The sequence below is a fragment of the Dendropsophus ebraccatus genome, chromosome 4 (genome assembly GCF_027789765.1).
Source record: "Dendropsophus ebraccatus isolate aDenEbr1 chromosome 4, aDenEbr1.pat, whole genome shotgun sequence".
Lineage (NCBI taxonomy): Eukaryota > Metazoa > Chordata > Amphibia > Anura > Hylidae > Dendropsophus > Dendropsophus ebraccatus.
In genome coordinates, this window is record NC_091457.1 from 30,340,261 (window position 1) to 30,484,439 (window position 144,179).

At 44.7% G+C, this 144,179-nt stretch overlaps 3 protein-coding genes across 5 annotated transcripts; 1 reads left to right on the forward strand and 2 right to left on the reverse strand.

The window, feature by feature from the left end:
* Window positions 1-781: 781 nt before the first annotated feature.
* PGGHG (protein-glucosylgalactosylhydroxylysine glucosidase) lies at window positions 782-40,514 on the forward strand. Of its 2 annotated transcripts, XM_069965415.1 has the most exons (14): window positions 782-1,000; window positions 18,594-18,865; window positions 19,848-20,046; window positions 20,205-20,634; window positions 23,422-23,541; window positions 25,636-25,767; window positions 26,537-26,648; window positions 27,129-27,201; window positions 28,488-28,624; window positions 30,011-30,144; window positions 36,176-36,271; window positions 37,970-38,067; window positions 38,678-38,886; window positions 40,422-40,514. In XM_069965415.1, the coding sequence occupies exons 2-14, from the start codon at window positions 18,613-18,615 to the stop codon at window positions 40,475-40,477; spliced, it is 2,049 nt and encodes a 682-aa protein (XP_069821516.1). In that variant the 5' UTR covers window positions 782-1,000; window positions 18,594-18,612; the 3' UTR covers window positions 40,478-40,514. The 2 variants fall into 2 exon arrangements, with proteins under 2 accessions (XP_069821516.1, XP_069821517.1); XM_069965416.1 differs by lacking the exon at window positions 40,422-40,514 and having other exon boundaries at window positions 38,731-38,855.
* A 13,495-nt stretch (window positions 40,515-54,009) lies between these two features.
* LOC138789545 (cathepsin W-like) lies at window positions 54,010-67,534 on the reverse strand. Its single transcript, XM_069968244.1, has 11 exons — window positions 67,411-67,534; window positions 67,230-67,284; window positions 62,808-62,921; window positions 62,360-62,502; window positions 61,259-61,352; window positions 60,390-60,470; window positions 59,807-59,920; window positions 58,747-58,811; window positions 57,827-57,911; window positions 56,273-56,331; window positions 54,010-54,687 (listed from the first exon to the last, which is right to left on the reverse strand). The coding sequence occupies exons 1-11, from the start codon at window positions 67,483-67,485 to the stop codon at window positions 54,580-54,582; spliced, it is 993 nt and encodes a 330-aa protein (XP_069824345.1). The 5' UTR covers window positions 67,486-67,534; the 3' UTR covers window positions 54,010-54,579.
* A 20,803-nt stretch (window positions 67,535-88,337) lies between these two features.
* On the reverse strand, window positions 88,338-128,311 carry LOC138789546 (cathepsin W-like). 2 transcript variants are annotated; one of them, XM_069968245.1, is made up of 11 exons: window positions 128,231-128,311; window positions 128,024-128,078; window positions 118,396-118,509; window positions 115,756-115,895; window positions 102,638-102,731; window positions 96,322-96,402; window positions 94,600-94,716; window positions 94,334-94,398; window positions 92,361-92,451; window positions 91,499-91,557; window positions 88,338-88,670 (listed from the first exon to the last, which is right to left on the reverse strand). In XM_069968245.1, the coding sequence occupies exons 1-11, from the start codon at window positions 128,300-128,302 to the stop codon at window positions 88,551-88,553; spliced, it is 1,008 nt and encodes a 335-aa protein (XP_069824346.1). In that variant the 5' UTR covers window positions 128,303-128,311; the 3' UTR covers window positions 88,338-88,550. The 2 variants fall into 2 exon arrangements, with proteins under 2 accessions (XP_069824346.1, XP_069824347.1); XM_069968246.1 differs by lacking the exons at window positions 128,024-128,078; window positions 128,231-128,311 and adding an exon at window positions 116,465-116,567 and having other exon boundaries at window positions 118,396-118,481.
* Between the last annotated feature and the right edge of the window lie 15,868 nt (window positions 128,312-144,179).

Sequence of the window (144,179 nt, forward strand, 5' to 3'; positions counted from 1 at the left end):
ACAATAAATCATGTATCACTGTAATAGGGAAGCTTGTCAGAGTTTCATGCTGATGCGGTTCAGGCAGCATTAAACTAGTGACAGGTTCCCATTAAAGGGGTACTCCAGCGAAATTTTTTCTCTTTCAAATAAACTGGTGTCAGAAAGTGCCAGAGATTTGTAATTCACTTCTATTAAAAATCTGAAGTCTTCCAGTACTTATCAGCTGCTGTATGTCAGACAAAGACATAGATATGCAGGACATGCAGCAGCTGATAAGTACTGAAAGACTTCAGATTTTTTAAATAGAAGTAAATGACAAATCTCTGGCACTTTTTGACACCAGTTGATTTGAAAGAAAGATATTGACGCTGGAGTTGCTCTTTAACCTCCTAATACCTCCTTGCACTGCTATCCTGACTTCCCATTCTTTGCGGCCGCCTAAGAAATATCATTCTACCCTTTTCCATATTCTTTCATATAAAAGCGGGCGTTACCCATGGCAACCTGACCGCTTACACCTCTCATTGTTGTAGAAGCCATTAGCAAAATAAAAGCAGCAGCTTAAACTTTTCTTCTCCATCAAGTAACTTTATTTTACCATCTAGTTCCATTAATATGAGGAGAAAAGTGGCAGTGGCAGTTCACGTGTTATACAGGACATGTAATAACTGCGCAGGCGCAAGAGCGAGTTATCACGTACCGACAAGCTGACCCTGGTAGCAGCCAATCGGATCACAGATTACATTTAAAAAATATACGTTAGGAAATTAAAGCTGCCACCTGATTGGCTGTCGCGGGTGTCCGCAAATCAGTAAGAGGGGTGACGTCACAGCCGGTGTACAGCCCTGTATACTGCCCCCGGATGTAACGCGTCACAACTATTTCCCTAAAACATCTGGAAAAGTTTCCTCCGAGTTCTCGTGAGATTCCCGTAGCCTCCTCCTCACTGCTGCTGAGGGGCCGTTACCTACAGGAAGCAGTTACCGCCGGAGGGAGGCGCTCGGGAGCGTACACTGAGGTAACGGGGACAGCTCTGAACACCTCACTGTACATACCGATGTGAACTTTCCTTGTGAACCTAGCCCAGTGTTATGGGGGAATCATACAGGCGGATCCCCAGCTTGAGGCAACTTTATGAGCCGAGAGCGCCCCCTTGTGGCGGACTGGAACCTTCCACGTATTACATGGCATTCATTCGTCTGAATGGCCGCCGTGTAGTACCACCTTCCGCCTGCAGGGGCTGCTCTTTCTCCATCCTGCTTATATAGCTTTTATACTTCAGCAAAAAAATAGTTTTGTGTGGCCATAAAGTGACTGCACCAATACTGGAGCTGTGTGAGGGTGATGTACAGTTTTCTTTAGTATCGTTTTGCAGTACTTCTCTGATCACCTTTTATTCAGTGGGTTAAAGTATTTCCAGACAGGGAGGACGCCATTGATAATTCAAAATATTGTGGACACCAAAACTATGAAAACTGTTAAGTGGTTCTGGAACCCTCAAAATGTCATCCTAAAATAAGAAAACAATGAAGATTAACGAGGACCTGTCACCCCCGGTGCCCGGGGCTTAGAAATGTATCAGCAAATTATCAATTTTTCATGAAATTTCCAAAGCTAATTTTTTTAGGGACCAGTTCTTTTTTTAAGTGTGTTTAGGAGGCTTGTATACTTGAAACCCCCATAAATGACCCCATTTTGGAAACTACACACCCTAAGGAATTAATCTAGGGGTATAATGAGCATTTTAACCCTACAGGGGCTGGAGGAAAGTATTCACAATTAGGTCGGAAAAAAATGGAAAATAGAAATTTTCAAATAATATGTTCGTTTACCTTAAAGTATCTAATTTTCACAAGCAACAGGAGAGAAAAAGCACCCCAAAATTTGTAACGCAGGCCCTCCTGAGTACAATGGTACCCCATATGGGGGCGTAAACCACTGTATGGGCACACAGCGGGGCTCAGAAGGGAAGGAACGCCAATTAGCATTTTCAGTGCAGATTTTGCTAAACAAGTTTTCAGGCGCCAGGTGCGTTTGCAGCGCCCCTGTAGTGTCAGCAGAGAACCCCCCCCCATAAGTCACCCCATTTTGGAAAGTGCACCCCTCAAAGAATACGTCTTGGGATGCAGTGAGCATTTTGACCCCACAGGTATTAGAGGAAAGTTTTCAAAATTAGACAGTAAAAATGAAAAACTAGAATTTTTCCAATAATATGTTTGTTTAGTTTGAAGTTTCTCAACTTCACAAGGAAAGGGAGAGAAAGCGCACCCCAAAATCTGTAACGCAGGTTCTCCTGAGTACAACGGTACCCCATATGTGCGCATAAACCACTGTATGGGCACACAGGAGGGCTCAGAAGGAAGGGAGCGCCAATTAGCATTTACAGTGCAGATTTTTCTGAAGAAGTTTCTGAGCGCCGGGTGCGTTTGCAGAGCCCCTGTAGTGTCCGCAGAAGAGAAACCCCCCAAAAGTCACACCATTTTGGAAAGGGCACCCCTCAAAGAAGTCATCTTGGCGTGCAGTGAGCATTTTGACCCCACAGGTATTAGAGGAAAGTATTCAAAATTAGAAAGTAAAAATGAAAAAAAAAATGAATTTTTTCAATAATATGTTTGTTTAGTTTGAAATTTCTCAATTTCACGAGAAACAGGGGAGAAAATGCACCTCAAAATTTGTAAAGCAGGTTCTCCTGAGTACAACGGTACCTCATATGTGGGCATAAACCACTGTATGGGCACACAGCAGGGCTCAGAAGGGAAGGAGCGTCATTTTGCTGGAGCAAAACCGCAGCTAGTATCGGTTATAAGAATAGCGCAGTTGCTAAAAATTTTTTTTTTAAATGAGATTACAGGTAATCTGGGGGTGGTGACGGGCAACCTGGGAGTGTTTACTTGCTGTCTGGGGTGGTGACAGGCAATTTGGGGTGGTACGAGCAGTCTGTGGCAATCTGGGGTGTTTATGGGCAATCTGGGGGTGTTTACTGGCTATCTGGGTTGGTTATGGGCAATCTGGGGGTGTTTACTAGCTATCTGGGGGTGTTTACTGGCTATCTGGGGTGTTTACTGGCTATATGGGGTGGTAACGGACAATCTGGGGGTGTTTACTGCCTATATGGGGTGTTAACAGACAATCTGGGGGTGTTTACTGTCTATATGGGGTGGTAACAGACAATCTGGGGGTGTTTACTGGATATCTGGGGGTGTTTACTGGCTATCTGGGGTGGAAACGGACAATCTGGGGGTGTTTACTGCCTATATGGGGTGGTAACAGACAATCTGGGGGTGTTTACTGCCTATATGGGGTGGTAACAGACAATCTGGGGGTGTTTACTGGCTATCTGAGTTGGTGACGGGCAATCTGGGGGGGGGGTCACAGGCAAACTGGGGTGGTGATGGTCAATCTGGGGGAGGAGTGACAGGCAATCTGGGGTGGGTATGGGCAATCTGGGGTGGTTACAGGCAATCTGGGGTGGTTATGGCAATCTGTAGTGGTTATGGGTAGCCTGTGGCAATCTGAGGGTGTTTACTGGCTATCTGGGGTGGTTACGGGTAATCTGAGCGGTTACAGGTAAACTGGAGTGGTTATTAATAATCTGGGGTGGTTACAGGTAATGTGGGGTGGTTACAGGTAATGTGGGGTGGTTACAGGTAATGTGGGGTGGTGACAGGTAATGCGGAGTGGTTACAGGTAATGTGGGGTGGTTACAGGTTAGGGCTGGGCGATTAATCGAATTAATTCGATTAATTCGCCCAGAATTTGAGAATCGATTTGACTTTTTTGGAAAATCGAAAATCGATTTTCCAAAAAAATCATTGGATTTGGGCGCGCGGGCGGGCTGCTCGCATCTTCCAGCTACTGAAACAGCGTGAGGAGCGAGAGCGGCCAGCAGCGTCCTATGTCCCCGCCTCTGACCCGCCCCCATAGCCGGACGTGTACGCGCGCTTCCTCCCGGCCGCACATGGAGGTCCCCGGAGGAGGCTGCAGATACGGAAGCATCGGGTGATCGCTGCGGGTGCTGGAGCTGTACAGCAGCGACACTATCACCCGATGCTTCAGTATCTGCAGCCTCCTCCGGGGACCTCCATGTGGGGCCGGGAGGAAGCGCGCGTATATGTCTGGCTATGGGGGCGGGTCCGCTGCGAGGAGTAGTGCGGGCGGGAGGAGAGCGCAAGTGCCGGTGGTGTGCGCCCGCGCAGAGCGGGTACACCAGGTATGTTCCCTCCTGCCCCGGTCTGCTCCATGCCCCTGCCGATCTGCCCTATTCTCCCCCCGATCTGCCCCATGCTCCCCCCAGTGTGCCCCATGCATGTCCCCCAGTGTACCCCATGCCTTTCCCCCCTAGTCTGCCCCTTGCTCCCCCCAGTGTGCCCCATACTTGCCCCCCCCCAGTGTACCCCATGCTCTCCAGCCCAGTGTACCCCATGCCCTTCCCCCCCAGTCTGCCCCATGCTCTTAGCTATGTCCCTGACCCTCATCTTTACCTGTACTACTACTACACTCCTCATCTTTACCTGCACTACTACTACTGCACCCCTCATCTATACCTGTACTACTACTACTACACCCCTCATCTGTACCTGTACTACTACTACACCCCTCATCTGTACCTGTACTACTACTACTACACCCCTCATCTATACCTGTACTACTACTACTACACCCCTCATCTGTACCTGTACTACTACTACACCCCTCATCTTTACCTGCACTACTACTACTGCACCCCTCATCTATACCTGTACTACTACTACACCCCTCATCTGTACCTGTACTACTACTACACCCCTCATCTGTACCTGTACTACTACTACTACACCCCTCATCTATACCTGTACTACTACTACTACACCCCTCATCTATACCTGTACTACTACTACTACACCCCTCATCTGTACCTGTACTACTACTACACCCCTCATCTGTACCTGTACTACTACTGCACCCCTCATCTATACCTGTACTACTACTACACCCCTCATCTATACCTGTACTACTACTACTACACTCCTCATCTGTACCTGTACTACTACTACACCAGGCTCATCTGTACCTGTACTACTACTGCACCCCTCATCTATACCTGTACTACTACTACTACACTCCTCATCTGTACCTGTACTACTACTACACCAGGCTCATCTATACCTGTACTACTACTACTACACCCCTCATCTATACCTGTACTACTACTACTACACTCCTCATCTGTACCTGTATTACCACTACACCCCTCATCTATACCTGTACTACTACTACACCCCTCATCTATACCTGTACTACTACTACACCCCTCATCTATACCTGTACTACTACTACACCCCTCATCTGTACCTGTACTACTACTACACCAGGCTCATCTATACCTGTACTACTACTACTACACTCCTCATCTGTACCTGTATTACCATTACACCCCTCATCTATACCTGTACTACTACTACACCCCTCATCTGTACCTGTACTACTACTACACCCCTCATCTTTACCTGTACTACTACTACACTCCTCATCTTTACCTGTACTACTACTACACTCCTCATCTGTACCTGTACTACTACTACTACTACACCCCTCATCTATACCTGTACTACTACTACTACTACTACACCCCTCATCTATACCTGTACTACTACTACACTCCTCATCTGTACCTGTACTACTACTACTACACCCCTCATCTTTACCTGTACTACTCCTACACTCCTCATCTGTACCTGTACTACTACTACACCCCTCATCTGTACCTGTACTACTACTACACCCCTCATCTTTACCTGTACTACTACTACTACTACTACACCCCTCATCTATACCTGTACTACTACTACACTCCTAATCTTTACCTGTACTACTACTACACCCCTCATCTTTACCTGTACTACTACTACACCCCTCATCTGTACCTGTACTACTACTACACCCCTCATCTTTACCTGCACTACTACTACTGCACCCCTCATCTGTTCCTGTACTACTACTACTACTACTACACCCCTCATCTGTACCACTACTACACCCCTCATCTTTACCTGTACTGCTAATCCCTTCATCTGTACTACTACTAATACACTAGTACATAGGGCACATATTTGGGAAAACTACTTATATGGGGCACACAATGGGCTTGTCTACTACATAGGGGCACGGGAGGAGCACTGTTACACTGGGAAGCAATATGGTTGTTGTCTCAAACGTCTTTAAAATAGTTTCTGATGCTGCAGGGAGAAAAATTTCCTGTTTGTTTAGCAAAAAAAGAAAAAAATCGAGATTTAAATCGAGAATCGTCCAAAATTTTAAAAAAATCGAGATTTTATTTTTTGGCCATATCGCCCAGCCCTATTACAGGTAATGCGGGGTGGTTACAGGTAATCTGGGGTGGTTACAGGTAATGCTGAGTGGTTACAGGTAATCTGGGGTGGTTACAGGTAATGCGGGGTGGTTACAGGTAATCTGGGGTGGTTACAGGTAATGCGAGGTGGTTACAGGTAATCTGGGGTGGTTACAGGTAATGCGGGGTGGTTACAGGTAATGCGGGGTGGTTACAGGTAATATGGGGTGGTTACAGGTAATATGGGGTGGTTACAGGTAATGCGGGGTGGTTACAGGTAATGCGGGGTGGTTACAGGTAATGCGGAGTGGTTACAGGTAATGCGGAGTGGTTACAGGTAATGCGAAGTGGTTACAGCAGTAGCGAAAATAGGTGGGGGGCAAGGGGGGCCGCCGCCCCCGGGCCCACCAAGGCTGGGGGCCCACTGACAGAAGTGAATTTGCCTCCAGGGCCTGCCCCTCAGTAGCTGCTTAGGGCCACAGCCGCCACCTTTTGTGACTGGGCCCTCAACTTAACGGGAACCTGCCAAGGGATCTGGGATAAGGGTTCCAGATCCCGGGGCCTGAGTGACCTTTAGTTGTGCGTACGCCTTTAAGACGCACGCACAGCTAAAGGGAATGTCATGCTGGAGCAGAGATCGCTTCCTGTGCAGGCAGCCTCTGCAAGTCAGGCTGGCTGCCTACACCGGAAGCTTGAAAAGGAGGCTCGGCTACAGAAGAGCTGGAGAACGGGTGAGTGTGTGCGTGTGTGTAAAGGGAAGGGGAATCTTGCACTGCACAGAGGGGGGCCTTATCCACAGTGCGGGGAGAGTTGCCATCAGTCAGTTTTTACCGGGAAATTAATCTCTCGCGTTGGTCCCGACAGGCTCCGCCCCTTTAAGATAAGCCCCGCCCCCAGCACGACTCGCGGGTCAGATAATGACCCTATTGTTGACAGAATAAACTGCCTGAGGAGGAGAGAGGAGCAGCAGGTGCGATCTGATGTCACTGCCACTTTGAGGTCACCCATCTTCCCAGCATCATGTGTGATGGAGGTTAGCCAGCTTCCCAGCATCATGTATGATGGAGGTTAGCCAGCTTCCCAGAATTATGTATAATGGAGGTTAGCCAGCTTCCCAGCATCATGTATAATGGAGGTTACACAGCTTCCCAGCATCATGTATAATGGAGGTTAGCCAGCTTCCCAGCATCATGTATGATGGAGGTTAGCCAGCTTCCCAGCATCATGTATAATGGAGGTTAGCCAGCTTCCCAGCATCATGTATAATGGAGGTTAGCCAGCTTCCCAGAATCATGTATAATGGAGGTTACACAGCTTCCCAGCATCATGTATAATGGAGGTTAGCCAGCTTCCCAGCATCATGTATAATGGAGGTTACACAGCTTCCCAGCATCATGTATAATGGAGGTTAGCCAGCTTCCCAGCATCATGTATGATGGAGGTTAGCCAGCTTCCCAGCATCATGTATAATGGAGGTTAGCCAGCTTCCCAGCATCATGTGTGATGGAGGTTAGCCAGCTTCCCAGCATCATGTATGATGGAGGTTACACAGCTTCCCAGCATCATGTATGATGGAGGTTAGCCAGCTTCCCAGCATCATGTGTGATGGAGGTTAGCCAGCTTCCCAGCATCATGTATGATGGAGGTTAGCCAGCTTCCCAGCATCATGTATAATGGAGGTTAGCCAGCTTCCCAGCATCATGTATGATGGAGGTTAGTCAGCTTCCCAGCATCATGTATAATGGAGGTTAGCCAGCTTCCCAGCATCATGTATGATGGAGGTTAGTCAGCTTCCCAGCATCATGTATAATGGAGGTTAGCCAGCTTCCCAGCATCATGTGTGATGGAGGTTACACAGCTTCCCAGCATCATGTATGATGGAGGTTAGCCAGCTTCCCAGCATCATGTATGATGGAGGTTAGCCAGCTTCCCAGCATCATGTGTGATGGAGGTTAGCCAGCTTCCCAGCATCATGTATGATGGAGGTTAGTCAGCTTCCCAGCATCATGTATAATGGAGGTTAGCCAGCTTCCCAGCATCATGTATGATGGAGGTTAGTCAGCTTCCCAGCATCATGTATAATGGAGGTTAGCCAGCTTCCCAGCATCATGTGTGATGGAGGTTAGCCAGCTTCCCAGCATCATGTATGATGGAGGTTAGCCAGCTTCCCAGCATCATGTATGATGGAGGTTAGCCAGCTTCCCAGCATCATGTATGATGGAGGTTAGCCAGCTTCCCAGCATCATGATGTCGTCATGGACTTCTTTATTAATTCACAGAAAGTGACATCAAACACATTGTGGACTCCAGTGGGCAGCTGTCAGGTAGTGGTAGGATACAGTCTGTTTTCCGCTGATTGTGCTTCAATGGACTCCCTGAGGTTTAATGAGGTGCAATCAGCACGAAACAGACTGTATCCTACCACTACCTGACAGCTGCCCACTGGAGTCCACAATGTGTTTGATGTCACTTTCTGTGAATTAATAAAGAAGTCCATGACGACATCATGTGGTGGGTGCAGTTCTTATGTTCTTATGATGTTGGTAATTTCCATCATCTTGTACTCAGTATCATGGGGTCACCCAGCTTTCCCAGCATCTAATACTTAGTATGATGGAGGTCACCCAGCTTTTCCAGCATCCTCTACATCCTGTGCATGCTTTCCCTTTACTGCCCAGAGAAGGCCTATTTGGGAAAGGGGTGGTGTACTGCACATAGGGGGGCAACACTACAGAGGGACCTATACTGCATAGAGGTTGCATAAAAGGGGCTACACTATGGGGAGTTTGTATAAACATGAGGATGATCCTGGATCAAGGAGTCTAAAATGTTTCTCTAGTAGATCCTATGGAGAAGAGTCATAGTCGGAGAAATCTTCATGATGGCCAGGTGGAGAACAAAGGAAAATGTGAACAACTTTGAATATCAAAAACATCACCTGCAATTCATGCAGAGAAGCCGCCTCCTGTGAGTCACTGGATGTAGATGCACTATGTATGATCACTTATAAGAACTGCAGAACCTGTATACACCTTGATCTACCTCAATATGGTCAGGGAGAATATTGGCCTTTATATTGTGGATGTTATTCAGTAAAAATATAGTGCTATTATCCAGTCAGTGTATGGTGAGGGTAGTGGTCATGGTGTAACAGTTTATTTGTCCTGTATATGCTGGTATTATTAGTAATATCTTGTTTATATAGTAGAGATTATTCATTGAACATAAAGGGGGAGATTTATGAAAGTGTGTAAATATACATCTGGTGTAAACTGCCCACAGCAACCAATCACAGCTCAGCTTTCGGCTCTGGTAGAATATAAGAGGAGCAGTGATTGGCTGCTGTGGGCAGTTTTCACCAGGTGTATATTTACACCCTTTCATAAATCTCTTATCTTGTATAACCCCTTTTAATTTTACATGGCCATATATGTGAAAAGTAGAAAGCCTTTTTCACTGCTCTTAATCCCTATTCTCTATGAGTAATGTAGTAGAATATTTCCTTTATTATTTGGAAAGCATTGTCATCTGCTGAAGTTCCCTATGGGTAACTAAATCGGTTGGGGGCCCACTCAGACTTTCTCGCCCCCCCTAGACTGAACCCCTAGCTACGCCCCTGGGTTACAGGTAATGCGGGGTGGTTACAGGTAATGCGGGGTGGTTACAGGTAATGCGGAGTGGTTACAGGTAATGCGGAGTGGTTACAGGTAATGCGGGGTGGTTACAGGTAATGCGGGGTGGTTACAGGTAATCTGGGGTGGTTACAGGTAATGCGAGGTGGTTACAGGTAATCCGCAAAACACAAGAAAAAAATGGTATTAAATACAGCGCTGTCCCAAAAGGAATCCAAATGTGCACCTTGAAAAACTTTAAATATATCTAATTTATTAACAAAGCACAAAGTTTACGCTTTTCAGGAGGTAAGTGGGTCTCCCTTCATCAGAACAGTGCAATATCAATATCAATACCAATAACTTGATATTGCACTGTTCTGATGAAGGGAAACCCACTTACCTCCTGAAACGCGTAAACTTTGTGCTTTGTTACGTTTTTCAAGGTGCACATTTGGATTCCTTTTGGGACAGCGCTGTATTTAGTACCATTTTTTTCTTGTGTTTTGCTGTTACTTTACGGACCCTGTTGTTGGGAGTATTCCGTCCTCTGTATTTTCGGCTTTGCAGTCCTGGATCCTAGCCACCTGCCTATTACTATATCCTTACGGATTTACAGTTACCCCAGAGGGGTGATATGCCTACAGCCCAAGGGGCACAAAGGTGAGTGGAATCACCCACTCCCCCTATTTTAGTGTCATCTCGGTAAGACACGAGGCGCCGGTGCCCTTGTTTTTTTCTCTTTCTATTTACAGGTAATCCGGGGCACTTGACTTTTTATCCTGTTACCAATGATTTTTGGTGACAGGGGACAAAAAGTGCCGGCAGCATTTGGAACAAGTGATCAGTGGTATATAGTATATACCACTGATCACTTGTACCAGGACCACATCGGCTAGTCCCTGATCATTGCCCCATGCTCTTCGCCACCTCTGGTAGTGGAGAGAATGAGAGTTTGATCTTTTTTTAAGGGTACAAACACACTTGCTGTATCCGCAGCGAGTTTCTGGCTGCGTATTCGCAGCGAGACTTGCTGAGGATCCCAGCCATGTGTACTCAATGGCAGACAAACTCGCAGCAGGGATGTACTTCCCTGCTGCGAGTTTGTCCGCAGCTCGCCCCATTAACTCCCCGGCCGCGGGAGACTATACACCAGCTAATCCCGCCTACGGGGCTCCCGACGTCTTCACGGCCCGTTCAGCCAATCAGTGCTGCGGTGGGGCAGCGCACTGATTGGCTGAGCGGGACGTGCCGGGAATCAGCGAAGGACCAGATGATGTATAGTCGGGACCAGGTGATGTATAGTCTCCGGCGGGGGGTTAACGGGTCGGCCTTTGGACAAACAAAATTGAGTACACAGGGCCGGGATCCTCAGTGAGTCTCGCTGGGAATACGCAGCGAGAAACTCGCTGCCGATGCGGCAAGTGTGTTTGTACCCTAAGAAATTAATCACTGTGAACACTAAGGTTATTTTGGGGGGGAAAGGGGGGGGGGACATTCATCTCCTCTCACTGTGGATTAACGGTGAGAGGACATGAAAGCATGCAGTGCCCGTTACCGGTGGCCTCCGTTATACTGGTAATAACGGCAATCGTCGGTGCGGGGACTGTCCGGGACTGAGCCCACACTCTGCCCCAACTTCTCAGCGACCTCAGGTAGCTGAGAGGAGGGTGCTGCGGGCATTACCGGCGCCGCTGCACTATTCGCTATAAAGAGCTGATGGCAGCAGAATAGAGCCCATTAGTGATCGCCGTAAAAATTAATATCGGCGGTCACTAATCACATAATACATGTATTCTCTGGGTCATTACGGTTACGGCTATACCACATTTGTATAGATTTGTATAGAAACTATCTTCCTAGCCAAAACCAATTGCAAGATCCATAGCGTTCTTATCTTTTGCGCGACAGAGCTGGTTTTGGGCTTATTTTATGCGGGAAGACCTGTAGTTTCTATTGATACCAAGTTTTATATGTATATGACTTTTTGATCTCTTTTATGACGTATTTTCTAAAGTGGATTGATAAAATACAGCTATTCTGGGCGGCAGTTCGTTCCGATGCGTACGCCGTTAAAAGGCGTACGCATCGGAATAAAGCCCATTAGTGGCCGCCATGAAAAGGCAGCACGGCGGTCACTAAGGGGTTAACAGTGTGTGAACATAGCCTTTCTGTGTTTTAAATCCACTCCTGGTTTTGGTTGCAAAATACTAATGAAATAATACAGTCCCTGACAGAAGTTCTGTTGCTTCTCCATGTTGTGGAAACCAAAGCTTATGCACTGACTTAAAATTCATCCATTGGTTTTGAAATGACTCATATGAAAGCTGAAACCCTCCCAAGTTTTTTTTAACAAAAATAAATTTGCATCACTGCTGAAATATTGATCACCTAATGAGCACAGAAAGGTCAGATTTTGGCAAGACAAAAGTTTTGTCGCTCACAGAGAGTAATGTGAAAATCAAACAAATAATTTACTTCAAATACAAAGCTATGTTTCCTAACATTGGTGAATAAAGTTGTGCTGCTATTAGAGCCATATTTAACCCCTTGCCTCTAAAGCCTGTTTTGGCCTTAATGACCAGGCTCATTTTACAAAATCTGACCTGTTTCGCTTTATGCGCTTATAGCTCAGTGATGCTTTAACGTATGATAGCGATTCTGAGATAGTTTTTTCGTCACATATGACACTTTATATTAGTAGCAAAATTTGTTCACTACTTTGTGTATTTTTTGTGAAAAACATCAAAATATCATGAAAAATTTGAAAATTTTGCATTTTATGAACTTCTGAAATTCTCTGCTTCTAAAAAAGGAAGTCACAGCACATAAATTAGTTACTAAATCACATTACCAATATGTCCTCTTTATTCTGGCATAATTTGGGAAACATATTTTACTTTTTTAGGGTGTTACGGGGCTTAGAAATTTATTAGCAAATTATCACATTTTGTGAAAATTTCCAAAACTGATTTGTTTTAGGGACCAGTTCTTTTTTTAAATGGATTTAGAAGGCTTGTATACTGGAAACCCCCATAAGTGACCCCATTTTGGAAACTAGACACCTTTAAGAATTAATCTAGGGGTATAATGAGCATTTTAACCCTACAGGGGCTGGAGGAAATTATTCACAATTAGGCCGTAAAAAAATCGAAAATTAAAATTTTCAAATAATATATACGTTTAGATTAAAGTTTCTCATTTTCAAAAGGAACATGAGATAAAAAGCATACCAAAATTTGTAACGCAGGTTCTCCTGAATACAACGGTACCCCAGATGTGGGCGTAAACCACTGTAGAATAGAATCCCCCCAAAAGTCACCCCATTTTCGAAAGTACACCCCTCAAAGGATTCATCTTTGGGTAGGATGAGCATTTTGACCCCACAGGCATTAGAGGAAAGTATTCAAAATTAGACAGTAAAAATGGAAACACAAATTTTTCCAATAATATGTTTGTTTAGTTTACTGAGCCCAAAAACACTAGTAAGTATGCAAATGAGGGCAATGGCACACCAATATAGAAAGGATAAATATCTTTATTTAACAAATCACAGAGTATAAAGAAAAAACACTTGGAAAAAGTTAAAAACACTTAAAAAGCATGACAGGAGACCATGATTGTAGTCATGTACTCAGAGCCAATAGTGGAGAGTAATCTACTCCAGAAACAAATCTCCAACCCCCTCCAACACCAATATGTAAATCCCTGTTAGCCACAGGGTAGTCGATCTCAAAAAAGCACATAAACAGAAAAAGCGCACACATGTGAAAGGAAAGAAAATGAATAACGATAATAAGAAATGTGTGACAAGCACAACAGAACAAAACGAGGACTACCATGCGACACCTAGATGTAATGAAGTGCAAGAGATCAAAACAAAATGTGTGGACAAAGCAGGGGGGGGGGGGGGAAGAGGCAAGTAACCAGTAGCTATGGCTCAATGATGTCCCACGCGTTCCGTCCTGCTCCCAGGACTTCCTCAGGGACCCTGAGGAAGTCCTGGGAGCAGGACGGAACGCGTGGGACATCATTGAGCCATAGCTACTGGTTACTTGCCTCTTCCCCCCCCCCCCTGCTTTGTCCACACATTTTGTTTTGATCTCTTGCACTTCATTACATCTAGGTGTCGCATGGTAGTCCTCGTTTTGTTCTGTTGTGCTTGTCACACATTTCTTATTATCGTTATTCATTTTCTTTCCTTTCACATGTGTGCGCTTTTTCTGTTTATGTGCTTTTTTGAGATCGACTACCCTGTGGCTAACAGGGATTTACATATTGGTGTTGGAGGGGGTTGGAGATTTGTTTCTGGAGTAGATTACTCTCCACTATTGGCTCTGAGTACATGACTACAATCATGGTCTCCTGTCATGCTTTTTAAGTGTTTTTAACTTTTTCCAAGTGTTTTTTCTTTATACTCTGTGATTTGTTAAATAAAGATATTTATCCTTTCTATATTGGTGTGCCATTGCCCTCATTTGCATACTTACTAGTGTTTTTGGGCTCAGTATTCTGTTTGGTATGCGGGCTCTGTGCACCCACTTCTCTTTTTGATATTTACATATATTCTGAATATTTAGAGCAGTGCATCTCCAGCCTTTGTTTCTCATGTTTGTTTAGTTTGAAATTTCTCAATTTCACGAGGAACAAGAGAAAAAAAGTACCCCAAAATTTGTAAAGAAGGTTCTCCTGAATACAACGGTACCCCATATGTGGGCATAAACCACTGTATGGGCACACAGCGGGGCTCAGAAGAAAAGGAGCGCCAATTAGCTTTTTCAATGCAGATTTTGCTGAAGAAGTTTCTGAGCGCCAGGTCCGTTTGCAGAGCCCCTGTAGTGTCCACAGAAGAGAAACCCCCCAAAAGTCACCCCATTTTGGAAAGTACACCCCTCAAAGAATTCATCTTGGGGTGTGGTGACCATTTTGACCCCACAGGTATTAGAGGAAAGTATTTTAAATTAGACAGTAAAAATGAAAAACTTGAATTTTTCCAATAATATGTTCGTTTAGTTTGAAATTTCTCAATTTTACTAGGAACATGAGAGAATCCGCACCCCAAAATTTGTAACGCAGGTTCTCCTGAGTACAACGGTACCCCATATGTGGGCATAAACTACTGTATGGCCACACAGGAGGGCTCAGAAGGAAGGGAGCGCCAATTAGCATTTTCAGTTCAGATTTTATACAGATTTTATATAGTATATACCGCTGATCGCCTGCTCCGGGACCACACGGGGGGGTCCCCGATCACTGCCCCATGCTCTCCGCTACCTCCGGTGGCGGAGAGCATGGGGCTTTGATCATTTATTCATTTCCATCCCTGCGAACAAACATCGTTTGTTCCACGGTGGGGGGAGATGAAAGCGATCGGCGGCGGATCGCCGCTATAACGGTAATAGCGGCGATCCGCCGGTTTCGGGGGACGAGGGGGGGGGGCGGGGGACACATCTGATGTGGCGGGGGGAGGAGGCAACGTTCTGCAGCCTCCTCCCGCCGCCCGATCGGCGGGGGAACTCAAATCTCCCCCATAGACGCTGCGGTCGCATTGACCGCAGCGTTTATGGGGTTACCTGCCCGCGGGGAGCGCGGCTCCCCTCCGGGCAGATGCAGCGGGAGGATGCTATGTGACATAGCCTCCTCCCGCTGCCCGATCACTGTCAGGGACAGCGGGGGGAGGCAGGGAAAGCATGACGTTTGGGGAACGTCATGTTGCGGGAACTACTTGTTTTACATGACGTTCCCCAAACGTCATTTTGCGGCAAGGGGTTAATATTTTGTATTTTCCATGAGCTTGAAGGACGTTTCCTCAATGATTCATACAATTTATTGATGAAGTCATCAGGAATAGCAGAGAATGCATCTTTCATGCCTCCCAGAGGTCATCAAGAATCTTTGGTTTTGTCTTCCAAGCTTCCTCTTACATCCTACCCCAAACCTGCTCAGTTATGTCCATGTTTGGTGACCGGGCTGCACAGTCCTGGAGCATCCTGATCTTCTTTGCCTTGAGGAACTATGATGTAGAGATGGATGAGATGGAGCACCATCCTGCTGCAAAATGTGACCCCTTTTATGATTGGAAATGTAAGAGGTAGCTAATACTTCTTTATATTTTAGGCTATTGATATTACCGTCCACCTTGCAAATGTTTTGCACACCCCATACTGACTGTAACCCCAGACCATCATCTTTCTACCACCAAACATAACTGTTTCCTGGGTGTAGCTTGGATCCATATGGGCTCCAGTAGGTCTCCTGCAGTATTTGCGGCGGCTGTGGTGTAATTCAACTGAAGATTCATCTGAGAAATCCACCTTCTGACACTTTTCCAGCATCCATCCATTTAGCAGGCTGTGGGCCTTGGCCAATGCTACATGGTTTTTTTACTGTCCTTTTGTTTAGTGCTGGCTTCTGGGCACTGATTCCACCATGGAGGCCATTTCCAGACAGAATCCTAGAAACTGTTCTAGCTGACACAGGAATTGAGGTGACCAGGCCTGTTGGAGCTGTGCTGCAGTGGAAGCGGGGCTGGCTTTTGGTTTTTGAACCAACAAATGTTCCTCCTGAGCAGTTGTCTTGCAGGGTCTGCCGGACCTCGGCTTGTCAAAAACATCCCCAGTCTCTTTTAAATTCTTTTCTTAATTCGGGAGCCGAAGGGTTTAAGGGGCGGCTGCATTACATACTTGCAGCGGTATTTCAGACCGCTGCAAGTATGTAGTCACAGAGGCCTGCCTCTTAGCAGATCTCACTGCAAAACTCGCTGCGAGATTTCCGCTGCGAGTCGGTACGTGTGAAGGCACCCTAAAGGAGTGTTAGTATTTCCATTAGTCTTTTGGTCATTATTTTTCAACCAAAACCAGGAATGGGTTGAAAACTCAGAAACCGTGCACACCTTTTCATTATAGTTTTTCTCTGTCTGTTCCACTCCTGATTTTGTGTGTGAGCATCGCCATTGTGTATGAAAGACAGAAAGAGGCACTGATGCTGTAAATCACGTTATACAGCTTTAAAATATAACTTTATTAAAGAAAATGTTTGTGTGTATATATATATATATATATATATATATATATATATATATATATATATATATATATATATATACACAGTGGTGCCTTGGATTACGAGCATAATTCGTTCCGGAACCGAGCTTGTAATCCAAATCCACTCTTAAACCAAAGCAAATTTTCCCATAAGAAATGATAGAAATGCAGACAATCGGTTCCACCCCCCCAAAATAATGATTTATTATTCTGAATACCATGTAAAACTAATGAAACAAACATTGAGAAACAGCAGAATATGTGATATTATAAGTTACTGTACAGTAATGGAGAGGATAAGAAACACAAGGGTTGACAGAGACTGCAGGGGGCATGAAGGAATGAGCAGGGCAGATGTGGGCACATACATGCAGCGCTCTCTGTCCGGGCAGAAGGGGGTTACATCTATGAAGAGATTACCCCCCACAGTCCTGTCCCCTGATGCAAGCCCCAGCCTGAAGTGGATCTGCCATGATTTGGAAGGTGAAGGAGACTTCCTGGGTCAGAGTACAGAGCTGTAGACCCCGCTATACAGACCATGTCCCTCCCCAGCTCGCGCTCCCACCCAGTACAGGGAGCTCTTAAACCAAAGCAATGCTCTTAAACCAATTCATAATTTTGAAGAACTGTGAGCTCTTAAACCAAAACGCTCTTAAACCAAGTTACTCTTAAACCAAGGTACCACTGTGTATATATATATATATATATATATATATATATATATATATATAGTTACATGGTTACATTTATACGTTGAGTGGCAGCAGTAAGGGGTGTTACAGACCGTCCGCTGCCATCATTGGCTGTGTTGGGAACTGCAGGGCTGCCCAAGCCCTGTCCTGACGCAGATACATAGCGATACTGAATCTCCCCTGCTTTCTATATAATGCACGTCAGCATTACAATAGACGTTAAACTTGGGGAAGCTGTCTGTGTCAGGAGCGCTGCAGCCATCGCAGTGGAGCAATGCTGGGCAGCTATTTCTGCTCACTCTGCTAAAGACACAAACAGCTTCCCTAAGTGTAATGCTGACATACATTAGGAGGAGGCTCAGTAGCTTTAGGCAGATGGGTAACTATGTCTGGACCAGGGCTTGTGTGGCCGGTCAGATATTGGCACAGCCCTTGGTGGCAGCAGAGAGGCTGTGTCACCCCTTACTGCTGCTACTTAATGTAAGAAAAGAAAACTTACATTCTCTTTAATAAAGTTATATTACAACGTTATATAGCTATATTCAATGTAAAAATAATATTTGTATTTGTTGCCCTCACCTGGTGTACATAACATGTGGTACCGCAGTCTAGTGTGCAGCCAACCAGTCAGAGCAGGAACTTGACTTACACAGGAGGTTTACCTGTGAAATCTGATCTGGTGTCTTCCAGCCACTGATGCATATAGCAGATCTGGACTGTATAAAGCATGGGTTTCCAATCTAAGGCCCTCCAGCTGTTGCAAAACTATAATTCCCATCATGCCTGGGCAGCCAGAAGTTTTGCTGTCCATGCACAATTGACCCTTGGTCTAAGTCACTAATGTTACAATAGTCCACTAAAGACCATTGTAGGTTGAAAATATTGTAACACGAGACATCGCTGTATAACTAATCTTCCTTAATATGCTCCTTTGCAGTTAAAAAAATAATAAAGAAATGGATGATGTAGAAGCTGACCCCTGGATATTCTTGACCAAATCCTTACCTTCAGATACTCGTTTCATGGCAACAATGGCTAATGGGTATCTGGGCACAAGAGCCTATGGAGAGGTCTTGCATGTAAATGGGGTCTACAATGGATCAGTTGGTGACTGTCACAGGGCAAATGTACCGAGCCCTCTCAATGTCCGCCTGTGTGTGAAGAAGGAAGAGGTTGTAGATGAAGAATTCTGTCTAGATGTAAAAACAGGTATGCTTTGTTGTATTTTCAAACTTTTCTCCTAAAGGGGTATTCCCATTTGTGGATTGGTGGGGGGCTGACTGCTGGGACCCCCGCCGATTCCTACCATGTCACCACATAAGTTCCTCAGAGACATGGTCCCTACTCTAGCATTTTCACACTAGCAATGGCCTCTCTTGGGCAGATAGGATCCAAAGGATCTCTTTTTATAGCACCCTTGGGGCATGGGTGGAGTGCAAGCCAAAGGAGGTAGCCACACCCCCACATTCAACAGAAAAAAAGGAAAAATTGGCAGCACCTCTATGTCTCTGTTCACACTGCAGGTTGCAGGTATTTTCTGAAGCAGTTACCAACCAATCTGAGGAACACAGCTCAGTTGGTAAGTAATTGTTTGAGAAAATACATGGACTGTTCTGACAAATTGTTTTGAGGGTATCTGTCTTTGAAAAAAAACTACTTCTGATAGGTCTGATAGATGATTTTCATGTGAAAATCAAAACTGGCATGTAAAAATCGCAGCGATAAAAACGCAGCGATACGGTACGTGTGAAGCTACCCTAAAGGGAACTTGTCACTGCGGACGCGGGCACAGAGCCCGCCTGACCCCCGGTGCAGCCCCTGGATACTTACTCTTCTCGGCGAGTCCCGCTCCTGGAGCCGGTCCCGGGACGAAGATATCAGCTCCCGAAGCTGCGCGCGCTGCAGAGCTGAGTCTGGTGCCCATAGAGAATGACGGCTCCATTCATTCTCTATGGGCATCTGACTCATCTCAGGTAATTTGCATACAGCGTGTGCACGGCTTCGGGCGCTGATATCTCCACCCTGGGATCGGCTCCAGGAGCGGAACTCGCCGGAAAGGGTAAGTATCCGGGGGCTGCACCGGGGGGTTGGGCGGGCTCTGTGTCCCAGGTGACAGGTTCCCTGTAATTATCTCCATAGTGCTGCATGGTTTTGATTGATTTAACTTTAAAAAGAAAATTTGTGATTTCAGGAACTTTTAGCCATACCCTTCAGTGCTCAACATTTACAGCTACCCAGCAGCTCTTTGCTCACCGATTGCATAGACATCTCTTGGCCAACATAATAACCATAAGAGGTTGCGGCCCTGTAAGCGTCAATCTTGAAGTGGATTTTAAGGCGGAAAGCCAAGACTTGGATCTCCAGAGAGGCCCTGACTACAATGATGCTAAGTGAGTGTCAGTTCATGACCTATTCATTTTATCATATGTTTATTAGACTTTCTAAAAGGCTCTATAGGCCAACAAAGGTAGTGTGGTCATATGAGATTGTGTTGTGTTGTCTGTTATTAGTTATGTTAATAATTTCTGAGAAATATTATTGCACTTAGGTACTTTTACGGAAGCACGTTGACCCCCGAGGTTCCTTCCTGTCCCCTAAAGACAGTTCATATGATCTACACTCCAGTACCCCAGTGTCTGTCCCTCTCCACTGAGCAGGAAAAAACTTGGGTGTTCCTTGCAGCAATTTCAGAAACTGAAAAAGAAGTCAAAGAAAGATACGATGAAGGCCTGTCTCTAGCAGATGAGAAAGAACTGTTCTCTTCACATGCAAAAGCATGGGCCCAGCTATGGGAAGAAAGCCGCATAGAAGTAGAAGGTTCCCTTGTTCTTAAGCAGGCTGTCATTGGATGTCTCTATTATCTACTAAGCTCCCTACCACCCCTGGGATGTAATGAAGACTTTAATGGCATCAGTCCTGGGGGTCTGTCAAATGGTCAGCAGAATGAAGATTACTGGGGACACGTGTTTTGGGACCAAGTACGTTTGATTGCTGGAGATCACTTCCAGCCATGATTTTATATTGTGTGTCACTCCGATACTGGATAGTTTATGTGTCTTGTTTTTAAATATAGACTTAAAATTATATTAATTGGGTTATCCAGGATTAGAAAAACATGGCTGCTTTCTTCCCAAAAACAGAATTTACATTTATTTTCATGTTGTGGGGTATTGCATCTCTGTTCCATTAACGTCAGGGGACTAAGCTGCGATTCCACACACAGGACAAAGGTGGCGTTGTTTATGTAAGAAAGCAGCTATGTTTTTCTTATCCTGAAAAAAAAAACCCTTTAATTTTAGTCAGGAAGGAAGCCATGTTGTTTTCTGGCCTGTGATTCCCAAGCGTTGAATGTATACAAATGTTTAAGGAGAACTCTTGCCAAGTGTAAAAATCGATGGCAGGTGGAGGGGTTTTGTAGAAATGTAAGAAAATGTTATACTCACCAGTCTCTGTGCCCCTGCAGCGGCTGCGCCACCAACTTACTGACTGTCTCTAGTTTTCTTCCAGTTCATGTGTTATCACAACCCAGCAAGAACTACCTGCTCAGCCAGTGAGTGACTACAGAAGTTTCTGAGTTGGGTTGTGATTTCACAGGACTAAAAATAAGAGACCTGCTGGTGGCGGTAAGCGGGACAGGTAAGTATAACTTTGAGGAACCAGAAGAGATCCAATGATTGGGCAACCTCATTTTTGTGTCCGTTAAAAAAAACGGATCCGTTTTGATCTTTTTTCTTTTTTTATATAATGGAAGTCAATGGTAAGATGGATCCAAACAAATGCACACAATTGCATCTGTTTTTTTCATCAGTTTTTAACGTAGTGTGAACCCAGCCCAGTAATGAAATGCTAAACTAGAGTAAAACTTATGTTGCTGTAAAACTAGCGATAGTTAGTGTGCATAATACAGTAATATAAAACAGGAAAGAAGAAAAATTTTCACGAACAAAGAAACTGGACTGCTTATTTAACTTTCTGACACCAGCTGATTTACAAAACACAGCAATCACTGGGCTCAGGGAGATCAGTGAAAAAAATCCAATGAAGTACTCAATAGTCTCTATTGATACTTCTCCTTTTATAAATTTAAATATGCAAAAATGGGTTCATGGAGCCTCAGCTGCGAGTCTCAAAACATGGGTACATGGTATCAACACCAGTTGATTAGAATTTTTCTTTTTGCTGGATCACCCCTTTAAAATTTGTCAGTGATAAGCATCTGGTCAGTGGGGATCCAACTAGGGCTGGGCGATATGGCCAAAAAATAAAATCTCAATTTAAAAAAAATTTTGGGGGGGGACCATTGTCGATTTAAATCTCGATTTTTTTTTTTTTTTTTTTTTTAATTTTTTTTTTTGCTAAATAGAACATTTTTCTCCTTGCGACGTCAGATACTATTATAATGACGTTTGAGACAACAACTGTATTGCTTCCCAGTGTAACAGAGCTCCACTGTGCCCCCATGTAGTAGACAAGTCCTCTCTGTGCCCCCATATAAGTAGTTTCCCCAGATATGTGCCACTCTGTTCACCCATATAGTATAGGAGATCTTCTTTGTGCCTTTATCTAGGTAGGGTGTAGTAGTAGAGGTATAGTGGATAAGGGGTGTAGTAGTACAGGTATAGATGAGGGGTGTAGTAGTAGTAGTACAGGTATAGATAATGGGTGTAGTAGTAGTACAGGAATAGATGAGGGGGGACTGAGGGGGACTGTGGCAGCTGGGGGCAGCTCAGGGGGACTGGGGGTGACTGATGGAGATAGGAGCAGCTGGGGGTGACTGAGGGGGACTGGGGCAACTGGGGGCAGCTGAGGGGGACTTGGGGGCCTGTAGGTGACTGAGGGGGCCTGTGGGTGACTAAGGGGGACTGGGCATGACTGAGGGGGACTGGGGCCGCTGAGGGAGACTTTGGGCGACTGAGGGAGACTATGGGGGACTAGGGATGATTGAGGGGGACTAAGGATGATTGAGGGGGACTGGGGCAGCTAAGGGTGATTGAGGGATACTTGGGGTAACTGGGGGGGACTGAGGAAGACTGGGGGTGACTGAGGGGGACTGGAGGTGACTGAGGGGTGACTGGGGCAGCTGAATGGGTCTGGGGTGACTGAGGGGCACAAGGGCTGCTGGGGGTGACTGAGGGGGACAGGGGCAGATGGAGGTGACTGAGGGGGACTGAAGCACTGGGGGGGGGGGGTGACTAAGGCAGAAGTGCACATAGCCCTCCTCCTCCTCTCACCCTGGCACACATGTTCCCCTCCTACACACATGCAGGTCCCCTGTCTGTGCAGGAGGCCGCAGGGACTGCAGGATAAGGAGATAGCGTCGCTGCAGGTCCTGGAGCTGTACAGCGGGATTGTGCAACCCCCGATCCTGCTGTACAGCTCCAGGACCCGCAGCAACGCGATCACCCTATTCTACAGTCCCTGCGGTTTCCTCCACAGACCGGGGACCTGCATGTGTGGCTGGGAGGGGAGCGGGACGCACGTGAGCCGCGGCTCTGCCGTGTAAGAGGGGGGGGACAGATCTCTACCAAACATGGAAACAGAATGTGAATGGAGCTGTGATCAAGCATGCATACTGTATCCACTCTCTATGGCACTAATTCTCGTTTCGAGAATAACAGGAGCAGCAACGCTTATGCTTAACTGCCAGTACTGGATTGCTCTCTCTAATAAAACTGCAGTTTTTACAGGCTTATTCATAGATTATGTGGTTGGCAAATGATTGTCAAATTAAAGTGTTGTAATAATTTGTTTCTGTTTCGTCCAAGGACATTTGGATATATCCAAATATTCTGCTGTTTTACCCAGAGATGGCTCGTCATATTCTTAAATATCGCATTCGAACACTAGAGGGAGCATTGCAGAATGCTAAGCAACAAGGATATGAGGTAGGTAAACAAGGGTTAGTTATAGTCATACACATGTACTCTGTTGGTCTAGACCTGATATGTTCATTAAAAGGAGGCTGGTGGATAGGGGGCCTGGACGCTCACTAGCATAAGGATTAAACTGCTAATGGCACAAAAATGGTGCCGAGGATGACTGTAAGAAACGTACCCTCATCCTCAGCTCCCTGTGTGCTACAGAGATATATCAGCAGGTTAGATACTTCTAACAGGCAGATAGTTTCCCTTTAAACGTGTAAGATTCTAACCAAAGGCCTGGATGCTAGAAGAAGGCATTTACCTACCAGGTATCAAAAGCGTGTGGCTATGTAGACTGTGCCTTTGGCATTTTTGCGACTACCATACAGCTGAATGAGCGCAATGTGGGTGCTGACATAAAGGCCCGCTTCATCCTTCATATATTATTGGTATTAAGAGTTGTGATATTGAAGATGTAAAGACTGTACCTCAACAACCAGTTAGGTTGGCACATTGTGGGGCAACTATGCCTGAACTGTGTGTAACTGATTTTTTAAGCATTTAGTTGCAATTTCATCAAAATTGCGGCAAAGATATTCCTATTATTCTGCAACTTTATGGCAAAATAGCGCTGACGTTGATTAAATGCACATTAAACGCTATGTGTGAACATAGCGTAATGCTACGTTTACACGGAACGATTATCGTGCGAATTTGCACGATAACAATCGAACGATGACTGTACATGTAAACGCAGCGAGCGATCAAGCGACAAGCAAGAAATCGTTCATTTTGATCTTTGAACATGTTCTCAAATCGTCGTTGGTCGTTCGCAAAAAATTCGCAGATCGTTTTGTGTAAACGGTTGTTCACCGATTTAACCTATGTGCGAGATAGGCTTAAGCGATCGCAAAAGATTTTTCCGTACAATATATCGTTCCGTCTAAATGCTGATCGTTATAAAAAAATAATTAATTGTTACCTCGAAATCGTTAATTGTACGATCGGGCGAATTATCGCTCTGTGTAAACGCAGCCTTACACAGTGTGATTGTCGGCAATAAGTGTTACTAGTAACACTTATTTGCTGATGATTGGCCTGTGTGATAGGGCTCTAAAACATGTAATAAATGGGTACTGATGTATATAGTGGCGTACAGCCAGTTTATTGGTCCCTAGACATTACATTTGCTACATTTTCTAAACATATGCAATGATTTTGCGGGAATTAAAGGAGAAGTCCTATCAAAATTTAAATAATGACAGGCAGGCCAGGATGCGGGAACAAAATAAAAAAAAAAGTATAATTAAAGGGGTACTCCAGCAGAAATCTTTTTTCTTTCAGATCAACACGTTTCTGAAAGTTAAATTGATTTGTAATTTACTTCTATTTAAAAATCTCAAGTCTTCCCATACTTATCAGCTGCTGCATGTCCTGCAGGAAGTGTTGTTTTCTTTCCAGTCTGACACAGTTCTCTCTGCTGCCATCTCTTCCTAAGACACGAACTGTGCAGAGGATTTCTATGGGGATTTGCTGCTGCTTTAGACATTTCCTGTTTTGGCCTCCAGCACCTATTGCAACATCATGTATTCCGTTGATGGATCGCCCGCTCTGCCAATCAGTGACTGGGATGAGACACTGCTGCAGTCACTAACTGGATGAGCGGGCAATCCATCAGCAGCAGAACCCGAGGATGTGACGTATGAAGAAGCCGTCCAAAAATTACTTCTGTCGACTGTCAGAGAGAGAGAAAGATAAGAGGGGCACTGTGGAGGTATGGGGACAGGTAAGTATACTTTCTTTATTATTTTAGCATCCCATTTTGACAGGTTGCTAATATATGCCCTAAACTTACAGGGAAAACATGATGTTAAAGAGGTTTTGCTGATATATAAATAATTTTTCATATTGCACTTTGGCTGTTATAGTAAAAACAAAAACATACTCACCTACCTGGGTCCCCTGCAGCTCTAATTGGGACTTGATCGGGCCCCCAATTGTCGCTCTGCTTAGACTTGTCTCAGCAATGACAGCCTGCTAAGCCAGTCAGCGTCTCAGAATGGAGCCCATTGAAGCCAGATATTGTTATATTGTACTATTTTTTTTTTTTTCATTTAGGGTGCAAAATTCCCATGGGAAAGCGCATTAACAGGATATGAAGTTTGTCCAGAGGAAATCTATGGAGATCAAGAAATTCACATTAATGGAGATGTTTTGATGATATTTAAACAATACTATTACATGACAAAGGTAATAAAAAAGGATGATTTTACTAAGTCATAATTTGTGTTTTTACATTTTGGCTAGGTACAGACTGCCAGCTACAGCAGATAAGACGTTCCCATGTTTAGAGGGCAAAGATAATTCTGCCAACCTATACATTTTTATACATTTTATACATTCTGCCCCCCAACACTAACTTCCACATCTTGGAACTAAACCTTCTGAAATTTTAGGGGGTGGGTGTATGTACCAGTTATCACAAGTGTAGAAAACCACACCCGCTTGCATTGATTGGGACTTAGGGTGCACAACACACACTGGATCGGCAGTGGATTTCATGCTGCGAATTCGCAGCAAAATCCGCTGCAGATCCAGTGCCTGTTTATCCCTATGAGAATACATACTCGCAGCGGGATTGACAATCCACCGCGAGAATGTAAGTTAACCCCCTGCCGGCCAGAGCATACTTCACCTGCTCCGGGCTCCGGCTTGCTTCAGGTGTTCCCGGCTGCACGTCCTGCTCAGCCAATCAGTGGCTGCAGTGGGGCAGCGCACTGATTGGCTGAGCAGCCTGTTATCCCTTGTCCTGTGGGTGGCGGATAACATTTTGTGGGTCACTGCACATGACTATAACCTTGTGTATCTGTCTAATCTATTTAGAATTTGCACTGGATACTATATCATTGCATTACTCTAGTTAAGTGCGTTTATTGCTTGACTAAAAATAATAATTTATTAAAGATGCTGGATATCTCTGTTCTACAGAGTGACTTATTTTTTAAATTCTTTCTCATAGGATGTAAATTTTTTTGCTTTGAGTGGCGGCTGGGAAGTGGTGAGGTCAATTGCTGATTATTGGTGTAGCAGAGTTTTGTGGTGTGCAGAAGAACAGTGTTACCATATTAAAGGTAATTCTATGAGGAGGAAAAAAACAGACATGGCCGCACATTCACTTGCTAAACACTGATCCTCTGCTTCTCATGTTAGTAGTGTGCACCTATTAAACACACACTAAACAACATAAGGGTGCGTTCACACCTACAACATCCGCAGCAGATCTACAGCAGATTTGATGGTGCAGATTTGATGCTGTGTTCAGTTATTTAAATGAAATCTGCTGCGGATCCGCAGCGGATCCGCAGCAGAAAATACGCTGCGGATCAGGTAAGTGTGAACGTACCCTTAGGAGGACTTTTGGAAGCACTCTGACTCCTCTGTCACTGGTTGTTGATAGGCTGCGGAGTGTCCATATATACAGCAGACAGCTATAGATCACTGTGTGGAGGGTATTGGCTAAATCATTCCTATTAGTCAAACTGCACAGTTGTGTACTAACTACATTATAAGAGGTGTTCCTATGATCTATAATTATTTTTACTGTGCCATAGGTGTTATGCCTCCAGATGAATATCACAGTGATGTCAATAACTCTGTATATACAAATGCACTGGCACAGATCAGGTGATGCTTCTTTTTACTATGTTATTCTGTAATATTTCTTTAAAGAGGGGATTTTGAAATAAAACATTTCTATACACATAGGTAGGGGGTTCACTAGCAGATCGGTGAGCGTTCAACCGTTGGACCCCACCAACCATGAGCATGGACATTAGTAGTCTTCTGAGTAAATAGAACATGATAGACTGCTGCACTGTTCATTTTCTATGGAACTTCTGAGCATTGCTGAACATGGAGCTCAGCTATGTTTGGAAGTCCCTCAGACACTCAATAGAGTGGTGGCTGAGCATTTATTCACTCAAAGGACATTTAAATTTACACTGTCACCCCTTTGTGCATTCTGACATCTCTACACAGATGTAAAGGGTAAATTTAGCGTTTTTCATACCTTATTTCATATCATACGTCATGGTGCTTGTTCAAGTAAAAAGTGTCCTTTTATCAACAACAGATTGTATTAAGTGGGCGTGGCCTCACAGCATTAGCACCACTTAGCCCCGCCCCTTTTACGCCCATTGGTTGGCCGACGTAAAGGCGGTGGGGTCTAGACCTTTCGGCCAGCCTGTTCCAATGGCCGGCGAGGGGGCAGGGCCAACTGTGGCGTTGTGGGCAGGTCTAAGTGGCGCCAATACCGCCAGGCCCCGCCCACTTAACACTATGTGCAGTTGATAAAAGATTACTTTTTATGATATAAAATAAGGTATGAAAACTGCTAAATTTACCCTTTACACCTGTGTAGAGATGTCAGAATGCCCAAAAGAGGGTGACAGTGTCACTTTAAACTCTTTTCTCATTATCTATGGGGTCCCAGTGGTCAGAATCCCACCAATCAGCAAGTTATTCCCCAATAATACTTATGGTGCAAAATCATTTCCTCCATAGGTCTTTATTAAACATTTTTCTTAGCTTTGCTGTTTTCTCTTTATTGTACTCTGTCTATATGCTTCTCCCCAGCAGACTGCCTTGATCTATTCTCCTCCATCCTTAGCCTGTGTGAACTTTCCTTCAGGCTTTCTCTTCGCACTGTCTACTATCTGAGCTGCTGTGCAATCTGACTGGAACAACTGTATCTTTCTCTGAATAGTAGATAAATGGTAGGAAATCTCTTATGAGGACTGTTTAGAAAGTTACTTTATTTTGCATGCAGGAAGCTTGCGTCTTTTCTCAGGTCTTCACTCATGGCTTGCTTAGCATTGGGCTGAGGGTTAGAGAATGAGGGTACACAATATTATTATTGTAAACATTATGGTCATTATGTCATGGTTTTCATGTAACCTTTCCTTTCCCAGTCTAAACTTTTCTATGGACCTGGCTAAAGATTTACAGCAACCTTTTCCAGATCAATGGCGCGATGTAGCAAGCAAAATTAAAGTCCCGTTTGATCTTAAGAATAATTACCATCCAGAATATGATGGCTACACACTAGGTATTTATGGTTTTTCTGGGGTAAATGAACAGAATGTCGCTGTTACTGTTACATGAAATGGATATGCTTTGTGGTAATGCTGCACCCATTGAAACAGGAAAACACAGTAGTTCTGCAGGTAGCTTGAAATAGCCTGGTATGCAGCCGTACAGATGGTAAAGATGGTCATCACTTTCCTCTGTAGATGGACTGCAAAGGGAAGCTATTTAATAATATTGAGTACTATGGAATATAGTTATTGCCATGTTGGATCTATTTTTGTTGTACTTTGATTTGGTTCAAATTAACATGCAGTAAGGGGTATTTTAAATTAAATGTATCCACAGGATAGGGGATAAGTGTGCAATCGCAGGGGTTACAGCTCTTCCTGCACTGTGCATACATATATTGTACAGAGGTGCAAGATTTAGAAGCAGGGCTCAGCTTCCAGCTGACTGTCAGTCAAGCAGGGACAGGAATGGGAAGGGGAGCGAGAAGAGGTCACAGCCCCCAGCACTTCAGGGGGCCACTTTGTTATGCATTATTTTTTTTTAAAGTTAATGTACCCAAGCAAGGATGGGAATAGACCGGCACCACGCACGAGAATCTGGCCGCAGTTCAAGAAAAGGACTGCAGCAGCGGCATCCCCGCACCTGCACCAGATTTTTAGATATGTATAAATCTCAAAGCGATTTATCTGATAGTACATTTGCTTTAAAATTTATTTTTGTATATTTTGGGGTGACATTTGAGGGGCTTCAGCACCAGTCACTATTTTTCCAGTTATGGTCTCAAGATACTATATTTTCAACATACAATGTTGTGCACTGTACAAGATATAAAATGTAACTTAATCTCTCTGAAAACATGGCTTTCCCACTTCTCCAAAGTCTGATGTGCCAGGAACAGATCTCTCTGGGAGAGCAAAAAAGCCAAAGCAGCCAGATAAAGCAACTACGCTCAAACTGCTGTAAATGGAGCTGCCGCCTTGTCATTGGCAATAGATGTCAGCTGAAACAACCAGAATCTGAGGTTAAACTTCTAAAATTGCATTCATTTAAAGGGGTATTCACATCTCCACAAGGCCCAGCATCATGGCAGACATCAGCAGTTCTGTTCTGATCCTATGTAGCACACAGGGGGAATATTAGGTTAGCAGAGGAAAGTAATTCTTGGTATCCATGAGCTGAGAGTTATAACCACCAAACACCATTAGACCTTGGAACTTTTGTCTCATGACAGAGCATGTATTATGCTTCTAACATGAAGCTGATCCAGGTCTGGTAAGGGTTACACTAGTTATATTATACAGTATATATTATATTATATTATTTTATATAGTTATACATGGTTGTTTTATATTTTTGTGGCACCCTATCCTTACTTCGGCCTTCTACTTTTTAATAGGTGAAAGTGTTAAACAGGCAGATGTGGTTTTGCTTGGTTACCCTCTGATGTTTCCAATGTCTCAAGAACATCGCAAAAATGATCTTCAAATCTATGAGACCATTACAGATCCTGACGGACCTGCCATGACCTGGGTAATACTTATGCACTGGTTAAATACTTGCATTGTGGAGTTGTGATAAAGTAAGTCAATTGATTCAGAAACAATTACTGTTATACTATGGTTACTACCCCATAAAACTGCTTGGGGAAAAAAAAGACATGGTCCATATTTAGGTAGAAAGACATGTTCATTGGAATATGTAAGAGATACTTCTAGCAGCCTATAGTACTGAATTTTACATGCATTGTATAGCTAGCAGTGTGCCATAAAGTGGTGTGTCCAGTCAAGGACAAAATTTACATCCCATGGCTCACACTACGTTCTTTTTAAGTAAAGAACGGACGCTGATTGCAGGGGTGGCATTGCATTGAAGCCAATGCAATGCCAACTGCTGTGTTCACACTGTTATGTTAACGTCTGTCCTTTAGAATGGGCATTAAAATAATGTACCTACCTATTATTTCCGGAAGCTATTCAGTGAACAGCGTCCAGAAATAATAGCTATTCACACAATGTATTGTGTGGCGACGGTGCCTGCCAGTCAGTAGTAAAAAAAAGAACGTGCCTGCAGCCGATACAGAGATATTGGCTGCAGGAACGTCCTAAATGCAGCTGGCAGTTTAACAGCCTCTGTTGCTATGCTAAACCCAGTGTGAACATAGCCTATCAATGACATTATGACAAAAGGGTTGTCTTTAGAAGTAAAGGATTATATACATCAAATGCAGTAGAAGAAATAAGGTTAGATATGTTAGCTTAATAGTGATGATCACAGCTTAGTTCCTTAGCACCATCAGCGATACCATTATGGCATGAAATGTGTGACTGGACTTGAAGCTGAGTTTGTACCTTATGCAGCAGATGTAACCTCTGTATTTTAGTAGGCACTGGGCTGCAATTGCTGGGATCTGAGATAATTCAAATCCTAGATGTTTAGTCACTTAGATGCCAGTCAAGAGTGAAAGTCACATCTAAGCACCTAAAATCAATCTGTCAGCGGAAACTAGGTTCCAAACTGTTAAATAATTGTTAGGTCATGAAGACACATGGTACCTTTTAAAGGGGTAGATCAGCAACAAAAAAAATTCTTTCTAATCAACTGGTGCCAGAAAGTGACAGAGATTTGTCATTTACTTCTATTAAAAAATCTCAAGTCTTCTAGTACTTATCGGTACTTCCAGGACAGCATACACTGTGTGATTATTGCTGCAGGACCTGTGATGGTGCCATCTGATGTTGGGAGAAAGGAGTCATCCTCTTTCTTTCTAGAAGAATCTGGCAAAGTGTATGGCTATGTTCACATATAGTATTTCTGTCAGCCTTTTGGTAAGTCTTTTTTCAACCAAAACCAGGAGTGGGTTGTACAAAACTGTGCAAATTGTTCTATTATAGTTTTGCCCTGTCAGTTTTGGTTAAAAAACAGACTGACCAGAAATACTATGTGTTAACATAGCCTATACCTTGTGAGCCACAAAACTCCATCACCTCCTAGAGGCTATGTTCACACAAAAAATAACGTTTGATAACGACGGCCGTGATCATGAACATTGACGACCGTTATTTTTAAAACAATGGCCCTTGTTTTGATTGAAAAGACATAGGGAGAGATATATCAAACTGGTGTGAAGTAGAATTGCCTTAGTTGCCCCTATCAACCAGTCAGATTCCACTTTTCATTTTTCAAAGAATCTGTGAGGAATGAAAAGTGGAATCTGATTGGTTGCTAAGGGCAACTAAGACTATTCTACTTTACACCAGTTTGAGAAATCTCCCCCATTGTGTGAACGTTGCCAAAAAAAAAGTCTAAAAGGTGAGAGCTACTGAGGGTGAGAGAAAGAGGGGCAGGGCACACACCAGGAAAGAGTGGACATTGTAATTATTGTTCTTTCCTTAAATGGTGCATTTACACAGAGAGATTTATCTGACAGAATTTTTAAGCCAAAGCCAGGAGCAGACTATAAACAGAGAACAGGTCATAAAGGAAAGATTGGAGGAGCATGAGGCGTGACTAAGGTCGGCTTCCTCCCCAGAGCCCCAGCGGATGGCTAGGTACTGAAGCCCCTGGGCCCAATGTAGTGACTACCCGGGCACTTGGAAAGTAATCCTGGCGGAATATTCTCTGTTTATCCGGTCCTGATCAGTGGCAGTGGCGGAGCTCAGGTTGTGAGCTGGGCCTAACACTAAGTGACAGCCATAACCAGAGAGTGTGGAGGAAAGGTCACGTGACGTGGTGCTTGGCGAGATACGGCGTATGCCAGCTGTGAAGTGCGGTGGAAAGAAGCGGCCTCCTGATCCTGCATAGCCGGAGAGACACAGCACACTGTGTGGCTGGGTGGACCGGGCTGATGGCAGGGCTATCAGCCTGTTAGCCGGCCGGCCGGGCTGGGGAAGAACGGTGACTGTATAGTGTGGAGGCTGACGCACGTGAAAAGACGCCAGACGCGGCCCCTCAGTCGGAGGGAGAGGCAGCAAGAAGCAGTCCGTGGGCCTAGATTACACGGTTAACATGGCTGGAACGTCTGTGCTGATAGTCGTGAGAGGGCTGTCAGCGTGCAGATCGGTGGTCCGAGGTGAAATCTACCGACTCGGACAGGTGTGGAGCTCAGCAGAAAGGAGGTAATCAAGAGAGGATCACTTGTGAGAGAGGTTATCCGTGTGAGATATAAGCTGCAAGATAGTCTGGCTCCAGGTGCATAACTAACTGTACTAACTCTGCTAACTGATTACTGTACAAGCTGGGCATTTGTATGATTACTACCAGAGCTTACTGTATTAAGATAAGAAGGAACTGTGGTACTTCAGAGACCGGGGTGACTCTGGCATCTAACAACAAGATAAAACAAGTGTAGATGTCTGGGGCTACGATAATGATAATGACCATGTGTTCTGTTGTCCTTTGAGCAGAGCAGAGTGTTTGTTTGTTTTTTTTTGCTTGCTGGTTTTGCTGGAAAAATATCACATGCAAAAGGGTGTATTCTAATTAAGTGCATTGTTGTTGCTGGATTGTGGATATTGAGAAATGGCATAAAAAAAAGATGGAAAAGTAGCTGGTAAATTGGAAAAAATCTTTTGTTCCCCAGGTACGGGAAATAAAGGGAAAGGTGGAGGGAAAGCAACTGCTGACCCCTCCCCAGAGTCTAGGAGAGAGTCCTTAGTAAGTGAAAAAGGGTCCCCAGAGCAACCAGGGTGGTGACAGGAACCGGTGACACCAGACACACAGAGACAGTGCACCCTAAGCTCAGCCCCGCCCACTGACTCTACCTACTTGCCCCCCTAGGCTAAACCCTAGGGCAGCAACTGGGTGGCGGTCCCTGTACTGGCTTAGTGGGACACAAAGACAAGACAGACAGACAAAACACAATAAAGAATGGTCGACAGTCCGGATCACAACAATCGGGCAGCGCAGTACAAAAACACAATCCAACAAGCAAGGTCAATAAACAGGCAATATGGTCAGGGGCAGGCAGCAAGAAGGGATAGTCAGAATACAAGGCAAAAATAGTCAGAATAAACCGAGAACTAAACAGAGGCAGAAGCAGGCTGAGACAAGCTCAATATCCGGCAGTGAGAGGCAGGCTGGCAGACACTATATAGGAGACCAGAGGTCCAGTGCAGGAGCTGATTGGACCAGACCCCTAATCTCCTCAGAACACCTGGGGCAAGAGCAACCTGACCAGACAAGCTAACCAGCATCAGAGTTAACTCCGAAATGGCCAGGAGTATCTCAGGCGGGTGTGGCTGAACAAACACAGAAGGAAATAGGCCAGTGTTCAGACAAGGCCCAGGACACCGCACAAACATACAAAAACACTGAATATCAGCGTCATCTCAAGCGCGCAGCACGAGCCAAGGGGCGCACGGAGTTCCGCACAGGCACATTCATGACAGGTGGTTAGCAGAAGTGTTAGCTGCAATACAAAAATGTGATAAATCAATATCTGATGTTGCACTGCAGGTGGGTACAGTAGGGGCAGAAGTATCTTTCATTCGAGAGGACATTAAAAAAATTAGGGAAAGATTTGGGGAGGCGGAAGCCAGAATAAGCACCCTGGAGGATGAAATGAAATTGGTTAAAAGTGGCCTTGGGAACATAGAACAGGAAAACCGCAGTCTTAAATCTAAGGTTACTGAAATGGAAGACCGTGCTAGAAGATGCAACGTTAGTGGGGATGCCGGAAGGGGTTGAAGGAAGGGATATGGTCAACTTTGTGCAACAATGGTTGATGGACACTCTCGGTAAAGAAAATTTCTCCCCCTTCTTTTTTGTGGAGAGGGCTCACAGAGTTCCTGCGAGAGCGCCTCCTCCTGGCAGTCGTCTAAGATCCATAATTGTAAAAATGACTGCCTAAGATCCATAATTGTAAAAATGATGTGTTATCGGGACAGAGACCAAATCTTAAGGAAGGGATGGGAAAAGGGAGAAATTGGTGGAGAATAGTGGGGTAGAGGGGTGGGGGGGGGAGGTGCAAGTGGAGTGGGTGAGGGGATTTTCAATTTATTTATTTATTTATTTATTTATTTATTTATTTATTCATTTATTTTTTTCTTCTCTCTTGGTGAAAGATGAGCATTAATGTCCTGACATGGAACGTTAGGGGCCTTGCAGAACGTGTTAAGAGATTAGTTGTAATGAACTATGTAAAAGAATTCCTTCCCGGTGTGATATGCTTGATAGAAACGCATATGGTGAAAGATAGGTGCAATGTTTTTGGTGGGAGGTGGTGGGCAAATCAATACCACTCCTGCTACTCAAACTACGCAAAAGGAGTTTCAGTTTTGGTACAACGCAGTATAGATTGGCACCTAATTGAAAAGAGAATAGATGATGAGGGGAGATTTGTTTTTTTATATGTCAAAATTGGTAACTTGCCTTATATTCGTGCTTGCATTTACAACCCACCTAAGGAAAAGTTAGGTCTTTTAGAGGTTCTTTATCAATTCTGTAAAGGGAAAGCAGAGTGCCCGATGCTGGTCACTGGGGACTTCAATGAAGTAATAGACGAACATATGGATAGGTTAAGAGCAGGGGGGAGACAGGTTGCAGGGTCTGGCAGGACATCTCTATCGATTCTCCTAGCAGAATTAGGGTTATGCGATTTATGGAGGGAGAAGAACCTGGACAAAAGAGTCTATTCTTGTTGGAATAAATTGGCGAAATCTATGTCAAGAATAGACTTAGTAATCGGGAATGACCTCATTGCTTCAAGGATAAAAACGATTAGATATTTAAATAGGGCCCTCTCAGATCATTCGCCCACTCTTGTAGAATTGTATACACAAAAACACAGAGGTATCAAGGGGATGAATATTAACGCTCACTGGGTTAAATTAGTGGCGGATAAAGAGAAATAAAGGAAAGATTGAGATCTAAACTCTTTTCAAATCCATTCCTGGCTTTGGCTTAAAAAAATCTGACAGATAAATCTCTTTGTGTAAATGCACCATAAGTTACAGATAGCCAGTAGAATTGATAAATTCTAAACGTTTTTTGTACTTTTTTTATGATATTGTAGATGAGGTGGTTTTATGTACAAACTAAGAAGGATAACGCATTGCTTATGGAAGAAAACAAAAAAAAAAAGAGAGGAACTTTATGCATATATTTTCAAGACTGCCATACTCATAGATAAAGCCCCGAATCCTTTTTCCAGACAGATATGGAGGGACCTGAGACTGCTGCATGGCGGGTGCAGAAATCTACACCTGCTCCTGAGCAGGTGTAGATTTCTGCCATGATTTACACCTGCGAGCAGACGTAAATCATGGTAAATCAGGTGCTGGAGAAGGCTACCGTGCCCTGTAGCACCATCCGCCCTTTAGGCAAGCAGGGGTTACGGCAGGTGTATGCAGCAGAGAAGGTAATAATCTGTGCCTCCCTGAAGCTCCCTGCACCCCCCCCCCCAGCTAACAGGGAATGAGGAGCAAACGAGCACTGGCCTGACAAGTCGGCACTTGCTTGCTTCCACTGATCGCTTTGTGTAATAGGGGCTTAAGCTGTCATTGAAAAAGCCTAGTTTATTCCTTTTGTATGTATATGAATTTTATTATCTTCTTTTTCTCAGAGCATGTTTGCAATTGGCTATATGGAGTTAAGAGAGACCAAAATGGCACAGGAACAACTGAAGAAGTGCTTTGCAAACATAACAGATCCATTCAAGGTCAGATCAATGTTTCTAATCTCAGAAATCTCTGAGAAGCTATAGTGAAGGAAATTAACATTGAAATAAATAGAATTTTAGCATGTTTGCTCTAGAGACAAGATCAGTGGGTTATATGTAACTCCTAGAATAACTCATGTTTTAGCTGGAGTAGCCTAAGACTAATAATAAATATAGAGAAATGTGTTTGCTTGGGGAATGAATTTTAGACATTAAAGACTGTGGGCACGTTTTAAAGCACTTTGGGGGAGATTTATCAAAGGGTGTAAAATCTAGACTGGTGCAAACTACACACAGCAACCAATCACAGCTCAGCTTTAGGCAGTGCTGAAAGGAAAGCTGAGCTGTGATTGGTTGCTGTGGGCAGTTTGCACCAGTCTAAATTTTACACCCTTTGATAAATCTCCCCCTTTGTGTTTTTTATTTTCTGCACAGGTCTTTATTAAAACCTTTGCTGCATTTCCCCTCTGCATCATCCTTTTGCCGACAGCTGACTGCTGTGTCCCATTCACAGTGAAATTGACCAGAGAAGCTGTGTGAAAGGGCGGTCTCCAGCTCCTCTGTCTCGTCTCCTGAAAACTTTGTAAACCGATTTATGACCAGATCAAAGCTCAATCTGTTAATAAATCAGTTTAGAAGTAGAGATGAGCGAATTTACATCTCCCAGTTTCCCAGGACTGGATCCAGCTTTTTCAGGATCCCGGAAGGAAGCAGCTCAGAGATCAAAGACAGCCAGCGTGTAAGCTGACTGCCTAGCAAACAAAGTGCTCATCTCCATTTAAAAGGAGAAAAGGAGAAATAGGGCTAGAGTCTGAGCAGTCAGGTATGTCCTCCGATCTTTCAATAGGACACAGCAGCCAGCACTGTGTCTGAATACAAGGAGGCCAAAAAAGAGAAACTAAGCAGATTTGTAAATTAAGACTTAGGGAATCTTATGCACCATAATTGTAACAGACCCAGGCCCTGGCTATTCACCTTTAACCCCTTCAAGGAGTTGTGTACTAAGGTGACAGAAAACTCCTCCCTTAGCATGGTCACCATTGTCAGCTGGTGGATGTAAATTTGTGGATACAGCAGGGTAATTAAGCATGTGGCAGAGTTCATCCACAGGACAGGTCAGGGCAAGCAGAGGACAGAGGAGTGCAAGCCAGTTCAAACAAAGGAGAAGCATATGCATAGCACACCTTTACAAGTCACCGTATTAATAGAACTTTATTGCTATGGCATTTGTGGCAGGATGGAGTCCCTTTAAATGGGAGCAGCAAAGTGGAGATGGTAGGGAAATACAATTACAATATGTGCTGTCCCTTTAAAGGGAACCTGTCACCAAGACAATGCTATCTATCTATTGAATTGGATGCTCATTCGCTGTTAAGGAGTCCAGTGGGCGGTGTCACTCAATGGACTGGACTCTTTAGCATGGCAGCATTAAAGATTTCAATCAATAAACTACAAGTTATTCTGAATATTTTCCTATAAAGATGTATATCCATCCACTCAGCTCCTTTTTCTAGAATTTTTTAAAATCTAACAGGTGGTGCTTGCATAGCAGGACCAAACAGCGGCAAGAATGAAAAAATGCATTCAGTTTGTATATAATAGTTATAAATTATGTGCATTTTTGGAACCTGTAATACCATGTATAGATAATGTCTTGTTGGTTCTGTACATACACATATTTCTTCTTTATACTTTCAGATATGGACTGAGAGTGCAGATGGTTCAGGAGCTGTCAATTTCCTTACAGGCATGGGAGGATTTCTACAGGCTGTGCTCTTTGGCTATACTGGATTCAGGTACGTATCTGCCTATGTATTAGTAAATGGCATTCCTTTTCATCTTTGGTTCTTAATATTGTTAGGATACTGACTGCTTCTAAAACTACATCAAAATGTATGGCTTCTACCTCTAACAGGGAATTTTTCAGTGTCAGACTACGTGCCAAAGGCCTATCAGTGGAATTGATTCTTGGGGCCCAACCTGTGGTTACGTAGAAATATCACCTGTTAACTGTTAAAGTTTTACTATAATTTGTAAAATTTAAATAAAGTGGCAGAAGCGCTCAGCAGCGCACTCTGCCTCTTCATCTCTGCTATACGGAGCTGAATTCCGTACACTGCTAATACCAGCAGTCTACAGAATTGTAATGGAAGCCTAGAAGTCTCAGCCAGAAGTCTCAGCACCTGGACCCCCACCAATACCCACTTCTGACATGTCACTATGACTTGTCAAAAGTTTTTACAAATAGTAAAAACTTACATAGTTACATTTTATGTTCCTTTCACAATAGTGTGCACTTTAGCAAACCATACAGTGAGCAAAACAGAACTGTATAAATGTTATCATGTAAAACATTTATATGAGTCCCAGTTTGATATATATGTTTTGGGTTTTTTTTTTATCTAGAATTATGGAGAATTATCTGAAGTTTGATCCCATTTTTACTGATGACGTTACAGCGCTGTACATTACTGGAGTGTGTTATCTTGGTAACAAAGTGGATTTCGCATTTTCCAAAGATCTCACAACTGTGACGTTGACTTCAGTCCTTGATTCTCAGTTTGCCCTGGTTATTGCATTTGATGATTTAACACCATGTATTCCACTGTATATCGGTAAGTATGTTTTTTTTCCTCTACTGAAAGTTAGCAACGATGTAAATTATAGTGGAAATCTGTACTAGCTCACAGCTAATGTACAGTAGATTTGTTTGTGCAGTGCATAGGCAGTATCTGCAGTGGCAGATTGGAAAGAACTGTATATTTTTTAACACCAGAATATTAGTTTTGTAGTTCATCCAATGGATAAGTTGTTTTTCATTGATGACCTTTCTGTGGTATAGAGGAGTACAAAAAGTAATTTTCTGGGGTGCATATATGCCAATCATCTGATTTTCAGATTTAGCTTAATAAGGAAAAGTCCGGCGATTTTATTTATTTATTTTTTAATCAACTGGTGTCAGAAAGTTATATAGATTTGTATTTTACTTCTATTATCTCCAGTCTTCCCATACTTATCAGCTGCTGTATGTCCTGCAGGATGTGGTGTATTCTTTCCAGTCTGACACTGTGCTGCCACCTCTGTCCGTGACAGGAACTGTCCAGAGAAGTAGCCAATCTCCATAGAAACCCTTCCTGCTTTGGACAGTTCCTGCCACAGACAGAGGTGGCAGCAGAGAACACAGGGCAGGGTCAGGCTGAAAAGAATATACCCCTTTACATGTCATTTTCTTAGCAACAACTTTTGTATACTGGTTATGACTTTTAGCTACCTCAGAGATCAAATTATTGTAAAGTAATACATGGTCTATGGCAGGGGTAGGGAACCTTGGCTCTCCAGCTGTTGCAAAACTACAACTCCCATGCCTGGACATCCAAAGCTATGGAGATGGGAGGGTGGGTGCCTAGAAACAAACACAACTTGCAGGACATAAACTTGCTGACAAATGCCATATACAGAATAACTAATGGACAGATATTGTGCTGCTTCTCATGTACAGGACAGCTTATCATAAAAACTCACTTGACACGACAGGTAGGCTTTAAGATAAGTTAGAAATGGGTGGTTAAATAAAAATATAAAAATGAGATAACCTGAATATCTTACCCAAACAAGGGAAGAAATTATGTTGTCTGCATGTCTGTTGTGGGGACCTGCTGGGTAATCTAGGTCTGTCATTTATTTAGCCAGCAGTCTCTCAGTAGGGGGCAGTGTAATTTAATACATGCAATGACTGTGACGGCAGTTTTGCTACATGGCAATGATGAACGGAGGAGAGGTCTGCAGCACAAATGTATCAGATTAGGAGAAATAGTACCCACATATTAGAAAACCTGTCATAACACACTAATAAAGCAGCCTGAGCCATAGTTTAGGCAGCATGAAACAGGCTCAGGCTGCTTTATTTTAATGGTGTGTTTGTAGCTCTTAAAGGCTGCAGGAATATTTATAATGGTGTCTGGAAAATACATGGAGGGACATTTATCAAGACTGGCGAATCTCAGATAAAACCCTGCCACATTTTCCCGGGCAAATTTAAAATCCATCCGGCCCTATTTCCAGGCATAAACCTTGATAAATTAGGCGGGGGAGCGGCACATCCTTAATAAATCTCCCCCAATAAGTATATGTCTATTGTTTTATTCTATAGGTAAACCAGTGTCATTCTTGACCAAAGCAGGCCGGGTTCAGTTGAAGATTTCTTGATCTGAATGTGGAGAAATAAAACAACTACAATTTGTTATTCTCAGGACTCTTACATTTTTTACATGCCAGAGGTTCTTTCTACCACAGGAAATTCAACCGGACTGTTCTACTCAGAGGCAAGAGGATCTTTGTTACCTCGAGTATCTAGTTATAGTGCTTAAAGTCTTAGGGAGGAGAACATCAATACAAAGTTTCCACAATCTGACCATGCCCTGTAAAATTCAGTTTAAGGCCATGTTTACATGGGGTAAGACAACAGCTGTTATTTGACTCAGCCGTGTCAAACAATGGCTGTTGTCTTACATGTGTCACCCAGCCAATCACGCAGTATCGTTTGGATGAACATCACTTTATTTTAATTGGAATGATGGCACATTTGGGTGTGCCCATGCTCCAATTTACCATAGTCCACAATGTAAAGTACAACCGGGAACTGTACTTTACACTGTGTTTGTATACACGACCCATGCCTTGCTGGGAGGTATCAATCTAAATACTTCAATTACTAGTTGCCTAGTACTAATACCCAATTTTACCCAGTGGCTAAAACTTAGCATTAATTAATATATCTATAAATGAAAAAAACTATGTGAAAAATAGTGCAGTTTAAAATTATTGCTGATTTAGTTCATTGGTATCGTTGTGCCCAAAAGGGTATTCACTATCTTTTCTTAACAGCACTAAAGCGCTTACATTGAGCTAGTAGGAGATATAGAGGTTTACCTAATGTGGTTATTTCTTGATCCAAGGGGATCCTATGGCTTTGATCAATGCCCCGCTGTAGTATAGCAGTTGAACTAACTTGCGGTATAGGATAAAGCCCAAGACACCTAGACAGCATAAACTCAGGATCTAGTCCTGTAGCAAAAGTCAATCCCCAGTCGGCTTTATTGTTATTGAATTTACTTGCAGTGGAGTAAAAACTCAATTATTCCTGCATAGCTATGGATCATCCCTATTAGCGTTTGCAACCCGCAATCGTTGGGAAAGGTACAAGAACCTACTATGCCTGCCAAGGGTGAACGATTTAGTATACGCTCTCTAATGTCCTCATGCTGCCCCATTGCTGTAAACTTATGCTGCAGAGTGACAAAATGCTACAATTACTAATTCAAGTAATACATTTAAAACCCATGCCCATAATTTTAAACTGCACTGTTTTTACATAGTTTTTTTTTTTTTTTTCATTTTTAGGCCATGTTATACAAAGTATGTCTAGCATAAATTACAGCTGTTGTTGCAATTTGCGCCCGCATCTAAATTCACCAAAAATAAAGATCATCCAGCCGCTACTGAAGTACCGCCCGGGATTATCTTTAGTAACACCGGCCATTCTGTGACCCGGCTGGGTCACAGAACGGCTGGTGTTATACCATGTGTGAACATGGCCTTAAATGTATTAGAACTAGCGATGAGCGAACCTCGAGCATGCTCGAGTCGATCCGAACCCGAACTTTCAGCATTTGATTAGCGGTGTCTGCTGAAGTTGGATAAAGCCCTAAGGCTATGTGGAAAACATGGATATAGTCATTGGCTGTATCCATGTTTTCCAGACAACTTTAGAGCTTTATCCAAGTTCAGCAGCCACTGCTAATCAAATGCCGAACGTTCGCTCATCTCTAATTAGAACATGACCTTAGATGCCAACAGCCATTGTTTAATGCCAAAATACAGTGCGTGAACTTGGCCTTAAACAGGTTATATTATGTGCTAGGAAAAAACGCTGGGTTCTACAGCTCCAGTAGAAAATTGTAGTCGCCTTTATTCGTGCATAAAAATAACAAACATTTCTCTTCTAAATAGAACATTTCTATCCTGTTCTTTAATCTTATAACAACTTTAGTCTTTAGTCTTATAACAACTAACATTTGCAATACACCTCAAATACCATTTATTAGAGAATGTGCAGGGCAGATTATTAAGACCTGTGTTATTATACTGCTCCTATTGCTGTTGCAAACAATACAAAATACGTAAATTAAAGTGATCCAAACCATTTATTATATGGGCTGGTATGCGCTGTAAATGAGCACAGATCTTCTTGGAGCCCATTACAAGCCTTGGTTACTGTGCAGGGAGAGTTTGCCGGCCGTGCATCCTTAAAGGGGTTTGCCATCTTAAGGGTACAAACACACACACACCGTATACGCAGCAGATACGCAGCAGATCTGCAGCAGACTTGGTGGTGCAGATTTGATGCTGTGTTCGGTTATTTAGATCTAATCTGCTGCGTATCTGCTGCGTATCGCAGCAGTAAATAAGCTGCGAATACGGTGTGTGTGTTTGTACCCTAACAAAGTTTACAATAATGTTAATATTACAACACCTAAAGAGAGTGTCTGTACTGCGGGTATGTTCTTTATAACTATGTCGCACTGCCCCTGCAGATCCCCCATTCAGGTGTCACAGCACATGATAAAAGGACATGCACAATGTCGGCTGACCTGTGCGTGTAATAGCTCAGACAGCAAGCAGGGAAGGAGGGGGAAGTGAGCGCTGAGCTAACAGGTCATCGCTCGCTTCCCCCGGATTATTGAACTGTGTAATATGGCCTTAATGGAGTTATCCAGCGATACAAAAACATGGCCACTTTCTTCCAGAGACAGCACCGCTCTTGTCTAGTTTGAGTGGGGTTTTGCAACTTAGGGTGTGTTTTCACAGACAGATTTATCAGACAGATCATTGAAGCCAAAACCAGGAACAGACTATAAATAGAGAACAGGTCATAAAGGGAAGACTGAGATTTCTCATCTTTTCAAATCCATTCCTGGCTTTGGCTTAGATATAGGTGACAGATATATCTGTCTCTGTAAACACACCATTAGTTCCATTGAAGTGAATAGAGCTTAAAGTGACTGTGATTAGCAGAAATCCCGCCCAGGGACATTCCTAATGGTGAAGAGGACAAGGAGGATGGACGGAGAGGCGGTGCAAGGCTTGGGCACAGACAATCTAGGCCATGCCAATTTGACAAAAAGTTGTTTTTTAGGACAATAACTGCATCACCTGCCGTACGGACCCCAGGATAGATCTTGGATTAAAAGCAGCTATCCGAAGGTACAAGTGGTTTGGGGGGGAAGGTTGTGGGTACAGAGCAACCTTCCCTTCAAGCTGCGCGGCCGCTCAGCTGACAGGGAGGCCCCGCTTACTGCCTCCAGCCGCCCGCTCAGCCTCTGCCCCCCCGGTCCGGTCCCCCCCAGCCGTATCTATTTCGCATCTGCCCCCCCGGTCCGGACCGCGTCCTCTGGCCTTGCTGATGTCACTTCCTGGACGCCAGTCGTGGAGGAGGAGCGAGGAGCAGAGGCCGGGAGAGAAGAGGACACCGACATCACTCCACTCCGGGAGGAGAAAGACACTGCTGGGGAGCGATGTGACAGGTGAGCTTACTTTTATTATTTTGTTTTTCACATGGGGGCTGCCTATTCTCCATGGAGTGGAGGAAGTTACAGAGTGGGGACTATGCTATATAGGAGGGGATGCTACAGAGAGGGGGCTAGTCTGTATAGGGGATGCTACAGAGAGGGGGCTATTCAACCCTACACATGGATGCTACACAGAGGGGGCTATTCTATATAGGGGAATGCTACACAGAGGGGGCTATTCTATATAGGGGGATGCCACATAAAGGGGGTACTACACAAAGGGGGCTATACTACATAGGGGGATGTTATACAAAGGGTGCTAGTCTATATGCTACACAGAGGGCTACACATTCAGGCTATGTGGCCTATAGATGCTGTATAGAATGTTTCTGTAGTAAGTTATATGGTTAATGGCCATAGAACATCTCTGTGCAGCATTTATAGTTCACATAGCCTGAGGACGTGGAAGTATATAGCCCCCTCAGCCAGGTTATTTGTTTGCTCAGCTCTCTTGCCATTCCGCTCAGCTGTGGCTGAAGCTTAGAGGGAACATTGGTACAGAGTCACTTTAATTGCAAACCACGTCTGAACTGGAGGCAACTGGTGCTGTCTCTTGAAGAAAGAGCCCATATTTTTCTACCGCCGGATAACCCCTTTAAATCTGTACATGCCTTTGAGCACTTTCTTCAAGAAGACTTCTTATCACCTTAATCCATAGGCATTGAAAGTATATGGACATGCTTAATATACCCCATTTGAAGCTGGAATTCTAAAAGCCTGGATTTGGCAAGACACTATGCCACATGCAATATGTTTTCAGGTGCTTGTATTAACATTGTTAGCATAATAAAACCTTTTACCAGGAAATTTCACATTGCTCTGCTCTATATTTTATTAATCTTGGGGACATATGAAATGCACTGTACATGCAGGATTTTTCTTCTCTCAGTTGCCATCAGAGACTAGGAGACGCTTATAGAAAATACCTTTTTATTCACTCAGTTTTCCAGTTACTGTTTATTACCACTTACAGTATATCTAGTTACCGTACTGTATACGGTGTCAGGGTAGGTAAAATATTGATATAGCCGTTTATGATAAAAAATAAAAATCTTACTAAGATGTTCTTACTTTTTCACATTAATGTAAACTGTCCCTATGAAATTAATATTAACCCCTTTATGACCAAGGGTCATTGATGCCCGGATGTCAAGGTCACAATGAAGCAGTGTTCCTCCTTGCCTTCTTAGAGCCATAGTGCTTTTATTTTTTCACCTATGTGGCTGCTTGGGCGCCCATTTTTTTGTGCCTTGATCTATAGTTTTTTATTGGTGACATATAGGTTCAAATAGGAGTTTATGATTGCTTTTTATTAATATTTTTTTCCAGGTTTTTTCTTTTAGGGTGCGTTCACACCTACAGGATCTGCAGCTGATTTTCTGCAGCAGATTTCATTTAAATAACTGAACACAGCATCAAATCTGCTGCAGATCTGCTGCAGATCCTGTAGGTGTGAACGCACCCTTACTCTTTTTGTTTACACTGTTCACAGAGAACATTATTGTTGTTTTAATAGATCTCACAATTCTGCATGCTACAATGTAAAACTATTTTTTTTAAAACCCTATCTTATATATTTTTTGGGGAAAATGGAAAAGGGGTGATATTAACTTTTATTGGGGGAGGGGGTTTGTCATGTCTTTAACTTGAAACGTCAATTCTTTAGGTGGACAGTGGGGTCTACCCGACCATACAATGGAGTTTATGGAGCCGGTGGAGAGGGAAGCGGGAGCACGCAGGGACGACAGAATTACTACGTGTGCATATACCCTTAAGGAGTGATATCAGAGGAATAGCATAATAATAGAAAATACAAGTATGATTTATTAGAAAATGCAAGTATTCACTAAACAGACATGTCAAGAGAGCTTATAAATTTTCCTTATAGAATGCACTAGTATAGGGATAACTTTGTTTTCTTATACTCTTTTTTGCTAATTTAATACTTTATGTAAAGATTAAAAGCATGTGCACATATAATTATTGGGGAGATTTCTGGAGATTTCTAGTCATCTAGAGATTTTACATTTCAAATCCTGGGTTGTTTTTGAGACATTGATATTTGTGATGTTTTATACCTAATCTATAACTTTAAGTGGTTTAGCTGTTTTTCTTTTAAATCTATAGGGCAATGTTACATTTGCATTCATGGAAACATAAGTGGTAAAGGTGTGAAGAGTTTTTATGAGTAAGTGTTTATCTGCTTAACTTATCCATCAGTGTAAAGAAGTAGAAGCTTTTCCTGTAAGAGGTACAGCTGAAGACCCCCCTGCATATAAATAGAATTACTGAGAACTTCACTGACCGTCAACCAGCAGGAATAAATACAGATATATCAATTACTGATAGGTGCAATATCCTGCATAGCAGTAAGTATATCTGTCACAGTGATCTTTATGATACTGCCATGCATATCCACATGTGCTAAAAAAAAATCAAGTCTTGTTATTACTCTGAAAATATAAAAAGCAGAATTTTTAGCTTGAAATTTATCTCTAGGGGTCTCCAATATCTCCTGATCATCTCCGATTCACCTTAATTGGAGTCATGAAGGCACAGCCCTGTCTATGTAAGTTCTCATAACTGACTAACATGAGGCTGTGTTCACACATTTAATAATGCAATGAAAATGCAATGGGAATGCGTAATTTCATTACAGTAATTGTTCATTTCATTGTATTACTGCATCACTTAATTGCAATAATTAATCATTTAATCGCCATCCACCTGGTATTCTCTGCAATAATGCATTGAAATTCCAAAGTGTGTGAACATACCCTGATTCTAGATTCACACGTAACAGATCCGCAGTGGATTTTGCTGCGAACATGAAATCTACTGCAGATCCGTTACATGTGATCTAGCCTTAATGAGTCACTGTCATAAAATTTTGTTTTGCAGAAATCAATAGTCCAGGTGATTTTAAGAAACTTTGTAATTGGGTTTATTAGGAAAAATGCCATTATCTGCATTTAAAAAGACTTTTCCCAGGTCCCCCCTCCTCTCCTTTCTGTCATTTACTGTTCAGAATCAGGAAATCTTGACTGTTTTACATCAGTCGGATCCTGTCTGTTCTATGGAGGGGGGAGGAGGGAGGAGGGGGATTAGTTGGCAGCAGAGAGCAGAGAACAAAGGATTACACCACAGGGAGCCGCTGAAAGCCCCTATTCAGAGGTCAGAGAGGTCAGTGCTGACGTCAGAGGAGAGAGCCTGGTGATGTAGCTGTAAATTAACTCTTTGTTGTCCTGTTTTGGTGCCTCATCTCTCCCCTCTCCCTACAGAACAATGAAGACAGGGGGTGAGAGCTTCACACTGCTTTTTCATGATAAAAATGCATTTTTAGGCTAATAAACCCAATTACAAAGTTTCTTACAATCGCCTGTACTACTGATTTGGGGAAAGGGACTCATTTCTGCTGCACTGAAAGTTCTCAAGAGCGAAGTGGCCTTCATAATTCATAAATGGAAGACATTTGGAGCTGGCCACCCCACCAAACTAGGTAATTTGGGAAGAGGGCCCTAGTTAGAAAGGTGACCAAGAACAGTAAAAATGGCTGAGCTCCACAGATCTTGTATGTAGAGGGGAAAACCTTTCCAAAAGTCACCATCATTACAGTTCTCCACCAATCTGGGCTTTATAGCAGAGTGGTCAGAAAGAAGCTTCTCCAAAGTAAAAGACACATGAAAGCTCATCTGAAGCATCTAAGAGACTCCTAGTGTAAGAACCAAGATTCTATGGTCTTATGAAACCAAGATTGAACTTTTTGGCCTCATTTCTAAACAACATGTCTGATGGAAACCTGGCACTGCCCATCACCTTTCAAATACCATACCTACAGTGAAGCATTATGTTGGCAGCATTGTGCCGTGGGGTGCTGCTAAACTGGTCAGAGTTGAGGAAAAGGACAAAAGAACAAAGTACAGAGAGATTCTTAATGAAAACCTGATCTAATGTGCCCTGGACTTCAGACTGGGAAGAAGGTTCAAATTCCAACAAGACAATGACCCTAAGCACACTGCTAAGACACCCTATGGTGTCTTGGCTGTCCACCGATGGCCTCCAACCTGCAAAAGCTTTAGAGGATCTGCAGGGAAAAATGACAGAAAATCCCCAAATCCCAATGTGCATACCTTGAGACATGATACCAAAGAAGGCTGGAGGCCAGAATTACTGTCAAAAGGGTATTGGGTGTAGAATGATGGAAGAAATATTGTCATAATTCTCCCTTTTTGGTTCCACCAGCTAAAGTTCAAGCTGCACCACAAAAAAACCAAGCTCAGTCCTCAAGCCCACTACATACTTCCACACATTTCATCCTGACATACATAGGGATCAGATATTGGGAAGAAACATACCATAGTGTGATCAGAAAAGGACCACCTGGTCAATCTCGTCCATCCTTATCCATATTATACTATACTATCTTTTTTATTTTTCTGTCAAGATAGATGTACGGTTGTGCTCAAAAGTTCACATACCCCGGCAGAATTTTTGCTTTTTTGTCCTTTTTTTCTGATAATGAATGATAATACAAAAACTTTTTTTTCCACGGATGGTTAGGGGATGGGTGAAGTCATTTATTGTCAAACTACTGTGTTTTCTCTTTATATAGAGTTTATATACCCAAGTTCTTAATACCACATATTGTCCCCTCTAACATCAATGACAGCTTGAAGTCTTTTGTGGTAGTGGATGAGGCTTTTTATTTTCTCAGATGGTAAAGCTGCCCATTCTTCTTGGCATAAACCCTCCCGTTTCTTTAAATTTCTGGGCTGTCTTACATGAACTGGACTGAACTGAACTGAGATTTCCCCAGCGTGGCTAATTAATATTGAGGTCAGGAGACGCAGATGGCTAATCCAGAACTTTGTTCTGCTGTAGCAAAGGACAGGTCGACTTGACCTTGTGTTTTGGATCGTTGTCATGCTGGAACATCCAAGTATGTCCCATGTGCAGCTTGCAGGCTGATGAGTGCAAATTTGCCTTTAGTATTTGATGATAACATGCTGCATTCATCTTTCCTTCAACTTTGACCAAGTTTCCTATGCCTTTGTAGCTCACACATCCCCAAAACATCAGCAATCTACCTCTGTGCTTTATAGTAGGAATGGTGTTCTTGTCATCGTAGGCCTTGTTGACACCTCTCCAAATGTAATGTTTATGGTTGTGGCCAAAAACTTTGATTTTGGTCTCATCACTCCAAATTACATTGTTCCAGAAATTTTGAGGCTTGTCTCTGTGCTGTTTGGCGTATTGTAGCCGAGATATTTTGTGGCATTTGCGCAGTAGTGGATGTCCTCTGGTGGCTCGACTATGCAGCTCATTTTTCTTCAAGTGCCTCCTATTGTGCATCTTGAAACAGCCATACCGCTAGTTTTCAGAGAGTCCTGTATTTCAGCTGATGTTATTTGTGAGTTTTTCTTAGCATCCCGAACAATTTTCCTGGAAGTTGTGGCAGAACTTTTTGTTGGTTTATCTGACTGTGGTTTGGTTTTTACAGAGCCCCTGATTTTCAACTAATCACAGTTCAAACACTGCTGACTGGCATTATCAGTTTTTTGGATATCGGAACTAAGTGAAGGTTCTGAGTGGCCATTTCAGTCTGCTGACCTCAATATCATTAAGCCACTCTAAGGAGATATCAAGCGCGCAGTTCATGTAAGACAGCCCAGGAATTTACAGGAACTGGAGGCTTTTACCAGAAAGAATAGGCAGCTTTACCATCTGATAAAATAAAGAGCCACAACTACCACAAAAGACTTCAAGCTATCTTTGATCTAAGGGGGTGTAAAGAAACTGAATCATTAAAAGGGGTACAGAGGGGGCCTAAGTACTATATGGAACACAGAGAGGGCTAGCACTGTAGGGGGGCACAGAGACAGGTCTAACTACTATTTGGTGGCAAAGAGAGGGACAAACACTAAGGTGGCCTAATTACTATATGAGATCACAGAGGGAGACTACTTCTATATGGGGGCAACTCATGCATAAGGGCACAGAGAGGATGTACTACTATAAGGGGGCACAGTGGGGCATAACTACTATATAAAGGATAAAGAGCCTAAGTTCTCTAGGAGGAAAAATAGACAGCGCTCCATAGTGTGGATCATTACAAAAACTACTGAAAAGTGAATGAAAACAACAGAAGAACTCTCTCTGGCTCAGTTGTGCTACTGGAGAAGCACAACACTCAGTATTGCATATGGGTAACAGATAGCAGCCAGTCCTATGGAATCACACAGGTTTCTAATTGGAGACTCCTCCAAAGCATAGGTGCTGGGCGCAGATCCAATAACAAGTGTCGACACTTGAGAAAGAAGCCAGACCGGCTTCAAAACGCATTGATTCTAAAGGCCAATAAAAGTTACATTTTATCAGTAAGAACCAATCAGGGTGTGTGAAGGTTGTTTGATTAATCTGTGGTTGGCACATTTGGGGGTGTTGACCCTTGCATCTCCTACATCTGGAATTAAGCCCCCTGCATCCCCCACATCTGCAATTAACCGCCTTTATCTGCCCCACATCTACTATCAACCCCCTCCACGCTCCCTAAAGGCCGTATTACACGTATCGGTTAAAGATTTGCTATAACGATCGTTCGCTAGCGATAACTAGAAATTTTTTTGCAGACAATTCTGAGGTTATTACTAGAGATGAGCGAACCGGTTAAGGTTCGGGTTCGTATGAACCTGAACTCTCGGCTTCTGATTGCCGCTGTCTGCCCGCTCCGTGGAGAGGGTGGATACAGCCAGAGGACCGCCTGGAAAACTGGGATACAGCCATAGCCATAGGCTGTATCCCAGTTTTCTAGGTGGTCCTTAGGCTGTACCCACCCTCTTCACGGAGCGGGCAGACAGCGGGAATCAGAAGCCGATAGTTCAGGTTCATACGAACCCGAACCTTGGCCGGTTCGCTCATCCCTAGTTATTACATTATATGGTCGCTAATTGTTTCTCAGGACAGCCCACATGTTCAACGGCGAATTACTTATTACACATACAAATATTCGAATGATTGGCGAACTACCAACAATTTTTTAATGTGTTGAAAGACCAAAATGAACAATTTTTAAATTTTAAACCCCCTCTAACCCCCTAAGTGTACTATTAATCCCTTCCATCCTCCCCATGACTACTACTCCTATGACTAACTTCCCCCCAACATTTCACCTGAAGCAGTCTGCGCTACAGGGTCCTCTCTGGAGGGAGGTGTCTACGTCACTGCTGCACGCACCACCATACATATGGCAGTAACATGGATGCCTTCTCGCACAAGACAGGACTCTTTGGTCTGCGGTATACTGTACGTCTACAGGCCAGCTGTACGAAATCACTGGATTTCCTCGGCAGGCCAAAAATAATGCCAGAGTTTGACATGGCTGATTTAGAGCTAAGGAAAATGACTAAAGAAACTATATTGAAAAATATGTATGGTAAAAGATTAATATAAAACATTTATGAGGATTACGAGTAAATGGCAAACTGATAAAGAGAGCAATAGGAAACTTTAATATCATTTTATTACTAGTTTTTATTGTGCTTCTATTCACTGTGCAGCCGGGAAACATAATGAGAACATCACTTCCTGTGTCTGGCATCTCTCAATGAGGATCTGTGAGATGTCTGTGTTGTATGATGACCTGTAGAAGAGGATGCAGCGTGCCGGGGTACTCGTGGTAGAGAGTGAGGGGAATGAGGAGAGGATGATGATGGTGGTAGTAGTCTCTTCTGAGTGTGGCGCTGAGCTCCTCAGTGGGGGGACACACCGAGGGCTGCAAAGTGAGAGTGTGCTATACCTGCAGGATAGCTGGATCTTGTCACGGTCACGGTCATGGGCACGAGTGCTTCTGCAAGTACAGGGGGTCCCTCTGGTGCTTCCCTGAGTTCTCTCTCTCTTCTCTCTCTCTCGCTACTGCAGAAGTTCCTGGAGGGGGGCTGCACCTGTGTGTAAGGTGGTCAATGGTGCAGACCTGTAGTTCCCCTGGGGCCAACCCCAAATACTGCTGTCCGGTACAATGGCCCTTGGTGGTGTGGTGCAGATAACCAGGACAACAGGGAGACAAGGAGGGAGGCAGTATAACAATAGCTCCTTTACTGATAGACTTGCAGGTGTTATACAGTCCTTTGGCATACAGCTGTGAGCACTGGCGGCTTTGACTGGGTTACTGCACTTATGGAGAGTCTGGTGGTGTGTGGAGAGATGATCTGCCTCAGATCCTGGTCTGTCAGTATGTGTGGGACGCTGGTGGCCACTGTGATCCTGTGGACCTCTTCCCCAATGGTGCTTGAGTCTGTTCCCCTCCCTGTCAGCTAGGGAGCTTTCTGCTTAGGTTACTGGGCCGGGCCTTAGGCCACAACTTTCGGGTCCCAGAGGTATCCAGGGGTCCTAGTAAATCTTACCCCCCGAATTCAGGAAGATGGGTGCAGAGGCCTACGTTAACTCTGCTCCCTTTTACAGCCAAGTCCATCCACTTAGGGTGTCGGTCTTTAGGATTCCCACTGACTAAGTGTGCGGGCCCTTTCCTGAGGGGGCACCTGACAAACTGTCTCTCAAAGTCTCTCTTTTCCTCTCACCTCCAGCTGTTTTCTTTGGCTGCTCTGTTCTTATTCCCCTTAGCAGCTTTTACCCTGTGGTGATGGTCTCTCATGAGGTGATGTTGTTCCCTCAGCAGCTAGTCACTTGTCTCTCTTGTCTCAGCTATGCACTGCAACTGCCATCCTTATATAGGGGGCCTATCTGCATAACTCCACCCCCTTCCAGCAACTTCCTAGGCTTACCACACTACCTAGAGCAGTTCCCACTACGGCAATGAGTTCGAGGCTATTTTGCACCTGCGCAGTACGGCGCAGACCGGACCCGCTGTACTGCGCATGAGCGGCACAGCAAGAACGTAGACGTGCTGACGTTAGAGACAGCGCGCCTCCGATGACGCCGCCACAATTATGCAGGCTAATCACGCCCAGAGGGGCGTGATTAGCACTGCAGAACGCCCAGGGACCGTGACTACTTGCCCGCAGCTCCCCGCCCAGAGGACTACTTGGGGGTAATTTACATACAGGGCGCCGAGTTTATAAAGTACGTTTTTGGCTTGTACATTGCAGGGACGGGGGGTATAAAAGCATGTTTGGGAAGTGTGGTTGGTGCTGCTACAGCACATTCCCATAGCTTTACATGCGTTTTTTAAGTGATTGGTTCCCTTTAACTCCTAAAATATATTACAAAACACTTGTTGCCAAGTGCCATCCTCAGCCCAGCCACAGGGATTACGCTCTGGTATAATACAGAGGAGATTCTAGGACATCTTTACATCTACAAGGGTATTTTTTACTATACAAAAGATGGTCCATGCCAGCATGAATAAACACAGACATGAGATGTAGTCCATAAGCTTTAGACACATACAGATGATGTATATGGACCAGATGAAAGAAAAATAAGCCTCAAAAGGCATTGTCCTGAATTTTATTAATAAACTACACTACTAATCCATCCCTTGCCCATATGTGTCTATCTAAAGCTTATGGGCTCCATCTCTGGCACAGCTGTGCACTGCCAATTCCACCAGTTTTGCATGGAACAGCAGTCCTGCACAGCATCTTCTGTTAACTTGACACCAGGTTCCCGGACAGGTGGCGGCAGCAGCTCGCCCAGGTGACAGTTCACCTAAAGCAGTACTGAAACTCCTATGGTATTCACCAAGATAAAGCCACATGTTTCGCCCTTTTTGAGTATTTTTCTTTTTTAAAGTATGATCACATGATCATGGGGCAAAGAGTTCCATAGTCTCACTGCTCTTACAGTGAAGAATTCTCATCTGTGATGATAGTGGTACCTTCTTTTCTGCCTCCTTGTCATGAGTACCAGTGTAGATATAAAAAGATTACTAGAATGATCTCTGTACATAAATATGTATCTACATTGCGATCAGATGACTTCATCCACCCCACCCCCACCCCCCGCCATCGACTAGAATCTTTTCTTGTGAGATCTATTTATTTTAAGAGACACTTCCCTAAGTTGCCTCAAGTCAAATCAAATAAGCTGTTTAGGAAACTGTAAACCAAGTGTAAGCAACTGGTGGCAAGAAATGTCTTTTTACCAACATGCTTTTTAATATTTTTGCATTACATTTTACATTCATTTGAGATTAAGCAAGAGTAAGCAGGAGAAGCGAATACAGAATATTGTTATATAGCCAGCAGAACTAAAACATGGCATATGCATTACTAAGCTGATAAAATATAATTTTGCCTGATTAAATGTTAAAGGGACACTTCAGGCATGCAGCTTTTTTAAAATTTGCTGGGGATGCACAGAAAATAATGAAGAACACATACTTACCTAACACGCTCCGTCTGGGTTCCCACTGTGACATCTTTGGGTCCTTTGCTGAATGCTCCAGTAGTTACTTTCAACATAAACTTGTCTCAGCAGTGATAGCCCCCTCAGCCAATCACTGGGCGTGGCATTGTCCTGCTTAAGTCACTGATTGGCTGAGTGGACTGGCACTGCCGAGACAAGTCTGTCTCAGAAGTAGCGACAGGAGCGTTAAGGGGCGGACCCCTGAGGATTCATGTTAGGTGAGTATGTGTTTATTATTTTCTGTGCAGCCCCAGCAAAATATACAAAAAAAGGTGATAGGCCAGAGTCCCATCACCTATTGAAATTCTGCTGCACACGTTAGGTAGGACAATTAATTCTTTGGCTGCCTCTGTAGGTCACATTGGCACTTAGAGGCCAGTGTGAGATACCACATGTGTTCTTGCCTAAGGAGATCCGGAAAAAACCCTGAGGACAAAAAAAATAAAATAATTATTAGTATTAATTGGTATACTATACAAACATTTAAAGGGGTTGTCTGATGTAAATTGATCATTTATCCTGCAGCTTGGGCTATGGAGAACATAACAGAGGTGTATACTTACCCTTTACGCTTGAGTGCAACTGCAGGTGTCTGCTGCTGTACCCTTCTTCAAAACTTTTAATGAATTGCCATGCAGACAGGAAATGACTAATCGGCATATACTCTCTTTGCTGAGTGGTCATTTCCTGTCCACACAATACGTACAGGTAAGTATACACCTCTGTTATGTTTTCTTAAGCCCCAGCAGCATTATCAATTTACCCTGGACAAGCCCTTTAAGGCTCTGTTTACATTTGCCAAAGACCCTGAGGCTTTTGTTTCAGATTCCCTCAAATTTTGCATGAAATACGAACTGCTGCCTCTGCCTACTGTAGCTTCAACCTCTGCCTTTGCTTAAACTTCTATCTACTGTAGCTTAAAGGGCTACTTTGGCAAAAATATTTTTCTTTCAAATAAACTGGTTTCAGAAAGATATATAGATTTGTAATTTACTTCTATTTAAAAATCTCAAGTCTTCCAGTACTTATCAGCTGCGGTATGTCCTGCAGGAAGTGGTGTTATTAGTCTGACACAGTGCTCTGCCACCCCTTTCCAAGACAGGAAGCGGGGGGAGTTAAATTAGGCACACCCCCTTTTCCCTGGGAACGCCTCTTAGTGAATCTGGCTGGCTGGGTGCCCGAACCTGCCCTTGGTGTGCCAAATCTCAGCGGGTGTAGATTTTGATCATGATTTATGTATAAATCATGCATAAATCCTGATAAATGAGCAGTGGGAGGAGGCCACGCCTCCTTGCCAGGCCCCCCAGAGCCCCCCCTTCTTGCCTGCCCATTATACGCCAGGGAGAAGGGACTAATCTGCTCCTCCTTCCTGGTGTACGCCAAGAGCTGGACCTTGTCTAAATGTCCCCCTAACTGGCCAGAGCAGGAGAGGTTTTCTATGGGAATTTGCTACTGCTCTGGATAGTCCCTGTCTCGGACAGAGATGTCAGCAGAAAGCAGTGTGTCAGACTGAAAAGAAAACACCACTTCCTGCAGGACATACGGCAGCTGATAATTATGGGAAGGTTTGAGATTTTTAAATAGAAGTAAATTACAAATCTATATAACTTTCTGAAACCAAGAAAGAAAACTATTTTTGACTGAGTACCTTTTTAAGTACCTGGACAGGTTTCTTTAGGAAGAGAAATAGGGATATTGGGGGGGGGGGGAGGGTTTTATCAGTGCTTTCACCAGAAAACCAGCATAAAAAAGTCACAATTTTTTTTTTGAGCAATACAGCGATTGCTTAAAACTTTGTGTCAATTCTATACAAAAACTTGCACGTAAACCATTGATAAATTTCCCTCATTGGCCTCCTCTTTCTTCCCACATTGGCCTTTCTTTCTGCATGTCAGTCATTTCTTTACTCCAACTTTTTTGTTTTTCGGACTCTTCTGCTTTTGAGTGAGGCACTGATGATTATTTTGAGTAGTACCTGACCACTTTTTCTGTTTTTTTGTATTATACTTACATTTTCTCCCCAAGATTCCCCCCAGCTGTTTTTCACTATCCAAAAACGTCCACGACTATCTGCATAAAAAAGTAATAGAAAGTATTATGTGAACTGTATCTTATCTAGTACATGGAAGGTATCCCATTTACAGGTAAAGAAGTCAAAATACCACTAAAACTAAAAATAACACTCTTTAAAAAATATATTGCTTACCTCACCACGTTAATCTCCCTCCCCCAAGTCCTTCTGGTGCATCTCAGGGTCCCCTGCTAAACGCTCTTGCTGCCGCTTCTAAGGCGGCCTTATTTTGGAAGTGACAGCCTACTCAGCCAATCACTGACTGAAGTGAGGAAACACTATGGCCAGTGAGTAAGCTGTTACTGCTGTAATGAGTCTGTCTCTGAAGTGGCAGCAGGAGCAGTTAGCAGGGGACCCAGAGGTGCACCAGGAGGACCCCAGGGGAGTATGGTGAGGTAAGAATAGGCTCTTTCTTATTTTCTATAGAAAAGCAGCAGTATATAAAAATGTTTATAGGCTCAGAGTACCCCTTTAACTCCCTGGTAAAATGTTCCTAATTTAGGTGACATTTGCTGCTGGTGCCTTGATTTTTAAGTTGAAGAAGGCATCAGCGGGGAGGAATTAAAGGGCTGCAGTGATTTGAGACTTCTTGATGTATGCTTTACACCACAATAAACTGTAACAGAACAATACTGGAAATCCTATTGAAATATTCATAATATAAAGAAATAGCCAGGTTTTCTCAATCTTAGTAAATAATAAATACATACTTTGTGGTTACAATAAAGTAATTTCAACAAACTCTATCTGCAACTTAGAAATGATCCTTAAAGTGGACCATACACAGAGACTTAAAGGGAACCTGTCACCCCCCGTGCCGGGGCAGAGCCCCGCTAGAGACCCTTATACTTACCCCGGAGAACGACTGGAGCCGTCATTCTCTATGGGCATCGGTCTCATCTCTGATTTGCGCGCTAGTCTTCCACCGGTGATATCTCGGCAGCGGGAGCGGCTCCAGGAGCGGGATTTCGTTCTTCGGGGTAAGTATAAGGGTCTCTAACGGGGGTCAGCCGGTGGGTGACAGGTTCCCCTTACAGCATTACTGTCATTTGCGCTAACTTCTGACATGTCATCAAACATGTCAAAGTTTACTGATCGCATTGGGTCTTCTAAGATCTACTGCAATCCCGAGTTGCAGCTAAAGGAAGCATGTGTCTCTCCTAAACTGCCAATCAAATCCAACTTGTTTGCTTCATTACAGTCTATGAAGCGATTGAATCGGATGTTAGCAGGGGAGCACAGGAGTGGAGCACACTTCTACACACTACCCCCTCTATATCTTGGGATCACAGGAGGTTTCAGGAGTCAGTCCCAATACTCCCAATTACTTTTGACATGTCTGATGACAGTAACGCTTTAATATGGCAATTTGCATCATTTGTAATAACTGAAGCCAATGTAAGGACAGAGATCTGACAACCACTTTCATAGAAAGTATCATTTGAACATTACCGTCTAGGAACAAACTAGACATGAATTAGGATGTTTTTTTACCTTGTGAATATCCCACTATTAAAACCGCATGGTTTAAGTGATTTGGATCACAGTTAGCATTTTGAATCACTCCCCTGATATAATGCTGTATTGATACAAAGAAAAAACAATTCATGACTACATATACATCCTTTATATTTTTACTTTTAACTTCTAAGAAATGGATACATGACATGACTAGACATGACAAGTTTTAGCGTTTCAGCTAAAATGATGAGTTAAAGGAGTATTCCACCCAAAATATATATATATTTTGCGTTAAAAAGCCCTCCCATAGCTCAAGAGCCCCAGTTTTGGGGCTATTTTGGGCTGACTCACCCCCCTCTAGATGCAAAAAATGAGCTAACCAGAGTCCTTCCTCCTGGCCCCCACCTTCAGAGACGTGGATCATGTGTCTTCCCTCTCTTCAATGGGCTGGGTTAGCGCTTTTAACCCTGCCCACAGAAGAAACAAAGGACACCTGGCTATTCACTACTGCTACAAACAACCACCAGCTTCTTACGTTTTTCCTACATTGGTTACTATTTACAAGAATTAAAGGGAAACTATCAGCAGGTTAGATTAGTCTAACCTGCTGATATGTCCCTATTGCACAGGAGAAGCTGAGGAGGAAGCTTGGTGCTGTTCCGATACAGTTAGTCTTTTGCTTCACAGTCCAGTGAGATTTTAAGGAGCACTGGGGCACCTCTTAGGAGCAATGCCCGCCCACATAGCGTCGATCCGCACGGGTTTTATCCCCTAATTTTCATTTTATTACAAACACATATCTCAGTGCTGGAGCACTGAATTGCAGTAAGAGTGGCATGTATAGATTCAGGGTATGAAGCCGTATCGTAATGGTTGCCTTTAGCTTAGCCAATAAAAAGCTGCTGCCAGGTTCACTTTAAAGCAAAAGCTAAACTTGCACACAACAAATTTACCTTGAGCAGAACGTCGTTGATAGCCACAGCAATTGTTCCGTAATTCATGACATAATAAGCCATAACTTGAGGAAAAACAAAAATCTTTCATGTCATTCTGCACCCCTATTACTTTAAATGAGGTTTCAGAGCTAAATTTAAAATATCACTAGGGTGGCATATGAGGACATTACTAATACACACTGGGGAACATTTAAGAAGACTGGGGTGTAAGTGCACCAATCTTAAATAATGCCTTGCCCCTAGTTTCCAGAACTGATTTATTATAAGTAAATCTGGCCAGTCCTGTGCCTGGTGCAGGCATTACGCAACAGATCTACATCTGCTGTAGAGCAGTTGTAGAATTGTGCCATGATTTACACGGGTTATACGGCTGGTGTACGCCACAGAAAGGAGGCAAATCTGCCCTTTTCCTGTGGTGTATGTTTGGGGCACATAATAATAAATGTCCCCCACTGTGTTTACCAATTGCGCTGCTGTTCACATGACCCTGGCACTTGCCTGTTGGCCCCAAAAATTGACATGATGGGGGACATTTATAAACCTTAAGCCTGTAGTGTACGCCAGGGAGAAAGCGCAGATTCGCCCCCTCCCTAATGGCCAAGCGCAGGGGGGGGGGGGGGGGGGCTAAGGAACTACTGCGGCAGACTCTCTACCTTTTCTGCGGGGAACACCCGTTCAGAGCTAAGATTCCTTTTGGCTGCGGGGAACACCCATTCAGAGTGGGTGCAGAGTCAGATAGAGAGGCAGTAGCGGCGGCTGTTTAAACTCGGCGCAAGCTACTTGAATGCCTCTCTCTCTGCCTTGGTTGTGGGGAACACCCGTTTAGAGCGGGGATTCCCCTCAGGGCATTATCGGTGGCTGTTTAAAGTTGGCGCTGGCTACTTGAAGTTTGCACCGGGGGGCCTTGAAGGCAGATGGCAGCGGCTTGGTCGTGGGTTCCAAGAGGTCGGGAAGGCCAGCGGAGGTAAGTCTATACCTTGTAATCAGTAACAGTTTATTTGCAGTAAAAGCTTCTAAAATACAAAGAGAACACTTTGCCCAATATTGATTTCCTTACTCTTTTCATTTCTAGGGAGCATTATAAAGTCAGGTATGTTTGCAACTTTTTTGTAACTTCTACAGTGTTCTGTTATCCCTTCATAGGGATAATCCTCTTCGGATGCCAATCCTCCTGTAGAGAAAATTAGAAAAATATGGTTAGAATATAATCATGAAGTCATGTTGTCTATACAGTATTTATATAATTTAGCTGAACAAGCTTTCGTATCAACCATGGTTGCGGTGTGCAGCCATTTCTGTCTCTCTAGGCTTGTGCATTTTATATAATTTAGTAATTGCAGTTGCCATTGTAAGGGCTTATTCCCAGAGCTGCCCGGCTCAGTCCATTTCCTAAGTATAAGAAGCTTAGAAACACAAACTCTATTTTTCTGACATCAGCATAACTCAGGGCCCTGTTACACAAAGTAATTATTGTCTGTATGGACTCTTGAAAAAACAGCACCACCCCCCATACTCAAGTTGTGTATGGGTATTACAATTCATCTCTATTTACTTCAATGGAACTAAGCTGCAAAACCACACCCAAGATGACCCCTTTAATTTCTTCAGTAAAATATATCTGTAAATATAATGAATCTTACCTTCTTTCATGACCGTTATATAAGCGTCCCAAAAATATCCCCCTCTACAGCCCTCTTCACAGGGACCACAGTCTAGGACCTCTACAAGAGAATATTTAAGTAAAAAATGTGTTATGGAAAAAAAAAACATAATGAAAAAGCACAATTAGAGGTATTTAAGGGACTTTAAGGAGTTGCTTCCTGATTTTCTTGGCACTGTAGTGGTTAAAGTGGTGTAGATTTGAATCATGATAAATCATGGAGTAAATCATGATAAGTGAGGCGTGGGAGCAAAGCCTTGCCGCCCTAATCCCCTGCGTGGCCAAGCAATATGATGAGCGTGTCAATTAATAATGGCTGCTGTTCTACAAACACGGGCCGTATGAAAATAAATGTTCCCGAAGCTGTCAGAGCTCTGACGGGTGAAGGAACATGGAAACAATGGTTTTTGGCCAGTATAACAATAATAGCTAATCAACGGTGGTTGTTATACAGTGTGTGAACATAGCCTTAAATTGTTGTATTCTTTTGGTTCAGTCAGGATTAGATTGAGTTCATTTTGATACAAGAGTAAGGGTCCATTTACACAGAAAGATTTGAAGCCAGAGCCAGGAATGGATTTGAAAAGAGGAGAAATCTCAGGCTTACCTTTATGACCTGATCTTTGTTTATAGTCTGTCTCTGGCTTTGGCTTCAAATCTTTAGCAAATAATCTGTCAGATAATCTTTCTGTGTAAATGGACCCTTAATCTGAATTTATTTTGAGAAACCCAAGATAGCTGACAGGCTGTACAGAAGTGAAGAAGTCTTAGCTTAGCTATAGTTCATATCATACAATGTTGTGTTTACGCTACTTCAGGTACATTGTGACAAAGGAATGAGTTACTTACGTTGAACTGATAAGTTTACCGGATGTCCTAGGATCCCCCACTGTGCTTCAATATTTCCAACAGAAGCAAAAGCCCAACAGGAACCACAACGGAGCTAAAGAATTCATTTAAAAAGAGTTACATGTGCAATATTATCCTGAGGTGGGGGGTGTTGGGTGTGCTTGTGGCAGAACATCTGACTCATTTGCTCCATAGGCAATAATGAAGCAAGCAAGATGGATTTAAAGGAGAATTCCGGACAGGGGGCTTTCCCCCCAAAATGCCGGGGAGGGGAAGGATGAAAGAAATAACGTGCACTCACTTCCCTGACTCCTGTGCATACCGCCGTTCCAGTCCCCAGCGTCCCAGGTCCCCTTCTCTATTCAGGAAGCGGTCGGTGACTGGGGGACCGGAATAGCACTATGCGACTACCTTGCCCAGAATTCTCCTTTAATTGATTCTTCGCATGTTTTAGAACATAAACTTTGATTTGCTTTGATATATCTGGATATACTTAGATATGCAATAAAGCTCTGAAGATTTTTGTATTACATTTGAGCATATGTTGAATATGCTTCAGTGGCATTCTAGCTTGCATCCTCTACTCCACCTGGCCTATTGGACCTTCTTACATTTTGGTGTTTCTTTGAATATGCCAAAGGTTACTGCAGTTACTGAAGTTGCCTGTTGGCCTACATTACTCTCTGGAGTGGATCTGTTATCTCCTGGTGACCTGGCATTGTCTGCACTACTGTAGCACTAAGGACACTACCCAATACCATCATCCTGGTGCTGTATTTAGTTTCCTAGGAGACTAGATTCCATCATCACTGTGCAGTCCCTTCCCTGTTCCTTTTCTTTTGTGGTGACCCCCGGGGTGGTACTAATAACCCAACATCAGAGTGGAAGTGTGGAAGTGCAAACAGCAGCTGGCCTATGCTACAATGTGATTGACATTGTTTTTGACCAAACAACCTCAGTTTTCTATTAGACACTTCCCTAAAATGATTTACGACCAATGTTTTGTTTCCTGTCATGTTTGGAACAGTTGTAAAATCAGTGCACATGTTAATTCTAATAGAGCTTTCTAGCAGTAATGTTAAGATTGTATCTTTATCTTACCTGATTTTTCACCTTCGAAATGACCCCTGCTTTACGCCAGTCACAAGATCTTTGCACAGGAGTCGCTTCTACATTCTCTTGTTTTACAATCTTTATAGGAGGGGTGCCAAGATACATCACACTATTTCTTGTGAACTCTTCATCTAAAAACACAATAAATGCACGGCAGCACTGAGAGGGAGCAAGGGGAGCCGGAAGCCTCACACAAAGCCGCGGCGCCAAGCAGGTAATGTATGCTCCGGGCCAGGGGCTGTGGACGGTTAAAGGGGCCGGGTTACATATCCGCAGTGGAATGAAAATTCCGCTGCTGATACAGTATGTGACCCATAGACCTTCACACTACCAGGATCCACAACGGATTTCGCTGCAAACTCGCAGCGTGAAATCCGCTGCGTAACCGGTACGTGTGAAGCTACCCTAAAGAATAATTTTACCATTGGCTATTTACCTGTTAAGTCACTAAACTGGGTGATTCCATATTCTGCGGTTCCTAGTTCCTCTTTTTGTAAGTGACGTGCAGTGTTCAAATTTGAAGTGAAAACAGCCAGTCTGTACTGATATTCTGCAAAGATGTATCAGATAAGATATATACAGTAGTTACATGGTTAGCTTGGTACTAAAAAAAAAGTCGATGCTGTTCAGGAAGCCTAGCTAACCCTCAGTAGCCTGCAAAGGAATTTATGGTAACACAAATTCATCCTGAACCTTACTGGTGGAAACACCTCAATAACAACTCATATTAAGTAACCAATCAGATAATATGTTACAAATTAGCATGTGATCCTTACTTGAAGTGATCCATGTGATTATTAAATGCTTTTTTTAGCTGAAGTGGACCTGTCACCTTAATATGCTGCCCCATAGAAGGTTAGCATTTCACATAGACAGGCTCACTCTCCTATTAACCCATATGGCACTGAAAAATTGTCTTATAATTTTTTTAATTAGCTGCCAAAAAGTTGTACAAATTTGTATTTGTATGTAAGTGACTTCTATTTAAAAAATGAAAACCTCCCTGTACTTATCATCTGCCGTAAGTGGTGGATTCTTTTCAGTCTGTCACAGTGCTCTCTGCTGCCACCTCTGTCCCTGTCAGTAACTGTCTCGAGAAGGAAAGACTTTCTACTAGGCTTGCTACTTCTCTGGAAAGTACTGGAAGACATTTTAAAGAGAAGTAATTTACAAACCTGTATGGCTATGCAACATTCAAAAAACAGAAAAAGAACGTCTGTCATTGCTGTGATTTAATTGGTTTCAATGCAGTGCATTGAAGTCTGCAGAATCAGGGGCGCCCAATGCACATAATGTATTCAATAACAGACGTTGTCTACGTGGGCGTCAAAGTGATGATCATGTCAATTCTTTTCGGACATCTATTGCAAACAACGGACGTTATTTTTTTAGTTGTTCACATTGTTTTTCTTTTTTCACCGTCCTTTCATCATTTTTACTATTAAATTCAATGAACGTTTCAACTAAAGACACATCCAAATGCCAATTAGTCCACCTAACCTAGAATAATGTACTAACAGCAATCATTGCACTGATGGGTGGCCAAACAGCAAAATGGTGGACATCATTTTTCCCTTTCTAAAACGGATTGGAAAAAATGTTGTGTGAACATAGCCTAAGCATAGCATTATGGCACCAGTTGATTTGAAAAGATATTTTTTCTTCGGAGTACCTCTTTAAAGTAAGAGTCTGTATTCATGAGTGGTGGCTACTCTCTTGGTATTCAGACACATAGCAGCATATGCTATAATTATTTCCAGTGAAACATTCTAAGTATAATTCATAAAATGAACCTCTCATGGTCCTAATCCACTTACTTAATTCAACCAAATGATGGAAAATAAATAATTCAGTTTGCAGTTTACTTTTTTATGTAAAACATATCCACAGCTGCATTCATCCAGGTTGCTGACTACTTATCTCCATACAAACTTCATTCTTTTATAGATCTATGTTTGATACAATTGGGAATATTTTCTGCCACTAACTCATGTATAGAGATTTTTGCAAGCCCTATGCAGATGAATAGGACATTTGTATAAATCTGCTGTGTTGACTATAACAACACATATAAACATTGCAGGTCATTAGTAGGCAGTATATTTGTCATATACCGTGTATACAGTGGTACCTTGGTTTAAGAGTAACTTGGATTGAAAGCGTTTTGCAAAAAGAGCTTACCGTTTTTCAAAATTGTAACTTTGTTTATGAGCATTGCTTTGGTTTAAGAGCTTCCTGTACTGGCTAGGAGAGGGAGCGGGGGAGGGGCATGGTCTGCACAGCTTGGTCTACAGCAATGTACTCTGACCCAGGAAGTCTCCCTCACATTCCAAATCATGGCAGATCCACTTCAGGCTGGGGCTTGCATCAGGGGACAGGACTGTGGATGTAATCTCTTCATAGCTGTAACCCCTCTCTCGCTGGACAGAGAGCGCTGCATGTATGTGCCCATATCTTCCCTGCACATTCCTTCATACTCCCTGCAGTCTCTGTCCGCCCTTGTGTTTCCCATCCTCTCCATCCCTGCTATAATCTGTCTGCACTTACACTCAGCTATACACACTGCTGCTATAATGTGCCTGCACTTACACTCAGCCATTTACACTGCTGTATAGAAAAGTTTCTGTCACTGTCCTCCTGCACAGCTCTGTGATTCTCACTTCCTGATTGGTCCATGCTGAACACCCCCCCCTTCCCCATTGTTTTGATGTGACCACACAGACCTCTGACAGCAGCCCTGCTTCTCTATTCTAGCCTGTTGTACTATGCTCCTGCATTTTGGGGATCTCCATCCTGTACCTACAAACTGCTGCTGTTTTTTCATCCTTATGCACTTACTATACATTTTACACCACATGCTAATTGCTATACTGTACAGTACAGTAATATGACATATCCAGTGTTCTAAATGTTTGTTTTACCTGTTATTAAGAATAAAAAATCATTATTTCTGGGGTGTGGAACCATTTTTCTGCATTTCAGCGATTCCTTAAGGGAAAATTTGCTTTGGTTTGGTTTGGTTTGGAGTGATTTGGATTACAATTATGAATTATGCTCGTAACCCAAGGCACCACTGTATACAGCAATCTAAACAATCTCCACCAGCTTTCCAATTGACTTGTTCCTCCAGAAGAAAAAATAACTATGATGGTCACAGCCCAATTGTGCGAAAAAATCTCACAATGAATCAGCCTCAATAGCAGCAGCATGTAGCTTCATCTTATCTGCTGCCACCCCAACTAATGAACCTAAAGGCAGTGGGATGTGGAGTGCCAAGAATCTGGGTGTTCCACTTAAACATAAGGCTGTAAACAAGTGCCTGACTGGCTTTATCTGCAACATTGTAGCTTCTTTGTAATGCTGGTGGGGGGGGGTATCACAGTGAGTTCATTAGCAACTTGACCTCACAATAACCTTATCAGCATTACAAAGAAGCTGCAATGTTGCAGATAAAGCTAGTCGTGGACTTGTTTACATCAGCCTTCTCAATGGGGGGGGGGGAGGGGAGACAGAGGGCAAGGCTTACACACAGATTTTGGCATCTTCAGCAAAAAGCAGCAGCTGAGAACTGGGGGAAGGAGAAAAAGACTGAATAAATAATAACAAGTATGGATTGAATTGTTAGTCTTACCATGGGCAGCAACTAGAGATGAGCGAACCTCGAGCATCCTCGAGTCGATTTAAACCAAACTTTCGGCATTTGATTAGCGGTGGCTTCTGAAGTTGGATAAAGCCCTAAGGCTATGTGGAAAACATGGATATAGTCATTGGCTGTATCCATGTTTTCCAGACAACCTTAGAGCTTTATCCAAGTTCAGCAGCCCCAGCTAATCAAATACCGAACGTTAGGGTTCGGATTGACTCGAACCTGAACCCGGTTCGCTCATTTCTAACAGCAACATATAAAAAGTTATGTTCGAGCGGAATACCCATTTAAGCCCTGGGAGATAAGCAAACTAGCAGGAAGCGGTTATGTGGTTATTGTGACATGGCCCTTAATTTAATTTCTATTCTATAGCATTTAACTATATTTCTGCTTCAGACATAAAACAAGAGGCATTTATTTGATTAATATAACAATAATACCTTAAAGGGAGCCAATCAGCACATTTGCAGATGGGTCTCCTAACTGTAGCTCTGTGGGAGGCAAAGTGGCCCCTAACTTGCTTCTTTGCCTGTTAATGAATACCACAAGCGCACTGACTGGCAAAGAGCTGTAACTAGTCACTGCTCGGACATGGCCCAGTTGACTAGTTCATGGCTCTTCCCATGCCTCACGCACAGGATTAAACAGCGTTTTACTGGGACATGAAGCTACAGAGCAGGAACCCCTGACATGATAGGAGACTAATCTGCATGGTCTGTGCAGCTGTTCTGGGAGCCTATTCAGCACAAATAAAAACAAATGGTCTGAATTTTTTCTCGATTATATTTGTTGCCTGGACCTTTTTAGATCCCTGTACAGCACTAAAGTACTAAACCACTGGTATGATAAAAACAACCTACTGTATCCCCATAAGGCAGAAATTGAGTTACGTGATTTCCTCACTGAGAACAGAAAGGCTTCTCAACCAGGAAATAGCATGGTGGTGGGAGGCAATGATCAGCCGAGGGAGCAAGTGTGATCATGGGCAGCGAAAAAAACAAGGGCCTGTTTTGCTTTACATTTGTGGGCAAATAACACACTCCTAATACAGGACATGGTCATTTTACACCCATACTAAGTATGACTCAATGTAAACATCTCATCTATCTAGTTCTTTCTTTCTGTATATGAATCACTATGTATATAAATCACTTATAATAAATACTTGAGATAATAACATAATAAAGGTGAATAGGGAGGTGATGTTCTTACCTTTTGGATTCTTGTAAACCTTATTGTATTGTTTGATGAACTTCCCGAACTCTTCCTGGTAAGAAAGGGGATATTTAATTTATATGAACAATAGAAATCAGAGATCAGTCACACTTAGTATTTGAATAGGAAAAAACTAAAAGAAAGTTTCTGACAATAATAATAAAAAAAGGGCAGTCACCAGTTCAGTATTCCCTAAGACGATATGTATGAAAACACACAAGAAAGTGTGAAGTAGAAAGCTATGGAACATCATGACGAATTATGGCAAAACTGCAAGACTGTCCAGATGTAGCAAGTACAGAACAAGGGAAACCTTCATATACTGAATTTATATCTGAGACGGCAACTATAACTATGAACAGAAGATAGGATTGGTTAAAACTGGATGGTGTAATAACTACCACAACTACGTAAATGGTAAATACTGGATGGCAACTGGAACAAAATTAGCTGCTAAAAAGCAGAAGTATCTTTGACATGGTGTGTGGTTTAAAGCATCCTGGCCACCAGTAGTGAAAAGTGTCCAGAGGCACAGCAAAAGTGAACCCCCACCCCTGAAAATCATTTTGTTTTCTTTCATCTAAATGTAATATACTGTACATACATAGCTGATAATTTACAGGGGTCAAAGCCCAATTGTTATGGTAAAAAGCAGGGGTGGGGAACCTTTTCTATGTCATGGGCCGGTCAGGCATTAATAAAATCATTCGAGGGCCGCATACTGTGCGCGGCAGTTAGTAGCGTGGGTTAGCAGCACCCGGGGCAAGGCAAAGTATTGTTCCCCTAATGCCCCTGCTATTGTAGTTAACCCTCTTTGATGCCCCTTGTACCTGATGTGAATCCTTAGTGATGCCCTGTAACCAGAGTTAACCTCCAGTGATGCCCCTGGTAGCTGTAGTTAACCCCTTACTGATGTCCCTGGTAGTCTAGTTAACCCCCGGTCATGTCCCTGGTGGCCTAGTTAACCCCCCCAGTTATGTCCCTGGTGGCTCTAGTTAACCCCTCTCCCCAGTCATGCCCCTGGTAGCATAGTTAAACCCAGTGTCTGCCCCAAATAAAAAAATAAACATCCCACTCACCTTTCCTCCACTCCCACGCTGCCCAGGTCCTCTTCTCTCCCCTCTATTTTGTGCGGTCTTCTCCCGCAGGCGGCGCGCAATGAAATGACGTCATCGCGCACGGCCTGCAGGAGAAGAAAGACGTGCGGCGCTCTAGTGGGGAAGGGGCCGGCACTCACAGCATCCTCCTGGCAGCTGTCACAGAAACAGGCGGAGGTGTCAGGGGCTGGATGCAGGCCGGAGGTTCCCCACCCCTGGTATAAAGCTTTGAATTCCGTTTTCTGAAAACATAGAACGTATAAATTGTTAATTGCGCCCTAAAGTAGGGGGAATATAGATTGTCACAGTTCCTAAATAATGGAATGTTCACACTGAGTAAATCAGGCGGAATGCCATAGCCTGTCCATGGGAGAGCTCACGCGCCTCGGCTGGTGCCGCTCTCCGCTCAAAGAACTGACATGTCGTTTCTTTGAGTGGAGACACGTGAGCTCTCCCATAGAGATGCTATGGCACACTGAGGCAGGCGGGATTCTGCCTGATTTACCCAGTGTGAACATACCCTTATAGGGAATTCTTATCTTGAAGTAAGAATATGCCTTAACTTTATGACTGATGGGGGTTTGACTTCTGGGACCCTCACCGATCTTAAGAAATAAGGGGTTCTGTAGAGCTTCGTCCTCTTTTCCATTTTCTGGAAAAATTCAACATGGCTGGTTGCAGTTCATGGCCAGGAGTATATTAGCTATTTGGTACACATTGCTCAATATATTTTGTAAACCCTTATTTTACAGAAAATGTGAAAACATTTGCCTTTTTCATACTTTTTGTTTGTTGCTCTTCTTTTAACCTGTCTTTTTTTTGTTACTATCTTTCTATAGGTGAGGCCTTCAGAACTGGACACAGTGGGGGAGATTTATCAAACATGGTGTAAAGTAAAACTGGCTCAGTTTCCCCTAGCAACCAATCAGATTCCAACTTTCATTCCTCACAGACTCTTTGGAAAATACAAGGTGGAATCTGATTGGTTGCTAGGGGCAACTTAGCCAGTTTCACTTTACACCATGTTTGATAAATCTCCCCCAGTATTCCTAAAGCCTGTAGATAAACACAGAGGGGGCTTAGCTACTATAGAGAACGCCTTACTCCTATATGGTGGCACAAAGGGACTTGACTATATGGAGGCACGAGGGGGGGAGGGTGACTACTATATGGATGCATGTAACAAGGAAGCCTAATTACTATAGTTGGGTACAAAACTACTATATGGAGACAGAAGGGTCAACTACTTTATGAGGGGCACATAGAGGCCTAACTACTGTGGGGGTTAAGGGTAAAGATCAGGATCCACTACCTCAGCTTTGAGGATCCTGACAGGTCACTTTGAGAGTAACTATGCAAGGTTTTTCTCATAGTGATTCAGGCCATGACACATTGGAGTTGAAGTTGTGTATTGGCTTGAGTGTTGGATGGATGTTTTTAAAACTTGTAGACACAGAGGTAACATCCAGGGCTGTGCCAGAACCAAAAAAACTTCTGAATAAAGACAAATTAACTGAGGAAAAATCCTTACAACCTGATACTCCATTAGTGGATTTGCTTCATGCCTCACAGCTATGGGTGCAGACTGAAAAAGTGTACCAAGGAGCTATCTGGGGAGGAGCTACCAAAAGACTTGCCCAAAGTGTAGAATGTGTAAGGCCCCCTTCACACGTCCGGAAAAACCACCCGGATTTCCCGACGCATAGACTTTAATTAGTCACGGACACCCGGAAGGGTGTCCGTTCCGGAAAATAGATCCGGATTTTATAGGACCTGTCCTATTTTTATCCGGAAACACGGTCCGGACGCTCCCATAGAAGTCTATGGGAGCGGCCGAACCCCGGACGCTTTCCTGATGCACATCAGGAAAGCGCCCGGGTTCCGGATTGTCTCCCTGCACGTACCCCTCTCACCCACCAGTCGGCTCCCCCGTCCTCCTGCTGCCGCTGCTCCTGGGCTGCCCCAGCCTACTGCCGCCGCCGCTCAGATCTGCATGGCTCTCCTGCCTCTGCCCTGAGACCTCCGACCCCCGAGCTCCTGGTGCCTTCTCCCCCCTCCCGGACCTCACCAGCGCCGCCCGACCTCCGGGACCAAACCCCCCTCTTGGATACTTCGGTGCCCGAACCCCGGACCTCAGCAGCCACTGGCGGGATCGCACCCCGCCCCCCCGGGAGCCGATGGCCTGTGGCCTGGCTGCACATCTCCCCCCCCCCCAGCAGCTAGCCTGGTACCCCGGTACTCACTCCTGCCGCTGCCATCGTCTGCCAGCGGCCACTGGACTCGACTGACGATCGGGCCTTGCACCACACTGTCCTCCTTATTGGCGACTTCGGAAGGTGAGACTACCCCCCCCCACAGAAGTAAAACTCCCATCATGTCCTGCTAAGAGGTCATGATGTGAGTTGTAGTTCTGCAGCCTGTGGCCATTAAGGTTGCAGAACTACTACTCCCATCATGTCCTGCTGACAGTCCATGATGGGAGTTGTAGTTCTGCAACATGTGGCCATTCAGGTTGCAGAACAACTACTCCCATCATGCCCTGCTGACAGTCCATGATGGGAGTTGTAGTTCTGCAGTCTGCTACAGACTGCAACCTGAATGGCTACCATTCAGGTTGCAGAATTACTACTCCACTACTACACTATGTCCTGCTGACAGTCCATGATGGGAGTTGTAGTTTTGCAACATGTGACCATTCAGGTTTCAAAACTAAAACTCACATCATGTCCTGACAGTCCATGATGGGAGTTGTAGTTTTGCAACTGGTTGCTCTCCCTGTTACAGAACTACAACCCTTATCATGCCCTGTTGGCAGTTCATAATGGGAGATGTAGTTCTGCAACAGATTAGAGGATGACACGGTATAGGAGGGGGGAGGCAGTGGCACAGAAGAACTACATCTCCCATCATGGTTTGTGTGGTAATATGCAGGACTACATCACATAATGAGAGTTGTAGTTCTGCAACACTTAAGAGGATGACATGTGGCATGAGGGGGAGACGGTGACAAATTACACGAGGGGTAGACAGTGGCAGGGTACATGAGGGGTGATGGTGGTAGGTTACACGAGGGGGACGCAGTGGCAGGGTACATGAGGAGTGACGGTGGTAGGTTACACGAGCGGGACACAGTGGCAGGGTACACTAGGGGCGATATAGGTACTTGTGATGTGTGTAGGCATACTAGACCATATTGAAATCACTTTTTTTCCCCCTCATCAGGAAATCCTGAAGGCTTTTCCTGATGGTTTCCTGAAGGTAAAAATGGATTACTGTCAGGAAATCCTGATACTTTCCTGATGCCTTTTGAGGCCTCCTGATCAGGATTTCCTGACAGTAAAAACTGACACGGACGTGTGAATGGGGCCTAATGGCATAGCATGAGCTCCTTCCGCATAAAAAAGAAAAGAAGCAGCTATCCTCTATGCGTTACATACTTATATGGGCTGCAGACTTATATGGGCTGCAACTTTGGGTTTGGACTGAAGAAGTGTGCCAAGGATCTATCTGGGGAGGAGCTACCAAAAGGCTTGCCCAAAGTGAAGAATATGTAAGGCCATAGTATGAGCTCCTTCCGCATAAAAAAGAAAAGAAGCAGCTATCCTCTATGCGTTTTATACTTATATACTATAATGTTTTTAATACAACTCCAGACATATAAAAAAAAATTCTAGGAATGCTTTTGCGTGTGGGGATGTGGTCTATTGTGGGTGTGGTTTGCCGGTGTGGATTTTCACCAGTGTTTTTTTTGCCCTGAATTTTCCAGTTAGAATTTTCCAACTAGAATAACACAAAGTGAGCATTACACACCCCACTATCAGGTCCCCAGCATATTATACACCCCACTATTATATCCCCAGCATATTATACACCCCACTATTAGGTCTCCATGCATATTATACATCCCACTATCAGGTACCCAGTATATTATAAACTCCATTATCAGATCTTCAGGATATTACACACCCCAGTATCAAGCCCCCAACACATTATACACCTCACTATCAGGCCTCCAACATATTACACACCCCAGTATGCCACTGCCAGCAAACAGCTTCAGAGATCATCCTTTTCACTCTCTGTATACCCTTCTCTATACCACTGCCAGCAAGCAGAGTGAAAAGGATAACCTCTGAAGCTGGTTTTTGGCAGTGATAATCAGTATTGTAGGCAAAGAAGATGATTGAAATAACTGTGCAGTTATATCCAACGTCTCACAGGGGGCGTCTTTTCTACACTTTTCCTCTTCTTCTCCATCTGGCCCATCTTACCTCTCCCTGTGCCCGCGATGAGTGGCGGGACAGACTTCGTGACCCCCGCTGGAAGGCATTTTCCCCCAAGCAGGGCCGCTTTAACCAAAGGGCACATGGTGCACGTGCGCCAGGCCCACTGGTTAAAGTGCCCCCCCCGCGCAGGCCGGCTGTTGCTATGTGCGACCAGTGCGGTTGCACAGGGCTCTGGCCACCAGCCTGTCAGGGGGGGAGCGCCATGGATGGGTAATCTACTTACCCATCCATTTCACCCCCTGCAAGGCCCTCACCCGCCCGCTGCTGCCTGCCCGTCCACCCGTGCTACTGACAGAGAGAGAGCCATTGGCTCTCTCCCTGTCAAACACTCTTCCTGAGGTCACAAGAGGCCGCATTCTCCCTCTGGTGTCAGAGCTGAGTGATGTCGGCGCCAGGGTAAGGGGAGTCGGCGCCAGGGTAAAGGGAGTGTAGCCTCTTGTGACTGCTGCAGTGCGGCCACAAGAGGGAAGAGAAGAGGAATGTGTGGACCCAGGTGAGTATAATTGTTTTTTTTTAATGTTATATGGGAGGGGGAGCGCATGGGGGCACACAGCAAGGGGGCTATATAGTATTAGGGAGCGCACAGCAAGGGGGGGGCGCACAGCAAGGAGGCTATATACTATTGGGGGAGAGCACAGGGAGGCTATATACTATTGGGGGAGAGCACAGGGGGGATATATACTATTGGGGGAGTGCACAGCAAGGGGGCTATATACTATTGGGGAGATCACAGGGGGTCTATATACTATTGTGGGAGAGCACAGGGGGGCTATATACTATTGGGGGAGAGCACAGGGGTGCTATATACTAATGGGGAGAGCACAGGGGGTCTATATACTATTGGGGGAGAGCACAGGGGGGCTATATACTATTGGGGGAGCACTTAGGGGGGCTATAAACTTCTAGGGGAGCGCACAGAGGGGCTGTATACTCCTGAGGAGCTCACAGGGGGGCTATATACTACTGGGGAGCGCACAGAAGGGCTATATACTCCTGGGGTAGCACAAGGGGGGTCTATATACTACTGGGAAGAATGCACAGGGGGGCTATATACTACTAGGGGAGCACACGGGGGGTCTATATACTAATGGGGGAGCGCACAGGAGAGCTGTGTATTACTGGAGGAGCAGCGCAAGGGTCTATATACTATAGGGACACCTTAACACTATGGAGGGACAGAGGGGTGTAACTATTATATAAGGCAGAGCTTCTCAAACTATTTCTACTGAAGCCTCACCAACAGACCAAGGCAATGCCTGGGCCTCACCAGACTGACCAAGAGGATGCTGGGCCTCTTCATCTGTGGTCAAAGTCCATTTAAAGCTGAAGATAATGTTGCTAAAATGGAGATTTTGGAGGACTGTGCAGATCATAGTTACTTTTGTAAAAAAAACTGGCTCCCTAGTTGGGCCTCACCAACAACTAGGGGGCCCCTCACTGGTGAGGCCCGCCTCACAGTTTGAGAAGCACTGATATAGAGGCACAGAGGGTTGTAACTACTATATAGTGGTACAAGGGACCTAACTACTGTATGTGTTGGGGCCTAAAATGTTTGTCTGACGGATTCTGGAGAGAAGATTCACAGCAAGGGGAGACTACAAGGTGGTCCAGGCTGGATGGAGAGAAAAAGAAAAGGTGACAGACTCTGTTTAGAAAAGACGCCCCGGGTGAGTCACTGGATGTAAATGCACTGTTTTGTTCAGTGCAGTTTTCATGTTATATGTAATCACTGTATGGTGGAAATAGTGTTATAAGGTATAAGGCAAATTCAGTACATTATACCATGTGCCGAAAGGGAAGAGGGGGGGCACTTTTAAGGGCTGTGCACTGGGCCCACCAATGTATTAAAACGGCCCTGCCCCCAAGTAATGATGTTATCACAACTCAGGGGAAAGGCCTGTTCTGGCTAATGTACTGGCCACTTAGCCATTCACTGACTGGCTGAGTGGCCAGTCCATCAGCCGGGTCGTGATATGTCAGCTCCAGAGATCTGGAGGTCCTTCGGATGGTCCAGTCACTGACTGGCTGAGGGGCCAGTCCATCAGCCGGGTAATGGCATATCATCTGGAGGTTCAGCAACGAGCTTGCCGCTCACCACGGGCATGGGGAGAGGTAATTTAGTACTTGTTATTAATTTCCCCCCTGGCGGCTGCTGGATTTTATAATCCGCCAGACTTCCCCTTATAGTTAGGGGTTTAGAGTCTGAAATTAAGATGGGGGTCTAACTATATATTAAGATGGTCCTGGTATGGGATTTGAGCTGGGTACTAATATTAACATAGAGCACAATAATATGCAGTATAGGGGGTCTTAATATATTTTGGGGTCTGGTCTGGGGTTGATTAACCTAGAGGTTTAGTTTTCAGTCTGATTTTAATCTAGGGGTTTCTAATATATTAAGGAGTTTAACTATAGGGACTGAAATTCATGTAGGATTTTTTAAATATATTTATAGGGCTGTTATAGAATAAGGCCACAGTGGATTTTGGCCTTAAGGACCACACCAATTTTCATTTCAGCATTTTGTTTTTCTACAGGGCTGTTTGGGGCCAATAATCTCAAATTTTCATTGATACCATATTTGTGTAGCTGGGCCATTTTGATCATTCTTTATTTCTGATATATAATGGAAAAAAGAATCAGCAACCCTAGCGTTTTCTGCTTTTTCTGTTTGCGCTGTTCATCATGAGGGAACACTATTGTTATAATAGTCCCCAGGGGACTATTACATGCAATCATTAGATTGCATACACTGGTCAATGCTAATTGCATAGCATTGACCAGTGTTATCTGCAATCTTCACATAGAGCCTTTTATTAGGCAATTCTATTAGAAGATCGCAGAGCTGACTGCATTGAGGTAAGTAAGAGGCCTCTGTTAGTCAGTCAACGATCGGACAGTGACAGGAGCAATCAACGGTGTTGAATGCGTTAATGATGGATGGCATCACTATTGCTGAGGCACATCATTAATTTTGAGGACCCCCTTACCCTCTATGAAACAAGCTCAGCTCCTGAGCTCGCTTCATAAAGATCCCGGACCTTCTGGTGTAAGTCATGGGTCCTTTAGTGACAGGTTCCTATGACATACCAAACATATTAAGGAAAGTTAGACAAATTCCTAATGTACACTATCATGGTAAATGCACATATAGAGCTATTTCCCACAATTAGGTAGATCAGGCAGGCTTCAATTTCTCTAAAAAAAAGTGACGTCACGAATCAGGTCTAATTCATATGAAGTATCCAGCAGGGGGCGCAGTATATGTAGAAATTAAATTGTAAGAATAACTAGGGCCTTTTTATGCTTTATTCACAAAATACAGGTATTGTGCCCCCCCCCCCCAACCTGAGTCCCCCCCTAGCCGGAGTCCCCCCCCCAGCCGGAGTTCTCCTATAAATAACAGTGCCAGTAGTAGCAGTTAGCTAAGAAACATGTAGAAATTGGGTGGAACTATGTAAATGAGCTCCATATAAAAGCCCAGGAGTGACAGGAAATCAAGATGAGTCTGAGTTCGAATGTAGCTGTGGTACAAACAACATCATCACAGGGAACCACATGCTGTGAGGTGTTCTGAGGAGATAACTAGGAGACAGCTCGAATATAGTGTGAAAATGTGAGTTATCAAGCCAATAAGCTTACTTTGTCAGGAGAGGAAGGTTAATCAACTTTACTCTTCGAGGTACTCTATGCTGAGGCGCAAGTTATCAAGATACCCTTATTTTCTGTGATCCATTGTATTATGGCCTAAGGCCTGGCCCAGATAACTTTAAAAAGTAAACTTTGGGTTTGTGGTTTACTACAATTCCAAAAGGGCTACTCCTTATTAAAGCAAATCTCCATACCATCACAAGTGGCAGACAGCCATCTTGGAAGGTACAATTCAGAAAGAGACTGTAATGCTAAGTACCTGAAGTTCAAGTAAGCACCCCAAAGCCTTGACTCCCTCTTGTCTGCCTTACTCTGCACCTCAGGCACCAAGGGTGTCCTCAGGAGGGAGAAAGTTATTGGACTCGGTCTGCGACAAAGATTTATTGTAATACGGTGACTCTCATCCTCATTCCCTTCACTCTAGTCTGCTGCATAGTTTTATTTGAGGTCTAATTTAGGGGTATGAACTTTAACATCTGCAAGTCACCAGTTTCCTCATCTTGGTAATTCATGTGGGGCAATGATCTAAGCCTCCTGTATGTGATAGAGATATCTACACGTTTGTGTTCTGATGTAGAGAGGTTAATAACTTTCAGTAACAGATGGACCAGGCACAAGGAGGTGGATCCTCTTTCTTTCGTGAAGTGCCTGATTATTGTCTGGTCTGTGATCATCTAATGTGGGGATTGGGAAGGTGCACAGGATACTGCAGCTGTGGAAAAAGCCTACCAAACTGGAACTACTTGGCCATCATGTTTTCTTCAGTATTGGTCCAGTGTTATTCGGCAATGTCATGTGTATGGTGACAATTTTCTTATGAGACCTGATGCTATTCTTCTAAATGAATGTGAGTTTGTTATATTCTTGTCCAGATTACAGGTTAGCATTAAATGGGCTATCCAGGATTAGAAAGACATGGCTACTTTCTTGCTAAAACCAGCACCACATCTATCCCCAGGTTGTTTGTGGTATCACAATTTAGCTTCTCTCACTTCAGTGGAATTGAGTTTTAAAACCACACCTGAACTGAGGACACTTAGGGCATGAGAGGTGCTGGTTCTGGAAGTGGTCATGTTTTAAAGGTCTTGAAGGGGTACTCCAGCAAAAAATCCTTCTTTCAAATCAACTGGTTTCAGAAATTTATATATACTTGTAATTTACTTCTATTTAAAAAAATCTCTTCTTTCAAGACTTATCAGCTGTTGTATGTCCCACAGGAAGTGGTGTTTTCTTTCCAGTCTGACACAGTGCTCTATGCTTACATCCCTGTCCGAGCCAGTAACTGTCAGTAGCAAATCCTCATAGAAAACCTCTCCTGCTCTGGAGAGTTCCTGTCTCGGACAGAGGTGTCAGCAGATAGTAGTGTGTCAGACTGAAAAGAATATACTACTTCCTGCAGGACATATAGCAGATGATAAGTATGGGAAGACTTGAGATTTTTCTATAGAACCACTTGAATAAAAAAAATAGATTTTTGCCGGAGTACCCCTTAAAATATGCCCTATCTTTAAAGGGGTAGTGCGGTGTAAAACATTTTTTTCACTAAATAACACACATTTAAAAGTTATACAACATTGTAATGTGTGTTATTTAAGTGAATGTCCCCCTTCCCCATGTCCCCCCCCCCAACCATGGACCTGGAAGAGTGATACAGTATACCTACGGAATCACTGTCGACCCTGGCGGCCATCTTGGGACAATCACGTCATCTTTAGGGAGCCAGTCCTCCAGTCCTCAGGGAGCTCCAGTCCTCCCTCATGCCGCCCCCAGCGCATCATCAGCTTTTCAGCCGCCATTGGCTGAGCATAACAGAAGACATCTGGGGCTTCTGTTATGCTCAGCCAATCGCGGCTGAGCAGCTGGAGGGGGGCCGGCGTGAGGGAGGGCTGGAGCAATCAGGCTGGCCTCCTGAAGATGACATGATCATCCCAAGATGTTGGCCGGGGGCGACAGTGATTCCGTAAGTATACTGTATCACACTTCGGGGACAAGGCTGGGGGTGGACCTTGGGTAAGGGGGCCAGACACTCAAATAACTTAAATAACAAGTGACTGTGGGCCAGTCACTTGTATAACTTTATAATGTGTGTTATAGTTGGGTGTGAGATTCCCATGCCGAGATAGACTAGTTTCTCTGTGGTTGCTGGCTAATATATGTTTTTGAGAAGCAGTTTTGAAGACAGACTTCTATACTGGAACAGCGTCCATTATCTTTGGCCTACTGTAGTATGAAGTGTATGGGTGTGAAGTAGATCTTTATTTATATACATTCATTTACTGTTCTTCAATGTTCAATGTTCTATATTTTCTATGATATATAGACTGACATTTGATTTTGCATGTCTAAAACAAACAAACAAAGAAATAGCTATACTACATGTCTGTCAAAGTAATAACATAAAGTAAATAGAATAGAAAGTAAAGTAAATCTGAGTGTTACAACTTTAAAAGAATGCAGCATCTGAAACATGTTTATGCGGTTACATTTTTAGCTAGACCTCTTAGTTAAAAAGAGAATTCAGTTGAATCTTAGAGAACTTAACAACAACTTTGGTTCTTAGTCACCAACCTCACCCTTAAACCACTGATAAACCGCTAAAGCTTATAGACGTGGAGGGGGAAACACGAAAATGATATACAGGTGCACTGAGGAGTGGACTGTACATGGTGGACAAAGGGTATGTTTTCATGGTTCGGACACTGTGCAGTTTGTAAAATGGACATCTTGCCATGAATTTTATACTATTTCTAATGCCTACCCATTAGCCTATCGGCATTGTTCATTTACTCACTAGTTTTCGTGCAGACAAGATTTTTATGGGGAGATGAGACCTCCTGTTGGACTGTGGTTGGCCTCCCTGACCTCAGGAAATACTAATTCAAATCTCAAATGTCACATACTGTGTCACATACTAAAAATGGGAATCTGATCTTAGGGTGTGTTCACACGTACAGGATCCGCAGCAGATCCGCAGCAGATTTGATGGTGCAGATTTGATGCTGTGTTCAGTTTTCTAGATGAAATCTGCTGCAGATCCGCTGCGGATTCGCAGCAGAAAATCCGCTGCAGATCTGGTACATGTGAACATACCCTTAATATTACTCTTACCCATGAATCCCCATCAATTCCTGCTTTCAGGATGCAGGATATAGGATTCTCTCAAGGTGGTATAGAGTAGTAATGAGCGAATATAAGCGAGATTTAGGTCCGGAACACAAACAAAAAATTGACTGTGATCAGTTTGTGTTCGCTGAACATTTGTCGAACATTATACACATGCGTACAGATTATCAAGCGCAAGGCGTAAAATACTTCATGGTGAAGCAACTACGTAACATTAGCTTATCTTTTATTCGCCCGTGCGTATATACTGACTGTGATTAATATACACAGTAGTGTATAAGTCATTATAGTCTGCAATCACTGGCACACAGCAGAGCCAGACAATTTTTATTCCACAGGGGACGCCTGGTCACTGCAGGGTTAGGAAATTATCCTTATACTGCTTAAACGCTGGATTCTGTCACCCTCCCTACACTGACAATTTCACAACGTTCTAAGCCCTACTTGGTCAGCTCTCCCTCTCTACACTGACTACCACTGTTAAAGGGGTTATCCAGTGCTACAAAAACATGGCCACTTTCTCCCAGAGACAGCACCACTCTTGTCTCGAGCTCAGGTGCGGTTTGCAATTAAGCTCCATTCACTTCAATGGAACTGAGCAGCAAAACCCCGCCCAAGCTGGAGACAAGAGTGGGGCTGTCTGTGGAAGAAAGTGGCCATGTTTTTGTAGCACTGGATAACCCCTTTAATATTGCTGCATAAAGTGTCACGGTCGTCCTAACTTTCAAAATCTAAATCAACAGTAGATGTGTTGTAAAGCAAGTTTGCAATTTACATTCATTATTTTTTTTTAATTATCATGGAGAACACAGCACTTCCTGTTTTCTGACTCTTTTTTTTTCTCAAAAAACAGGAAACAGTCAGAAAACAGGACGTCCTGTGTTCCCCAGGCCATCTGAGCGCTCACACAGGGAAGGCAGTCATGTGATTGATTGACACATTGTGCGATGACTCTCTGTACTGGCCGGAATCCCTGTGTTTAGTCTGTTTTTTTCAACCAGTACAAGTCAGAAAGTCTGCCTTCTGGAGACTGGACCTAGATTTCTGGTAAGTTCTACTTTCTTTTACAGCAAGATAAAAACAAAAAAATAATGAATGTATATTGCAAACTTGCTGTATATCACATCTACTGTTAATTTAGATTTTAAAAGTTATAATGACAGTGACACTTTAACTATATCCATATACAACATTGCATTATGTATTGCTCTTCTATGCATGGTTTTATTATGGATCTTTTCATTTTTGTGGGGTATGTTCCTTTACGGCTGGATTCACACATTGGCTATGTTCACACAACGTCTTTTGAGCTCCGTTTAAAATGACGTCCGTTATTTTGAGTCTAAAATAACGGACGTTATTTAGCAGTCTGGCCTCCCCTTAGTGCAATGACTGGTGTTTGCACATTATTCTAGTTTGGGGTTACTAATTGCCCTTTGGGTTTGGCTTAATTAAAAAGTCCATTGAATTTAAAAGTAAAAACGGAGAAAGAACGGTGACAAAAGAAAAACTGTGTGTGAACTACTAATAAAAAACGTCCGAAAATAATGATCATGTTTATTATTTTGACACCCGCAGCATAAACGTCCGTTATTCAATACACTGTGTGCATTGGACGTCAGTCTTCTCATTGACCTCAATGCATTGCCATTGCAGTCATTTAAATCGTGACAAAAACTGACTTTTTAAAAAAAAAAAGATGAAAATCGGCCACCTTTTCAATATTTTTGACATTGTGTGAGCATAGCCATTCTGTGTTCGCTGTGAACCTTCCAAAACCAGGTGTGTTATTCAGTCATCATTTAGCCATGGATAAAGATACAGTTTAGTACCAGAAACACATACCATAGCCTGAGCTGGTGTGGGCATGCTACACCTTTTTGTTCTAGTTATGCATTTCAATTGAATCTGATAAATGTTGGGTTTTACTGTGTCCACTGGAGCACCTTTATTCATTTAAGACATTCTACCTTTAAATTGCTAATGAGAAAACATACAGTAGGTCTCTTAAACAAATATAACAATGTGTCTGTAGAAGCACACACATATGTATGAGAGACATAATAAATTATTTAAAAATACGTTTGTGTGGGTTAATTTAGATTTTGAGCCCTAACTCCTCCCCCACCACCATTTTATCCCTCTCCGTGCTCAGGTTCACATGGTAGACTATAACACCCTGACCCCCCTCCCTGGCGATGATGTTCCTCAGTGCAGTATTCATTCGCACCGTTTTCATTATGCACAATACGGCTATGTTCACACAACGTCAAAAAAATATTGAAAAGGCGGCCGATTTTCACATTTAAAAAAATGTCCATTTTTGCCGAGATTTAACTGACTGCAATGGCAATACATTGAAGTCAATGGAAAGACAGACGTCCAATGCACACAGTGTATTGAATAAAGGACGTTTTTGCCACGGGCGTCAAAATAATGAACATGATCATTATTTTCAGACGTCTTTTGCAAACAGCGGACGTTTTTTTATTTGTAGTTCACACACAGTTTTTCAATTGTCACCGTTCTTTCTCTGTTTTTACTATTAAAGGGGAACTTCAGGTAGAGGTTAAAAGAAATGAAACTTCTGCAGAAGTTAAGCATTACTTACCTGTGTATCCCAGTTTTGAAACTACCAAAAATCCATTTGTTTTGGGGGGTTTTGTTCTGTTTTGTGTTTCTGCACTTCCTGGTTTATCAGTTGTACACAGTACTACAGGTTCCAGAATGCAATGTGTGAACACAGCCCTAATTTTACTGCACACTTCTGCACAATTAGAGAAATCAGTGCAACACCTGCTTCTGGCCAGTCAGAGATGGTAAATCACTCAGGGGATTGGGGGATCCAGCCAGGCCTCCTGTGACATCACGTCCTGCCCCCTGTCTGCATCATCAGCCTGATCTCAGCAAACACACACAATGTGAGATAGAGGCATGGAAGATTTGTCTCCTAAGGGGGGATAATAGAAGGAGCAGGAGACAATGTGGATTTGCACAGGGGCCATTTTTTTTCACTTCCTGGATTTCTATCAGCTACCAGTGTGGCAGAACCATACAGATACGGTAATACATTGTATTAGACACATATATTTAACTTTTAATGTACTTTTAATAGAAAGCAAGTTTTTCTTATCCAGAGTTCTCCTTTAAATTCAATGGACTTTTCAATTAAAGGAGAAGTCCGGCGAAAATTTTTATTAAAGTATTGTATTGCTCCCCAAAAGTTATACAAATCACCAATATACACTTATTACGGAAAATGCACAGAAAGTGCTTTTCCCCTGCACTTACCTGTACTACTGCATCAAGGCTTCACTTCCTAGATAAAATGGTGATGTCACGACCCGACTCCTAGAGTTGTGCGAGCTGTGGCTGCTGGAGAGGATGATGGCACGGGGACACTGAGGGAAACAGGGCACTAGAGGGACACTGAGCATCCCTCAGCCATCATCCTCTCCAGCAGCCACAGCCCGCACAGCTCTGGGAGTCGGGTCATGACATCACCATTTTATCTAGGAAGTGAAGCCTTGATGCAGTAGTAAGTGCAGGGAAAAAAGCACTTTTATAAGCATTTTCTGTAATAAGTCTATATTGGTGATTTGTATACCTTTTGGGGGGCAATACAATATTTAAAAATTTTTTTGCCAGACTTCTCCTTTAAGCCACACCCAAAGTCCAATTAGTAACCCCAAACTAGAATAATGTACAAAAACCAGGGGAGGCTAGGCTGAGAGTTCACATTTAGTTAGTTATATTAGTTATTATTAGTATATTGTAGTGTACTGTATATAATTCATTAACCCTTTCCCTATAACTTATCCTACCGAATTTGAGATTTGTGTCTTGTGATAAATTGTACAATGCGGGGGCATAGCTAAAGGCTGATGGGCTCTGGTGCAAAATTTTAGCTTGGGGCCCCCCCATCTCACCCGATCAGGCAAAGTCATATCTAACATTATATACAATTACTCTGATGTGCCACCATGTTCTAATGCACTGTCACTGCCTCCACCTCATGTACTGCACTACTGCCCCCTATAATTAATGGACTGTACTGTGTCATTGTCTAATCATTGTATTCCAATCTTTGACTCTCCAGCTGAAAAACTACAACTCTAATCATGAACTGCCAGTTGGAAACGATGGGGGTTGTAGTGCTGCAACCTGAAGAGCCACATGCTGCAAAACTACAACTCCCATAATAAACTGTCAGCAGGGCACGATGAAGTTTGAACTTCTGCAACCTGGATAAGTCACCTGATGTCACCTGCAGTCCTATGTAACACCACAGATAATACAGTGATATCTCTCTGAGTACAGATAATGTAGTAGTCACCTGCAGTCCTATGTAACACCACAGATAACACAGTGGTATATCTGAGTACAGATAATGTAGTAGCTGTCACCTGCAGTCCTATGTAACACCAAAGATAATACAGTGATATCTCTGAGTACAGATAATGTAGATGTCACCTGCAGTCCTATGTAACGCCACAGATAATACAGTGATATCTCTCTGAGTACAGATAATGTAGTAGTCACCTGCAGTCCTATGTAACACCACAGATAACACAGTGGTATATCTGAGTACAGATAATGTAGTAGCTGTCACCTGCAGTCCTATGTAACACCAAAGATAATACAGTGATATCTCTGAGTACAGATAATGCAGTAGTCACCTGCAGTCCTATGTAACACCACCAGGGCTGCACTGGCCATAGGGCACTTCTGGCAAATGCCAGAAGGGCCGATGGCCTCCGGGGGGTGGTCCCATGCTCCTCCTGACCCGGCGACTCCTTTCCCCTACCGTAGGGAAAAAGGAGTCACTGGGCCACAGCGCTCCGTCCAGCCCTGTATGATGCGCGGCTGCTGGGGGTGTTGCGTCCTATCCCCGCCAGCTCGCGCATCATACAGGGGGACAGACCAGGAGGACAGAGGATTGACGGGGAGCACGTTGTTAGGTGAGTTGTTTTTTATTTATCTGCTTTGTGGGGGGAGAGAGGGGGCCATCTATAAAAAGGAGGGGGGGAGGGGGGCCATCTATTAAAGGGGGGGAGAGGGGGGCCATCTACTAAAGGGGGGAGAGGGGGGCCATCTATTAAAGGGGGGGAGAGGGGCGCCATGTATAAGGAGAGGGGGCCAAGTATAAGGAGGGGGAGAGAGGGGGCCATCTATAAAAGGGGGGGGGGCAAGAGGGGGCCATCTATAAAAGGAGGGGGAGAGGGGGCCATCTATAAAAGGGGGGGAGAGGGGGGGCCATCTATAAAAGGGGGGGAGAGGGGTGCCATGTATAAGGAGAGGGGGCCAAGTATAAGGAGGGGGAGAGGGGGGCCATCTATAAGGGGGGAGAGGGCCATCTATAAGGGGGGAGAGGGGGCCATCTATAAGGGGGGGAGAGGGGAGGCCATCTATAAAAGGGGGGGGGAGGGGCGCCATGTATAAGGGGAAAACATAGGGGGAGAGGGGGCCTATAAGTGGGACAACACAGGGGGCATGTATAATGGGGACTACACTGGGGGGTGTAGATAATAGGGCATGCATAGAGGGGGGCATATACTATAGTGGACTACACAGAGGGGCCATCTGTAAGGAGGGGCTACAGAGAGGCGGCCCAGATACTATAGGGGATGCACAGAGGGTGTCATCTACTATAGGGGGACTACACAGAGGGGGGCTTTCAAGTAGATGCACATGGAGCCATCTATATGGAAGGCTGGACAAGGGGCCACCTATAAGGTGGCTACATAGAGGGGGGTCATATACTATAGGGCAGTGCTTCTCAATTCCAGTCCTCGGGCCTCACCAACAGGTCATGTTTTGAGGATATCCCATACAAAGAACTCCTGTGATAACACCTTATGCATGAGTATAATTATATCACCTGTGAAATACTAAGGAAATCCTCAAAACATGACCAGTTGGTGAGGCCTAAGGACTGGAATTGAGAAGCGCTGCTATAGGGGATACACAGAGGGGGACCATCTATAAGGAGGCTACATAGAGGGGGCATATACTATAAGGGGGTCACATAGAGTTAGCCTACCACTAAATGAGGGTGTAAATATAGATGTGCAGTTTGTAGAGAGATGAGGATGGTGCCAGAGTGTGAAGCCTAAAATGTTTGTGTGGCAGATTCTGTGGATTCGTGGCTCGGAGAAGTTCTAATGGCCCGGGGCAGATGGAGAAGAAAATGAAAAGGGAAGAACTCTGATCAGAGAAGATATCCCCTGTGAGTCACCTGATGTAACTGCACTGTAATGTACTGTATATGGTGTACAGAACCTTTGTGGAGCTGGGTCTACCTCTATATAACTATGAGGTGATATTGGTCTTTTTAAAGTGGATTTTATTCAGTAGCAGTGGCGACATTAGTCAGCATGTGGTGGTATTAGTCAGAATGCAGTGGTATTAGTCAGTATGGGTTGTATTAGTCAGTATGCGGGGGTATTAGTATGCGGTGGTATTAGTCAGTATGTGGAGGTATTAGAATGCGGTGGTATTAGTCAGAATGCGGTGGTATTAGTCAGAATGCGGTGGTATTAGTCAGAATGCGGTGGTGTTAATTAGTATGCGGTGGTATTGGTCAGTATGCAGTGGTATTAGTCAGTATGTGGTGGTTGTGTTAATCTCAGCACGGTGACCGGGGCTGGAAGCAGTCTGTCTCTGTTCACTGTGTAGTACTGACGACCTGTAACTGCAGCTCAGCTACACAGTACAGAGACAGAAGCTTCTGACCCCATTTACTGTGTTATTATCTGTAATTCCAGTCATAGCTGGGATGATACAACATGTAGCCATGCTGCACTCACAACATCGTCTCATAACTTTTCACCGCGCGGTGAGTGGGCCTGTGTGCTCTGTAATGCCAGGGCTGATTTTCAATCCCAGTCCGGCCCTGAACACCACAGATAACACAGTGATATCTCTGAGTACAGATAATGTAGTAGTCGCCTGCAGTCCTATGTAACAGCACAGATAACACAGTGGTATCTGTGAGTACAGATAATGTAGTAGTCACCTGCAGTCCTCTTCTCCTCTCCTCAGTGGTGTAAGTGGCTCCCGCAGGGTTGAGGCCCCTCCCCCACCGGATCACAACATTGCTGTACTCTCTGATGTTACTTGCCGGCTGTACAGTGATGTCATCTGACCTGGGGGAGGGGCCTCAACGCTGAGGAGAGGTGGATTGCAGCACAAGCTGGAGCTCAACGCCGTAAAGGCACGGCCATAGGACACAGCTTGGGCCGCCAACGCAGATGTCTGGAGGAGGGGGCGCTGGTACTTGCTGTCATCTGATTAGGTAAGAGGCTCAATCAGATGACAGCATGTGCCAGCGGGCGCAGCGGGACAGATTAGTGCACTGCTTCCCAACCTTTTCCACCTCGGGCACCCCTTGGAGAAAAAATTTAGCTCGGGGCACCCCTACTAAATAATGTTCTACAAAATAAGAAAACTGTCATACAGTGACTCACAGGTGCCGTCTTCTTTGATCTGAGGCATCACTTTCCCTTTTCCTCTCCATCCAGTCCAGTCCTCCATGATGATTTCCTCCAGATACGTTTCATCTTTTCAGAACCTGCGAGACAAACAATCTAGGCTCCGCACATTTCTAGCAACTTCCTTTCCTTTCTCCCTCCTGTAGGCTCCCAAAATAACTGCGCTGTTTGGTGTTATGTGCAGTAAAGCGAGTAGGAATGTGGGATGCCCCCTGTATGTAAGATCCCCTGCTGTGCCCCCATGAGCTAATAATGCCCCCAGAGGTGCCCCCATGAACTAATAATGCACCCAGAGGTGCCCCCATGAACTAATAATGCCCCAGAGTTGCCCCCATGAGCTAATAATGCCCCCAGAGGTGCCCCCATGAACTAATAATGCCCCCAGAGGTGCCCCCATGAACTAATAATGCCCCCAGAGGTGCCCCCATGAACTAATAATGCCCCCAGAGGTGCCCCCATGAGCTAATAATGCCCCCAGAGGTGCCCCTAAAAAAACAAACATCTTACTCACCAAATCCGCGCTGTGTGGCTGCAGGGAGCAGCTCTTCCTCCTCTTCTGGCTCCATCTTGCGAGCCGCAGGGACGGGACCTCCGGCAGGCGTGATGACGTCACATCATCACGCCTGCCGAAAGGGTCACGTCCCGGCGTCCCATAGGCTGCTGGTATAAAGTGCTGGCAGCCTATGGGAGGGAATGCAGGAGCAGGACGCTGACAGGTCCTGCTCCTGCATTCTGCTCGCTTTAATGTTCAGCCCGCAGAACATCAAAGCGATCTGTGCATCCCGAGAAGCTGCACGACCGCAGCTTCTCGGGATGCTTAAAGGAACAGTGTGACAAGTGGCAAGGGGGGGCCATGCGGGCCCTCCTGGCGTAGGGGCCCGGTCGCCATGGCGACTGCTGCGACCCCTATAGCTACGCCACTGGTACAATGGTAATTGCACCTGTTTACAGGCTAGATGTGGCGTTGGGCAATGAGGTGGTGGTGTTCCATGTGCTGATGCATAGATGTAGTACCTGGGTTTGAATCCAAATCTGACCCACTTTATGCTTACAGGTGCTACAGATGGCTGCATGGTCTTTCCCTCCACCAACAAGGAAGAACTGCCAGACCACTGATCGCAGCGGCTGGTTCTTTGGAACAGGCACACTGCTAGGCTGTTGTGGATCGCCACCGCTGCCTTGGGGTGCCAGTTGAGTGACTGGGCCTTGCCAACATCTACTGGCTGATGCTGTATGCATACCCCTTTTTACACCTTCGAAACACATTGTCGTCTGCTTCGCTCCTCTCTACTGCTAACCGTTGTATAGTGTTCACAGCACAAGCTGAAAAAGACTTCTCTGTTGTAAGAATTTAAAGAAAGACTCCACAACTAAACATTTAAAGATTTAATTTAATATAAAACATAGTAAACAAAATGATATATAGTATAAAAATACAAGGATGATATTATTAAAGTGAATCTGTCAGCAGAAAAAAGAGTTGGTGAAAACAAGTCCTTGACTAGATAGGTACAGTATGGTTACTATGAATCTGAAAACCATAACCATATACTTTTTAAGAGAATATTTAAAGCTTAAAAACATTCACCAATCTTTTACAAATATCTTCTGTATACTTTCTAAATACCTTTTTATATCATCTAGCTATGAATCAGACAAAGTTTGTATTCATTTGCTTCCTCCAGTAGAACATAGAGTTTTTTTTGATGCATGGAAATTGATTGTAGCAGTGACTGGGTATTTTGTGATACCACAGATGTTTTTCCCACGAAATATTTTGAAATAGCCCTAAAGTAAAAAATGAGATAAAGAAACAAGTAATATTTAAGCTTTTAGGGAGATTTGTCTATAGTTAATGTTCCTCATTGCACCTTAGTACTTGGCACAAGACACAGTTACTAACCAAAGTAAAAAGTGGAGCACTGCAGACCCTTCAGTCAGCTGTCTAACTTGGAAGCAAGAAATCTGAAGCTCTGCTGAAGCTCTGAAGCTCTGCCTCTGCTGCTGACTGGTTGAGTAAGGATGGTATTACACTGGCCGATGGGGGCCCGATAATACCTGTAAACAAGCGCCAATCTGCTAGATCGGTGCTCGTTTACTGGGCCTATTACATGGCCCTTGTTAAAACTGTATACATACTTATCCAGGCTGCAGGGCTCCTCTTCCTCTGTGCTTCTCTCCGAGTCCACGCGCTCCAGCTTCACAGCGGTTCGTCTCAGCTGTCAGGCCGCTTAGCCAATCACTGGCCACGGTGGTCCTGGCCTGTGATTGGCTGAGCGGCCGTCAGCTGACACAAATATAGGTGTTTTCATATCGTCAGCCGTGCATCGCTATTACACTTTACGCCTGACAATTATAGGTCAGAACCTATATCAACAATCAGCCGATGACAACGATCATCGGCTGATCGTTGTCTTTATTACACGGAACGATAAACGGCTGGATAGGGCCGATTCGGCCAATTATCGTTCCGTGTAATAGTACCCTAAGCCTGGAACGTCACACCCCAGGTCCTCACTCTAACTAGAAAGTGGATGGGGATCGGGGGTCTGATGTGGCGGTATGAGGGCACCAGTGCTGAAGCTAGGCAGGTAAGAGCATGTTATGTTTGTCATCCTCTCCTGGCACTTTTGAAAAAAGCTCTCTGCCCGAACTTCTTCTTTAACTAAATAAGATTTCAATGACCATGAACTACGTAAACTAGTACCAAGAACATTTATTAAACATATACATAAATATTACACATGGACGATGCCATTGGTTTCCAGCTGTCCATCTCAGCAAAACTACAACTCAGAATGCCAAAGGGCCACTCTTTGGGATTCTTACTATAAGGGTACCTTCACACATATTGGATCACAACGAATTTCACGCTGTGAGCGAAATCTGCTGAGATCCCCGGTACTCTCATTTTCTATGGGTTTACATACTTGTAGCTGTTTTTTTTATTCCTCTGCGAGTGTTTAACCCCTTAGCGTCCCATGACGTACCTGGTACGTTCATGGTGCCGCGGGGGGTGTTCAGAGCGGGGTCCCACCGGGACCCCGCTCTGAACAGCACCGATCCCGGCTGCAATCTGCAGCCGGGCTGTGCCTCTATTAGCCGACGCGGGTCCCGTTGCCATACCGGCTAATTAAGCACTTCAATGCAGCTGTCAAACCTGACAGCTGCATTGAAGTGCTTTGTACTGCACGTCCCTGGTGTCTAGTGGCACGGATCTCCCCTCCGCGATGCGATTGCGGGGGGGAGATCCGTTCTTCTTGCCGTCCCGGGTCTCAGCGTCGGAATGACGCTGATCCTGGCTCGGCAATAGATTGCTATGGCCTGCAGCAGGCCATAGTATTCTATCACCGATTACAATGATCTTTGCTGTGTGTATACACAGCATTGATCTCTATGAGAGATCAGTGCTGTCTATATACAAGTCCCCCAGGGGGACTTCTAGTTTATGTAAAAAAAAAAGTAAAAATGTGTTTTAAATAATCCCCTCCCCTAATAAAAGTCCAAATCACCCCCCTTTTCCCATTTTATAAATATAAATTAATAAATAAACAAATAAATAAACATATTTGGTATAGCCGCGCACGTAATCGCCCAATCTATTAATTAATCACATTCCTGATCTCGCACGGTAAACGGCGTCAGTGCAAAAAAATTCCAAAGTGCAAAATTGCGCATTTTTGGTCGCATCAAATTCAGAAAAAATTTAATAAAAAGCGATCAAAAAGTCGTATTTGCGCAATCAAGGTACCGATAGAAAGATCACATCATGGCGCAAAAAATGACTCCTGACACAGTCCCATAGACCAAAGGATAAAAGCGCTATAAGCCTGGGAATGGAGCGATTTTAAGAAACATATATTTGTTAACAATGGTTTGAATTTTTTACAGGCCATCACATAATATAAAAGTTATACATGTTACATATCATTGTAATTGTAACAACTTGAGGAACATGCATAACAAGTCAGTTTTACCATAGGGCGAACGGCGTAAATGCAAAACTCCCCGAGATCAAAACAAATTGCTTTTTTTTTCAATTTGACAGCGCAAATTATTTTTTTCCGGTTTCGCAGCATATTTTATGGAAAAATAATGCTTGTCATTACAAAGTACAATTGGTTTCGCAAAAAATAAGCGCCCATATAAGTCTCTAGGTGAAAAATGCAAGCGCTATGGACTTTTAAACATAAAATGGAAAAAGCAAAAGCGCAAAAATGAAAATTGGCTTTGACCTTAAGGGGTTAAAGCCCCTTCACAGTTAACCCAGAACTGCCCGGCTAATACGTTACCTTGCAGCGCTCCTACTTTCTATTCAGGCTCCCGCCTTCCTGGTATCCTGCTCAGCCAATCAGTGTGCTGCCCCGCTGCAGCTACCAATTGGCCGAGAAGCCACCAGGCAGCTGAGAAGGGAAAGAGGCTTTTCATACTCGCAGCGGAATGAAAAATCCTCTGCAAATATCTAAATCCATAGAAAATGACAGTACGCGGAATCGCAGCGGAATTTGCGTCGGAACTTCCAGTGTGAAATTTGCTGCAATCCAGTACATGTGAAGGTACCCTAAAATAGAAAAGATTAAAAAAGCTGAATGACAGTCTGACAACCACATACTTACTTTTTCTCCCCAGTTGGTGCCATAACTGTTTTTCAAAATCCAATAAGGTATTTTTTTCTCTAGATAAAAAAAAGTTGCAAATGAATTCAGTTGAAATAAAGTTGGGAAATAAGAACGCTTGGAAGGAGAAATGACTTTTAAAAGATTAAATAAACCGATGGTCAATAAATTTAGTTTCAGGATTAGAATCCTGCTGTAGATTTGCTAGGCTCTAGCCAAAAGCTTTCCCATCATGTACACATAACCAATGGTATTCAAGCCAGTTAAAGGGATATTCCCATCTGAGCTTGTTGTCCCGTATCCATAGGACAGAAAATAACAAGCTGATTGCTGGGAGGCTGATTGTCAGGACCGTCATTGATTCTGAGCAGTTGCCCCGCAATTAATGAAACGCTCAGTGACCACTACATGACCACTGTGGCCTACACTCCATCCATACTCTCTATGTGGCCACTGAACATTTCCAAATAATGAACTCAGTCAGAACCCCCCCCCCCCCCCCCAGTGATCAGCTAGCGATCCCCTAGCCAATTATTATTGAATAACAAGCTCAGACAGTGGCTCAGTGGTTAGCACTGTAGCCTTATAGCAATGGGGCTCTGGGTTCAAATCCTGCCAAGGGCACCAACTGCGGAGAGTTTGCATGGGTTTCCTACGGTTTCATCCCAAACCATACAGATAGGCAAATTTAAAGTGTTAAAATGTAATGTGCTGTGGAATCGGTGCTATACAAATAAAAGCATTATTGTAAGTAGTGTTATAAGATTTGGATTCACACAATGGGGAAATTTTTTCCAAAAATAGTTAAAAAAAGAAAGTGGAATAGCTGTTCAACAGATTTTCAGAATGATTTTTGTCTTACCTTGCACATACCCTACTATCAAAACCACATGGTTCACATTATTGGGGTCGCAGGCTTTTTGGAGACTATGTATAATTCCCTTTTTGTAATGCTGGGGAGAAAAAAAAAAACCATAACATGAGTTACTGTAATCTATCTATCTATCTATCTAGTGTCGGACTGGACCACCAAAGGACTGATCTCTCTCATGCAGAGCGGGGAGAGGAGTCGCTGGGGGACTAGAGGAAGCATAAAGGTGAGGTAATTATAGCTGTTTTTGTTTTAAATACAGATGGAGGGGCAGGAGAATGATGAAGGAGGCTGTAGTATGGTGATGAGGGGCAAAAGGATGAGAGGGGTACTACTATGATGATGGAAGGGCAGGAGGATTAAGGGGGTAGTAGTATGATGATAAAGGGTGTGGTAGTATTATGATGAAGGGGTAGTAGTATGATCTTGGAGGTGCAGGAGAATGAAGGGGGAGTAGTATTATGATGGCAGGGCAGGAGGATGAAGGGGGAAGTAGTATGATGATGGAGGGGCAGGAGGATGATGAAGGCGTAGTACTATGATGATAGAAGGGCAGGAGGATGAAGGTGGTAGTAGTATGATGATGGAGGTGCATGAGGATGAAGGGGGTAGTAGTATGATGATGAAGGGGGAAGGAGGATTAGAGGGGTAGTACTATGATGATGGAAGGGCAGGAGGTTGAAAGGGGTAGTAGTATGATGGCGGGGTAGTAGTATGATGATAGAGGGCCGGAGGATGAAGGAGGTAGTAGTATGATGATGGAGGGACAGGAGGATAAAGGGGGGAGTAGTATGATGGCAGGGCAGGAGGATGATGAAGGGGTAATAGTATGATGATGAAGGGCAGGAGGATAAAGGGGGGAGTAGTATGATGGCAGGCCAGGAGGATGATGAAGGGGTAATAGTATGATGATGGAGGGCAGGAGGATGAAGGGGGGAGTAGTATGATGATGGGCAGCAGGAGGATGAAGGGGGTAATAAAATGATTATATGGGGTGCAGCTGCATCATATGGCCCCAAACTACCAGTATATACAGTCAGTCATTGGAGTACTATCTCTATAGCCTGCTGTGAGTGGGGGACAAGGGAGTTGTCACAGATCCAGATGAATCCAGAATAAGGCCAAGTCAGTATATCGCTTTTTACCGATTCTACTTTGGTGGGCCCCAAGGATCATTTCCTCTGGTGGGCCCCTAGGTATCCCAGTCCGTCACTGTATCTATCTTTCTATCTACCGTATTTTCCGGTGTATAAGATGACTCCCAACTTTTAAGAAGATTTTCAGGGGTGCAAAAGTCGTCTTTTACGCCGGAAAATGTTACCCCCTGCCTGACCGCAGCATGGTCACCCACTTCTAAATTATAATCCATACAGACTATAATTTAAAAGTGCAGCTATGGAGGGCCTGCTGCAGGGCCCCCTCTGAAGCAAACCATTTACTCAGCTGTCACCCATTCCCGGCAGCCGCGCGTCTTCTCTGTCATGTTCTTGGTGCAGCGTGGTACAGAGACACTGCCTGAGCCGGAAGTCCCCAAAGCCTCTGTTATTCACCTAAAGCTCAAGCGTCTCCAAGAGATGAATGGCTGTGGGGAGTTCCGGCGCAGGTAGTGTCTCTGTACCACGCTGCCTGCGCAGGGAACATGACAGAGGAGTAATGCGGCTGCTGGGAGAGGAGCTGCTGGGAACCAGTGACAAGGGATTTGGAATTTTAGTTTTTTTTATTGTTTTCTATGGGAGGAGGGGGTTGTGCGGCAGGCATCAGCGCTAAAAGCGCATGCCGCATTTGTTGGGGATGCAGCCGTGGCCATTTTTGAGCTCCCCACTGTATGCCGTGACCATACCTGGTGTATAAGATGACCCCCAACTTTTGAGCAGATTTTTCAGGGTTAAAAAGTCATCTTATACGCCAGAAAATACGGTATCTGTCTATCTATCTATCTATTTATGGTCTCCCCAGCTACTTACCTGTAGTATGGCATTGTTTATTGTAACTGTTATTGTGCCTTTGTTTCCAACATAAGAAGTCATCTCTGCAAAAAGAACACATCAATAAAGGGGTATTCCGGATAGAGATAAAATTTAAAGTTAAAAAATCCCACAAATACTCATATTTAAAAAATTAAAGCCTTTGCATGATTCCCAGTGTCCTTGACCCCTTCCCCGACTTAACGTGCCCGTTGGACCATTTTGACTTCTTACATTGATTTAATCGATGATGTAAGTATTCTCACCTGTCTCATTTTTTGAAAGCATTTGAAAATCGTGAATCCAGGCTTCAGTTGGCAAACCTTTCCTACATTCTCCCACAGTGCCTGTATATTTATATTGCTGTTCAGAGGTCAGACCTTCTAAAAATATCAAATAAACATATGTTATAGAAAAGGATCTAAGAATAATAAAGTAATGACCTATCTGATCCCTACATACAGTATTAGTAAAGGATTGAGTGGATAGTATGTTCATGTTAATATCCTGTCGTTTTCTGTTGAATTTAGAGATTTAGAGTTATGTAGGACCCCTACTGAAATGTATGACAGACATTGGTCCCAACTCTTAGACCCACACCTATCTCTAGATTGAGGGTCCCCTGGTCCTATGTTGCCTGGATGGGGCAACTAAATGGGCTGTTTTACACAATTTGCATAACTCCTATTGATATAACTCCTGTGGAGTTAGCGCATTTCATGAACTGCATGCACTTCTGATCACAGTTCCAGAGGAAAACTCCTCTAATTTAAAGAGGACTTTTCACCAATCCTTTTATACCACTCCATTTAGCAAATACATAATAATTTTTCTGAATCACCAGTTTTGTAGGTTTGTGTTGCGCTCTTCCTTTGTTATTCTTACTAGAAATGTATGACTCAATATCCAACTGGGTGTTACTATTTGGCAGCATGTCCCTACACTGTCTGACACTATGTATTCAGAGCTTCCCTTTTAGAGTCAAGCAACCAACTCAGTTCCATCATTAATGAATACTCAGATAAAAATGAATAAACATAAAATTTGTTGCAAAATCAGGTGTGAGACCACAAGGGTAAGAGGCCCAATAAAGGCTGGTAAGTTAGCTGACCTTGCCAACCATCTTCTGGTATCTTGGCCTATTCATAACTGTCATATGGAGAGTAATATATATTTCTGCACTCACCTTAGAGTTTATTGGGGCGACATCTGCTTTAGATGAACTTCCTATGTAATCTTTTAATAAGGGAGGGGTGAGGTTCATAAATAAAGTTAAGAATATTTCTATGCCTTCTAACAACCTTCTGATCACATTAGGTTTTAAATTACATTTGTTTTAATATTGCATTTTAGACCATTGTACAGCTGCAAATCTATGACGCTTTCAAATCTGGTCATTATACCCATACACCAAATACTCACCTACAACATCTGAAATAGTGTAACAATAATAAAAATTGAAAGAAAACACATGTTATGCTACTAGTATGTAGCATGCAAGGGGCATGGGTCAACTATACTATCCAACCAGGTGGACTTTGAGTCAAGCTTGGGAACAGAGACCAGTTCTCACAGGGTCAAAAAATCATTATGGGTGGTAGTGGTGGGAAATTAAAAAAACACAATAAGCTCATTTGTCCTCATGCCCCCCCCCCCGTGGGTTTCTGGGTTCTGGGTACATCACAACTCAAGTTGAACGTCACAAGCGGATGGGACCCAGTCAGTGACTTCAACCCAGTCAGTGACCGGCTGATCTGGGCATCCATCAACCGGGTTGTAATGTAATCAGAGGGGAGCTAAGAAGACAGCCGGCTGGGGTACAGGAGCGGGGCACGATACTGTGTGGGCACCGGGACAGGTGAATATAACTTCTTTTTATGTTCCCCCACCCCCAGCCCAGAATATTTTTTTTGCCCCATGCCGGACTTCTCCTTTAAAGCACATGAATGTATAGATGTAGTTAACTGGAAAAATATATCTTTCTATACCTTGCTTTAAAACAGTGATATATGCATCCCAGGGGTATCCTCCTCTGCAACCATCTTCACATGGACCACAGTCTATAATCTCTGAGAGAGAGAGAGAAAGAGAATACAGCTTGAAGCTTGAGGCTTGAGTTCACATGCTGTAAGACAGTGGCCGTTTTTGACATGTCATAGTCATTGTTGTGTCATAGTACAGCCGCTGTCTGTGAAGTTTACCCCGGCCGGTACTGCAGTACCAGACAGATAAACATTACTTCTTTTGAATTGGAATGCGTGCACATTTGGGTTTGCCTGCATTCCAATTAACCAGAGTTAACCACACTTTACATTGTCTGCACAGTCAATTTTGTGCGGCCACTATTTGATGAATAGCGGCCACAAAAAATTGACACGTCAGTTTTCTGTGCGGCCATGTGGAATCCTGGCCAGAGTGTATACACTCCGGCCGGGATTCCATAGGAAACAAGGTGAATACGCCCTTTCAATAAATAGCAGCTGGTGTTGCAATTTGCAACAACGGCCCTTATTTATTGAAAATATACAGCATGGGAACAGGGCCTAAAACTACAAGTAAACATGCGCAGTGAGTTAAAGAGCTGAATAACATTTTTTAAAGGGGTTGGCCTCGTAACCCCTTGCCTCTTCAGCCTGTTTTGTCCTTAATGCCCAGGGACTATTTTTCAAATCTGACCTGTCTCTCTTTATGTAGTGATAACTCTGCGATGCTTTTGATTATTCTGAGAGTGTTTTTTTGTGACAGATTCCTCTTTATGTTAGTGGTATACTTTGGTTGATACATTCAGTAGTTTTTTGTAAAAAACACATTTGCTCAAAAACTTGAAAAATTTACGTTTCTTTATATTCATTCTTGTTCTAAGAAAAATAGTCATGCCACATGAACTAATTATTACTGCAACATCTACAACATGTCTGCTTTATGGTGGACGTCATTTGGTGAACGTCCTTTTACTTGTTAGGATGTTAGAGGGCATCGAAATTTTGCAGCAATTTTTCAAATTTTCAGGAACATTTCAAATTTTGATTTTATTATGGGCCAGTTCAGGTCCGAAGTGGATTTGTGGGGCTTGTATGTAAGTTACCCCCATAAATCCCTCAACTGTAAAAACTGCACCCCTCAAAGTATTCAAAGTAGCATTTTATTAAGTGTATTAACCCTTTAGGTGTTTTGTAGAAATTTAAGCAAGTTAGAGGGGAAATTTTACATTTTCATTTTTTTGGCAGATATTCCATTTTAATCATTTTTTCTCTCTAACACAGCAAATACCATCTGAGAAATGGAATTCAATATTTATTCCGTTTATTCCAATGTTTCTAGAAATCCCCCATATGTGGCCGCAGTGCGTCACCTGACTCAGCCACAGGCCTCAGACATGACAGAGACCTGGTGAATTTTGGGGCCTTTTTTTTTATTTTAGTTTTTTTTTTTGCCATTATACCATGTCACAGAGCCTTGTGGTGCCAAAATATTTGTGTAAATATTTGTTATAGTTTATGGCATTTATACTATAAAAACTGTGTCTTTATTATTGTAAGAGCAGTAATATTTTTATTGTGTCGCCAATTAAGTTATGTGAGGGCTTTTTTTTGCAGCATAAGCTTACATTTTTAGTGGTACACCTTTTAGAAACATGTGACGTTATGGATTAACAAAAAAATCTAATTTTGGTTAGTTTTTTATTTTTATTTTTTACAGCATTAATCAGGCGGGATAATTAATGTAACAGGTTAATAGACGGGGTCATTAAGAATGCGGCGATACCAAATATGTGTATTTTATTCAAAGGAGAGCATTTATAAAGGGGGGATGGGGAATGTGTATATTTTTTATTTTTTATTTATTTATATTTATTGATTTAATTTATTTATTAAACTTCTTTATTTATTTAATTAAGTATTTGTGTGTATGTGTGTGCTTTTTATCTTACTTTTACAGGTACATCTATAATACATAACAGCACATGATCATTGCTGTAATGTATTATAGAGTGAATGAGCTGTCAGAACACTGACAGTTCATTCACACGATCAGACCCCTGCCTCAGTGCAGGGGCCTGATCGTTATAATCCATAACAGCCCAGACCCATCAAGCAGCGTCTGGGTTGCTATGCTCGCAAATGCTCGCAAGGCTCCCGGGGGTGAAGGGGGGTCAGAGGGAGCAGATCTCCCTCCGGATTTCCCATAGATGCTGCGATCCCACGGACCGCAGCGCCTAAGGGGTTAACTGCCCAGGGGGAGCGCTGTGTGACATAGCCTCCTCCTGCTACCCGTTCACCGCTAGGGACAGCGGGGGAGGCGGGGACAGCATGACGTTCCTGTAACGTCATGTTGCAGGAACTACCTGCTTTACATGACGTTTCGGTAACGTCATTTTGTAGCAAGGGGTTCATAGTAAAATAGTTCAGTGTACAGTATTAGGCTATGTTCACATTTTGTAAGACACCGACCCTTCCGTGACCCTGCCGGGTCACAGAACGGGGAAGATTATCCCGGCCAGTACTGCAGTACCGGCCGAATGATCTTTAGCGCCGCTGAATCCGTGCGCACCCGCATCATAATTCCCCACTGCTAACAATAGAGCCGCATGCTCCATTGAGAGCACTGACAAGGTTTTTTGTCACATGTCAGTTTCTCGCGTCCCCGCTAGGGGTCCCGGCCGGAGTGTATACCATATGTATACACTCCGGCCGGGATTCCATTGAAGGCAGCATTGCGTAAGCTGCGTAGTAATCATGGCCGTTGTTGCAAATCTGCAACGGCCGTGATTATTATGTAGCTTACGTAGTGTGAACATAGCCCTAATAAGCGTACTCACTGTATTTACTGACAGCAGCTCCCTGTGTACCTCATAGAGCTAAAATAAGACTTCCCTCCTCCAGGCTGTGCTGACCTGCTCTGTGGTGAGTCTATCAATGAGATGCAGGGCCGGGACAAGAAGTTCTGGTGCCATAGGTAAAGAAGGCAAATCGCACCCCCACAGTAAAAATTAAAAAGAAAAAGAATTACATACATACATGCACCCTCACTCACAACATAAATGAATGCACCCTCACTCACTTTTACATGCACCCTCACTCATACATACATACATACATGCACCCTCACTCACACATACATGCATGCACCCTCACTCACACATACATGCATGAACCCTCACTCACACATACATACATGCACCCTCACTCACTCACACATACATACATACATACATGCACCCTCACTCACACATACATGCATGCACCCTCACTCACACATACATACATGCACCCTCACTCACACATACATACATAAATACATACACCCTCACTCACACACACACATACATACATGCATACTCACTCACTCACTCACTCACTCACTGACACATACATGCACATACACAGGCTCAGTTATACACAAACCTCCTTAATACTGGTCTCCTCACTGGCAGACATCCTGGCTGTGCAGGGTCAGGACCTCAGGTAAGGACAGCTGTAGTCAAGCAGTGGAGGCAGCTCTGCAGGGGGCCTTTCTGTTGATGACGCTGTGCAGGCTTGTGCTGCCGTGTCTTCTCCTCCCCCATCCCCTGGACCCAACAGCCAGGGCAACCTCAGGGACCGTTGCAGACAGTGGAGGATACACACCACACAGTGTAAATAATGTTGTGCATCCTCTACTGTTTGCTTTTCTACCACAAACCCTGCTTCCAGGTTCAAGCTTGTGAAGGCCCCTATGTGGTGGATAGAAAAGCGCCCCCTGTAATTCACCACCAGATGGCGCCCTAGGCCATCACCTACCCCTGCCTACCCTTTGTCCCAGCCCTGATAAGATGGCTGACATGGAGGAGCATGTGACCAAACCTTACCCCCAGTGTCCTCCATAGGCACATACAGGCTTAGTGGTGGACACTGGGGGGCGGAGCATGGTCACATGCTCCTCAATGTCGACCATCTTATATATAGACTCAACACAGAGCAGGGCAGCACAGTCTGGAGGAGGGGAGTCTGATTTTGGTTCTATGAGGTACACAGGGAGCTGCTGTCAGTAAGTGCAGTGAGTACATTTACTAATACTGCACACTGAGCAATTTTACTATGGGCAACCCCTTTAATTGCATTAACACATTAATAATTTTAGGGAATAGAAGCGCCATCATCTGTGGTATATGGACACACAGTCCAGAAATGCATTTTTAACTTTATTTACCTACACATATAAATCCCAGCCCTACACAGGCACCAGTTCATAGAAGATGAGGCTTAGCCAAACCGAACACATGAGCAATCATAGTTGGCTAGCAATTTTGATGGTTTGACAAGTGATGGGTTTCCCTTTAGCTCCTACTTCTGGTGAACATTCTGGGACATAATTTTATTTTATTTTTATTTTTTTTTCATGGTCGCTATGGAATTTTTTTTTTTCATCAAAATGGACAAATGAGGGCTTATTCTTTGCAGACCAGTTTCGGGTTTATATATTGGTTATTTTTTGCCGTCGCAGTCCTAACACTGACTGATTGCTAAAATGAGCTGGTGGAAGTGTGTGGAAAAAGTGTTCTTGACCAGCTCTGTATGAACATTTAATATGTAGCTTCTTAATATCGGTATATTCTTTGAAACATCCCCCTTCAAGCCCAATATGTTCAGTAGCCATTCTTTTGAAGCGAAGCTATCAGCAAGAAAATGTATCTAGGGGTGAAGTAAGCATTTTGACATCACAAGTAAGCTCTTTTTGGATACTACATCTCCAGCGGCGTTTATTAAGGGATGCAGTGGCGGTCTTTGGCACCAAGCACCCCAAGCAATCGCTTGGGGCCCCTAACATCCAGGGGGGCCCCCATGCCCCACTCTTGTGCTCAAGACCGCTGGACAGGGCCGCTGCCCCGCTCGCTGCTGCCATCTGAACTGTAACTATGAGCACTCGTAATGAGCGCTCATAGTTACATGCAGCAGCACTGACAGGGCGAGAGACATTGGCTCCCTTCCTGTCAGTCACTCTTGTGGCCGCAGGAAGGGTTTTCCCTGCGGTCACAAGTGGCAGCTTGGTCCTTGTGGTGCCGGCGCTCCAGTGACATCACTGGAGCATCGGCGCCAGGACAAGGGGAGCACGGCCTCTTGTGATCGCAGGGAAAACCCTTCCTGCGGCCACAAGAGTGAAGAGAAGAGGAGACGCCCGGACCCAGGTGAGTATAAGTGTTTGTTTTATTGTGTTATATACTATATGGGAGGGGGAGCACACAGGGGTCTGTTTAACTGGGGGAGCGCACATCGGGGGTTTATATAAATGGGGGGAGCACACAGGGGGGCTATATAGAAGGGGGAGCACACAAGGGGGCTACACAGAGGGGTCTATATACTACTGGGGCCAGCACACAGGGGGTCTATATACTACTTGGGGCAGCAGAATGGGGTCTACATACAACTTGAAGAGCACACAGGAGGTCTATATCCAAGTGGGGGAGCACACAGGGGGGCTATATACTACTGGGGGAGCACACAGGGGTCTATATACTACTGGTGGGGCACACAGGGGGTCTATATACTACTGGGGGAACATACAGGGGGTCTATATACTACTTGTGAGGCACACAGATGTTCTATATATAACTGGGGGAGCACACAGGGGTCTGTATACTACTGGGGCAGCACACAAGGGGTCTATATAATACTGGTGGGGCACACAGGGGGTCTATATACTACTGGGGGAACCACACAGGGGGTTTATATACTACTGGAGGAGCACATAGGGGTCTATATCCAAGTGGGGGAGCACACAGGAGGTCTATATCCAAGTGGGGGAGCACACAGGGGGGCTAAATACCCCTGAGGGAGCACACAGGGGGCCTATATACTAGTGGGGGAGCACACAGGGGGTCTATATACTTCTGGGGGAGCACACGGGGGGCTATATATAACTGGGGGAACACATAGGGGTCTATATACTACTGGGGGAAGCAAGCAAAGGGTATATACTACTGGGGGCAGGACACAAGGGGTATATACTATTGGGGGCAGCACACAAGGAGTATATATTACTGGCGGTAGCGCACAAGGGGTATATACTACTGGGGGCAACACACAGCGGTCTATTGTTTTGGAATGCGTGTCGAGGGGGGGGGGGGGCCCAGACATAACTTCGCTTGGGGCCCCAGAAATGCCAAGACCGCCCCTGAAGGGATGTAGTAAGCATTTTGACCCCCACAGTTTTACAGGTACAAAGTGAATAAAATATTTTAGTGTCAAATATGCTGTGTCCAGCTTGGACCAATGGAGGCACAGGATGAGGAGAAAGTAGGTGAACACATGACACAGAGACACTTACGTTGGACTGATAAGTTCTTAGGAAATCCGTGAATCCCCCATTGTGCTTCAATGTTGCCAACTACGGCAAAAGCCCAGCACGAACCACAGCTTCCCTGGAATCATCAAATATGTAAAAAGAAACAGTGAATGATGAACTTTGAAATGCTAAACCATACTCCTTGGCAATGTCCTAACTGTGTAAATCACAATCTCTAAATGTGCTAGCACTGGAAATCTAAGGCGCAGGCTCTGGTTTGGTAAGGGCAATGCCCCAGGAGTCGCAATTATTTGCTTTAGTGGGCAGAGAGAACTAGTTTCAGGTAGAGATGAGCGAACGTGCTCGTCCGAGCTTGGTACTTGATCGAGTATTAGGGTACTCGATGGTACTTGTTACTCGGACGAGCATCTTGCGATACTCGAGGAAATCTCATCATCCGTTTCCTGTAAGTTTGCACGCTTTTTCGCAGCCAATTAACATGCAGGAGACTCTTTGGTACATCCTGCGATGACGTGGGACCCATACATGTCGATAGCAGCGATTGGTTGGCCAGATCAGATGACCCTGCCATAAAAAACTCGGCGTCGGCAGTGCTCGCTTCAGACGCATGCTGTGAGAGATCAGGAACAGAGATGCTGCTGGTCGGGGAGAGTGTCAGTGTAGGATTTAGTGTTCCAGTAGGCAGGGAATACTATCAATATAAACAAACAGCCCTTTTCAGGGCTTAAAGGGAACCATTCACCCCATGGCCCCAGGCAGAAACTGACATACAGTGACATAAAGGTCAATATACTTACCACATCGGTCCCGTCCCGGATCCCGTTGTTGACACGGAGAAATCTCTGATTCTTCTTCTCGCGCCCATTATGGTAATGAGCGCCGCCGGGCCCGAAGTCCAGCCTTCTTCCCGCCCCTCGACACTTGATTGACGCCAGGTCTTCTTCCTCCTCATCTTCTTTCTTCTCGCTGGATCCCGTGCAGGAGCCGTGACGGCCGTTTTCGGCGCATGCGCAGTTCACAATTGAAGCCGCTCCGCAGCTTCACTGTTTACTGCGCGTGCGCAGATTGTCTCGAGCACGTATCCTGTTTACCACGCAGGCGCAGAAGAGGTGACGAGACCATCACAACGGCGCCTGCGCGGGAATTCGTCAGAAGACTGAAGACTGAAGACGTCAATCAAGTTCCAGGAGGCGTGGATGGGCGGCGACGAGAAGAGGACCTCATGAATAAGTTGGACTCGTCTGTCGTTTCCTATGGACGTTGGACTCATCTCGGCTCATTACCATAATGGGCGCGAGAAGAAGAATCGGCAATTTCTCCGTGTCAACAACGGAATCCGGGACGGGACCAGGAGCGATGTGGTAAGTATATTGACCTTTATGTCACTGTATGTCAGTGTGTACTGCACTGTATAGCTGGGATTTGTAGTGCATCCTGCATAGAACTTACTTCACTGCTCATTGTATTGGGGTGACAAAATGTGTACAGTTGTTGCCCATACCAGATAGCACTGTCAAGCCCCCCCTAAACTAGTGTGTACTGCACTGTATAGCTGGGATATGTAGTGCATCCTGCATAGAACTTACTTCACTGCTCATTGTATTGGGGTGACAAAGTGTGTACGGTTGTTGCCCATACCAGATAGCACCGTCAAGCTCCCCCCTAAACTAGTGTGTACTGCACTATAAAGCTAGGATTTGTAGTGCATCCTGCATAGAACTTACTTCACTGCTTATTGTATTGGGGTGACAAAATGTGTACAGTTGTTGCCCATACCAGATAGCACCATCAAGCCCCCCCCCCTAAACTAGTGGGCACTACACTGTATTGCTTCTGTATCACTTCTAATGGTTCTCTGTGTCCTCACTGCCATGCTCTGACGTCACACTACGTCTGCGGAGGAGCGGGACTGGTTGCCGGGGGCCCGCCAATCGCGCCCCCGCCAACCAGCCAGCTGTTTTATCTTATTTTTTTGGTCTAGCCGTGGCCGGGGCCTCACCACCCCCGTTCGAGAGGCATCAAGTGTACCCTTGATGGTGACTGACAGCTACCCTAGCCGGATTGTACCGTACAGCCCCCCCAAAACTAGTGGGTACTACACTGTATTGCTGGCATTTGTAGTACATCCTGCATAGAACTTCACTGCTGGCCCACGTGTTCAACCTAGTGTTCCAGCTGTTTCTTAAGTCCTACCTAATTTGGCTGACTTGATCACCAAGATGCGGCGCATCTGTGCGCATTTCCGCAAGTCAACCACGGATGCTGCCACCCTTAGGGCAGTGCAAAGGCGCTTGCAACTGCCGGCTCACAGACTGCTGTGCGACGTGCCCACGAGGTGGAATTCCACCTTCCAGACGGTAGCCAGGGTTTACCAGCAACGCAGACCCATTGTGGAATGCCAGATGTCAACCTCGGTTATGTCCATTTCAAACCAAAGGATTTGTGGTCCATATGCCTACCTCTGCCATCCATGTTGACTACTGGTGTGCCTGCTCTTGCCTCCTTTTGGCTGGGCCTTAACTGGCATCCATGTCGACTACTGCTGGGCCTATAGTTTACTGGCGTCCCTAATTTTGCCTCATTGTTTTGTCCATTTCGTACCAAATGATTTGTGGTCCATATGCCTACCTCTGGCATCCATGTAGACTACTGGTGTGCCTGCCCTTGCCTCGTTGTTGCTGGGCCTTAACTGGCATCCATGTAGACTACTGGTGTGCCTGCCCTTGCCTCGTTATTGCTGGGCCTTAAAGGCCGGTAAAGGCCACTTTATGTTTTTTTATTTTCTAACCTTCAATTTAAATTTTAAAATCAAATCGACTTCAATTCAAGTGCAATTTTGCAGGGCGGTCTGGTCATCTATTGTATCTCCAAGATACATGCCACTGTTCAAAGGAACAGACAGTAATAATGGTGGATCCTAATTTAGCATCCTTGTGTTATCCATTTCAAACCATATAATCTGTTGATGTCAACTTGCGGGGGTTCTCTGCCGTCCTTTCATTTTTTAGCTCGGGGCCTCTTAAGAAGACTGTATTGTTATTCTTCGTCCCTACCTCCAAAGAGATGCCTATCACGCACAACTGCATGAGGGTGTGAGGCTAAATCTAGCCATAATATGGCTATTTTAGTTTTAGGCGCAGCAGCACTGCCGTGGGTAAGCGCCAACAGGCGGTGCTCAAACTGCTGAACAGCATCTTCTACCTTCCTTAGATGTTTTAGCCGTTTTGAAGGCAGGATTGACCAGGCCTTTTACCAGTAGCTTCTTTCCTTCCTTGGATGTTGTAGTAGCCTTTTTGAAGGCAGGATTGACCAGGTCTTTTTAATACACAGGCTACCGCAATTGCCGTCTCTTAGAGACTCTTTAAAGGATTGAAAGTGTATTTGATCAAATTCCGTGGCCTCTTAAGCAGACTGTATTGTTCTCTGTGTCTTCACTGCCATGCTCTGATGTCACACTACGTCTGCGGAGGAGCGGGACTGGTTGCCGGGGGGCCGCCGATCGTGCCCCCGCCAACCAGCCAGCTGTTTTATTTTAGTTTTTTTGGTCTAGCCGTGGTCGGGGCCTCACCACCCCCGGTCGAGAGGCATCAGGTGTACCCTTGATGGTGACTGACAGCTGGCCTAGCCAGTTAGCTGTCAGCACCAGGTTCGTGTGTAATTAGCAGTGAGCTTGGTTGCATGTGACAAGGGGCGGAACCTGGTGGTGGCTCTGCAACTCGGCAGCCTCACACATGTACTATGCCTGGCCCACGTCTTCAACCTAATGTTGCTGCGGTTCCTTAAAACTTACCCCAATGTGGCTGACTTGCTCAACAAGGTGCACCACATCTGTGCACATTTCCGCAAGTCAACTGTCATCCATGTTGACTACTGCTGACTACTGGTGTGCCTGCCCCTGCCTCCATGTTGGCCACTGCTTGGCCTTAACTGGCATCCATGTTGGCTACTGCTGGGCCTTAACTGGCATCCATGTTGGCTACTGCTGGGCCTTAACTGGCATCCATGTTGGCTACTGCTGGGCCTTAACTGGCATCCATGTTGACTACTGGTGTGCCTGCCCTTGCATCCTTGTTGCTGGGCCTTAACTGGCATCCATGTTGACTACTGCTGGGCCTTAACTGGCATCCATGTTGACTACTGGTGTGCCTGCCCTTGCATCCTTGTTGCTGGGCCTTAACTGGCATCCATGTTGACTACTGGTGTGCCTGCCCTTGCATCCTTGTTGCTGGGCCTTAACTGGCATCCATGTTGACTACTGCTGGGCCTTAACTGGCATCCATGTTGACTACTGGTGTGCCTGCCCTTGCATCCTTGTTGCTGGGCCTTAACTGGCATCCATGTTGACTACTGGTGTGCCTGCCCTTGCATCCTTGTTGCTGAGCCTTAACTGGCATCCATGTTGACTACTGGTGTGCCTGCCCTTGCATCCTTGTTGCTGGGCCTTAACTGGCATCCATGTTGACTACTGCTGGGCCTTAACTGACATCCATGTTGACTACTGGTGTGCCTGCCCTTGCATCCTTGTTGCTGGGCCTTAACTGACATCCATGTTGACTACTGCTGGGCCTGCCCTTGCATCCTTGTTGCTGGGCCTTAACTGGCATCCATGTTGACTACTGCTGGGCCTTAACTGGCATCCATGTTGACTACTGCTGGGCCTTAACTGGCATCCATGTTGACTACTGGTGTGCCTGCCCTTGCATCCATGTTGCTGGGCCTTAACTGGCATCCATGTTGACTACTGCTGGGCCTTAACTGGCATTTATGTTGACTACTGCTGGGCCTGCCCTTGCATCCTTGTTGCTGGGCCTTAACTGACATCCATGTTGACTACTGCTGGGCCTTAACTGGCATCCATGTTGACTACTGCTGGGCCTTAAATGACATCCATGTTGACTACTGCTGGTGCTTAACTGGCATCCATGTTGACTACTGCTGGGCCTTAACTGGCATCCATGTTGACTACTGCTGGGCCTTAACTGGCATCCATGTTGACTACTGCTGGGCCTTACCTGACATCCGTGTTGACTACTGCTGGGGCTTAACTGGCATCCATGTTGACTACTGCTGGGCCTTAACTGGCATTTATGTTGACTACTGCTGGGCCTGCCCTTGCATCCTTGTTGCTGGGCCTTAACTGACATCCATGTTGACTACTGCTGGGCCTTAACTGGCATCCATGTTGACTACTGCTGGGCCTTAAATGACATCCATGTTGACTACTGCTGGTGCTTAACTGGCATCCATGTTGACTACTGCTGGGCCTTAACTGGCATCCATGTTGACTACTGCTGGGCCTTAACTGGCATCCATGTTGACTACTGCTGGGCCTTACCTGACATCCGTGTTGACTACTGCTGGGGCTTAACTGGCATCCATGTTGACTACTGCTGGACCTTAACTGGCATCCATGTTGACTACTGCTGACTACTGGTGTGCCTGCCCTTGCCTCCATGTTGGCTACTGCTGATCCTGCCTGGCCTCCATGTTAACTACTGTTGCTCCTGCCTGGCCTCCATGTTGGTTACTGTTGCTCCTGCCTGGCCTCCATGTTGGTTACTGTTGCTCCTGCCTGGCCTCCATGTTAACTACTGCTGATTCCGGCAGTTCTCTGTGTGCTCAATGCCATGCAGTGTTTGGCCTAATTTTGGGGAGGCTCACTTTCTTCCTCACTCACTTTTAATGGTTCTCTGTGAGCTCACTGCCATGCTAGGTCTGGTATAATTTTCGGAAGGCTGACTGGCTACTTCTACCTTGTTCACTCTGTCCTCACCGCTATGCTGTGTCAGGCTGAATAATTGGGTGGTTCATGATAAGCTACCTCTGTTTTAATGGTTCCCTGTGTTCTCAATGCCATGCTGTGTCAGGCTGAGTTTTTGGGTGGTCCCTATGCCTACCTCTGTTTTAACCAGGCTGTTGCACAGAATTAGGCATAATGGTGCCATTAGGCAGCCTCAGAGGCATGCATACATGCTGCCCCTGCTGTTTCCTGTCTATTTCCGTTGTGTTTCCATCAATTTCTGAGGTTGACAGGTTTTCACACGACCTTCCCTCTACCGAACTTGGGTCCCCTCAAAAAATGCTCGAGTCTCCCATTGACTTCAATGGGATTTGTTACTAGAAACAAGCACTCGAGTATCCGGAAATACTCGGCTCGAGTAATGAGCACCCGAGCATTTTAGTACTCGCTCATCACTAATTACAGGCTATTTTAGGCCTGGAGCCAATAAATTTCCAGAACAGGATCACTGTTGCAGTGATGTCACTGTATTGGCCTATACTTGCTTATGGATCCCATCCCTGTGTCTCAAAGGCTACAGACAGACCTAAAATGACAGAGCAGCATTGTGGGAATGAGGCTAGGTGAGTATTTTTGTTTAGGGAACACTACGTAGCCAGTAAAGGCGTATAGACATGCACACTGTACTGTGTCTATTACCAAAACCTCCAGCAAAAAGAAAAACACGTCAAAGAGACCATACTAATTATATGCCATGGAATTCTGCTTGTAAATTAAATTACATAAATGTTCCACTAGGAAACTTAAAATCAGGCTATTGGAGCATCTGAAGAGCAATAGTAACACCAGTAGATTGAGTATGTAGGGAAGAGATTAGAGGGAATTATTATTGTTACACTGATAGGACTATTCGCCTGAAGACCAGGTACCCCATGGATCTAAGTTTTAAAACTGGTTTAATGCATTTTTACCAACAGATTTGCATTCACATTTTTATGTACACATTTACTTTAAATTGTTTAAGAACACACATATTCCTCTTGGAAGATTACGTATGGATTAGAGATTTGGGGCCATCTGTAGTTATTGTGTTTGGACAGGCGGAATGAGAAATGTTATATTCAGTTATATCATGGTAAATGAGCCATCTGAAAGGTATTTTGTCCTCTAAAGGGTTTATGAGTGGTTCTGATGATAGTGGACTCGCTTGTAAAAACAAATTTTGAGCCATTGCTCAATATAAAAAAAGTCAGATAATTTATTAATATATTGTAGTGCAGTATCCCAGACTACAGAAATGTTTAAAGTTGCCCTGTTTGTATATTGTGACTAATACAAAAATACTCATCCTCCCAAATTTAATGTGTATGGTGGCCTTTTGATTCTCCCACTGACAAATGATGTTGGGAAGAGAGAAGAATCAGGCATGTTGCATGGTATGTGCTAAAAGAGGTTTGAAAATGCATGGGCAATATAACAATAGAGGTGTCAGGACAGGCAAGAACAGACAGGACAGAGACAGTGGGCCCTGAATCTGAACCCACCACTGACCCTGCATAATTGCCTCGGCCGACCCTAAACGGTCGCGGACAACCATGAAGGAGTTCCCTACGCTGCGTAAGTGAAACACAGAACAGCACGGACAGACAAACACAATAAAGAATAGTAGAACAAGCCGGGTCAAACCACACAGGCAACGCAGTACAAAGTCGGTAACACAAGGGATAGTCGGAGGTCAGGCGGAGGTCAGAACACGAGCAGTCAGGCAGAAGGGATTAGGATTGGATACGCAGGAGAAGGACAAGGGGAGCTGGGATCAGAATAACTAATAGCCAGCAATTACCAGCTGGCTTTCACTTTACTTTATACTGGACCAGGAGCCCGGACCAGACACTGATTGGTCCGGTCTCCTGATCCAGCAACACTGCAGCTGTGGTGCTGCAGACCAAGTGGCAGAGCGATCTGCCACTCAGCCTGCAAGAAGCCGCATCAGCTGTGCCGGCCGGCCGGCTGACTGTCACGTGAGACCGCGGCGTCCCCGGTTACTAGGGACGCCGTCGGGTCTCCGTGACGTCACTCCGCTCCGGCGCGTTCTCGAGCCGGCCGCCGGAGCAGAGGCCGGGGAAGACGCCGCAGGAGCCAGGTCAGGTGAGTTCCTGACATTACCCCCCCCCCCTCTTATGAGGGGCCTCAGGACCCTTATCCACTGGACGGGGTTTAGACGGATTCTGGGTATGATATCGTCGGATTAACTGAGGAGCGTGTATATCTCTAACTGCCACCCATGTACGCTCTTCTGGTCCAAAACCCTTCCAGTGGACTAGGTATTGTAATGAACCCTGTACCCACCGAGAGTTTAAAATTCTCTCTACCTCATACTCCAGTTCAACCTGGACGACTAGTGGAGCAGGAGGAGGTGACGGAAACACCGGTGGCACATATTTTTTCAGCAAGGCTTTATGAAAAACAGAATGAATCTTTAGGGACGATGGTAGTTTAAGCCTGAAAGTTACTGGGTTAATAACCTCTACGATAGTGTATGGCCCAATGTATTTGGGTGCCAGTTTTCCTGATTGGACTCTCAATTTCAGGTTTTTAGTTGAGAGTCAGACTTTTTCACCTACAACATATTGATGGCCAGATATGCGTCTTCTGTTGGCATACTTTTGATAGGTTTCTTGGGCTTTCACCAAGCTCTGATGAGCTTGGGCCCAAACTGTGCACAGTTTCGAGAATATATCTTCAGCTGAAGGGTTTACAGATTCGGCAGAGTGGACGGACGAGTATCTGGGATTAAACCCCTAATTACAAAAAAACGGCGACATACTAGTAGAGCGCTACTCATGGTTGTTTAGGGCAAACTCAGCGAGTGAAATGAAGTCACGCCATTTGTCCTGGGTATTAGACACAAAACATCTTAGAAACTGCTCCAAAGACTGATTGACCCTCTCGGTCTGTCCGTTCGTTTGAGGGTGGAACGCAGAAGAGAAAGACAATGAGACCCCCAGTTTACTACAAAACTCTCTCCAAAATTTAGCAACAAATTGAACACCCCTGTCAGAAACAATGTTCTCCGGGATCCCATGCAAGCGTAACACATGATTGACAAACAGCGTGGCTAATAAGCGAGCACTGGGTAGTTTACGTAGTGGAATAAGATGACACATCTTAGAAAAACGATCCACCACCACCCAAATGACAGTTTTACCCCTAGATAGTGGTAGGTCCGTGATAAAATCCATAGATAAGTGCGTCCAAGGTCTCGTAGGGACCGGCAGAGGGTGTAACAACCCCTCCGGTAGGCTACGGGGAACCTTGGATCGAGCACAGATCTCACAGGCTTCCACAAACGATTTAACATCTCGGCTCCATGTTGGCCACCAGAAATGACGTGACAGCAGATATTTAGTTCCAGCAATACCAGGATGTCCTGCCAACACAGAACCATGAATCTCTTCCAATACTTGGAGACGGAGATTCGGCGGTACAAACAAGAGAGACTCAGGAGTGTTATGGGGGGCCATACTCTGAGACTGCGTGACTATAGTCACTAAGTCTGGTTGCAAAACAGATATTACAACGCCAGGTTTTAGTATCGTATCGACACAGTTTTCGGGCATGACATCAAAATCAAAGCTGCGGGAGAGGGCGTCATCTCTGATATTACGAGAACCGGGTCGATAGGTGATTTCAAAGTCGAACCTAGAAAAGAACAGTGCCCACCGGGCTTGCCGTGGAGAAAGACGTTTAGCAGTATCAAGGCAAACTAAATTCTTGTGGTCAGAGAGTACAGTGACTTTATGTTTGGCCCCTTCCAAGAAGTGCCTCCATTCATCAAAGGCCATCTTAATGGCCAACAGTTCTCTATTGCCAATATCATAGTTACGTTCTGCTTGTGAAAACTTTTTTGAAAAGAATGCAACCGGCCGTAGGTGGGTAAGGGTATCTGACCCTTGGGACAAGACTGCCCCTACCCCCACCTCGGACGCGTCTACTTCAGCAACAAACGGGCGTTGGAAATCTGGCTGAGTCAGTACTGGAGCTTCTGAGAAGCAATGCTGAAGTGTGTCGAATGCCTCAATAGCCTCTTTGGACCAGTGTACAAGGTCTGCCCCCTTCTTGGTCAAATCGGTAAGAGGCCTAGCTATGATAGAAAACCCCTTAATAAATTTCCTGTAATAATTAGCAAAGCCTAAAAACTTTTGTAAGGCCTTCAGGTTGTTAGGTCGTTCCCAATTTTTTATGGCCGCCACCTTGACCGGGTCCATACTAAACGAATGGGGAGTAATATTATAACCCAAGAACGAGACCTCCTGGAGGCCAAACTGACATTTCGACAACTTGGCATAAAGTTTATTTTGTCTGAGAAGCTCCATTACCGTACGGACGTGCAACAAATGGGAAGACCAATCTGGGGAAAAGACTAAAATATCAACGAGGTACACCACAACAAACCGTCCCAGATACTCACGAAAAACATCATTGACAAAATGCTGGAAGACAGCCGGAAGCATTGCATAACCCAAAGGGCATGACGAGATACTCGAAGTGGCCCTCTGGGGTATTGAATGCGGTCTTCCACTCATCACCTTCCCTGATGCGGATTAAATTGTATGCTCCCCTCAGGTCTACCTTGGAAAACCAATTAGCTCCTATGATTTGGTTAAACAGATCAGGAATTAATGGCAAGGGATGCTGATTCTTAACCGTAATCTTATTCAACTCCCGGTAATCAATACAGGGATGGAGACCCCCGTCCTTCTTCCCAACGAAAAAGGACCCCGCCCCCATGGGAGAAGAAGATGGGCGTATATGACCTTTACGCAGGCTATTCTTTATATATTCCCTCATACCAGCTTCCCTCTCCGGACAGGACAGATTGAAAGTGCGACCTCGAGGGTATTTGACACCAGGGAGTAGCTCAATAGCACAATCATATGGTCTGTGTGGTGGTAATTCTTCTACTGCCTTTTCGTCGAACACATCAACATAGTCTGATAAAAATTCCGGAACCTCCCCTTCTCCGGAGGAGCATTCCGCAAGAGACACAGCATTACAGTGGGAGGCACACCCAGGCCCCCATCGTACCAGCTCCCTGTTGGGCCAGTCAAAGACAGGGTTGTGAGTCTCCAACCAGGGCAACCCCAGAATCACGTCAGATGACAAGTTATGCATGAGTAAGAAGTTGAGTCTTTCCACATGGACAGACCCCACCTTGACCTCAAGACAAGGTGTCACATAACGTACACTTCCCTGGGCAAAAGGGGCAGAATCTGCTCCAGTGACATTAATAGGACGCTGGAGAAGCAGGGGACATACCTCCAAACCAGAAAAAAACATAGGATTAACAAAGTTGGTTGAGGATCCAGAATCAACCTGGGCGTACCCATTAATACTTTTATTCCCCACAGACAAAGAGATTGGCAACAATAACTTATTTTTGAAGGTTACCTGTGCGCCTGAGAGACCCCTTCGACAATCTCTCAGGCGCTGAAGTTTTCCGGCGGTGGCCCTGGCCTGAAAGGGCATTGCCGGACTTGGTGTCCTGCTTTTCTGCAATAAAGACATAAATTATTCTGCAGGCGATGGGCACGTCGGGCTTTAGCATCGGTGGCATCCACCTGCATCGGCTCTTCGGGTGATGGTAAGACTGGGAGAGAGGATTTGGGGTGTGAGAGCGGTGATACAGGGGTTCTAGGGTGGTCAGGGGTACCCTTCTCTCTCTGTCGGTCTCTGAGTCGTCGGTCAACCCTGATGGCTAGTGTCATGCTGTCTTCAAGCGAGTCAGGAGTAGGATATGCCACCAACATATCCTTCAATCTGTCACAGAGACCCACCCGAAACTGATATCTGAGGGCCGAATCGTTCCACGTGGAGAGACCGCTCCACTGCCGGAATTCTGAGCAGTACTCCTCCACTGGACGTCGGCCCTGTCTCAACCCAGTCAGCTGTCGTTCAGCGTTAGCTGCACAGTCAGGGTCATCATACAATAGACCTAAGGCGGAAAAGAACTGGTCGGGGCTCTGTAGGTGAGGGGAGTCAGATGGTAGAGAAAATGCCCACTCCTGTGGTGGTCCTTGGAGAAGGGACATGATGATGCCTACCCTCTGAACCTCATCCCCAGACGAAGTAGGGCGTAACCTAAAATACAATTTACACCCCTCCCTGAAGGCACGGAATTTCCCCCTGTCCCCCGTGAACTTATCAGGAAGTTGAACAGGTGGTTCAGGAGGTGTGGGGGAGGTCACCGTGAGCTGTCAGGGTGCCGTCTCCTGTTCCTGGACCCTTACAGCGAGCTCCTGAACCATTGTGTTGAGTCGCTGCATTTGGTCCACAATATTAGTCAGGGCTGTCCGGTTGTCCATGAGGCAAATGGCGGTAATAGGCTGGCTATTCTGTCAGGACAGGCAAGAACAGACAGGACAGAGACAGTGGGCCCTGAATCTGAACCCACCACTGACCCTGCCTAATTGCCTCGGCCGACCCTAAACGGTCGCGGACAACCACGAAGGCGTTCCCTACGCTGCGTAAGTGAAACACAGAACAGCATGGACAGACAAACACAATAAAGAATAGTAGAACAAGCCAGGTCAAACCACACAGGCAACGCAGTACAAAGTCGGTAACACAAGGGATAGTCGGAGGTCAGGCGGAGGTCAGAACACGAGCAGTCAGGCAGAAGGGATTAGGACGGGATACGCAGGAGAAGGACAAGGGGAGCTGGGATCAGAATAACTAATAGCCAGCAATTACCAGCTGGCTTTCACTTTACTTTATACTGGACCAGGAGCCCGGACCAGACACTGATTGGTCCGGTCTCCTGATCCAGCAACACTGCAGCTGTGGTGCTGCAGACCAAGTGGCAGAGCGATCTGCCACTCAGCCTGCAAGAAGCCGCATCAGCTGTGCCGGCCGGCCGGCTGACTGTCACGTGAGACCGCGGCGTCCCCGGTTACTAGGGACGCCGTCGGGTCTCCGTGACGTCACTCCGCTCCGGCGCGTTCTCGAGCCGGCCGCCGGAGCAGAGGCCGGGGAAGACGCCGCAGGAGCCAGGTCAGGTGAGTTCCTGACAAGAGGTCCCGATGTGTGGAAAATGCTCCATGTGTATCGCCCCTCACAGACATTTGGTCAGGAGTACTTTATCCCTTTATGATATGTACAGCATACATGTACAACCTGTATACATGAACAACATGTACATGTACAATCACAAACATAATAAAGGAAGGGGTAAGGTTGAGGAATCTTCCCCATTTTACTCTATTGAGTGATTGAACAAAGGCTCCGTGTTTTTGTACATTTGAAATGTATTGTGAGTAGTTTTCCAGTATATACATATGGTGCTTATATTTATTTCTATTAGTGTAACATTTGCAGAACACAAGCAGCGACTTCTTACCTGATCTTTAACTTTAGAAATGACGCCACATTTTCTCCAGTCTCTATCTAGGGGAAATGAAGTTCCTTCTGTGTCTTGCTTGATTTGGGGCAATTTCATGAGGAAGCTGGAATCCAAGCTATTACTCCTAAATTCTTCAGCTATTAGAGAACAATTCATGTGGATTATTTTCAGTTTTAAAATATCCCATGACAATAGCAAAATAAAACAAAAATGCAAGACTATTGAGCTTCAATACCAGACACAATCATGGACAAAAATCAGACTAATTTTATTACCCTGTAATATTTTTGAAGGTGTTATCCAGGATAAGAAAAAACACAGCTACTCTTTTTTTTCCTTCTTTTTTTGTGTGCAAAAACTGCACCACCCTGTGTGGAATTACAGTGCAGCTCCATTCATCTGAAGTCACAATGTGCTACCTATAAATGCACCCCCCACCACCACCATATGCCATTTATGATACAGGTGTTTCCTTGCATGCCACCATGGTAAAGATGTAATTGTGACCATTGCGCTTCCTATAGTTACAACACTGAGTGTGAATTACATTACACTGTCTATATGTTTACTAAAGATGGGTGAATATTGTTTGAGCTTTCAAGCTCATTATATGGTTTTCGCACACAATTTTTATGGGAATTATCACCAGGTTCTCACCCACTATTTCTACTACGTCACCCAGTATTATATATAATAATTCAGAGACCTGGAAGTCTTCCATGCATGCTCCCCCTGCTGATCCAGTTCCATTTCTGTGGCGTTTCCATCACTTTCTGAGGTTACCAGGCACACCATACACCCTCCCACTGCTGAGTAGTAGGAAAAAAAATGCTTGAGTCTTCCATTGACTTTATTGAGGTTTGGTACTCGAATCAAGCACTCAAGCATTTGAAAAAAACGAGCATTCAAGCATTTTAGTACTCGTTAATCTCTAATGCTTACACATATTCTGTTATGGTTCCCTTTCATAGAGTACTTATGAACATGCAATATGGAACTGTTAGGGTATGGGAGCAAAATCCTCACTTGTGAGCACCTCATTTGTCATTATTATCTCTTAACATGGAAGGATCAAGAAGGTCCCATTGATTTTAATGGGAGATTTAAAATGACACTGTCACCCCCTTTTAGCATTATGACTTTTCTTTACAGTTGTAAAGGGTACATTTTGCAGTTTTCATCCCCTATTTTATATCATACGTCATGGTGCTTGTTCCAGTAAAAAGTGATCTTTTATCATCTGAGGATTGTGCTTCCTGGGTGGGGCTTCTCGACCACAGCGCCACTTAGCCCTGACCATAACAGTGCCATAGACCCCGCCACTCTGTGACTCCCCACACTCCCTTGACAACCATTGGAACGGGCTGGCTTAAGGGTCTAGGCCCAACCCCCTCTAGATCTGCCCATACCAATGGCCGCAGAGGGGGTGGGGCCTGTGCATCAATGATGTCACAGAGAGGTGTGGCCTACAGTGGTGGTGTGGGCAGGACTAAGTGGCGCTGCAGCCATGAAGCCCCGCCCCGGTAGCACAATCCGCAGATGATAAAAGATCACTTTTTACTGCAGCAAGCACCATGACATATGATATAAAATAAGGTATGAAAACTGCAAAATGACCCTTTATACTTCTTAAGAGAAGTCATAATGCAAAAAGGGGGTGACAGTGTAACTTTAAAGTGGATCTACGCAGAAAAAGTGACATGTCCCTTCTATTTCCACAGGGTGTTTTGGATGAACCAATGCCTTTTTTCATATGAAAATTCACACAGTTTCCATATCAAAAGTATAACTGTCATTTCAAACAACTTCGCAGAAATCAATAGTTCAAGCGATTTTAAAAAACACTTTATTAGGTTTAATTAGGCAAAAAAGCTTCCTTCTGTACTCACAAGGCTGTTTTTCCACCTCCTTCTCCAATTCTTATCTGTTCATTATCAAGGCAAAGTTATCTACATTGCAGACAAGCGAGATAAAGATGGGTTTGCTGTGTGCATTATAACTAGAGATGAGCAAATTTACAGTAATAACAAAGCGATAATGATAACAAAGCAATTTGCCTCATTATTGCTGTACATTTGATCATCTCTAATTATAACCTATGGAGTAAGAAGGGGCTGAGGGGGATTAATGAGCAGGAAGAGGATAGAACCAGCCCTTACAGCCTGGAGACTGTCTTGCCACAAAAATCACTAGATTCACAGGCCAGACTGCTCAGTGCTGGTCTGGGAATTGGTGAGGTAATACTGCAGGATGTTGTGCCATGCTGGCTCCTTTACTGCAGACTGCACAGGCTGGTTCTCTCCTCTCCCTGCTCACTTATCCCCTTGTCATCCCCTCTATATATTATAATAGACACAGCAAACCTGTGTTCACTTTTCTTCTCTGCAACAGATAAGAAGTAGAGGGGAGGTGGGAAAACAGCCTTGTCAGTATGGAAGGAAGCTCTTTTGCCTAATAAAGCCTATTACTGAGTTTCTTATAATCGCTTGTACTATTGATTTTTGCAAAGTTGTTTGAAATAACAAGTAAGAATAGGAGGGAAAATAAAGTTATTCAGTGAAAAAAAAAATACTATTAATCTTCCCAAAGAGTAACAAGTAATAAATAAACCACACAGTAAAGTTAATGTAAGCACACCTGTAAGATCACTAAACTTTGTCACACCATACTGAGCCGTTCCTAATTCTTCTCTTTGTAGGCGTTCGGCTTCCTTCATGTTACTGATGAATACAGACAGTCTGTATTCATACTCTGTGGATAGAAAAGATTGTGGTTGAACTATACAAACAATTAAAGATTTACAAATGCAAAATTCTATGGAAACATTACATTTTTGGTTTTGAGTCAAGGGAAATAAAATGTCAATGTTATTTTAAGCGACTGCAAGTGAAAGTAATAAAAACATGACAACTATGAAGGCGATAAGATAGTGATATAGTTAGTAAAAATTTTAACCTTTATCAAGTCTGTATAAAAATAATAGTGCAAGTATATGGTGCTTTTATTTTACTTTTATCAAAAACAGGATAGCAAATCCCCACATAGAGTGATAGAAATCATCATAAAAAAGACAGAGGGTTACATATGTGCTACTATTTTTAATGATAAAGAACCCACTTGATTGGTTTGAATCGCATAGTTGCTGTTTGTGCTCCAGAGATATAGTTTGTTTTTATTATAGATATATATATATAGAGAGAAATAAGCTTTACTGCTTCGATTGTCTATAACCTATGCCAGCATGGCCTTTGTTTCCATGATTCGGCTGGATACCAGTGGACAACGGAGATACAGGACTGGTAAATGATAGCTACTTTATTTTAAAATTGCAAGTTTCAAAGGCATTACACACAAAGCATCAGTATACCACTAATCTTACACCCTAACCCGGGTATGTTCACACACTGTATATTTAAAAAAAATAACGACTGTTTTAGCAGATTGCAACACCGGCCGCAGAGTATACGTCTATTTTTACACTGTGTGCACAGGCTATTTTGTACGTCCGCTATTCACTGAATAGCGGCCGCACAAAATAGCCTGTCGACACACAATATAAAGTACGGCTTCGTACGTACTTTACATTGTGTGCTATGGTTAGTTGGAGCGCGGGCACACCCAAATGTGCCCGCATTCCAATTAACATGAAGTGATGTTTACCCTGCCGGTACTGCAATACTGGCAGGGTGAACATCACAGACAGCGGCCGCTGCATGACACGGCTTACCTCCTAGTCTCATTGTTACCACCTATGTGCTTCGTCTCATTGTGGCAGTAGTGAGTCGGGCTTCAGCAGCAGCCCATGCAGATAGCAAACTACAGTTTCCACAATGTACCCTCTTGTGTGCCAAAGGGCCCTATTACACCAGCAGATTATCTGACAAATTTCTTTGAGCCAAAGCCAGGACTGGACTATAAACAGAGGAATAAAGGAAAGACTGAGAGTTCTCCTCATTTTAAATCCATTCCTGGCTTTGGCTTAAAAAAATCTGTTAGATAATCTTTTGGTGTAATAGGGCCCTTATACTGTGCGCCCTCACTGCTGAGCCTTTTATATTAGTGTCTAGTTATCTCCCCTCCTGTTTTTTTTTTAAATAAACAGCTGACTCCTAGTACTGCAACTGAGCATGTGTGACCATTAAGCTAAATCTGGACTACAGGTCATAACCCTAGACAATGAGTTATAAACATCACATTTAGCGACAGTAAGCACTGTGGGATTGTATAAAACTACGGAAAATATTGAATTACTATATATTTTAGAATTGTACATTGCATTTTATACTTTCAAATTAATAGTATATGTATAGTGTATAATTATATACAAATAGTATGTTTATTACAATCTTTCTGAGCTAAGTATGGTTCTGGAAAAGCATGTTCACATAGCTGTCTGCTGTTCTTTTCCTATGCAGAGAGAAGAACTACAAGGCTACCCTGACATAGGGATGAAAGTAATAAAGCTACCGTCTTCAACAGCATTTCTGGCCCTATGGAAACAGAACAGCGGGTTAAAGTCTTCCAACCTGTTGTAGTTTCCCTTTAAGGCCATGTTACATGGCCGTGTCACAAAATGGGCGCTGTCTGAGATGTTCAACCCGGCCAGTACTGCAGTACCGGCTGGGTTAACATCACTTCTCTTTGATTGGAATACAAGCACATTCAGGTGTGCCTACACTCTAATTAGCCATAGCAGACAATGTAAAGTACGTCCGGAGCCGTTCAATACATTGTAAGCATAGTCTATTTCGTGTTGAATGAATAGACATAAACATGTAAGTTTTCTGTGCGGCCGCACGGAATCGCAGACGGAATGTATACAGAGTGTATACACTACGGTCGGGATTCTATAGGGGTTAATATGATCTGCCATTGTAAACGTGCAACAGCGGCCATTGCTTAATCTAAAAATCTACTAGATTAGCACTTACAGGGGTCATTAGAGATCAGCTCACCTAAACAAATGCATCCAAGCTACCTTTCCTTTACACAGCAAACAGTTAAGGTGCATTTACACGTAACAATTATCGTGTGAATTTGTGCGATAACGATCGAATTCGAACGATAATCGTACGTGTAAACACAGCGAACGATCAAACGACTGAACGAGAAATCGTTCATTTTGATCTTTCAACATGTTCTCAAATCGTCGTTCGCAAAAAATTTGCAGATCGTTCCATGTAAACAGTCGTTCACCGATTTAACCAATGTGTGAGATAGGCTTAAGCGATCGCAAAACGAATTTTTTGGACGATATATCGTACCGTCTAAACGCTGATTGTTATGAAAAAAAAAATCGTTACTCCGACATCGTTAATCGTACGATTGGGCCAATTATCGTTTTGTTAAGGTGCGTTTTCACGAAACCATAATTGGCCCGATCGTACGATTAACGATGTAGGAGTAACGATTTTTTTTTATAACGTTTAGCGTTTAGACGGTATGATAAATTGTACGGAAAATTCGTTTTAGGCTCGTTTAGGCTCTTCTAACACTAAATTTTTCTGTTTTTTTTTTTTTTTTTACCACACTAGCCTAAAACTTTTGCAGAGTACTGTAGCTATCTATAGCAAACATACTAACTAGAGATGAGCAAAGCAAATCTGGCGAATCAAGATTAGCTGCAAATCATGCTGTCAATTCACTTTGTCTTGAGAAGTGAATTCCCGCTGATTCCTACATTCGTTTTTTTTTAAATGATGATTTTCCAATTTTTGACACTTTTACAACATGCTTTCACAAACTCACCCTTTTGTAACAGTGCAAGTATTGTAGCTACTATAGTTTCTGCAATTTTTTTTTTTTTATGAAATTTGTTAAGATTCAATTCGCAAACCTTAACTAGTGTTGATCGAACTGTTCGAGAAAAGTTAGATTCAAGTCGAGCATCTCGATTTTCTCGAACCAAACCAAATATTTTACTGTTTGTTCGAGTTAGCGTTCAAGTTTGAGTTAGTGTTCGAGTGCCTTTTTGCCAGTGAAATCAGTGCAGAGCACAAAGAAGCATCAGAAATGTCATTGCTGAGGTGTAGCGGTCTCATTGGCTACTAACTAACCCTGAAGAAGCCAATAGCGAAACGACGTTGGAGGAGTGTGAGGTGGGAGGCCTGAGGCTTTGGGAATTGTATTCCCGGGTAATTTTGTTTATGTGCACTTGCTAACATTTTGGTTAGATTTAGCCATGCAGCCTGTGGTTTAGTATATATTTTAGTACTTGCACTTTATATTACTGTTTACAACCTGGCTGTAATGAGCTATGTTATCTGTACCTAATACCTGCACCTGCACTTTATTTGTAACATATACCTGTCCTCCTGTATGGTCTCCCACCTCCCAGGTCTTTGTTTTTATTTTCGATTTGCGATGATTTTCAATAAAGTCTTTTGTATATATCAGTGAATTTTCAATATTTCTTTTACGTTCACACCGGATGGGTTTATAGGTGTTTAGTTCATTGGCTACTAAAATCACATGACCATCTCATATAAAAAGTCACTGTGCTTTGTTCCGGACGCCATTTTCTGCTCACTCACTGTGCTGGATAGAATGCTCTCTCAGTGTCTCCTTGTTTCATTGCATGCTGTCATTTCGATTAGTCAGATAGGAAGTGAGATTAGTGAGATTAGTGGGGTGTTTAAACCGTATTAACTATGTATGACTATGTATGTTAGACTAGCATTTTTGCAACAATCATTTTCCTGTCCATAGAAAGCTGCATATTAGATTTGCCAATTTATACGTAGTGCCCAAAAGCTGACATACATTCTTTGTCCGTCATAAAAAAATACGGAATACTTCACATCTGTTATACCCAGTAATTTATTGTACATATGATTTGTGAACGTGGATTTTTTCAGTGATTCCTATCAGCTGTATTTCTATCAGCTGACATACATTCTCAGTCCGATAGTCTGTAATATCAGTACCGTAGTCTGTAATATCAGTCCAGTAGTCTGAAATATTAGTCTGATAGTCTGGAACATGAGTCCTGTAGTCCGTAATATCAGTCCGATAGTCTGTAATATCAGTCCTGTAGTCTGTAATATCAGTCCAATAGTCTGGAATATCAGTCCTATAGTCTATAATATAAGTCCAATAGTCTGGAATATGAGTCCTGTAGTCTGGAATATGAGTCCTGAAGTCTGGAATATGAGTCCTGTAGTCTGTAATATCTGTCCAAAAGTCAGGAATATCAGTCCTGTAGTCTGGAATATCTGTCCGAAAGACTGGAATATGAGTCCTGTAGTCTGTAATATCAGTTCGATAGTCTGGAATGTCAGTCCTGTAGTCTGTAATATACGTCCGAAAGACTGGAATATCAGTTCTGTAGTGTGGAATATACGTCTGAAAGACTGGAATATCAGTACCGTAGTCTGTAATATCAGTCCAGTAGTCTGAAATATTAGTCTGATAGTCTGGAACATGAGTCCTGTAGTCCGTAATATCAGTCCGATAGTCTGTAATATCAGTCCTGTAGTCTGTAATATCAGTCCAATAGTCTGGAATATCAGTCCTATAGTCTATAATATAAGTCCAATAGTCTGGAATATGAGTCCTGTAGTCTGGAATATGAGTCCTGAAGTCTGGACTATGAGTCCTGTAGTCTGTAATATCTGTCCAAAAGTCAGGAATATCAGTCCTGTAGTCTGGAATATCTGTCCGAAAGACTGGAATATGAGTCCTGTAGTCTGTAATATCAGTTTGATAGTCTGGAATGTCAGTTCTGTAGTCTGTAATATACGTCCGAAAGACTGGAATATCAGTTCTGTAGTGTGGAATATACGTCTGAAAGACTGTAATATCAGTCCGATAGTCTGTAATATGAGTCCTGTAGTCTGTAATATCAGTCCGATAGTCTGGAATTTGAGTTCTGTAGTCTGTAATATCAGTCCGATAGTCTGGAATATGAGTCCTTTTGTCTGGAATATCAGTCTGATAGTCTGTAATATGAGTCCTGTAGTCTGTAATATCAGTCCGATAGTCTGGAATTTGAGTTCTGCAGTCTGTAATATCAGTCAGATAGACTGGAATATGAGTCCTGTAGTCTGTAATATCAGTCCGATAGTATGGAATATGACACCTGTAGTCTGTAATATGAGTCCAATGGTCTGGAATTCGAGGTCTGTAGTCTGGAATATCAGTCCGATAGTTAGGAATATCTGTCCTGTAGTCTGCAATATCTGTCCTGTAGTCTGGAATATCTGTCCTGTAGTCTGGAATATCAGTCCTGTAGTCTGGAATATCTGTCCGATAGTCTGGAATATGAGTCCTATTGTCTGGAATATCAGTCCTGTAGTCTGTAATGTACGTCCGATAGACTGGAATTTGAGTTCTGTAGTCTGTAATATCAGTCCGATAGTTTGGAATATGACTCCTGATGAATCAATCTTTGGTACAGAGGAGTTGGTGGACAAATTTATCCTGAGTTGGTACAGAGCCCATAGACTATAATGGGATTCGATATTCGTTCGAATATACGAATATCGGGAGCTATTCGAATCGAATTTCGAATTATCAAATATTTCACTATTCGCTCATCTCTAGCAGTATTTTATCCCCCTTTTCTCCCCCTTTCATTCTTAAAGCCAAATTTCAGGCTATAAGTTGTTTCATGTTTCCATTTTATTCTTCTGGATGATATTTACAGTTTCTCCTACTACATATAGGTGTCAAAATTAACCGGAACATCTCCCATTGACTTTAATGGGGTTCAAGACAAACTTCAAACCAACTTCAGTACTGTTCGAGGTTCGACTCGAATTTGAACATTTTACTGTTCGATTATCACTAATCTTAATAAGTTTGAACAAAAATTTGCAAAGCTCACAAAACAAATTTCTGGCTGCTTCACTCATCTCTAATACTAACTAAAGCAGTAACCTGGATTGTTAGTATGCATTTACCTCTCATGTATTAATCCCTTCACGTCAGCAATCAGTATATATACGTTCCTACCTCGTGCAGTAGGAGTGTACATATACGTTCCTGACTGGGATGGGTTTGATGTGTATGGGACCGCTGCAGTGAGAGCATTGCCGCACACATCAGTGTCCCGGGAGCCCAGCATAATGACAGGCAGCTGTGATCCCCCAGCTGTCTGTAATTAACCCCTTAAACGCCACGATCTATAGCGATCGTGGAATTTAAGGTAGTCATTGACAGGACAAGATCCTGTCACTGACTGATCAGGACCCCCGCAGCCAAGATCACTTGTACCAATGGGCGTGAGTACGTCACTTACTTCCGTCCTGTCAGATCAGCGTTCTATACATAGAGTCTGCTCTCAGGCCGATAACACTGATCTATGCTATGCTATGGCATAGCATAGATTAGTATATGCAATACTATAAAATACTGTAAAATAAGAGTGTAAAAAAAAAAGTGTAGTAAAAAAGAAACTTTATAATCCCCCCCAATTAAAGTTCAATATATCTCCTTGCCCATTATAAAAATAAAAATATATTTTAAAAAATATTATATATTGTCACGGCCGCGGCGGCTTCCCGCGTCCCGGGTTGCCGCCGCGACCGCCTCCTGTTCCGTGCAGCCGCCGGGGTCCTTGTGTTGGGACCCGGCGCTGCTGCCGCTTCGGCCCCTGGGGCGCCTCACCTCTCCTCCGTGCATGTCGCGGTCTGTGCCGGCCGGCGCGCGCGTCCCCGCCTCCTAGGGCGCGCGCGCGCCGGCTGTCTCAGATTTAAAGGGGCAGTGCGCTCCTAATTGGTTAGTGGCACCAATCACTCCCCTATAAATCCCAGCATGCCCTGTCCTTAGTGTTGGAGCCTCTACATGCTTCCCATAGCGTTTGGCCCAGCTCCCTGTTGTTCCTGATACCTGTCCGCTACCTGGTCCCTAGTCCTTGTTTCTGTTTCCTGCCCGCTACCTAGTCCTTACTCCTAGTCACTGGTTCCTGCTTCCCGTCTCACTGCTGTTCCTGTGTTCAGCCTGTCACCTGCGGTACGCCTACACGCCTCTGTCAGTACCTACTCCTGCCACGCCTCGCCTGCCGTCACCAGCAACCAAGCCAGGGGTAGCGACCTGGGGGTCGCCTGCCGCAGCAAGTCCATCCCGCCTTGCGGCGGGCTCTGGTGAAAACCAGCGGCCCCTTAGACTCCGCTCCCTGGTGAGGTTTGTGCCATCGCTGATGCCGGTCCAGTGGATCCACTACTCCAGGCGTTACATATATCGTAGCATGTGGAATTGTCCGATCTATTCAAATATAACGTTATTGTTCCCGCACGGTGAACAGCGTAAACGAAAAAAAGTAAAATAAAAAAAAACACCAGGATTGCTGATTTTTTTTACAATCTTATATCAGAAAAAAAATGAATAAAAAGCGAACAAGACTTTTATTTTACACCAATATGATATTAATAGAGATGAGCGAACCGGGTTCGGGTACGAGTCGATCCGAACCCGAACGTTTGGTATTTGATTAGCAGGGGCTGCTGAACTTGGATAAAGCTCTAAGGTTGTCTGGAAAACATGGATACAGCCAATAACTATATCCATGATTTCCACATAGCCTTAGGGCTTTATCCAACTTCAGCAGCCACCGCTAATCAAATGCCGAAAGTTCGGGTTCGGATCGACTCGAGCATGCTCGAGGTTCGCTCATCTCTAGATATTAATAAAAACTAGAGATCATGGCACAAAAAATGACACCCCAATCAGCCATGTAAGTGAATTGCATTAATTTGCCCCGGACATCCGTGCATCAATGGGCTCGGTCTTGAAGGGGTTAAAGATTACAAAATTCATTTTTAGAAAATGTCCACCTAAGGGTACATATGGTGTATTTCTTTGTATTAGTGGGGCTGAAATAAGGGGCGGAAATTTGAAAGGTAATCGTACATTTCTGCCATATATTTGATCCTTTTGACTGTATTTTCTTTTATTGCAGTCAGACAGAATAGTCAAATTCAATATGGTTAATTGTTGTCCTGATCTACCCAAGTTGCCAATTAAGCCCATTGAATAAGACTTATTGTGACTGCAAAAAATAAATAAATAAATTACAAGAAAAAGTGACATGTAATTTATTCAGCTGTTTTTTCACAGTTTAATAAAACTTTCACAGTGTGAATTGTGACACATATTCCCAATAAAGACCATGGGGAGCACAATGCATGTATTTCTTGGTGCTTATTTTGCTGCATGATTCTTGGCAAAAATGCTAAATGCCTAATTACATCTGTGAATCATCTGAACAGTAATTTTACTCTGAATCAGATGGTCTTATGCTGCACTTACACGGAGCGATAATTCGCCTAATCAAACAATTAACGATTTTGAAATAACAATGTGTTTTTTATAACCATCAGCGCTTAGATGGAACGATATATAATTTGGAAAAATCGTTATTGTCATCGTTTTAAAAACACCGTAAAAAAGCCTATCTCACACATAGGGTGAATCGGTGAAAGACTGTTTACACAAAGTGATCAGCGAATTTTTAGCGAACGACCAACGAACATGTAGAAAGATCAAAATGAACGATTTCTTGCTCGTCGCTTGATCGTTCCCTGTGTGTACACAAGCCGTTTATCGCTCAAATGCGATCGTCATTGCGAAAATTTGAACGATAATCATTTCGTGTGAACGCAGCATCAAACTAAACCTCATTATCACCACATTACAACATCCCATCGACCCATCAATTTAACTATATTTTGTCCTAAGATTTTGACACATCAGATCACAACTAGTTAAGTAATAGAAACATAGCTTGGTTACTATTAACATTTACAGTCTGACGTGTCCTGCTTTAAAATTTATCATATGAACTTTTATTTGTAGTTCCATAACTCACAAAGTATATGGTATCATGGAAATACAACCTATTTCTTATCAATTGTTAGTTCACATATTTGTCATCAAGCACTAACATGCACATAAAACTCACTTAGAAATGTTTAGCAATTAAGGTTTAGAGGAAAATACAGAAGTCGCAGAAAGAAAATCGATAAACGTAGTCCTTTACACTTTTTAATATCCAAGCCATTCAATCCAAAAGAAGTATATACATAAAAATGACATACAACAACATGATCAGACTAGCAAAGAAGAAAATAAAAATTTGGTGGTTTGATTCAGGCGCAATGCCTTCAGCAAGAACCCGATGCCCAGACGTCATGGTTCCCCAGAGGATACCATGCTTGTGTTGAGAATATATCTTTAAAACAATGTGTTTCAAGGAGGCAACCCTCCTCTTCAGTCTTACCTCCTATGTCTTACCTTATAAGTGCAGGTTTACAATGAGTCTTACCTTGGATACTTTTGTAATTCTTCTTAAATTGCTGTGTAAACTTTCTAAATTGCACCTAAAGACAAGAACAATACAATTTAATAGTTATATAGATAGCACTTATATTTTGTTATAAGTTACAATTATTGTCTTTATAAAAAGTTACTTCTAGAAAAATATTGTATTAGGACAATATGGCATTTGTGAATTGGTTAAGTGCATAATTACCATTTCAAGATTTTTAGAGCCTGATTCTGAAATACAGACAGATAGAACGCAGAGTCCAAAGAGCACAAACATCTTTAGAAGTCCAACCTACAATGCAATGGAGAATAAAAGTGAGACTGGTTATAAACCACTCCGCAGATGTGAAAGTAAATGCATGTTTCTAAAAGAAACCACATCCAGGAGAAAAACCAAGACTATAAGAAAGAAATGAAAGCTATAACTAATGCAAGATACAGCTGTAAAACAAGACAATTAAATGTGTTTGTGTAGAGCTGAAAAAATATAATAAGGGCAAAAATCGGCAAGACTAAATCTTTCTAAGGTTAAGCAGCTTGGAGAGGTTCGGCAAATATTCTTGGCCACTTTGGCTAAATTGTGATAGTTGCACATTTCCTTCACATGTGATGGGCAGGTGGTAGAGCCATATATGAAATACTACAGAGCATTTTTGGCTCAATTTACGATGTGTATTACAATTTATGTTAGTTGGACAGAGTCTTGTAAGAAGTGTATGTAACAGTGGTCAGGCGTCCCAGCTGCTATCCATTTACTCACGGCTGCTAGCCCTTAACCCCTTCGGGACCAGGCTGATTTTTGATTTTGCGTTTTCGTTTTTTCCTCCTTGTGCTTAAAAGGCCATAGCACTTGCATTTTTACACCTACAGACCCACAGGAGCCCTTATTTTTTGCGTCACTAATTGTACTTTGCAATGACCGGCTGAACTTTTGCATAAAATATGCTGCGAAACCAGAAAAAAATTATATGCGCAGTGAAATTGAAAAAAACCCACAATTCTTTTTCTTTGGGGGGATTGTGTTTTTACGCCGTGTGTCTTATGGAAGAACTGATGTTTTATATGCTCCTCAAGTTGTTATGATTAAAACGATATGTAACATGTATAACTTTTCTTTTATCTGATGGCCTGTAAAAAATTCAAACCATTGTTAACAAATATACGTTCCTTAAAATCGCTCTATTCCCAGGCTTATAGCGCTTTTTTCCTTTGTTCTATGGGGCTGTGTGAGGTGTAATTTTTTGCGCCATGATGTGTTCTTTCTATCAGTATCTGGATTGCGCATATGCGACTTTTTGATCGCTTTTTATTAAATTTTTTTCTGGATTTGATGCAACCAAAAATGCGCAATTTTGCACTTTGGGATATTTTTGCGCTTACGCCGTTTACCGTGCGAGATCAGGAATGTGATTAATTAATAGTTCGGACGATTACGCAATACATACATACATATAGCAAACATGTTTATTTATTTATTTATTTACTTTTATTTATAACCTGGGAAAAGGGGGGTGATTCAGACTTTTATTAGGGGAGGGGGCTTTTTATTGACAACAACACTTAAATTTTTTTTTTTACCTATATACTAGAAGCCCCCCTGGGGGACTTCTAGTATATACACTTTGATCTCTCATTGAGATCTTTGCTGTATAGTAATACAGCTTCAGTAACGGAGCGATCTCCCCCACTAGACACCAGGGAACGGCTGAATCCGGTAATCGGAGGCAGCTGTCATCTGATTATCTAATTAGCGGGCACAGCGATCGGACAGTGCCCGCTAATAGCCGCGATCCCGGGCTACATGAGGCACCCGTGATTGCTGCGGTTCAGAGCGGGGTGGCCGCGCGGTCCCGCTCTGATTGCCCGCACCCGCACGAGGACGTACAGTTCCGTCCTCGTGCGGGAAAGGGTTAAAGGACAACTCCCACGAAATAAATTTTTGAGGGGTAGTGCGGCGGTAAAGAATTATTGACAGAATAACACACATTACAAAGTTATACAACTTTGTAACGTATGTTATGTCTGTGAATGGCCCCCTTCCCCGTGTCCCACCACCCCCACCTGTGTACCCGGAAGTGTGGTGCGCTATACATACCTGTTATGCTCAGCCAATCGCGGCTGAGCAGCCGATGACGCTGAAGAGGGCGGCCGGCACTCAGGGTGCTCGGAGGGATTCGGCCCGGCCGCCCGAAGATGACATCGCAGACTGAAGATCGGAGACGAGTCGGCACGTGACAGGTATGTATAGCGCACCACACTTCCGGGTACACGGGTGGGGGTGGTGGGACACGGGGAAGGGGGCCATTCACAGACATAACATACATTACAAAATTGTATAACTTTGTAATGTGTGTTATTCTGTCAATAATTATTTACCGCCGCACTACCGCAAGTTATATAACTTTGCAATGTGGTTAAATAACTGGTCTGGCCCCCTTCCCCCACTTTCGTCCCCCTCCCCCCCTGGAAGTTAAAGAAATTATACATTACTAATTACGGTCGTCACTGTCCTCTTCTCCCGGGTGACATCTTGTGATGGTGACGTCAGAGCCGGGGGGGGGGGGGGGGGAGGGGGGGGGGCGTTCCGGGTCTTCTTCCTTCTCGGCGCCTTCATAGAAAGTAAATGGGAGAGAAAAGGCTTTTCATTGGCTGGAGTGCATCCCATGGCTTCCAGCTTGCTCAGCCCTGATTGGCTGAGCTTGCTGGAAACCATGTGATGCGCTCCAGCCAATGAAAAAACTGCCAGTGCGCAAGCGCACTGGCAGCCTTTACTCTCCCATGGACCCTGAAGTGAGAGACATCGCTGGATGGTGGCAAGATGTGACGGAGAGGCGGACGGTGGGTGAAGCGAGTGGCGATCATCCCTGGAGGGATGGTGAGTATGGTGTCTGTGTGTGTCTGTGGTTTTTTTTTTGGGGGGGTCCCATGGGAGTTATCCTTTAAGGCTTTCAGGTCTAGCTGCATGGAGCGGCATGTGTCCTTTCTGCATGCAGTATAGATCCAGCCACTAGAGGGTGTGTGTGTGCACACTTCAAGTTTTAAAGGCTCAATGCATTAAAGGAGTAGTGCGGCGCTAAACAATTATTCACAAAATAACACACATTACGAAGTTATACAACTTTGTAATGTGTGTTATGTATGCGAATGGCCCCCTTTCCCATGTTTCCCCCCACCCACGCTAGACCTGGAAGTGTGATGCACTATACTCACCTGATTCGTATCGACCCCCATCCGCCATCTTGGGACAATGATGTCATCTTCAGGCGGCCGGCCGAACCGCTCCATCTGTCCCTCGTGCCGGCCCCCCCTCTGCCGCGTCATAACTGTGCTCAGCCGCGATTGGCTGAACACAGTTATGCTAAGCCAATCGCGTCTGAGCTGCTGATGACGCGGCAGAGGGGGGTCGGCACGAGGGATGGATGGAGCGGTTGGGCTGGCCGCCCCAAGATTACATCATTGTCCCAAGATGGCGAACGGGGGTCGACACGAATCAGGTGAGTATAGTGCATCACACTTCCGGGTCTGGCGTGGGTGGGGGGAAACACGGGGAAGGGGGCCATTCACATACATAACATACATTACAAAGTTGTATGACTTTGTAATGTGTGTTATTTGGTGAATAATTGTTTAGCGCCGCACTACCCCATTAAAGGAGAAGTCAGGCAAAAATCTTTAATAAAGTATTGTATTGTCCCCCAAAAGTTATACAAATCACCAATATACACTTATTACAGGAAATGCACTTAAAGTGCTTTTTTTCTTGCACTTACTACTGCATGAAGGATTCACTTTCTGGATACAATGGTGAGGTCACAACCTAACTCCCAGAGCTGTGCGGGCTGTGGCTGCTGGAGAGGCACAGAGAGGAGTACAACCATAATTATTTTTACTATAAAATTGTCAGCGAATGTTCCACTCGAGGCGGATGAATTCTACTGACTACCCTTTCACTTAAAACCTCTGCCACTAACTGAGACACTGAGTGGGCATGTAAATAAAGCAACATGCACCAATTCCTTTACATCTTTCTCTCCAGTTCCCTCCCCCGCCATAAATACTATAGGGGAGGGGGCCTGGGAGCAGGCCTGTCCAGTATCTCCACCTCCAGGAGATCTGTGTACAGCGGTGGATTACTAGCGTACAATGTTTAATTGTAAGTCCTGCTCTCTTTTATTCTTTCATCTCATTAGGGCTGAGCTTGGGGTCATGGCAGTGCAATTTAGGGCCGGGATGTATGTGTTTATGTGTTTGTGTGTTTCTCTGGTTATATGGACGATTTGGCAGATCACTGCTCCCTGTAAAAATTACAATAATCATCAGCTGATTGTTGTTGTTTATTGCAACGTGTTGTTTATATGAAACGTGTAAGGGTCATGTGTGGCTGATGGATGATGACTGTGTAGAAAAAATCATAAATCTTATACATACCTGTCCACGCTCCCCGGAGTTCTTCCAACCTCTGTCCAGTCCCACTGGAACTTCCAAGCCGGTCTCTAAAGTGACAGACCACTCAGCCAATTACTTGCCGAGATAGGACTGCCACGGCCACTGATTGGATGAGCGGCCTGTCACTTTAGAGACTGGCTCTGAAGTTTCAGCGGCGGCTGCGGGGACCAGAACACTGGGGAATGTGGACAACAGAGGCTGCACAGATATCGCTAACTATATATAAATAAATCCCTTGCTGCACGATTATCAAGCCTATTATGTAATAGGCTTTGTAAGCAAATGCTGATCGGCGCTCACTTACATTACTGATTGGGCCTTGTAATATACTAGGGGGTGCTGATAAGTCTTTGGCTTTACCCAGAAAGAAACGAGATAGAAAGATGAAACTTTACATTTATTTCATATACTCTCCACTGATGTCAACACACTTCTTACATCAGTATTCCAAGTTCTGTAAGCCTTGGAAAAAGAAGGTTTTCGGTTGTGCCCCAAAACAGTCATCCGTAGCAGCCATGGCATCAGAAATGGTTTGAAATTTGGTACCCTTGAGGTGTTTCTTCAGGTTTCGAAACAGATGATAGTTGGGGGGCGGGGGGAGCTAGATTTGGTGAATAAGGTCACCCACCTTATTCACCAGATCTAGCTCCCCCCGCCCCCCAACTATCATCTGTTTCGAAACCTGAAGAAACACCTCAAGGGTACCAAATTTCACACCATTTCTGATGCCATGGCTGCTGAATAAGGTGGGTGGTGAACCTGCTGAAAGCCTAGCTCCACTAGTTTTGCTTGTGCAGCGTGAGTGAAGAGAGTGTCTTGCAGCAACAAGGTTCCTTTGGACAGCTTGCCTCGCCTTTTGGCCTTTAGAGCTGCTTTCAATTGGTCCAAAAGTTCAATGTATTACCTTGCATTGATGGTGGAACCATTTTAAAGGTAGTCCACTAGCAGCTCATCCTCCTTATCCCAGAACACAGACGCCATCACCTTAGTGGCTGTTTTTTGCACCCTGAACAAGGACAAGGTGAACCACTGTGCCTCCACTCTTTTGACTGCTCCTTGGTTTTAGTGTCATACAAATAAATCCAGGTCTCATCCATAGTGACCAGTCGATCCAGGAAGTTCTTATCAGTCCAGAAACGCTGACAAATCGACCGGGAAGTTTTCACTCGCATACTTTTCTGATCTGTTGTCAAACATTTGGGGACTCACTTTGCAGATAGTTTCTTTGTGTTCAAATGTTCATGAATAACATGTGAATATCACCTTAGACCAGGGGCGGATTAGGATACCATGGGCCCGGGCGGTTCAGAAATTGTGGGCCCCTTGCTAACCACGCTCCCTCTAGCCCTGTCCCCAACCCATCATGAAGACTTCCCCGGCCATGACGCATATCCACAGGATCTGCCACACAGACATTTTAGACTCCTCACTCCAGCATCATCCTCATCTCTATACAAAGTCCACATCTGCTTCACACAGTAACCGTACTTCCTCTGTGCCTCATATAAGCCCATCTGTGTAGCATCCCCTCCATATATATACCCCCCTCAGTAGCATCCCCTCCATATATATATACCCCCCTCAGTAGCATCCCCTCCATATATATGGAAACTGCAGAGAAAGGAACGGCTGCACATCCCATCTATGGCTGATACTAATGCCGCTAGGCCTATATTAAAAATCAACACCAGAGTGTCTGTATATGATTTGATCAAGCCATAATAGCCCCGTGTACCAACGTGCAGGTTCTCTGCTTCACAGGGGTCCCTACGGGTCCCAGGGGTCAGTGACCGCCTCCCCTGCAAAGCGTGCACATGCAGGGAAGGGGGGCCATGGAATAGCCCTGCAACCCCCATGTCACAGGACCAGACCCAAAAAGCCCCACCACAACCCGGCCAGCACCACCAGCGGGGGAGGCTGCCCCCAAACGACACAAGTACGGATATGGTATTACACTTACCACTGCTGCACTCACAGAGTGGGGAAGACATAAGGTACTGACATGTGAGCACAGGCATATCCTGCTAATTTTGGTCATTTGGGTCTTATGAAGGAGTGCGAGCTGTTCAGAGAGGGAGAAGTGTAAAACACGGAAACTGGAGAGAAAGGAACGGCTGCACATCCCATCTATGCAGGGGCGTAACTAGAAATGGCTGGGCCCCATAGCAAACTTTTGATTGGGGCCCCCCGCCCCACCCCCTCTCGATCGACCACTATGCCATCAACACACTCAGCTCTACACAGGTTCTGTACACCATATAAATTACAGTACAGTTACATCAGGTGACTTACAGGAGACGTCTTCTCTGATCGGAGTTCTTCCCTTTTCATTTTCCATCTGCCCTGGGCCTTTCCGGGCCACGAATCCACAGAATCTGCCAGACAGACATATTAGGCTCCACACTCTGTCACCATCCTCATCTCTACCAACTGTACATCTGTATTGGCCCCTTTACACCCACATTTAGTGGGTAGGCTGACTCTATGTGATCCCATTTTAGTATATGGCCCTCCTCTCTGTCACCCCTCCTTATAGATAGCTTCCTTATGTTGCCCCCCCCGCTGTCCCCCTTATAGATGCCCCCCATGTTGTCCCCTTATAGATGGTCCCCTATGTTGCCCCCCCCTATAGATGGCCCCCTCTTCCCCTATATTGTCCCCTTATAGATGGCCCCCTTTCCCCCTTTATTGTCCCCTTATAGATGTTCCCCTCTCCCCCTATGTTGTCCCCCTCTCCCCCTATGTTCTCCCCTTATAGATGGCCTGCTCTCCCCCTATGGTGTCCCCCCCTTATAGATGGCCCTCTCTCCCCCCCCTTATAGATGCCCCCCTCCCCCCCCCCTTCCTTATAGATGTCCCCCTCCCCCCCTTCCTTATAGATGGTCCCTCTCTCCCCCCTCCCTTATAGATGCCCCCCTCTCCCCCCTTCTTTATAGATGCCCCCTCTCCCCCCCTTCCTTATAGATGTCCCCCTCCCCCCTTCCTTATAGATGCCCCCTTCTCTTCTCCCCCATTCCTTATAGATGCCCCCTTCTCTTCTCCCCCCCTTCCTTATAGATGCCCCCTTCTCTTCCCCCCCTTCCTTATAGATGCCCCCTTCTCTCCCCCCCCCCTTCTTTATAGATGCCCCCTTCTCTCCCCCCCCTTCCTTATAGATGCCCCCTTCTCTTCTCCCCCCCTTCCTTATAGATGCCCCCTTCTCTCCCCCCCCCCTTCCTTATAGATGCCCCCTTCTCTTCCCCCCCTTCCTTATAGATGCCCCCTTCTCTTCTCCCCCCCCCCTTCCTTGTAGATGCCCCCTTCTCTTCCCCCCCTTCCTTATAGATGCCCCCTTCTCACCCCCCTTCCTTATAGATGCCCCCTCTCTTCCCCCCTTCCTTATAGATGCCCCCTTCTCTTCCCCCCCTTCCTTATAGATGCCCCCTTCTCTTCCCCCCCTTCTTTATAGATGCCCCCTTCTCTTCCCCCCCTTCCTTATAGATGCCCCCTTCTCTTCTCCCCCCCTTCCTTATAGATGCCCCCTTCTCTTCCCCCACCCTTCCTTATAGATGCCCCCTTCTCTCCCCCCCTTCCTTATAGATGCCCCCTTCTCTTCTCCCCCCATTTCTTATAGATGCCCCCTTCTCTTCCCCCCCTTCCTTATAGATGCCCCCTTCTCTCCCCCCCTTCCTTATAGATGCCCCCCTCTCTTCCCCCCCCCTTCCTTATAGATGCCCCCTTCTCTTCTCCCCCCCCCTTCCTTATAGATGCCCCCTTCTCCCCCCCCCTTCCTTATAGATGCCCCCTTCTCTTCTCCCCCCTTCCTTATAGATGCCCCCTTCTCTTCTCCCCCCCTTCCTTATAGATGCCCCCTTCTCTTCTCCCCCCCTTTCCTTATAGATGCCCCCTTATCTTCCCCCCCTTCCTTATAGATGCCCCCTTCTCTTCTCCCCCCTTCCTTATAGATGCCCCCTCCTCTTCTCCCCCCCCCTTCCTTATAGATGCCCCCTTCTCTCCTCCCCCCCTTCCTTATAGATGCCCCCTTCTCTCCCCCCCCCTTCCTTATAGATGCCCCCTTCTCTTCTCCCCCCCTTCCTTATAGATGCCCCCTTCTCTTTCCCCCCCTTCCTTATAGATGCCCCCTTTTCTTCCCCCCCTCCTTATAGATGCCCCCTTCCTCCCCCCTTCCTTAAAGATGCCCCCTTCTCCCCACCCCCTTCCTGATTGATTCCCCCCTTCTCTCCCCCCCCTTCCTTATAGATGCCCCCTTCTCCCCCCCTTCCTTATAGATGCCCCTTCTCCCCCCCTTCCTTATAGATGCCCCCTTCTCCCCCCCCCTTCCTTATAGATGCCCCCTTCTCCCCCCCCCTTCCTTATAGATGCCCCCCTTCTCCCCCCCTTCCTTATAGATGCCTTGTCCCCCCCCTTCCTTATAGATGCCCCCTTCTCCCCCCCCTTCCTTATAGATGCCCCCTTCTCCCCCCCTTCCTTATAGATGCCCCCTTCTCCCCCCCCTTCCTTATAGATGCCCCCTTCTCCCCCCCTTCCTTATAGATGCCCCTTCTCCCCCCCCTTCCTTATAGATGCCCCCTTCTCCCCCCCTCTTCCTTATAGATGCCCCCTTCTCCCCCCCCTTCCTCATAGATGCCCCTTCTCCCCCCCCTTCCTTATAGATGCCCCCTTCTCCCCCCCTTCCTTATAGATGCCCCCTTCTCCCCCCCCTTCCTTATAGATGCCCCCTTCTCTCCCCCCCTTCCTTATAGATGCCCCCTTCTCTTCCCCCCTTCCTTATAGATGCCCCCTTCTCCCCCCCCTTCCTTATAGATGCCCCCTTCTCCCCCCCCCTTCCTTATAGATGCCCCCTTTTCTTCCCCCCCTCCTTATAGATGCCCCCTTCCTCCCCCCTTCCTTAAAGATGCCCCCTTCTCCCCACCCCCTTCCTGATTGATTCCCCCCTTCTCTCCCCCCCCTTCCTTATAGATGCCCCCTTCTCCCCCCCTTCCTTATAGATGCCCCTTCTCCCCCCCTTCCTTATAGATGCCCCCTTCTCCCCCCCCTTCCTTATAGATGCCCCCTTCTCCCCCCCCTTCCTTATAGATGCCCCCTTCTCCCCCCCTTCCTTATAGATGCCTTGTCCCCCCCCTTCCTTATAGATGCCCCCTTCTCCCCCCCCTTCCTTATAGATGCCCCCTTCTCCCCCCCTTCCTTATAGATGCCCCCTTCTCCCCCCCCTTCCTTATAGATGCCCCCTTCTCCCCCCCTTCCTTATAGATGCCCCTTCTCCCCCCCCTTCCTTATAGATGCCCCCTTCTCCCCCCCTCTTCCTTATAGATGCCCCCTTCTCCCCCCCCTTCCTCATAGATGCCCCTTCTCCCCCCCCTTCCTTATAGATGCCCCCTTCTCCCCCCCTTCCTTATAGATGCCCCCTTCTCCCCCCCCCTTCCTTATAGATGCCCCCTTCTCTCCCCCCCCCTTCCTTATAGATGCCCCCTTCTCTTCCCCCCCTTCCTTATAGATGCCCCCTTCTCCCCCCCCCTTCCTTATAGATGCCCCCTTCTCCCCCCCCCCTTCCTTATAGATGCCCCCTTCTCCCCCCCCCCCCCCCGTCCGAGGAAAGCAAGTTTAAAAAAAAGAAAAAAACTCACCTAACAACATGCTCCCCCGTCGAGCCTTTTTCCTGTCACCCCGTCTGATGCGCGGCTGCCGTCTGATGCCGTGTCCTAGCCCCGGCAGCGCGTGTATCATAGAGTTCTGTGTGGGCCTGTGTCCACGACTTCCGGCACACGTCTCTGTGCCGGAAGTCGCGGCCGCAGCACAAGCCCACACAGAACTCTATGATACGCGCGCTGCCGGGGCTAGGACGCGGCATCAGACGGCAGTCGCGCATCAGACAGGGGGTGACAGGAGCGCTGTCGGTCGGTCCCGTGCTCCTCCTGGCCCAGTGACTCCTTTTCCCTATGGTTGGGGAAAGGAGTCTCCGAGTCGGGAGGAGCACGGGACCGGCCCCCGGCTCCAGCACCCGGGAGGCATGCTCAGCCGCCGGGTGCTGCAGGATATGTAAGCTCCAGGGGCCCGCGTCACGGGCCCCCTGATGCGGCGGGGCCCCGTAGCAGCCGCTACGGCTGCTACGGCGGTAGTTCCGCCAGTGCATCTATGGCTGATACTAATGCCGCTAGGCCTATATTAAAAATCAACACCAGAGTGTCTGTATATGATTTGATCAAGCCATAATAGCCCTGTGTACCAACGTGCAGGTCCTCTGGTTCACACGGGTCCCTATGCTAACTCCACACCGTGTCGGTCAGTGACTGCCTCCCCCGCAAAGCGTGCACGTGCCGGGAAGGGGGGCCATGGAATGGCCCTGCAACCCCCATGTCACAGGACCAGACCCAAAAAGCCCCACCACAACCCGGCCAGCACCACCAGCGGGGGAGGCTGCCCCCAAACAACACAAGTACGGATATGGTATTACACTTACCACTGCTGCTCTCACAGAGTGGGGAAGACATAAGGTACTGACATGTGAGCACAGGCATATCCTGCTAATTTTGGTCATGCTGGTCTTATAAAAGAGTGCAAGCTGTTCAGAGAGGGAGAACTGTAAAACACGGAAACTGGAGAGAAAGGAACGGCTGCACATCGCATCTATGGCTGATACTAATGCTGCTTGGCCTATATTAAAAATCAACACCAGAGTGTCTGTATATGATTTGATCAAGCCATAATAGCCCCGTGTACCAACGTGCAGGTCCTCTGGTTCACACGGGTCCCTACGCTAACTCCACACCCTGTCGGTCAGTGACCGCCTCCCCCGTAATCATATACAGACACTCTGGTGTTGATTTTTAATATAGGCCTAGCGGCATTAGTATCAGCCATAGATGGGATGTGCAGCCGTTCCTTTCTCTCCAGTCCCTGTTTTTACAGTTCTCCCTCTCTGAACAGCCCGCACTCCTTTATAAAACCCACATGACCAAAATTAGCAGGATATGCCTGTGCTCACATGTCAGTACCTTATGTCTTCCCCATTCTGTGAGAGCAGCAGTGGTAAGTGTAATACCTTATCCATACTTGTGTCGTTTGGGGGCAGCCTTCCCCGCTGGTGGTGCTGGCCGGGTCCTGGTGGCGCTTTTTGGGTCTGGTCCTGTGACATGGGGGTTGCAGGGCTGTTCCATGGCCCCCCTTTCCTGCACGTGCACGCTTTGCGGGGGAGGCGGTCATTGACCGACACGGTGTGGAGTTAGCGTAGGGACCCGTGTGAACCAGAGGACCTGCACGTTGGTACACGGGGCTATTATAGCTTGATCAAATCATATACAGACACTCTGGTGTTGATTTTTAATATAGGCCTAGCGGCATTAGTATCAGCCATAGATGGGATGTGCAGCCCTTCCTTTCTCTCCAGTCCGTGTTTTTACAGTTCTCCCTCTTTAAACAGCTCGCACTCCTTTATAAAAACCACATGACCGAAATTAGCAGGATATGCCTGGGCTCACATGTCAGTACCTTATGTCTTTCCCATTCTGTGAGAGCAGCAGTGGTAAGTGTAATACCTTAACCATACTTGTTTCGTTTGGGGGCAGCCTCCCCCGCCGGTGGTGCTGGCCGGGTCCTGGTGGGGCTTTTTGGGTCTGGTCCTGTGACATGGGGTTGCAGGGCCGTTCCATGGCCCCCCTTTCCTGCACGTGCACGCTTTGCGGGGGTGGCGGTCACTGACCAACACGGTGTGGAGTTAGCGTAGGGACCCGTGTGAACCAAAGGACCTGCACGTTGGTACATGGGGCTATTATGGCTTGATCAAATCATATACAGACACTCTGGTGTTGATTTTTAATATAGGCCTAGCGGCATTAGTATCAGCCATAGATGGGATGTGCAGCCGTTCCTTTCTCTCCAGTCTGTGCCCTCCATATATATACCCCCTCAGTAGCATCCCCTCCATATATATAGCCCCCTCTGTGTAGCATCCCCTCCATATATATAGCTCCCTCTGTGTAGCATCCCCTCCATATATAACCCCCTCTGTGTAGCATCCCCTCCATATATAACCCCCTTTGTGTAGCATCCCCTCCATATATATACCCCCTCAGTAGCATCCCCTCCATATATATACCCCCTCAGTAGCATCCCCTCCATATATATAGCCCCCTCATTAGCATCCCCTCCATATATATAGCCCCCTCTGTAGCATCCCCTCCATAGACCCCTCTGTAGCATGCCCTCCATATATAGCCTCCTATGTAGCATTCCCTCCATAGACCCCTCTGTAACATGCCCTCCATAGCCTCCCTTTGTGCAGCATGCCCTCCACAGCCTCCCTTTGTGCAGCATGCCCTCCATAGCCCTTCTCTATGTAGCATGCCCTCCATAGCCCCCCTCTGTGCAGCATGCCCTCCAAAGCCCCCCTCTGCAGCACGCCCTCCATGGCTCCCCTCTATGCAGCATCCCCCCCCCATGTTAAAAAAAAAATTATAAAATCCTACTCACTTATTACTGTGCTCCCCAGCAGCCTCTCTCCTCCTGGAGCTGCAACCGCCTGTTGCAGCATGGCAATGTCACAAGGGGGTTGTGGTCACAGATACAGATCCGCCAAGGATGGAAGTGGTTCAGCATGTCGTTTCTCACTGATTGTTTGAGTGTCCACCAGCAACAGTTCCACACTGGGACCCGCTATGACTGCAGTACAGCACAGAAATTGGGGTACACCAGAGACTTCTCTAGTGCGCCCTGATGACTGTGCTGTGGGACCCTCCTGAGAATCCAGGACACATCTCAGAAACCAGGGCGAACATATCGAACCAGGGCGAACAGAAACGCTGGGTTCACACTACGTATATTTCAGTCAGTATTGTGGTCCTCATATTGCAACCAAAACCAGGAGTGGATTAAAAACACAGAAAGGATCTGTTCACACAATGTTGAATTTGAGTGGGGGTCCCAGCACATTTTTTGCACTCTATGCCTCTGCTCTACAATATGTGAATATGTGGTTAAAATACAAACTCATAAAGTGCCCCTATCCTTTTAGCAATATTGTAGTCTCCTCTCACTTCTCAAAGCAAAATTATGACCGACATATTACCTGTCATACATTTTTACTATCAGTCATACACGGAAATGCAGTCCCCACATCCCCAAATAACAACTGACACTGACCCTGGCACTTTAATAAGGGTTATCATAAAAAAATAACTGTTAAAGGGGTAGTGCGGCGGTAAAGAATTATTCACAGAATAACACACATTACAAAGTTATACAACTTTGTAACGTATGTTATGTCTGTGAATGGCCCCCTTCCCCATGTCCCACCATCCCCACCCGTGTACCCGGAAGTGTGGTGTGCTATACATACCTGTCACGTACCGACCCCCGTCTCCGTTCTTCCACAGCCCACTTGCCGAACCACCTGAGCTGCTGGGACATCACCTATAAGTAGCAGCTGAATCTTCCCGCTCCTGGGTGCCGACCAATCGGAATAAAGCACATAGTTCTATTTTTAGCTCCTGTAATTCCCGCTCACTGACCTCCACCAATCAGCGGGCTGCTGAAACACCTGACGACAGAAACATCTGGAACTGTAAGCTCATCTCAAAAATAAGAAAGTTTTGTGTGTGTCCCTTTATATATAAAGGGGGGCCCTGACATACATTTATTTATACTATTTGAATACTACTTATATTAAATACATTTTTTTTTATTTTAAAACTGTATTTTACATAGCACACTTCTACACTATAACCCTCTACAATATATGCATATGTTGTTAAAATAAAAGCAATTTCTGAGAACCCTTTCATACACCTTTTCTATTACTCATAATCAGATGTATACTCCTAAAAACTTAGCACTGAAGGATGGCAGCATATAAGAAAAGGACTGGTTTACACATTTTGAACACATAACTGTATGGAGTTATTGGGAGAGAGTTATCAAACATGGTGTAAAGGTTGCCCCTAGCAACCAATCACATTCCATCTTTCATTTTCCAAAAAACCTGTGAGGAATGAAAGGTGGAAGCTGATTGGTTGCTAGGGGCAACTGAGCCAGTTTCACTTTACACCATGTTTGATAAATCTCCCCCATTGTGTTCACAGGCCTCCTCCTCCCCTTTAGCCTGCCTAACCATTTCTAAAAATTTGACAATTTAACATTTTTCAGCTTGTTTCTTTTTTGTAAAGTGCAAACAGTCAACTTTCCATATGCTGCTGCAGTGTCCCAGAACATGCAGACTACTACTCCTATTATGGCCATTTCTCTTGCTGTGTCAATGCCTGTTCTGGTAAGTGTTTGCACTGCAACTGCTGCTGGTTTTCCCCTAGTATTCTCTGGTAATGTGCATTCTCATGTGTATTCTCATGTATTCCTGTGTATTATTACATTGTACAGTGGTATGCAAGGCTGTTGATCACGTGACCGTGCCAGTGCCCTGTAACCATGGTTCCTCCAATGGCCGACTAGCTCTGGCCAGGAGCAACCATGTGACCTCCCACTTCCTCCTAACAAGTTAGTCTTCCCCCTGCTTCCAAGCAAGGAGGGTGTGTGTTGTCCCTCTCCTGCCTCAGAGGAGTTGGACTTCTTCTAGCAGCTCCCACTTCACCACTAGAAGTGTGGATCGAGTGCTCTGCTATATTCAAGTCTTCGGCTGTATCTGCCTGCTCAAGTGTCCGGAGTTCCTTCTCTCATCTGGGTGTCATTCCCTTATCTCTCCTCATCGCTACAAGGATTCACAGCAAGTATTATTCTCAGGCTAATCCACCCAGCAACGCTATTTCTCTCATACTCCTACTCCCATCATCCGGCACGTATTCTCACAGCCTATGCCGCACCACTCCTGCTTTATTTGTCAAAGCCTGCTATATACCCGGTTGCATCCGGACAGAACTGTTGCTACTAGTTACCTCATCTATAATAAAACCGCTGTTACTGAACCCTAGCATTGGTGTCCACTAACTGGTGCCCTGACTAGGTGCAGCGAAGAATCGCATGCCCATCATCACCCGCAGATTCCACAGACCGGCCCTACAGCTGTGCCGCCCTCAGGCCTATACTGTGACAAGTATAACCCCTGCAGCTGCCCCGGTCATTGCCCGCTCATAACACCAGCACTGCGGAAGTGGCCCCAGGGGCCAGGGCATCGCATTTTTGGCGTCACGAACAGGATAAAGACTGTGTTGTGCCAACTGTCAGTGTCCCCAGAACTGTACTGCTACCCCCCCAGAGACTTTGCCGATTACTATGGGGGTGATTGAGGTGTTTCGGGCCCTAAACAGTACACAAGATGGCAGCCGTCTTCTTCAATTTCTGGCTGCGCCATACCCCGGAGAGGAGGGGGTTAACAGCCATGCTGCCAAAGCGCGGGAATCGTCTGGCGCCATAGACTTTCCATTGGCTGCTCCTGATTGGCTGCCTGGGCCGGATGACGTCACTGTTGCTGGGAAGATTCTGGAACCTGATCCTCCATCCTGCCGCTCCTCCCCTTCCTGCTACAAGTTCCGGCCAGAGCGTGACAAGATGGTGGCCCCCGAGAAACGTTTGCCTGCAGCCGCAGCACCAGTGATGCCGGAGCTGCCGGAGAGCAATCCTGCCTGCCTGCTAGCACCGCTCCCATCCTACAGCGACACCAGTTGGGCCGCTGCCCCGTCGGACGACGGAAGTCTTCGCCGGGCCTTCATCCCGGCCTCTGCTGATCAGAATGAGGGGCCCATACCTGAGACCAGCATTTCTCCGGG

Excerpts from the sequence above, each read along its gene's own strand:
- PGGHG (XM_069965415.1), top strand. The coding sequence starts at position 18,613 with ATGGATGATGTAGAAGCTGACCCCTGGATATTCTTGACCAAATCCTTA. Across the intron at positions 36,272-37,969 it reads ACATAACAGATCCATTCAAG|ATATGGACTGAGAGTGCAGA; the intron begins GTCAGATCAATG and ends TTATACTTTCAG. Across the intron at positions 38,068-38,677 it reads TTTGGCTATACTGGATTCAG|AATTATGGAGAATTATCTGA; the intron begins GTACGTATCTGC and ends TTTTTTATCTAG.
- LOC138789545 (XM_069968244.1), bottom strand. The coding sequence starts at position 67,485 with ATGATGTTCCATAGCTTTCTACTTCACACTTTCTTGTGTGTTTTCATA. Across the intron at positions 59,921-60,389 it reads TATAACGGTCATGAAAGAAG|GAGGATTGGCATCCGAAGAG; the intron begins GTAAGATTCATT and ends TTTTCTCTACAG. Across the intron at positions 56,332-57,826 it reads AATAGTGGGATATTCACAAG|ATAGTCGTGGACGTTTTTGG; the intron begins GTAAAAAAACAT and ends TTTTTTATGCAG.
- LOC138789546 (XM_069968245.1), bottom strand. The coding sequence starts at position 128,302 with ATGTTTGTGCTCTTTGGACTCTGCGTTCTATCTGTCTGTATTTCAGAA. Across the intron at positions 118,510-128,023 it reads GAATTACAAAAGTATCCAAG|AGTATGAATACAGACTGTCT; the intron begins GTAAGACTCATT and ends TTCTATCCACAG. Across the intron at positions 94,399-94,599 it reads GCTTTCAAAAAATGAGACAG|AGATGACTTCTTATGTTGGA; the intron begins GTGAGAATACTT and ends TTCTTTTTGCAG.